Consider the following 144,179-nt stretch of genomic DNA (forward strand, 5'->3'; position numbering starts at 1 on the left):
AATCCGTGTGTCTGCAAGTGCACTCGGAGCCTTCTCCTCTGCTGCTCTTTTTCTACTTGATTTTGCTGTCTGGGCGTGACCAAGTCATTGTCATACGTCAGAATACTAGCGGAAATCATTCGGGAAAAATCGAATAAAACGGTTTGCCCTATACGCCTTTATTAGAAAGAAAAAGAACCCGATTAAAAACAAAAAAGTGAACATAAATATCTAAAGAAAGTAGCAATCTAAATGAAATAGTAGTAATACTGTAAATGTTTATGAGCTTCTTAAATCTTGCTCCTCAAATACTATCCGCATGTTTTTTGTTTTTTTTTACTCGACTTTTGTCGTTGCCTGTTCTCAAAACCATTCCTTACCTTGTTTGTTCTCCTTGTATTTCCTCTTTGGCAGTGTGACTTTCCCCATTTCCTAATTCTTGGACCTGCGCCCAGAGTCAGCCCTGTGCTTCTATACAACCGTCACTCCCCCTTCCGCATTTTTTTTTTTTTTTTTTTTTTTTTGTGGGCTGTAGGTCCTTTCTGTTCCTTTCCTCATATCAGGATTTTGCGCTACCTACAGCTCATTTTCTTATCAGTTCAGTAAAATTATGTTATTTTAATATCTGCTTGTGTGACTGTATCTGTATTTGTTGAACAAGTTCACCTTAAATTCCTAATGGAAACAATTCAGGTGAAGGAAAGAGTTAAAAAATTAAAGCTTTTACTGTAGCAACATTATTTGTAAATCTGTATTTTTGAAAGTTTCCCATTTCAACGTGAACACACAACACATCACACCTTGAAACAGATGAGCTAACAGCAACAGAAAACCACACCAGGTTCCACACAACTGCAGCAGCAACTCTGTCATGCTTTAAATCTGCTTTCTATTAATTTCTCTTGGGTTTTTTTAATTATTTTTTAAATTAACTGTTGGCTGTTGTGAAGCACTGATTTTATATCTTAAATTGTACTATACAAATAAAGTTTTACTTAATTACTATCATGTCCAGTCATAATATCACATGCACCGGATTCACTGAGAAATGTTTCCCTGTTGAGTCTACCATGAGAATGAAAGCAACTCTGAGGGTGACCGAGAGTTCAACCCAGCACTAGCAACTTAAACGCCAACATGGGGAATAAAACTTCTACTTGTGTTATCAAGCTTCATGCAACACATTGTAACATAACACCAAAATCTTGGTGATGGTTTAAAAGCATTCAAAATTGCAGAGCTATGTTGAGGATAATATATGTGAACTGACAGCTATAGTTGTAGTGATAATGAAAGTTACCTAACAGCTGTCATTAGAATTAATTCTACTGGTTGATTACCCAGTTTTCCACCAGTAGAGGTCCCTACAGAGATAAAATTACCGACTTGCTAGAATTGGTTGTTCTTTTATCATAAGGGATGATAACACTTTATCACAGCCACATTTAAAGATGGTCCATCTGTAAATCATTCAGCTAACCTTTCCACTGTTTCAACCTGCTTTCTAGTATTACTTCATCCCATCCAAATTTTGTTTTGCAAAGCTCTTTCTTTAATTTTGTCAGGCAGCAGAACTGATCACTTTGTCAACATAAATCCTCCTTTATCCCAAGAAAGTAGTCATTTAAGGTCCCTATTACAACAAAGATGATCACTAACTCTGTCAATGCACCACTTTTGGGAGGATTCCAGCCTGCTAAGCTCAGCAACAGAAATCCTGGTCAAGCCCACAGATTACAGACAAGTCAGACTCAAAATTTATGCAGCACTTGATAATGAGTTGTAGCGTAGCTTGGCCTGACTGACCATTGGGGTCTAGCTGCCATTAAGACCCGTCTGGGATGGGTGCAAAAATGGCCAACTCAGTTGATGTAAACTCATCTGCCATTGCAACAATGTTTCCTCTCCCTCAGCCCTGTGGAGTTGGATCTTAAGTGGGATGGTCATGGCAGCTTAATGTTTTACCTTACCGCTGTGAGAACCAGTAACTAGAATCTGAGCGGATCAAGAAGCCATCAGCCTTCAGATACTTTGCCATGATTAGCACAGGTATAAAGTTATATATAATCCTAATAGGGCAGCACGGTGGCACGGTGGTTAGCACTGTTGCCGCACAGCAAGAAGGTCCTGAGTTCAATTCCACCATCAGGCTGGGGTCTTTCTGTGTGGAGTTTGCATGTTCCCCCCATGTTTGCGTGGGTACTCTGGCTTCCTCCTACTGTCCAAAGACATGCAACTTGTGGTGATAGGTTAATTGGATAATCCAAATTGCCACTAGGTGTGAATGTGCGAGTGAATGTGAGTGCGAATGGTTGTCTGTCCCTGTGTGTTGGCCCTGCGACAGACTGGCGACCTATCCAGGGTGTACCCCACCTCTTGCCCTATGACAGCTGGGATAGGCTCCAGCGCCCCCCGCGACCCTGAAAAGGATAAGCGGAAGTGGATGGAGAGATATATAATCCTAATATATATATATATATATATATATATATATATATACCTTTATCATGGCAGAAAATTTGAACAGCCATAGCAGGACATCCACAGATCTAATACATAAACTCAACAAGGGCAGAGTTCCCATTAAAGATATCGCTCACCAAGCCCTGGACAATGATACACAGAAAGAGTTGCTATAACCTCCACATTGGTTGCTTTGCATGCTCTGGCAACATCATTACACAGTCATTTCTGATTATGCCCACTGTTAAGGTGCAGGAAGCCACTGCAGTAGTCTACTGAGCGTTAGGTGTTGCCACTCAGACAATACCACTACGGCAGCACTGATATAGGAAGAGAAGAAGTCAAAACCAGAAGATAAGACTTTGGCAAGTGGTTTTTTTTGTTGCAAAGTTATTCCAGAAAGTCACTTTAAAAAAAAAAAAAGATTGCTGCAATATCTCCCTCTGTATATCTATATAGCTCAGGGCTTCTGTACTAGAATATGATTAAAATGGTAATAAGTGATACAATCATACTCATGTCATCAACCCAACTGGGGCAACCATTGCACAATGCTCCAGGTTGCAAAAATCACTATCAAAATGACAGCACACACCACAAATTGCAGCATCATTTTTAGCACACACCACCATCTGACAGGGGCAGGCATTGAGAATAAAAATGGCTTAATTCTTACTGACATACTTTATTCCTTAAATTTGGAGCACTATATGGTTTAAGAGCCCAGTTACACATTACAGTGTAACCTCGGATTCAGAGTAACTTGACATATGAGTAATCTGCAAGACGAGCAAAAAACTTGAATAAAATTTTACTTGTGTTTATGAGCCATAATCTTAATACGAGCAAACTTATGGCTGTATACGTATGTTTTCCAGTAACAGCTGAGCCAACCTGAGTGTCATGCCGCATGAGCTCATGAAAAGCTAGCATTTGTTAAGCGTATTCTTTACATTGACCTCCTCATCTCATTTCCTTCAGGTCAGCAGTGACTTTTCTCAAAGGTAAAGTGCGTTTTTATTTTTATTATATGCATTTTGTGTTAATCATTATGCATTTATTGCAGAAATATGTATTTGGGTCAATGATTTATATAAAAAATATGTTTAAAAGTGATTTTTACATGAATATTTTTGGAGCTTGGAACCATCCATCCAAGTTTCCAATATTTCTTTTTTGAAAATTTGCTTTGACATATGAGTATTTATGGTTTGCAAGCAGCATTAAGGAACGAATCATACTCGTAAACCAAGGTATTACGTAACTGCAAGCATTCTCTTCTATAACTGCTGCCAATCAAGAAGGGAAGCATGTACGGAGCCTAAAAGGTGAAAAGCAAATAAATCTTTTTTTAATGTTCACACTTTCTTTTTCTTTTTTAAATTGCTTTATGAACAAAAAACTAAAGGGAAACCTTCCTTTGTTTTCAAAGAAGATAATATCATTAACAAATCTACTAAAATGTGTATTTTTAAAAAAAGCAAATATGTACTATTGAAGGCAATGAGAAAATTTAATTTCTTACTGTCATATAGGCCTCCAGATTGTGAAAGAAATATACACCCTAAATAACAGATGCCAAAAGTGCCATCTTTTCAGTACTGTACTGTGAGCCACTCCTCATTTCTTTATCTTTTCCTTCCAGTCCGCATTGCTGAGCAGGTTTCATAGTTTTGCAGAGCAAGCAACATTATGAAAGTGTGCATATAAGAAATCTTTGGATTACATACTGCTGGTAATGGCATGGAAAAAAGAAAAAACACCCCATGACACAGAGTCTCTTTATTTTCTTTTACAACCTGGTGAGTTTCCAGGAAGGCCAGTTATACTGAACCTTTGTTGTGTTATTGTGGAGTTTTAAACTTACAATATCATATACTAATATACTATTTTATATTTTCAGTATACAATAGTACATTATTATATATTGTACATATATTTATTAGTTTCAGATGTAGCCATTCTTGTATTTTGCTTGTTTACATTATTGTATCTTGCACAACTCTGTTGCTTGTGAAGCTCGCACACAAGAATTTCACTCACATGTGCTGTACCAATGTACCTGCACATGTGATGTGACAATAAAAGTGATTTGATTTGATTTGACATTAGAAAAATAAAGCATGTATACATTGTTTTCTTTCTGCTTGAGCCATGCCATCAAAAACGATCTGCTCAAACCTGCAGATTACGGAGGAATTACCTAATGGTTTTGTGTGTAAGGTAGGTAAGGACCCTAGACTAGTGCTTTGAAATTAAAAATCAATCATAAACATATATTAGATTTACACTTAGTGGTGCAAATGCAAAAAAACCCATAAAAAAACCCCACCAAATGTTTATAAGAATAACAAAAACAGTTTCTTCAACTAGATGATTTCCTATGCACAGTTCAAGTTTTGTTTAAAAAAAAAAAAAAATCACAGTTTCTGCGTGTTTGCATTCTGTTTTTTAAATTATTATTTTTTAAATGTCTAATATCGTTGCCTCTATCAGTACATAGGCTATAGTCAACAGGATTTATAAAGGGGTTATACGAAAGGGTGGCAAAAGTACCGACTTTCGTTACTTAAGTAGAAACTCTGAGTTCTTTTCGCCAAGCTGAGCCAGTACAACTGATCACAGAGTTCCCACACATGCTAAATCTCACTTCAAATACTCTGAGCGGTCGAATTAGAATATTTGTATTAACTTAAACATCAACTTAAAGCCACTATTCACCATTCAGCAGGTAACTCACTCGAGGCTGAACTGTAGTCAGTATGTCCCCCCGGTTGTGCCCACCAGTCGAGAAAGAGCTTTGAATCCGTAGGTCTGCAAGTGCACTCGGAGTCTTCTTCTCTCCTGCTCTATCCGGGCGTGACCAAGTCATACGTCAGAATTATTACCGGAAATCATCAAGGGGGAAAAAAACGAGTCAGTGGGAAAAACGAGTTCGCAAAATCGCACAAAACGTTGGGGAGAACTGGGCTTTTTTTTTTGTTTTGCGTTGTGCACTATAGACGCACTCGCCTCTGATCGTGGTCTAAGCTTTATCGCGCAATGCCAACCACACACAGCTAACTGCGACGTAGTATTAGGGGCACATTAAGAAAGCATATTGCTGATCATTTTGAGAATAAAGTCTAAAACGTATTTCGGAAAAAAAGTCTAAATCTGTCAGATACAGGCCATTTCCTTTTGTGCAAATCCACTTCCACATTTGTGTGTTTTTCTCTGGCCAGATAGAGCGTTCTGCACCATTACCACACTGTGTTTATGGGCTGAAAGAGAAAGACTTTCCTGTCCTTTTTGCTAAAACTGACTCTGAGGTACGATTCCACAAACTCAGCAACCCGTTCTCACTACCGACGCGTAAAATAATGACGATTTGTCATGTCCCTTAACTTCTCATGCTGACGCCTAAGGTACCCTTCCACGTTTTTATGTGAAGCTGTGGGTTGTCAATTCATTCCAATATGAACCCGCTCGCGGCGATCAGAGACGCTTCGAGCAGAGGCTCCAGCCATCCATTTACTCCAATAATAACCCCGTCACGGCGAAACATGACGCCGTGAAGCACAATCTAACTGGAGAACCGGGGACCCTCTCCGCGAACGGGTTTTTCTCCCTAATTTAATGCTTTCTTTTAATGACATCGTTAACATTTCTCAACAAAAACACGTGAAAGTATCACTGATAATTCAACAATAAAATCGCTTCATGTTGTGGCCATCACACAGTGTTTTCCAAACTGATTCACGATCTGAAAGTGCGCAGATTTAACGTACGTAATCCTTTGTTAGGTTTATTATTTTCATTTCACACGTAAAACACATTTATAGATTCATTCACCACTCCTGTTAGTTTTGGATGCGCTCGGCTCCAGCCAATCAGACGCAACCTGTGTAAGCAGAGGCTGATGGGAGAACGGAGAGACCCATTTATAAGAATAAGAAAATGAGGCGGAACTGATTGATTCTAATGCAGGTATGTAAGAAATACATATATTTAAAGTAATACCTTGATGTGTGTTTCAAAGTTTGTTTTTTCATAAAAGCTTCAAACAAACAGAGGTGACTGATCTCGGAAACGGTGTAATGTATTTAAAAATGGCTACAGCTACCGTCAGCATGCTTGCTAGGTAATGACTACACGTGTCTACTGCAGCATTAGCCATTTAATCCAACGATGATGGATTAAATCTATTACAAACGTCAAAGGACTTGTGTGCTGCAAAATACCCTCACATGGTGCGTAAAGCAGTTTTTGCGCTAAGAGTTCTGCTAGCTCTTTACAAACTGATGATGCTAACGTTAATTGCTAACATTAACCGGAGCGCCAAGACTGAAAATCATTTGAATTGCGTTAGTTATGTGTTTATGTCACTGAGTTCTGCAAAAATCTCTTTCCTCTTTAGCTTGAAAATGAGTGATTCAGAGGATCCCGAGCTGGAGGAAGAGCTTCAGGCTGCTGACGAACTCCTTCAAGATATGCAGGTAACATTTTTAGTGGAAACAGTTGTTAAAGAGGGAACACGCTTGTCTAATATTTTGTACGGAGTAAACGTTATGTTATTTGAATTTTTTTTAAAGTTTATGTCAAATTAAGTTTGTTAACTTAAGATGTTTGATAATCTTTGCTTTAATCATAGACTGTATTTTAGGTGTTCCCTTTTTTCCTTGTTAATTGCGTAGAATGATGCACAGAGTGAACCTCAGCCAAGACCAGTGCGCTGGAAAAAACGTGACAGACAGGGAGCTTTTATTCCTCAAAGACCATCAACCAGTCGAAGTACTAGTTGCATGCCACGTGGTCAGTGTTCACACAACCATTGATTTTATCTCACAACTTGTTTTCACCAAAGAATTTCAGTAAGTAAATATTCTTCATTCCCCCCCCCCTCCCCCCCTCCAGAGAGCAGCATCAATGTCCACGTGAAGAACCTAGTTATGTTGCCAGTGTCAACCCAACAAAAGGTACTTTACCTTCTTGTATATATTGTGATTTCTGTTTACTTTTATATTTGTTGTTATAGTTGAGTTAGGCAGGGCTTTTGTGGAGTCCTAAGAAACATACTGCCTAGAGTGTTTTTCACTTTGTGGAAGAGTTTCTTCCTTTCTTTATTTTTTTTTCTGTTAGTGTATGGAACTGAGGTGCTTCGTCAGGAGCTCCTTCAGTTGTTGGAGGATGGAGAAGAGGACGCAGCCATGACTTGTGAGACGTCGTCTGAGTCAGCTGCTACTCACTGGGCGATCAGAAATAGTGTCCTCGCAAAAGTGGAAAGAGGCCAGGCCTTGTCTTATAGACAATATGTTAGCTACTCTGGATCCACAGTCACACCGTGTGTGTCAGTGTGGCAAACAAGTAGTTGTGAGGTGTCTGAACTGCCTGCCTCTTCCATTCCTTTGTGCTGACTGTGATATTGCAGTTCACACACGCTTTGTCCTGCACAACAGAGAGGCAGTAACAGGAGGGTTTTTGCAGCCTTCATCAGAGTTTCACAAGCCAATAGGTACAGTTTTTAAGTCTTATGCATTTCTTGCTATGTATGAGTATGAGTGGGTGCTGTTATTGTATATTTATTGTGTATCAGTTAATTTCTAATTCATTTTATATATATTGTGTGTTTTAATGTTAGTTCGGCTGTTGCCTGTGCAAAGGCCAGACCATGTGTGTGACTGCCCAGCAGGTAACGTTGAGGTTTCACCCGGCGCAATTGTGGCGCTTGTAACCATAAATGTTAAGTTGCCCTTTTGTCACACACTACATACACAATAGATGTGTTTGGAGGTTTTATTGCAAATTGTGCATTGCTATCTTGGTTTTAATTACCCTCGGGTGCCCAGTATATGTGGGCACCTGTCAAAGGTCATTTGGATTTACCAGACCGATTTGAAAACAACATGAAAAAAATGAATGCTTTGAGCCATGACTGAATTTATCCTTATCCTTTCTAAAGGCCGTTATAACCTTGCACTGCCAGTGGTGAGCTGCACCAGCTGTGGCCTAATGTGGTCCCCCTCAGTTAAGGACATCCTGGGTAGTGGATATTGGCCTGGCACCTTAAATTTCTGCACCCTGTTTTCAATGGATGTCTTTCAGTCTTTCTATGACATTAAGAAGGCTGCACCAGGGATGTCACTTAAGGCATTTGTCAAAATGCTGGATGAACGAACAGCCCAATTTGGAAGGGTGAGTTGCTAAGTTTAAGGAAATTGTGCAAATCAATGTTTATGATGACTGTCCTTGAATATTCTGTTGTATGTCCTCTATGTAAAAGACTGGCCGAATATCAGCTGATGCCTTCAGTAAAAGTTTCTTGGAGTGGAGTGCTGTAAAGTTTGAGGTGGACAGGATGTGCAAGGAGCCATGCTTTAGCTGCCCTGCCTGCACTCCAGACATGCTTTCCGTCTCAGTTGATGGAAACCGCAAGCTTTATCGCTTTCAGTCAAATGCAAGGTACGTTATGCATTGTGTACATAAGTCAAATATGGATTTGTAGAAAAATGTATTTTAATGTTTCTTTTCAAACAACTGTCACGGTGTTCGTTCAGCACTTCAGAGCAGGGGAACTTTGAAGGTGTCTTCATTGAAAAAGATGAGGAAGTTGCTGAGTTTGTGAAATACATCCAGAGACACACAAATCATGTAAGATACACATATATATTAGTGCTGTTAGCGTTAATCTTGTTAAAATGACGTTAATGCCGTAACCATATACACATACGTGTGTGTGTGTGTGTGTGTGTGTGTGTGTGTGTGTGTGTGTGTGTGTGGACATATATGGATGGGTCGATATTTTTTTTTAATTTTTCTCTTGGTGTTGTCGTAATACTATTTACTTTACTTTATCTTAATGTGTACTTAATTTTGTCACCATGTGTATTAAAAAAAAACAACATGATTTTTATTTTGTGTTATCAGTGCTGTCCTGGGGAGATATGAGGTCTTGTGTGACTCGAGGCTAATTCAGCTAATTGTTATGCATTTGTTTTAAAAAGTTTGTCCCTGATAGGGCTTAATCATGTCATGTCTTTTATGTTAAAATCTTTGAGTGTATAGGTCCCGGGGAAAGGGTTGTGCGGATCTTCATCTTGGACTGCAGCAAAGGAGTCGTCCAAAAAGTCCACTGGGAAGTTGGATGAGGAGGGCATGGAAATAGATGTTTGTCGCCACGGAGTCCTCTTAGCTGCATTGAACATGTTTCGAGGGGAGATCTTTGCTTACCCCCTTTTTCTCCAGAGGAAGTTGGCAGCTAACGTCCCAGGACATATTACGTTCCTTTGCTCCGATGTGGCCTGTAAATATTTCCCCTATTTAACCAAGGTGGCTCAGCAGTGCCCTGAGCTGAGGAACCTCTTGTCAATGCGTCCTTTTCTCTCCGTCATGCATGCAAAGGCTCCCACTTGGAAATGCGAGGTATACTGCAGCTTGTAGTTTTGGATTAGTTTGAGACATTTTGTTATAAGGTTGAATGAATTCAGCAGTCATGTATTGTGACCTCCTTTCTATAGATCAAATGGGGAGGTGCGTTTCAGGATGGGGCCGGTTCAACAGTTGGAGAAGAGGTGGAACAAGTAAACAGTTTCCTGTCTAGGGCGGCCATCACAACGAAGTACATGTCTAAAGCAGGTGTGTGTCCGTGTCTGAGATTCCACTCAGTCTCCTGCTCATTAATTCTAATTTGTATACTAACTGAAATGCAGGGCGAACAGACATGCTGACCCTCCTGGCTTTGGGGTGGAACAAAAGGAAAGTGGAACAACTGGGCCGCACTTTGAGCCAGCGATATCTAAAGGTCATTTTTTCAACACCCATTTTAATGTGTGTGGTAATGGGGGGAAAACACCAGTACTCTTTTAATGTCAATATGAATGACATTTATGAATGCATTCTTAGATCATAAGGATCCTTAGAGAACAAGTGGAGAGCCTGAATGCGACCAGAAATGAGCTGGGTGTGGATGACGATACACTGCAGCAATGGGTGGCCGATGTGCAGAAATGGGCTGAAGGTGCGTCTCAATATAATGCACTCATGTCTAACAATAGGACCCACCATGGCCTCATTAAAGAACTTAGAGTTAAGATCTTTCTGACAGTGTCAACAAACAATGAAAAATAAGCCTTGTAAAAGCAAATTTATGGCAGAGCTGTTGCGTTTCATCAAATTGGATAGAACCTGGGTTGAAATGATGTCATACTAGTTGGTTTTATAAACCTGAACACCAACATACTTGTTATCTCATGATTATCATGAGATAGCAGCACATGAAGGCTCCAGATGTCTTATAATGAATGTCATCAAGTCAGTGATTACAGAGTCCACTGTAGTTTGGTGACTGTTACTCATCCTGTATTCTGATTAATATTCCTCTCACTTAGAAAGTGATCAAACTGATGGCAGCCTTGGAGCGTTGCAGGCACGAATAGAGGAGCTTGTCGTCATCATCAGAGTGCGAACACAGTCTTTACAGACAAAATGGTGTCACAGTTTCTTTGAAACGGACAGTTTGATACTTAGTTTGTGCAGCTACTTTGTAAACAGAATAAAATCAGATCCAGGTTTGTTTAAGCTGGATGTGATTTGTTCTAGCAAACAAATTGATGAGTGTAGATTAAAATGTAAATATATACATTATGTTAAGGTGTTCCTTTTTTATGATTATTTACAGATAGCAACAAGAGGCGACACAGAATTCGCAAGGTCATCTTAGTTGAGAAGAAACGCTTGGCGGCTGCTGTTGACGACTACAACAAGCTCGCTGAACCAACAAAGCAAATCGTATCCAGTGATGCCCTCATGCAGACCGATATTTGGCCCTGGCAGAGCACAAGTGAACGTAAGCTCTTGATTTATAAATATCCTTTTTAAACAAACTCCCAGTATCTGAGCAGTAGTTGAATGTTTTGTTCTTGAATCATAATATGCTACTATGTTTTCCCATCTGATGTTGTTAAACTGTAGCTGCTGCTGACCTCCGGACAAAGAGAAAGGTCTTTGAGAAGGTGTTGGCTGTGAGGCGCCTGAGAGAGGAGGAGATGATCCTTTGCAGGGAGATGCGGCATCACTGGACAGTGTTGCGAATGCGTTCTGTGGTGTTGGGGACAATCTCCTCAGACTGTAAGCACTTTATTTATTTATTAATTTTTTGATGAATCGATTGAAAATAAGAGCAGATGCTAAAGTCTTACTGGATCTTTTACCTATATCTAGATTGCTAGCTAACACTGCCTTCTCCCTTTTAAAAAAATGTTTAATTACAGCATCCTAATTCCTTGTGTTTATGAGGTGAGGGTTTTTTTTTGGTTTTTTTTTTTACTTTTCTCATATTTATTTGTTTTGTTCTTTTTACAGCCTCCTTTGTTGGCATGTCGGAGGATGCACAGAAGGGACTCTGTAGCCTGGTTTTAAAAAAGCAAAGTGAACTGAAAGCTGAAATGCTCAAAGTAAAGGACGTGTACAAGAGAATCCTCAGCCACCAACCACTCCTGGAAATGGACTCGGAGGAGGAGGAGGACATTCCAGACGATGCCACTGAGAGTGATTTGAGCACTTCTGATGAAGACTGATTGTATCATCATTGATGTTATGTTTGGTAAAATAAAAAGTTAATCACATCTCTGTTCAATGTGATTTTTCAACAGACATTTTACATTTTGAGAAGAAAAATGGAATTTCCTTGGTGCAGTTGTTTACCCTGAATCATTATTTCCCATCTAATTTAATGACTAGTGTACATGTTCAGATACGATAACATAATTTAATTTATGGGATGCTTTCTGGGCTGCTCAAATTATCACAAAATTTAAAAGCACCAGGCAGCACACTCACAAGTAAATTATTTGTTCAGTGTTTTGTTGAAGAAATCAACAAGTACAATTGAGATGTTTGCTGTAGTGGTGTGTTTGTTAAGAAGCATGCCAGCACACTGGTGAACTGACTGTCCCAGAATGCACCCGAGCCATTGACTCGCCCCAGAGCAAATGAAATTGCTTATCTAGAAAGACAACCGTCATCAAAGAAGTAAAAGAGTAGGAAACGAATGGTAAGGGAAGGTACTGTGGGGTAGGAAAGAAAGGCCAGAGCTGTGCAAAATGACCTCCAGCAGGCCACAAATGTGCACGTCTGCTCAAACGGTCAGAAATGGACTCCATGAGGGTGGTATGAGGGCCTGACGTCCACAGGTGGGGTTGTGCTTACAGCCCAACACCGTGACGGATGTTTGGCATTTGCCAGACAACACAAAGATTGGCAACTTTGCCACTGGCGCCCTGTGCTCCTCACAGATGAAAGCAGGTTCACACTGAGCACTTGTGACAGTCTGGAGACGCCGTGGAGAACCTTCTGCTTCCTGCAACATCCTCCAGTATGAGTTTGGCAGTGGGTCAGTTTTGGTGTGGGGTGGCATTTCTTTGGGGAGCTGCACAGCCCTCCATGTGTTCGGCAGAGGTAGCCTGACTGCCATTAGGTACTGAGATGAGATCCTCAGACCCCTTGTGAGACCATATGCTGGTGCGGTTGGCCCCGGGTTCCTCCTAATGCAAGACAATCCTAGACCTCATGTGGCTGGAGTGTGTCAGCAGTTCCTGCAAGACGAAGGCATTGATGCTGTGGACTGGCCCGCCCATTCCCCAGAACTGAATCCAATTGAGGACATCTGGGACATCATGTCTCGCTCCATCCACCAACTGCACCACAAAATGTCCAGGAGTGGGCAGATGCTTTAGTCCTGGAGTCTGGGAGGAGATCCATCAGGAGAGCATCTGCCACTTCATCAGGAGCATGCCCAGGTGTTGTAGGGAGGTCATACAGGCATGTGGAGGCCACACAGACTAGTGAGCCTCATTTTGACATGTTTTGAGGACATTACATAAAACCAGATTAATGATTCTGTATTGCATTGATCAAGGAACCAACCCAATAGGAGCTAAAGGAATCCTCTTGACATTACTTCACTCAGTAAGTTTATACTATGTTTAATGTGCATTTTCTTCATCAGTTTAGAACATAACATGTTAGCGCTCCCTGGTCCTTTTTGGAGACAGATCCTGAGACAGCAGGCAGCTATGGAGAACTCGTGTCAGCTGTGGTAATTAAGGAATACTTTGATTTAATATTGATTTCATGACAACTATCCTCAGGCACATATTCCTGGATATATATAATGACATAAGTAAACTCCCATTTTAGAATCATTGCCTTCTTTGATCTGACTTATTGCCTCAGACTTTGGCCCTGTGTCCCCAAAAGTATAGAGAATCCATGACACTGAGTAAGAGGCCTTTATCATGTTATAAGTGAGAGAGTTTGGTGTAACAGTGGTTGAACATGTGTGATATTATTCTGTTATCATATGTTACCTTATATATGTAATCAAAGTAGTTGAATTAGAATACTGCTGTAGATCATATTATACCCTTTAATATAGAGTGTGTGAGCTGTATGTAGTTTAGTTCTCATTATACTTTTGAGTTAAAAGAACATATTCACTTATTAGTTTATTAGACAAGTGTGCATCACTCTGTATCCTTGATCTGCTGTGAATGTATTACATGCTTAATTGTTGAATCATGAAGAGAAGATTGTAAGCAGGAGACTCTGTGTCTAAGACAGGGGAGATAGACAGACCACATTCCACACCCCCACCTTACAAAAAGCAGAGAAACAACTGCCGAGGTCATAACTTAGGCGCTGTAACAGAGAAAGAATGTGATGTTTTGGCTTTTACGACTAGCTTGGGGCCACTAGAGACTATAAAAAGCTGAGCAACCCGTCACCATTTTGAGACATGCTGTCGAACCTCTGCAAGCATCTCTCCCGTCCGGACGTTGTAATGCTCTGACTGTTGAATTATATGGAAATAAATGATTGTTGATTGAGCATTTATACACCGAGTATTGTCCTTCCTTCAGCCCAAAGATTCAAAGAATTGGGTGATTTCAACACATGCCAAATCAATCCACAACATACTGCCATTCCCCAGCTGTAACCTGCATATGCATCAAACCAAAATCCAGTATCATAGCCACATGATAGACATAAAGATGAGGTTAAAAGGGTTGTCTCATTTTGCCAGATAGCTTCATCCCAAAAAAGATAGACATTCTTCAAAAACAAAAGTTTGTGAATATTTGCTTTTTTGCCAGGCCTAAACCAACCTGTTAAACTTATCAAATTATTGTCATAGATACGAACCTATTGATTGAAACAGAATAATCCATTGAAGCCTCCATCATCATCATCCACAATCACTGTTACTGTTCAGATTATTTTATCTCTGTTTTCCTCTAGAATGTTTTGAAAATCAGCATTTGATCAACAGACTTTTTAAAAGTTTATTTTGATCCTATTATTTACGTGTGTAATTGCATTTTTATTGAAATTATGACAGGAAAACCCTCAATCAAATTGTATCTTTGATATCTAATAATAATATTAACAATAATGTTACATATGTAATATGTACACAATAATATTGTGCAAACAAACAAGAAAAATAGCAAAAAATGTCAATTTTTTAAATACCCTGTATATAAAAACCACATATGACCACAACTCCAAATGTGCAATTGTCACTGCATCTAAACATGACATATTACAAAAAGGTAGAAACATATAATATACAATATGTTCTGAAGCTGGTACTGGTGTAGTTAACTTTGCTTTAGGCTCCCATACACAGTAGGTGTTACTTACTTTACGTGCAGTGCAGTATTACTTTACCTTGTAATATGTTATAATAAGCAAGTCACTTCTATATTTATGAGGATGTAGACAATAATGTTGGCTGATATGTAAAACTATGAGATGTCGAGTGCAGGGAAGATATTATTGATCGATCAGATTCATGAATGTGTTAGGTACTTAAGCCACAATTAGAGAGTGAAACAGAGACTGACACTGGTTGAAATGTATAGTAAATATTTTATTTTGAACTTTTATGCTGAACTACAAGCTGTGAACTGTGCGATCTCTGCGACCTGTGGTGCCTGGTTTACTGTGTGTAAAACTGCGCAGGTTCCCATGTGTCATCCCACACTTTGCCACTGTCAGGAGAAAAACATAACAAACAACAACGACAACCACACACAAAATAGGACAATTTAGGTTGTGACATATGACAATTTTTTAGGATGAAATATCTTCTATATTCATGTCATGCTTTATACACCTTCATTGTAATATAAATTAATCAAATCAAGTCAGAGAGTATTAATATATGTAGTAGATGTCAAGCAGGACCACAGCAGCAGCCACGATCCTTCAGAACCTGCTGGATGAGAGAGCACAGAAACTCCAGGGAAGAAGTTTAGTTAGTAACATGCATGAACTGCATTACTGAGACATGTATGTTTACAGATGGTGGTGAGGGAGAGGGGGAGAGTTTTCAGTAAAAGGAGACGTGACTGCATCTTCAACCAATACTGAGCCTGCATAACCCTGAAAGAGACAGAGAGAGAGAGAGGGGGGGGGGGGGGGGGGGGACACTAACCCCCAGCAGTCTGGTCCTATTACAGCATAACTAACGGCTGAGCTGAACCAGCCCTAACAATAAGCTCTATAAAGAAGTAAAGTCTTATGCCTACTCTTAAAAGTGTTGACCATGTCCACCTCCAAAACTCATAATGGACTTTGGAGGTGGACAGCTATCAAGCTCCTCACAGAAGAGGAGCTCGATAGCTAAAAGCTCCCAATTTACTTTAGTCCAAATACATGAATTCAAATTGAGTTGATAACTATTTATCAACAATATGAATGTCTGTTCCCGTCCAACAAAGTTGTTACTACATACCATGTTGAGCAAGGCTTCCACTTGACTTTAACTTCTTCTTTTTCCTGAAAAACATGATATAAACAAACAATTAAGAAAGACATGCAAGTTGCATACAAAAAGGAGCTTATAAACATTTGTGTACTATTGAATGGCTCAATATATTATACAATTAGTTTACAAAAACATAAGAACCACTACAATGCTTGTACTGCCAGCATCGAGTGCATGTCAGCAAAGCAACACTGCTTACATTGTGGCTCACAAGCAAAACTAACTGAAGCAGATGTTACTGAATGGGAAGGAGCACCTCCACATCAATCACTCCTGCTGAGCATGATGTCAGGAGGACTTTAAAGAACGTAAACATCAGGAAGGCAGCACGACCAGGTCGTATCAGGTGGTCTGTTCTTATTTAATGTCCTATTTGGAGTGAAATCCTGACTCAGTGGCTGAATTAGTGTAGATTCATCAAATACAAAAGCTTATGGATATTCAGTCAGGCACAGTTCAAATCCGGGAAGTCCAAAGACGCAAACAAATCTGCACAACAGCAGGCTAAATTACTTACATTTACAACTCTCCTGTCTACTATCTCTTCATATTTGAAAATCTTCTGTGTACGGTGTTTTCGGCATTCTGAAAAATAACAAATGAAATATTTACATGAGGTCTGTAAAACTGGAAAAAATGCAAAAATTAAGAAAAAGAAATCTTAACAAACTTAACGAACCTGTCATGTGTTTCGTACATTTACAATACCATAACGTCTAACCTTTCCTTGTCCTTTTTTTGTTTGGGACATCCGAGGTGTACACCGTAGAAATTGAGGGAGATGCAGGATGTGGAGATGGAGAGGAGGATGCAGGAGAAAGCAGAGATGAAGAAGAGGATGCAGGAGGAAGCAGAGATGGAGAGGAGGATGCAGGAGGAAGCAGAGATGAAGAGGAGGATGCAGGAGGAAGCAGAGACAGAGAGGAATATGCAGGAGGAAGCAGAGATGAAGAGGAGGATGCAGGAGGAAGCAGAGATGGAGAGGAGGATGCAGGAGGAGGCAGAGATGAAGAGGAGGATGCAGGAGGCTGACAGAGGGAAGATGTTGGTACAGGCTCTAAATGAAGAATAAATTCCTCGTTTAGAGCCTCTGGGTCTGGGACTGGTCCAGCATCGACACTGTCAGCAGAGGATGGTCCAGCTGCTGGTGGAGAACTTTTAGCAGGAGGTGAAGCTTGTAATTCTGAAAATTTTTAAATATTAAACATTCATTAAAATGGGTTGAAAAAATGTACAGTACACATAAACACATAATAAGTAGTGATTTGCATGTTTTCAGTTAAGTTTTTACTAAAGATACAACTGGTAAATATTGGCATCAAATAAGTCATCTCACACCCTCACTGACCCAAATCATTCAGTACAAGTGCCCTCTAGGGTAGTGTGACATCTGTAGTGCTTTTCTACATTGTACATTAATAAATTAATGAGTGTGACTATAAATCCAGATAGATAATGACTTTTTCCTCTGATGACACTACTTTCCTGACTTTGTAGTGAATAACATTTGACACTTCAAGCTAGTACTGTGACTTAGGAGTTTTGTACAATGGTGATGCTAACTACCTCAGGGAGGTAATCAGGTAACCTCTTAAGAAGTATATAAGTTATTTAAGAATCTTGGTGTTCATATTGGTAACATTATATAATATTTGTTATACTAGAAAGTCTCGAAGAGAATTATCAGGTCTGGTTTTCGTGAAGATTTTTAAAATTACATTTGTATATACATGAGTGTGAAAGACCATACTATACACACACACATACAAAATTGTTCAGGTGGGTAACACCAGAGGTTCAGTATGGCTAGCTTTGGTGATGTGACCGACACATGGGGAGGTAATAAGGCAGATATAACACTATTTTCATGTTATCAACAGGACATGTAGGGCAGCTGTCACCTCACAGCAAGAAGGTTACTGGTCTGAACCTTGGCTGAATAATAGAATAGAACAGAATAGAGTAGAGTAGAATAGAATAGCTGGTGACTGTTAACTATCCTCATCCTCACCATCTTGTTTGTCTCTATGTACCCCGTGATGATCTGCCTTCTTATCTAGGGTGTACCATGATTATCACCCAAAGACAGCTAGGATAGGCTACCTGATAAGGACACCTGGTTACAGATAATGGACAAAGCATATCTTACTTCTCAGAAGGTGTTCATAAAGCTTCCTCATCTTCATGAGGATGTCACGTGCAGCACCTTCCGCTGGTTCGATCTGAGTGATCACGTCCCCTACTATACGGCCCTTACGGTCAAACTGTCCAAGAAACAGAATTGGTTGGTAGCCCAGGGCATGTAGCTTTGAAACCTGCAAGAACAACAAAGAAAACATGCAGCCAGTCTTTCATGTAAGCAAATTGATGTATAACAAACCTTTAAGTTTCACATCTTTGTTGTTTTATTGTTGTCGATAGTTAAAAAGTATTTATGGTGACCAAACCTGTAAATGTATGATAAAATTCATCTTGAAATGTTTTGTCTCTCAGTTAATAGCCGATTAAATTAAAAATCAGAAGTAGCTTAAATAAAAATAGTTTTTAACAAGTTTTTTCTAGTTGGATGTCTTTAGTGTGATGATGTTATTCTTTTTTTTTTTACTTTTTATTTTATTTATTTGAACAACTCACCTGTCCATTACGCATACAGTTTCTTCAGAATAACAGAATACAAAGAGAGTCACAAACTCAAGACAGTGAAATTAGAAAGAAAAAGAAACAAACAAATATATATGTATAAAAATATAGATACATATAGAATAATAATTAGAAAAATAAGATAAAGTAAAACAAAAGAAAAAAAAGGAAACATGCCTGTGGTATCAAACATTTCCATCGTTCATTTCACTTTTTTTTTCTTCTTGTATGCTCATCTTCATTCAGTTCAGTCTTTTTCCCCCTTCCGTTGTACGTCAACCATTTTCCCCAGTCCTTCAAGAAGCGTTCTTCCTTTAATTTCAGTTTATATGTAAGGTTCTCCATCTCCATAATGTCCTCCACAATTGCTACCCACTGCTGCTTTCCTGGTGTTTCTGTCTTAAGCCAGTTTTTGGTGATGGCCTTCTTTGCTGCCAAAAGGAAAATCTTAGCCAGGTAACGATCCTTTACATCTACAGTACCTTCCAAGTACCCTAGATACAAAACAAGGCAGGTTCTAGGAATAATATAACCTAATATATCACAGAGAGCTGAGTGAATTTTAACCCAGAAAGTGTGAATTTTTCTGCATTTCCAGAAAATGTGTGTATGGTCTGGTTCATCCCATCCACACAGCCTCCAACATTGTTGTTGTGTATTGGTTTGTTTATTTTTAATCTTAGGTGTAATAAAATAGCGAATTTGATTTTTCCAGATGAATTCTCTCCACCTCAATGAGTGAGTTGTATTCTTATGTTCTTTCCATGTTTCATACCACACCCCCTCAGTGATTTCTTCACTCAGCTCTCTTTCCCATTTTACTTTAACATATACAGTTGATTCCTGTCTTGATTCCATCAAACATTTGTATAGGGTAGACACTGTTTTTGGAATAACACTTTTATATGCCAGTATAATTATTTTTATAATAGGATGGATTTTGTCTTCCTCTATTTTTATGTTTTTATTAAAGTAATCTCTCACCTGTAAGTATCTGAAAAAATCCTTGTTTTTCAAGTTGTATTCCTGTTTTAATTCTTCAAAACTTTTAATTTCTCCTTTTTTGGTTAATAAACAAATTGCTGTGATTCCCTTTTCATTCCAATTTTTAAAACCAAGATCCAATTTTCCTGGTCTAAATTCTTCATCGAAGGCTATCCATTTTAGCAAACCAAGCTCTTTGCCAATCCTGAACTCCCTTACTGTATCATACCATACATTTAATGTAAAGGATATTATCGGGTTCCTATCTTGGTCTTTAGTTACGTATTCAGGGGTCTTTTTCATACCCATGTTTGTTTGGATTGGGACATTGAGTGTGGAGAGCTCCACATCCTTCCAGCGAGCCCCGTAATCATCACTACACCAATATGTTATCTGGCGTATCTGTGCAGCACGAAAATATTCTTTTAAATTAGGAAGCGACATTCCTCCTTTCTCCTTAGTAAGCTGTAAAGTAGTGTATCATACCCTTGGCCGCTTGCCTTCCCAGACAAATCTAGATATATACAGTGGGGCAAAAAAGTATTTAGTCAGCCACCGATTGCGCAAGTTCCCCCACTTAAAATGATGACAGAGGTCAGTAATTTGCACCAGAGGTACACTTCAACTGTGAGAGACAGAATGTGAAAGAAAAATCCATGAATTCACATGGTAGGATTTGTAAAGAATTTATTCGTAAATTAGGGTGGAAAATAAGTATTTGGTCACCTCAAACAAGGAAAATCTCTGGCTCTCACAGACCTGTAACGTCTTCTGTAAGACGCTTTTCTGTCCCCCACTCGTTACCTGTATGAATGGCACCTGTTTGAACTCATCATCTGTATAAAAGACACCTGTCCACAGCCTCAAACAGTCAGACTCCAAACTCCGCCATGGCCAAGACCAAAGAGCTCTCGAAGGACACCAGGAAAAGTATTGTAGACCTGCACCAGACTGGGAAGAGTGAATCTACAATAGGCAAGCAGCTTGGTGTGAAAAAATCAACTGTGGGAGCAATCATCAGAAAATGGAAGACATACAAGACCACTGATAATCTCCCACGATCTGGGGCTCCACGCAAGATCTCATCCCGTGGGGTCAAAATGATCATGAGAACGGTGAGCAAAGATCCCAGAACCACACCGGGGGACCTGGTGAATGACCTGCAGAGAGCTGGGACCAAAGTAACAAAGGTCACCATCAGTAACACACTACAACGGCAGGGAATCAAATCCTGCAGTGCCAGACGCTGCTGAAGCCAGTGCATGTCCAGGCCCGTCTGAAGTTTGCCAGAGAGCACATGGATGATACAGCAGAGGATTGGGAGAATGTCATGTGGTCAGATGAAACCAAAGTAGAACTTTTTGGTATAAACTCAACTCGTCGTGTTTGGAGGACGAAGAATACTGAGTTGCATCCCAAGAACACCATACCTACTGTGAAGCATGGGGGTGGAAACATAATGCTATGGGGCTGTTTTTCTGCCAAGGGGACAGGACGACTGACCCGTGTTAAGGACAGAATGAATGAGGCCATGTATCGTGAGATTTTGAGCCAAAACCTCCTTCCATCAGTGAGAACTTTGAAGATGAAACGAGGCTGGGTCTTCCAACATGACAATGATCCAAAACACACCGCCCGGGCAACAAAGGAGTGGCTCCGTAAGAAGCATTTGAAAGTCCTGGAGTGGCCTAGCCAGTCTCCAGACCTCAACCCCATAGAAAATCTGTGGCGGGAGTTGAAAGTCCGTGTTGCTCGGCGACAGCCCCAAAACATCACTGCTCTCGAGAAGATCTGCATGGAGGAATGGGCCAAAATACCAGCTACTGTGTGTGCAAACCTGGTAAAGACCTATAGTAAACGTTTGACCCCTGTTATTGCCAACAAAGGTTATGTTACAAAGTATTGAGTTGTATTTTTGTTATTGACCAAATACTTATTTTCCACCCTGATTTACGAATAAATTCTTTACAAATCCTACCATGTGGATTCATGGATTTTTTTTTCACATTCTGTCTCTCACAGTTGAAGTGTACCTCTGGTGCAAATTACTGACCTCTGTCATCATTTTAAGTGGGGGAACTTGCACAATCGGTGGCTGACTAAATACTTTTTTGCCCCACTGTACTTATCCCATTCTGAGAATTGGGTTTGAGGTATGCTTATCGGAAGAGAGAGGAATAAATATAGCAATCGTGGTAAGATATTCATCTTTATCACATTTATCCTGTCACTAAATCCTAACGGATATGTATTCCATCTTTCCATATCCTGCCTTATCCTTATCCAGGCTCCTCCAGCAGCCACCAGGCCCAGGCTCTTCCAGCAGTCACTAGGCCCAGGATCCTCCTGCTCCACCAGGCCCAGGATCCTGCAGCAGCCACCAGGCCCAGGCTCTTCCAGCAGCCACCAGGCCCAGGCTCTTCCAGCAGCCACCAGGCCCAGGATCCTGCAGCAGCCACCAGGCCCAGGATCCTGCAGCAGCCACCAGGCCCAGGCTCTTCCAGCAGCCACCAGGCCCAGGATCCTCCAGCAGCCACCAGGCCCAGGCTCTTCCAGCAGCCACCAGGCCCAGGATCCTCCAGCAGCCACCAGGCCCAGGCTCTTCCAGCAGCCACCAGGCCCAGGATCCTCCAGCAGCCACCAGGCCCAGGCTCTTCCAGCAGCCACCAGGCCCAGGCTCCTCCAGCAGCCACCAGGCCCAGGCTCCTCCAGCAGCCACCAGGCCCAGGCTCTTCCAGCAGTCACTAGGCCCAGGATCCTCCTGCTCCACCAGGCCCAGGATCCTCCAGCAGCCACTGGGCCCAGGCTCCTCTAGCAAGGCACCAACAAGTAAATCAACAGTGACTTCAACGGGCCATCACAAGGAAATACTAATCTCACCATTTTCAAAATGCCACCTAAAAAAGCTAACCCAGGAGTTGAAGAGGAGTTGGAGGAGATTAGGAAATCGCTTAATTTCATGTCTGATGAACTGAGCAAAGTGGCTAAACAACAAGGTATGCTACATGACCTAATGGATGAAATAGAACAACTAAAAAACCTCATAAAGGACAAGGACAAGAAAATAGACGACTTGGAACGGCGAATCGAGGACCTTGAACAATACACAAGAATGGATGATTTAGTCATAAGTGGTCTGGAGACGCAACACCGAACCTACGCCAGAGTAACAGCTGGCGGAGGTAAAGACGGTGAAGATGCCCCGGTAGAGGAGCTGCAAACGCTTGAACAGCAAGTGATAAAATTCCTTCAAACGAAGAATGTAAGTATTCAGAGCCATCATATTGCAGCATGCCACACGCTCCCCAGAAAAGACAGTAAAACAAAGCCAGCAATCATTCTTCGGTTTGTGAGTCGCAAAACAAAGATTGAGTTACTGAAACAGGGTAAGAAGCTAAAAGGGACTGGTGTGTATTTAAATGAACATTTAACGAAAAAGACTGCTGAAATTGCAAGACAGGCACGCAGCCTGAGAAAACAAAATAAGATACAAGCGACATGGACGAGGAACTGCAAAGTAATGATAAGACTAAATGGCAATCCCGAAGAAGCGAAAGTTGTGATGATAAGAGAACTCAAAGACTTAGAGCAATATAAATAATCAGGAATCTGCTATGGAATCTATTGGAAAAGTGACGATTGGATAATGAACAATGGGTATGGAAAGTGTTTCTGGCCTTACGGCTCAAAAACAATGGAAACAACAACAACAAAAACACATAAATGACAAGTTTGGACACAGATTATAGGTTTCCATTCAGAGATATTGAAGAGGAAGACTTTGATTATGAAAAGGACTGTCAAGGTGGTTATTTTGCCACACACGCTGAGAAAACGAACTTCAAAACGTTTAACTATGCAGAGCACAACATGCATGACCCTGAAAGTAACATTGACCCAGATACCCACTTCTACAATAACACCAATAATACTTGTGAGTACTATACAGATGACCAATTCAATGTGAATATTAAAATGGCAAATGCATTGTCGGTCATACATTTCAATAGTAGAAGCCTGTATAAAAATTTTTCTAAAATTACAGAATGCTTAAGTAAGTTAAAAAAGTTTAACATAATTGCAATATCAGAAACATGGCTCGATAATGAGAAAGTTAGTGAAATGGGACTGGAAGGATACGAATTATTTACAATGAACAGGGTGAATAAAAAAGGAGGCGGTGTTGCTTTATATGTAGATAAAGTTTTGAAATGTAGTCTGATTGAATGCATGTCAAGCACCATAGATAACATATTGGAATGTGTCACTATTGAAATTCATGTTGAAAAAGCTAACAATATAATTATAAGTTGCATCTATAGGACACCAGGTTCATGCCTTGAGATATTCAATGAAAAACTTGCTGCTATGTTTAGCAACCTAAATGATAAAAAAGTGCAAATAATTTGTGGTGATTTTAATATAGATTTGCTAAACCCAAATGGACATCAGAAAACAACAGATTTCATAGATACAATGTATAGTAACTCCCTTTTCCCTGTAATTATAAAACCAAGTAGAATAACAATTGATACAGCTACATTGATAGATAATATATTCACAAATAAAATTGATCATGAAATAGTAGGTGGACTTCTTATAACTGATATAAGCGATCATCTTCCTGTTTTTGCAATTTTTCAAAATTATTTTGGGATTAAAACTAAACAAAAGAATCAAACATTTGATATGATACGACATAGAACAACAAGAGCCATTGCTGCCCTCCAGGTGGACTTAAAGGAACACAATTGGAATGAGGTTTTTGCAAATGAAGATTCAAATAGTGCGTATGATGCATTCTTATCAACTGTAATTTCACTATATGAAAAACATTGTCCTTTAATGAAAATCACTAGAAAGCATCACAGATCAAATAAGCCATGGATCACAAAGGGGATAGAAGATGCATGTAAAAAGAAAAATAACCTATATAAGAGATTCATAAAACAGAGGACAAAAGATGCTGAAATAAAGTACAAGTTATATAAAAATAGATTAGTAAATATTATAAGAACAAGTAAGAAAGAATATTACCACAAATTATTGGAGCAAAGTAGAAGTAACACACAAGAAACATGGAGGATATTAAACAGTATAATCAAAAAGGGCTCAAAAAATAAGAATTATCCAGATTATTTTAAAAAAGATAAAGATATTGTGCTTGATAAAACTAAAGACATTGCAAATGAATTTAATGATTTCTTTGTAAATGTTGGCTTTAATTTAGCAAAAGAAATTCCAGAGTCAAGAAATAATAACGACCTAAATAAACATATTACTCAGAATGTGTCCTCCATGTTTATTGGTGCTGTAACTCATAGAGAAATAATTAACATTGTGAAGACATTTAAAAATAAAAAGTCCACTGACTGTTTTGGTATTGACATGATATTAGTTAAAAGTATTATAGAATATATAGTGCAACCTTTCGCATACATTTGTAATCTGTCCTTTCAAACTGGTGTGTTTCCCTCACAAATGAAAATAGCAAAAGTTATTCCAATCCATAAAAACGGAGAGAGATGTCAGTTTACCAATTATAGGCCAATATCACTACTCCCACAGTTCTCAAAAATTTTAGAAAAGTTATTTGTTAATAGACTTGATAAATATATTGAGAAGCATAATCTCCTAAGTGATAACCAATATGGCTTTAGAGTGAAAAGGTCCACTTCAATGGCAGTGATGGAACTTGTTGAAGGGATATCTAATGCAATAGATAATAAGGAATATACTGTTGGTGTTTTTATAGACTTAAAAAAGGCGTTTGATACAATTGATCATTCTATATTAATGAATAAACTAGAGAGATATGGCATAAGAGGGATAGCATACAAGTGGATGAAAAGTTACCTGGATGAAAGATATCAATATGTCGAATTCAATAATGTAAAATCTAAGCAGTTGAAGGTAACTTGTGGTGTTCCTCAGGGCTCTGTGCTGGGCCCTAAATTATTTATATTATATATAAATGATATATGTAGTGTTTCCAAACTGTTAAAATGTGTATTGTTTGCTGATGATACCACTCTGTACTGCTCAGGTAAAAACTTAGAACAGCTTCTGACTACAGCGGAAAAGGAGTTAAATATATTAAAAAACTGGTTTGATGTAAATAAGTTATCATTAAATATAAAGAAAACAAAATTGATTATTTTTGGCACTAGACCAATGAAAAATGTATCTAAAATAAGGGTTAATGGAATTGAAATTGAAAGAGTGTACGAAAATAAATTTCTTGGAGTGATAATTGATGATAAGCTGAGTTGGAAGTCTCATATAAACCACGTGAAAACAAAAATGTCAAAAACCATTGCTATTCTCTATAAAACAAAGCATGTCCTGAACAAAAAAACATTATACACACTTTATTGTACTCTGTTGCTTCCATATATGACTTACTGTCTGGAGATATGGGGTAATGCATATAAAACGAACACTCTTCCTATTTTCAAGTTACAAAAAAGAGCTATAAGAATTATAAACCAATCAAACTATATAGAACCAACTAACATTTTGTTTATTAATCTGAATACCCTGAAATTTTATGATTTAGTTGAATATAAAATGGCACAGATAATGTATAAAGCACAAAATAACTTGCTTTGCCCCAGTACTCAGAAGCTGTTCAAAGTCAGAGAGAGTCAATATGACTTAAGGGGAACAGATTTCTTTAAAAAAAACAAGATAAGGACAAATATAAAGCAGAGATGTGTTTCTGTTAGAGGAGTTAACCTGTGGAATAGTTATGACAGTGATTTAAAAAGGTGTAGTTCATTTTCCTTGTTTAAAAATATGTTTAAAAATAGAGTATTAGAAAAATATATAAATCAAGAATGAAAAGAGCAAAAAGGAGAAAGAAAGAAAAAAAAAAAAACAAAAAAAAACAACCTCTTGATTCTTTTGCTTTGATGTAGTTACTTATCTAAGGTGGAAAGTTTTTTTTTTCTTTGTTTTTTTTTTTGTTTGTTTGTTTGTTTGTTTGGTTTTTGCTTTGTTTTATTATTTTCTTCAAGCCCTGTGTACAGGAGCTGCATACAAAAAGATATTTTGTGAAAAGGGTTGGCGTAATAAGCAAATGCTTCAGCCAATACCTTTTGATTAGCCTTGTCTCATGCTTTCTTTCTTTATGGTAGATTTTTGTTCTGTTTTCACTGTTTGTTTGTTTGTTTTTTCACTGTTTTCACTGAGATTTGAATTTGAATGCTAATCAATAAAATCAAAAAAATCAAAAAAAAAAAAAAAATCAAAAAATCAAATTTATATGTCCATAGTTACTTTGATATAGTTTGTCATAGTTTTTGGTTATATTTATACCTAAATATTTAAGGGTTTTTGCCTCCCACTTTATTTCCCAGTCCTTAAGATTTTGAGTTGGTATACAATTAAACATTAGAACTTGAGTTTTAAATATATTTACTTTGTAGCCAGAAAGCGTACCAAATTTACCTAACATTTCTGTAAGCTGCATAAAAGAGTTTGTGGGGTTTTTGAGGGCTATCAACACGTCATCAGCAAATAGACTAATTACATGCTCTTGTCTATTGATTTCTATTCCTGTTATTAGGGCGTCTTGTCTAATCATTTGTGCCAATGGCTCAATATACAAGGCAAATAAGGTTGGACTTAAACAGCAACCCTGTCTAGTTCCTCTCTCTAGTTGGAATGTCTTTGTCAATGAGCCGTTAACTTTTAGTCTTGCAGTCGGTTTGTCATAGAGAGATTTATTACATTGGATTGATTTCGTAGTGAACCCGAACTTTGCCATGGTTAGGTACAGGAAGTCCCAGCTGACTCGATCGAAGGCTTTTTCTGCGTCTAAACTTATCAATGCAGCCGGTATCTTGTCTTTGTGTATTTGGTGTATGATGTGTAGGGTCCTTCTAATATTGTCTTGTGCCTGTCTATTTTTGACAAAACCTGCTTGGTCCTCATCTATCAGGTCTGGTATAAATGACTGGAGCCTATGTGATAGGATTGTAGTATAGATTTTATAATCAACATTCAACACTGATATAGGCCTGTAATTTTGGCAGTATTCTCTTTGTTTTTGTGGTTTTGGCAGCACCGTGATAATTGCCTCCCTCCAAGAGGGGGGAATCACATGTTTAGTGTGAGTCCAATTAAGAGTCTGGTGGAGTAAGGGTATCAATTCTTTTCCACATTTCTTGTACCATTCGGCAGGAAACCCATCACTGCCTGGTGCCTTGTTTGTTCGTAATTTTCCAATCGCTTTCTGAATCTCGTCTATCGTTATTGGTGCCGTCATGCGATCATTTTGTATTGTTCCAATAGAGGGTAGATCTAAGGAGTCTAAAAACGTTTTAATATCATTTAGGCCATTGTTAGTAGGTGCCTTTTGTAGATACAGGTCCTTATAATAATCGGTAAAGATACTTTCTATCTCTTCTAGGTTATGTGTCATTTGTTCTGTCTTAGAATTATACAATTTGTTGACTGTTGTTTCTGCCTGTTGTTTTTTTAAACGTCTTGCCAATAGTCGTGCAGCTTTAGGGCCTTTTTCATAGTAGCTCTGTTTTACATATCTTGCTTTTACTTCCATGTCATATAAGAGTAAATTATTAATTTTCTTCTTAATATCTTTCATTTGTTGTTGTATCTTGACATCCACCTTGCGTTTGTGTTTATTCTCCAATTGTGACAATTCATCCACATATTCATTATATTGCTTCATTCTTTCTCTTTTAAGGTTACTTGATATTGCGATTAGTTTCCCACGTATAACTGCCTTCAAACAGTCCCATAAAATAATTGGATCGGTTTCACCATTGTCATTTTCTTCTAAATAAGTTTTGACATCTTTTTGTATTTGTTCTACCACGGATTTATTGTTTAATAGCCCCACATTTAATCTCCATATTGTGTTTCTTGGTCTACCTTTAAGATAGATTTTTAAGTAGATAGCACTATGGTCCGACACATCTGCCACTCCAATCCAACAATCTGTTATTATATCTCTATTCCCTTTTTGCATAAAGAAGTAGTCTATTCTTGAATATACATAATGTGTTGCTGAATAATGACTATAATTCCTCTGTAACGGATGCAAAGCTCTCCAGACATCAAAATAGTTAGTGTCTTCCAATGTATATCTTACTAATTTTGAAATTGAATTTTTATTTTTCTTCAGGCTGGTTGTGTCCAAGTCACTATCTAGTATCACATTAAAATCTCCTCCACATATGCATATACCTTCTGCTTCAAGCACAAGAATATCAAAAATCAATTTAAAGAATTCCTTATTACTTTCAGGGGGGGCATACACATTCATCAATGTGACCATTGTTTGATTAATCACACCCTTGACAATGACATATCTACCTTCCTTATCCTTTATTTCTTTGTGAGATTGAAACTTAAGGGAGTTAGTTATGAGAATTGCAACCCCTCTTTTCCTAGAGTTTGTATGAGAGCTGTAAAAGGTGTTTTTGAACCCAAATTTCCTCAGTTTTTCATGTTCTATTTTTGATAAATGAGTTTCTTGTAGGAAAGTTATCTGTGTCTTCTCCTTTTTCAGTTTAGTCATAATCTTGGCTCTTTTAACTGGGTTACAGATTCCATTAACATTTAAGGACATACACTTTATTTCTTCATGTGTAGTGAGCATTATCCTTTTGTGATCTACCGGCTATCTTTTGAGACCCCCACAGGCACTCCATTGAACCCTTGTTTAAACAAAACATTTTCATCAACAAGTTACAACTTAATTTAACTATGTACAGATAAGAGGACTTCAATAAAGAGGTACCAGCCACCTTCCCCACCTGTTGTTCCTCTCTTTGTTTTTGGGGGGGTATGTCTCTCATATTGAAAGGGCCCCCCTCCAGTAATGAGATATGACTCACGAAAGATTGTCACACCCATACTAGTCATTATTGTGTACTGTCCATCCCTAGCCAACTTTGTGTTTCCATATTATCCTACCAGACACACCGTGAATCCATCTTGTTGTTATACGTCTCCTTATACGCCTCTCATGCATGGTTATCGTTATGCTGAAATTCTTGAAGTCGTGATGATGTTATTCTGATGTGAATAACTTTTTTATTTATGCTCTTTTATAAATTAATATTTTATGTGTATATACATGTCTTGTTAGTTTCTTACTTCATGATATACAAGAAAACATTGACAACTGTGATTAATAAAGAATTGTCTACCAGACCAACCACTTATTAGATCAGAACTTTTAAACTTACTGACAACTGGGCTGAATTAACCACCCTGCTCGCATTTCTGTTTTTTTTAACAGAGGCAGCCCAGTTACTGTTTTTAAACTGTTCTTGTTTTTTTTTTCAATCCCTCCTTTAGGTTCAGGCTGCCCAGGCATCCACTGCATGTCTTCCTGTTGCAGGTGTTTGGGGCCTGACAGGAAGGGCATGGTTTGGTTTTTGGCTTTGTCATTTCTGCAAATGAAAATGGAACATGTAGGGATTATTTCAGGTCTGTTTTGGAGAAACGATTACAAAAATAATTTATGACCAAAGAAATAACTTATATTACGAGGCAGTATTACACCATATTTAGAAAAAAAAATCAATTACGAGATTAAAGTCGTTAATATTGAGTTAATTACGTGAATAGGGTTAAAAAAAACCTGAATTGATTACAGAAAAGATACATTGCTAAAATAGAGCAGTACTAACATTAGCTGGGTGGCCAAGCAAGTGTCTTGCACATGAGAATACATCACAAAAAAAAATTAAATAAACTTTTGCAGAAGTAGTTCTCTTGGTACACAGACTGCTCTGTGAAAACATTTCAAGTTTAATATCAGTTTAATATCACTGAAATTAATATTTCAGTGAACATGCAAATTACCCACAGTTTATCACAACTTACTTAGCTAGGATCTGCCTCGTGTCCAGTCGAAAACTTCGCTGCAGGACTAGGGGTGGGTTTTTATAATCGATTCATCGATTAAAATCGATTCTGGCTTGGATAACGTAAAATCGATTCATTAAAATCCTGAATCGATTTTTTAATATAAATTTATTTTGTCCGAAATGCCAGAATCTCTGGTGACATCTCACAAAATTTCAAGAACCACCAAACAGTAAATGAGAGCAGGTACAGGGATTCTTCACAGACTTAAACACAGGGCGTGACCCGCGGATCAGAATCAGTTAGATGTCGCCTTTCTCACAGTCGGGGCTGAAAGTGAAAGCCGACAGCTCGCTGATCCGGGTCCGCGCTTTGTGTTCACGCCCTTTATGCGCTGATTCTAAGGCTGTTAGTTTGATCTCTCTCCAAACAATATTGACCGAACCAGCAGCAAAAGAAGATCCAAACGCTTCACATAAACATCGTCATGAATTCACTCTTTTACTGTTTTGCTTCCATTGCGATGCGCAGCTCTCTCTCTCTCCCTCTCTCCCTCTCCCTCTCTCTCTCTCGAACAGTTTCGCTTTCTTCATTATTCGCTTGCTTGTTACGCACAAGTCTACTGTTGCTTACAGCGCTGTCGGCCGCTGTTTTTTTCCCTTTTACATTCTTCCGAAAAGAAAACCTCATTTCTGCTGTTCAATACTGAACAAATTTAAACTTTTTAAAATTATTCAAAATGCAAAATGCTTAGCCGTGTCTCTAATAAAACCGCTGTAACGTCAGAGGTAATGTTCATTAATTAATGGTTTTCTTTCGTTTTTGATGTACTGCAGAATATTTTTATAAAATCCCAGGCCAGGAAAATCACCTACATGTTTTTCTGTGTTTTATCTTCAGCTACTTTGACACAAAGGCATCTGCTGTGATGCTCACAGCTTGGATAAAGTCTTGCGAGTGTCAGCTTCCTTTTTATAGATACAAAAATATGTAAATGTACTGATCTGAATTATATTTCTGACTGTCAAAATTTCCCAGATTTAAATTGAATCGAATCGAATTAAATCGAATCGTGGATCGAATCGATTCGGGACCTTGTGAATCGGAATTGAATCGATTCTAGAAATCAGTGACGATACCCAGCCCTATGCAGGACCGTGAGTTGAAAGATACATTTACTACGACTCCCAAGATGCATTGCAGTAAAAACCATCCAATCGCCTTGCTTAAGATCTGTTGACGTGTCGCTAAAGGCGCGCTGTAGATAAATATTGCAATTTGTAAAAAATAAAATACTAAAATTTGCAATTTTTAATTACATAATTAAACACTGGGCCAGTTTAATTTCGTATTATCGCTGGTTATTATTTTAGAGTAAATAAAGGAATAACGGGTAGCACCAAGCTGTTGTTATCTTCATTTCCATAGCGACGGCGGTTGAGGATTATGGGTAGTGTGCAGTTACGGGATTAGTGCGTCTGCATAAATTGGTCTGATTGGTTGGAGCCGAGCGCATCCAACACTAACAGGAGTGGTGTATGAATCTATAAATGTGTTTTACGTGTGAAATGAAAATAATAAACCTAACAAAGGATTACGTACGTTAAATCTGCGCACTTTCAGATCGTGAATCAGTTTGGAAAACACTGTGTGATGGCCACAACATGAAGCGATTTTATTGTTGAATTATCAGTGATACTTTCACGTGTTTTTGTTGAGAAATGTTAACGATGTCATTAAAAGAAAGCATTAAATTAGGGAGAAAAACCCGTTCGCGGAGAGGGTCCCCGGTTCTCCAGTTAGATTGTGCTTCACGGCGTCATGTTTCGCCGTGACGGGGTTATTATTGGAGTAAATGGATGGCTGGAGCCTCTGCTCGAAGCGTCTCTGATTGCCGCGAGCGGGTTCATATTGGAATGAATTGACAACCCACAGCTTCACATAAAAACGTGGAAGGGTACCTTAGGCGTCAGCATGAGAAGTTAAGGGACATGACAAATCGTCATTATTTTACGCGTCGGGAGTGAGAACGGGTTGCAGAGTTTGTGGAATCGTACCTCAGAGTCAGTTTTAGCAAAAAGGACAGGAAAGTCTTTCTCTTTCAGCCCATAAACACAGTGTGGTAATGGTGCAGAACGCTCTATCTGGCCAGAGAAAAACACACAAATGTGGAAGTGGATTTGCACAAAAAATTATTTTACGCGTCGGGAGTGAGAACGGGTTGCCGTGTTCGTGTTTTCCTCCGAAAACAATAAGTTCCGTTGGAGCAGCCTTTCAACGCCTCTCTCTGTGTCTCACAAGAAAAGTTGACCCACACAACAAAGTAAAGCTATTTTTCGGCTACGAGCCGACAGGGACCCCGCCGTATTAGTCAGAGGTCCCTTTACTACAGTTCGGAGTCGCGGACCTTCAGTAATAGTAATAAATCACACAGCAATAGTACATTCACGTTGTTGTAAAAAAATATTAAGTAATCCAAAGTATTCAGAATACGTTTTTGTCATAACCGAATACGTTACAGATTACATTTTGGGGGGCATGTATTCTGTATTCTGTAATGGAATACATTTTAAAAGTAACCTTCCCAACACTGATTATATGTGGTTAAAATAGATATAAAACATATATCTATAAAATATCTGAAATCACACACACACACAAAACCCTGATAAAAACTGAGTACGGAAAAAGTTTACTGTAAAAACCACAAACACGTTTAGTGAATTATTTTCATAACCTGAAATGCAAATATAAAGTGTAAATTTTAAAAACCTGTGTACAAACTTTGGAAACAATTAAGTTAATACAACCATTTACCTAAAATTGCAACCACCACGAATACTAAAAACTAAAACTAAAAACTAAAATTAGTCGATATCGCTCTCTCTTTAGCCACACCACTCCCCCAAATTTTCCCTGTTCCTAAATCACCAAATCCCACGTGTTGTCATATCATTTTTATTGGTGGACATGGTACACTATTCCACCAATAGGAAAGGGTGGCATTTTTTCCCTTATTTGCGCTGTCCAAATGCCATTTTTACCGTTTCTTTTCACACAAAACGTGACGATAGTATTCTTTTTTCCATCCATCCATCCATCCATCGCATCTTTTTTTTTTTAAATTTAATTAATTTTTTTTCTTATCATAACTCCGGTCATTGTGGCTTATCAATAAAATATAAAAACTGACATATAGTTTGAAGTCTGGACTTTCAACACAAGCCGAAATAGAGACCCTGATGCTAGAAGATGCGTGACTGCAGCTTGTAGCTATATCAGCTTAAATTGGTCATGTGATTTGAAGGTGTGGCTGTCCGTCAACCCAGAGGGTTAATAACACTCGCCTTCATTCCAGTTCTAGAGTGGAGCAATCAACCACCTGTGTTGAAATCGGAAAATAGCCAATGTGTTGAAATGCTTATGATTGTGTGCTCTGGCACAATCATAAGCATTGGTCGCTACTGACAACAAGAAATAAAACCGTTTGCTTTATGGGCTGAAACATTTTTTTTAGTGATGCAGGGAGGTAATGCTATGCAATACATTCAGTTTTAGAACTTATATTTAATGTTACTTGTAGCCAGACTCAGAGTGTTAATGATGGCTAATTTTAATATGCAGCATTGTGATAAGCAAAAATAGAGTGGACTTGGGATGGAAAGACATTATTTCAGGCTGGCACATGCCACCCCTGTAGGTCAGCCTGTGTTTTGTTGACCAGCTTTTTTCTCCTAAAACTTCAGTATTTGCGTTTCTGTCCATCATCTATCAGTTTTGCGTCTCTGATCTCAGCAGTTCTGCTCTCCGCAGCACCTTGATCACATTGGGGAGCAGTTTGTCTTTAAAGTCCCACAGTCGGGTGTCCACATGAAGCCGATCAAGTGGTGGATCGGTCGGAGTCCTGATTGGCGAGTGAATGATCCGACAGACGTCTGGTGGAACCTTGAACTTTGTTGCAGACATCATAAGCACATCATGCACTGAGGTCTGCTGCACTGCTCTGTAGGTGCATAAATACATGGACAATCACACAATGCCTCAGGGTTAAATGAATGCTAGTGCCGAACACTCAACCATTTGTCCCATTATAACCCACCTTGGCTGAACTATTAACTTGTGTGGATGGTAAATATTTCTGTTAGGCTCCTCTCTGTAGATATGCACCATAATATCAAAGCCTGGCACCCCATTCCATTGAGGCAGGGGTCCCCATTTATTTTGATTAAAGGTCTTCTTGGGATAGGTATGGTTCTCAATGAGAAATACTCCTGTCTGTAGAAGAACAGTTTAGGTTTGACAGGTGCAGGAAGGAAATTTGAAAATAAATTTAGAAATGCTTAGAAAAAAATGTTACATTTGGATTCTGATTTTGGAGCGTGTTCATCAAAGACATCAGATCTTTGTGCTGGTATGGCATTATAATCTCATCAATGTCATTTAACAGGACGTAGCGGGAACGCTCCATTGATCTGTAAATGCACTCATTAAGTGTGGTCAGCTGGCCAAAGTAGTGCACGTCTCCTCCGTGCTCTGAGTGAAGCCAGCCACGAGATGGATTCAGATGCTTGTCAATGGGCCAAGGAACCATTTCCACAAAGCCCTCCTGGCTATAATTCTGCAACAGGCGGTCGAGCTCTGGACCACAGCTGGTGTTATAGATCACCACTCTGTTCACACCCAGCAACCTGGGACAAAGTAACAGGTTTAAAGGCTTACATTTATATATTTCATTAGTTTGCTCATGCCTTTGTTATTTATTGCATTTAGCTTACAAAAATGCATTCATATTACACAGAGGAGTTAAGAAGTATACATATAACAAATAACTGGAAATGCAGAGATTTTTTGTTTGAGACGACATTTGACTTTAAAGCCACAGAAAAGCCAGTTAGGTTTAGGGGCCAGCTTCGAAAGGAAAACATTTACACAACATTATAAGGAAGTCTATATCCTGATACATGATACAGTATCTAAACCCTCCTTTATGGATGGTTTAGATACTGGTAGATTTAGGGGTTAGGATGTTTTGTGTGGCCTCAGTCAAATGTGGCCCCATTTGGATAAAAAAGACAAACAAAAAAACCCGAAAACAAAAATAAAGAAAGTTGTGCTGTCAGCGTTAATCTCGTTAAAATGACGTTAACGCCATACCCACATTAATGGGGCAAATCTCCATTAGTCAGGAGAGCCTGGACAGCGCTAACGTGTTAACAAGCTAACCACGCTAACACGTTGACACCATGCAGCCCCACGCACGGGGTGAGCCACGTTAACTGGCTAATGGAGATTTGCCCCATTAATGTGGGTATGGCGTTAACGTCATTTTAACGAGATTAATGCTGGCAGCACAAAAAGAAAAAGAAAAAAAAAACATGGGTGGGGAAAACTCCATCGTTTTTATACAGTCTATGCTCCACACTTACATGTGCAGATGCACATTTAAATATCTATCAGCACCTGCTACATTTCAAAACTTCTAATACTGGAAATATTCACTTTGGTGAGAATGTCAAAGACTCTGAAGTCAAGCCAACGTTATCCTCCGCTCTTGAATACAGAAGTAGAAACACCACTGAAGAAATCCAGGAGCAACCGTTACACAGAGGTTTTGCTGCATAGGTTTCACTCTGTAGCTTGTAGTGCTGTTACTGTACTCACCTGTACATTTCCAGAGTCTCTGCAAACTGAAGCACATTGTTGTAGTCGCCAAACAGATTAGAGATGCAGACTGTGAAATCAAACTTCATGTTTTCTTCCTTTTGCCTGTCGCTCTTTTGGTTTCTTATAGGAAGCCAGGTAGAGTCAGATGCACTTTCTTTGTCTGGTGTAGTCAAGAGAGTGACACGTGTAGCTTTGCAGTTCTGAGGAATCTGACACATGACGTCCGTAGTGGCGAAGGGAAAACCAAAGTGATCAGAATGTTGTAAAATTGTTGCTGGAGTGGTTTTACTTAAAACATTTGTGCAGCAAAAAACGCAGTGAAGGGGCTGTATGGAGTCTCTCTTAAATATGCCAATGATGCGTATATCCAAATCCTTCACTCTCTGGTCCACGTATGCTGACACCAGTAAGTGCTTGGTATTTTTGAGCGGGGTGATGGTCTGCTCAGATACTCCCAAGGAGCAAACACCCGCAGGCCCAGATGGTTTTGGGATGGATTTGTTGTTGTTGTTTGGCATATTCACATTGAATAGAAGAATGAAGATTAATGCAACAATCAAGGGGAGAGCCAGCTTCTTTTTGAGAGATTTTGCTGCATCCATCCAGCCAGCGCAGATGAAGCTAATTTCCAACCTGAGGAGAAGGTGTAGAATCACAATTACAAAGAGAAATGTAAAAATTCCTTAGAAATTTTCTTGCTGCGATGTTTGTGGAACATCAACAAACCTGTTTTCAAACTTTATATTTCATTTAAGTAGCCACTTTGATGTTGTAGGAGCCATTTTTGGGTTAATACCTTATGTTGCCGCTAAAGGTCACATTTTTTTGTTTTCGTATGGTTGGTTCATGTAAAGGTATTTAAGGTAGATGCACGTAATCAGCATCAGGTGTGTTGTTAATCGTAAGAAGGCACACAGTTTGTGACCACTGCGCTGTTATGTTAAAATGATGTTGGAATAAAGACCAAAAGGACTAGATAAGTACTGCTGGAGTTATTGGACTGTTTAATTAATTCATGCATACCAGTGAAATCGCGTCACCCCCGTTAATTCAATTCAATTCAATTTTATTTATATAGCGCCAAATCACAACAAAAGTCGCCTCAAGGCGCTTTATATTGTACAGTAGATGCAGAGAAAAGCCCAACAATCATATGACCCCCTATGATCAAGCACTTTGGCGACAGTGGGAAGGAAAAACTCCCTTTTAACAGGAAGAAACCTCTGGCAGAACCAGGCTCAGGGAGGGGCGGGGCCATCTGCTGCGACGGGTTGGGGTGAGAGAAGGAAAACAGGATAAAGACATGCTGTGGAAGAGAGACAGAGATTAATAACAGATATGATTCAATGCAGAGAGGTCTGTTAACACATAGTGAGTGAGAAAGGTGACTGGAAAGGAAAAACTCAATGCATTATGGGAATCCCCGGAAGCCTATTGCAGCATAACAGAAAGTGTGCTTCGGATGAAGCACGAGAAGATTGTACTATGAAAAAAGAATGTATTTAAAAGTTTTTAATTTGCTAAGCAAATAAGCTACTCAGAAACACCACTGTGTTTGAGCAGGAACAGGAAGTGATAACAAACACCTCAGTGGCTTCAAGCGTAGGCTTAACCTCTACAGGTGTCTTTACTGAAATATTCTTGATAGATGTAAGACCCAAACTCCAGGCTCATTTTATGTAATAACTGAATTCTGCCTGATTGTTCTCCCATTAAAAAAGGCCTTTAGAAAGCTCACCTGTGTCCCAGGATACTAGTCAATGTCAACCACTGTACTATTGAGAGCATTCTCACCAACGGCATACCAGTGTAGTACAACAATTTTACCACAGATGGTTAAATAACACTAAACCAGATGGTAAAAATTATTGCCCAATGTATCACTGGCACTCATTTGACCAGCACAGCCCACTGAATGGTCATTAATCAATGGGCTTTGATTAGTGCTAGTTGATCAATGGTCATGACAATTTGCATATTAATGATCAAGGAACTGACCTCACAGCTTATTGTTCATTCAGTGGACTAGTTTCAGTCATTGTGCAAATGTACTGTTTATAAGGTTGGGGAAACCTGCAGTCAGCTGAGACTAAAGAAGTCACTTGGATGAGTGACGATTCTCCCACTGAAAGCACTACGTCCAGATCAACAGAATCAACCTTTTGGGATATACTTACCTGGATGATTGAGCATGCATCAAGATACCCATTTCTTTATTTGCAAGTTCACCATATAATTGATTTGGCAGATTTTTACACAAAAGTTAACTTTTTTACAAAACATGTAAACCACAACATTATAGAGCTAAAGAGTGTCCTTGAAGAAAGAAAGAAAAAACGTAAATCCTATTAAACAAGTTAGTTTAAGAAAATGGAATATGACCTGATATTGTTTGACTTATTGAGTTCTTTTGCAGCACAAAATATCAATAAGATTCACTTTAACTTCCATTTTGAATCCCCCTTCAGTTTTCTGTAGACAACCCATACTAGACGCTCCTTTACAAAATCAAGGGACCCTGTGGTAGAACTTGACCTAAGTGGCTAAAGAAGGGCAGGAGACAGATCCTGTCCAGTGTAGTGAGCGATTTATTTACCATTTTTGTGACCAAACAATATTGACAAAAAGAAATAAGAAACTCAACTCCATAGTTAACTCTGTTCAAATAAACATAACTGAACTTAAATCAACAGCAAATAAGCTCACATGCATTCAGCTACACTGACCTGCTCCTTTCTCCTCAAACACCTGCATTCGTCTGCTTAAATAGTCCACTTAACCAAACAATCTCACCCCTGGACTATTCCATTAGGTAGGTAAGGCAAACATTTCCCTACTCAATTCTATACTGCTACTCCTTCTAAGCAATAAAAGCTATGCTGTGTAATCAATACATATTACAACGATACATTCATTTCTTCATAAACACTCTAAAATCAACTTTGTTAAATTAGGATTCTCCCCCTTGTTCACCTGGTCTCTTCCTGTGACCTCAGATTAACCAGTAACTTAAACTTGTCAGAATTGATTTAAACCAAGATGTTATGTTATCTGTAAAAGTGCAAAACATAAACAAATCCAGGATAGTACATGCTTGCCTATTACATAATACATATTTGATATGGCTAAATCAAAACAAGTATGTTAACTAAAAATGGTAAATGGCCTGTATTTGTATAGCGCTTTACCAGTCCCTAAGAACCCCAAAGCTCTTTACATATTCAGTAATCCACCCATTCACACACACACTGGAGAGTCGGACAGCTAAGCCTGAGGAAGAAGCACCAGGGGCCCGTTCTTCGTACCTCGCTAAGTAGGTTAGCCGGATTAGATTGTTGACGATTTCGCGTGATCCTGGATCAGTCGGTTCCCCGAAGCTCATCCGGGACTTGCTGTCATAGCAACAGAGCCGTAAGCGTAAACCTGCTCGGGAGCAGGTTTACTTTATGTAAACAGGATTAGATCGCGGCCACGCAGGTATGTCCGCTTCATTTATACGAAAGCAACAGCGATATTTTTCCACTGTTTCACCATAAATAAATATTATCAATGTAACTAAAGATAATGCAGCACTTGATCCTTTTATTGATGTCACACAGATACATACAGGTCATTTCCTAAAAAAGGGAAATGTACTATTAACATTCTATTACATGTATGTGATTATTACAGATGTAATTCATATTTCAGAGTAGTAATTGTAAATTACTTCGTGTAATCAAGATGAGAGACCACGGCTATAAAAGCGAAGGTGGATTTGGGAAGCCTGTCGCAGCCATGTCCTGTCCGTATACGCGACCAACCCATTGCGGAAGGTGCAAGATTGATAAGGAGAGTCCTCAGAATTCAGCGTATATTGCGGGACAGACAGGATCCTTTAGCTCAGCGCGACAGTGTGCTCATAGAGAGATATCGATTTTCCCGTGAGGGTATTATTTACTTAACCAACTTGTTGACGAGGGGGTGCAGGACCACCACCTGTCTTTTTTTCCTCTGCCCTTTTCTTGGTTGCTGTTATGAACAAACTAACAGAGTATTACAGGCCAGTATTACCTTGCCAAGAGACGCAAAGCAATCTAAGAGATAAATATTACCATTCTGTAGAATACTCCTGTATTCCACTTTTACTTGTTCCCATGTTCTTGTGGGTCCTGTTGTGGCTCTAATGTGAAAGGGGATATAATATAACATATTATAATATAATATAATGCCATATGATATTGGACAATATAGTGTCATATGATAGATCTACCCTACCGCCTACTGGTGTTGGCCAGAGGGGCCGATGGCGCGATATGGCAGCCTGGCTACAACCGTAGCTGCCTCCACCAGTGTGTGAATGTGGGAGTGAATGAATAGTGGTATCGTAAAGCGCTTTGGGTGCCTTGGAAAGCGCTATATAAACCCAATCCATTATTATTATTATTATTAAATTACCTACGAGTTTGATTTGTCAGCAACTTTCTGCCAGCCCTCTCTCCTTGCTTCTGCAGCCTTTGCAGTGTTCTCTTGCGTTTTAATTAAACTCTGAAACTCCTGAAATCCCTCACTCATGAGTTCTTGCTCTGCTGCCGGAAAATACCGAGCACGCCCCTTGGACATTTTCGCCGACCAATCAGCGGGTTGCCGATCAATGTTTCTACTATCGATGCGTAGCCCCTTTTACGACACCCAGTGATGTCACATTCCTGCGTCCAGCTGTAGTAATCGTCAACAGCAGGTGTGTTCGGGGAACCGGATTAGCGAGCTCACGGTTAGCGCGATGATTTGATCTTGGATGTGTCATTTGATCTTGGATGTAGTAAGCGACGTACGAAGAACGGGCCCCAGGTCGGCAGATCGGTTATTTAGTGTTCATATGTACAGGGTGTACATGGACAAATTACAAATTGGCTTAAAAAAATACAAACACATAATCTTCTGTTAGAAATGAAGTAAGCTAACTAATACTAGGAAAATCGAGCAGTTTCTTTCACTATGAGTTGAATTAATTTCCACCTACCTCTCGCAGAGGGCTCAGTGTCAGCTCGTGGACCAAACCAAATCATGAAATGTGAGGGGGAAGGAAATAAGTTGTTGTACCTCGTGAAGCAAACAGTTTTTATGCCGATGGATTAATTATTTAAAAAAAAAAAAGTTCTACAGCTTAGTGTCCCCGTCTTTTCTCCAAGGTTTTGATGCCAGGTAGTGTCATACATTGCTGCTAACCAAAAATACCTTCCTGATGAGTGAGTTTATCATGCCCATCTTGAAACAACTGTTGGGATTTAAATATATATTTTTAACCTCTTAAGCCCCAAGGGGGTTTCTGAGCTTCCTGCTCGAAAATGTAATGCCCAAATTTAATTGATTATTTCTCTGCAATTACAAACTCTGTCCATACAATCTTGGTATCAAAATAAAGCTAACACTTGTGAGATTTCATCAGAGGTGTAAATATTGAAGCAGATATTACTGTGTCAAAGTTACTGAGACTGGAACATAGAAAATGTATATTTTATCCTCGCCTAATATTTTTTTTAATTTTTAGCATATAAACCTTTTAAAAATATGCCTCAGATCACATTTGGTTCCAGGATTTCAGTAACCAACATATAAACATCATCTGTGCAAAGATTTGTTTCTACTGTTTCTAAAGTGAAACAGTGAAAAATTACAGCCCTGTCAATACATGAATATCCAGATGTTGTACAAAAATGTCCAATTTTGGCACATAATTGGACACCATGAATTTTTTAGGTATTAAAGAGCAAAAATTAATACATTTTATTAACAGGCCTAAAAATGCTCTTTTTAAAAAAATACATTTTTGAAGAATTAACCACACATTTACATGGTAATGGCCCTTTTCTGCAGTGCGCATGAAGCGTTTAATTGGTCTCTGGCCCTTTAAACTCCGAGGGCTGTAACTTTGGTTTCTTTTGGTCAATTTGCATCAGGGCTGAACGATTATGGAAAATAATCTAATTGCGATTTTTTGCCCCAATATTGCGATTGCGATGCGATATGCGATTATTTTTTAAGGTCTTTGTCTTCTGTATTATTAAACAAAGACAAGCAATACATCATATAGTATGGCCAATACTATATTACATTAATTTTAAACTGTTCTTTCCTGGAAGACAGACCTCTGTTATGATGACATGAGGTGATGCATGAATTGATGACTGACATTTTTATTTAACTTCTTCAATCACAACAGTATATTTGAACATACACAATAGTTTATTTTTAGCTTACAAACATCTGAGCATAAAGTGCTGACAAGGAACCCTGGTGTAAACATTAAAATGAAAGTCAGTACAATGTGCAGATTGCAGAAATATACATAAACAAAATCAGTGGCTTTACCACACTCAGTTTTTCGACATCTGTGAACTACTAGACAGTCATTCAATTAAAAAATAATATTAAATAAATAAAACTAATAAATAAAAAATACACACATCTTACTGATCTCTGCAGTCAGTAACATTACACATAAAGTGCAAACATAATAGCAATTGTATAAACACACACACAAACACGCCTTTAAAATTTAAAGGCGTGAAATTGGACGGTCTAGCCTTCTGAATCAGAAGGCTAGTTCTGATTAGCGTCACCGCTGTCTCGGTGGAGTTTATTAAACTCGGCCGTCTGCTTCTTGCTATCTAAAATATAACCAGACACTGGCGTAAATTCTCGACTGTCTCATACTTCTGTTTAATAAGTTTTCTGTTTGACGTTTAGTCAGCTGTGTGAAAACCAAGGAGGAACCCACCGGGGGATTAATAAAGTTTTATTTTATCTAATCTAATAACTTTAATCTCAGCCAAACCGATTTACTCACGAACAAACAAAACACTGAAAAAAGCCCAACAATAACATTTTTAGGTTGTCTAAGTGACTTATATATTACGTTTAACCCGAGCAGCGAAACTCCGCGGTGATCTGAAAATGATGTGCCGGGAGTTGTGCCGTTCTCGGCCGCATCAGTAACCCTCGAGCTCCCGGCTAGCTGTCGAGCTGGTGGGTAGCAGACGCCTCTGAAAACGTCGAAGCACTTTTGCAAATATGGGATATCTTGATAAACCGAGCAGATATTTGATGTTTACACAACTACTTTCTCGCCTGAAAATATTTTAAAAGTTTATTTTGTGACCCAGAAAGATTAGTATGAGTAATTTTAAAACTTAGTAGCGGCCGCCATTGTTGGAAACTGGAGTTTGGCTGGGCCGCGCTATGAATTCTGGGATATGGTAGTAATTTGGACAGCCTTCGGCGCGTCGCTGTGACGTAATCGGTCTACAAATGCGGCCTCAGGAGGATGCAGCCCATGAATTTGGACATGTCCAGAGTATAATCGCAGCCTTTGCGGTTAGAAAATTGCACTTGATCATGTCGCGATATTATCGCAAATGCGATATATCGTTCAGCCCTAATTTGCATGATTGACACCTCTTTTTAATCGTTTTAGCCAATAGAATCAAAGTAATGATGCCACGTTCACGTCACTTCAACCAATCAGACATTGCAATGCCAAAATCCACGTGGGCCCAAATTTGAATTTTGGTCTGATCGTGGTAAAACTTGGTGTGTGGAGTCAGTGATAGCTCTGGAAATTAATACATTTAAATTAATAAATTTTTATGGGTTTGAGTCCCTATTGATCATAAGGTTGGACCTGCATCGGTCAAATAGTTCTGGTGGACTTTTGGTTGTTGTTTCAAAGTATAATAAAATTACTGTAGAACGGAAGTCTGGGACTTCTAAGACGTGCACAAGCTCAGAGGTGGAGACCTCCCGCTTTTTACAGACGTGTAAAAAGACCCTCTAGGAGGATTACTCCAGGTGGCACCTGCCAAGACTTGGGGCCTTGGTTTAAAATAGCCAGTGATTGGATCACTTTGCTGTTTAGAACGGTATCTGCACTTTTTTGGGCAGCAGAGGTTGGACCTCGAGCATTGGACGCTTTTAAAAATTCAAATAGGGTGTTTAGAAATTGGGCCAGGCACAGTTTGGAACTGATACTGGTTAATTGATCACAAAAAGGTTGGACCTAGCGTTGGACGCTTGTTAAATTTGTCAAAATTGGTTTGGTTCTTGTGTTGAGTATGTCAGGGATCCGTATGTTTGTTGTAAAATTATAAGATGTCTTTGTAATATAAAATAAGTATTTTTGGCATTTCAAAGAACTTTGCAATTTAACAGTGATTTAAAGGCTGAAAGCATGCTGAGAGTGTGTTGAAATGAAAGTGTGCATGTTGTGAAATCCTTTAATCTTTGGTGATTCTATAAATATATTGTTGTGAACATCGCTGAACCTGCTGGTGTGTAATGTGAAAATTTATTAGAGGTTTTAATTGTTTTTCTTTCAGTTTGAGGTCGTATATGCACTTAACAGGGTGCGGTCTACTTCCTCTTTCTGATTCTAAACAGCAGGTTTGACGAAAATAGTCTATCACAAGCATGTTTTGGGTGATTCTAAGTGTGTGAACGTTGTGGGTAGTGGATTTGAGTGATTCTGTGTGATTTGTAGAAAATAAATAAGTAATAATAACACTACGTGGGTTCATAGCAGAGTGAGTGAACAGAGGAAGTCTGAGAGAAAAGTGTGTGTGTGGGACGACGAAGTTCAGGGAACAAGGAAAGAATGGATGAAAATGTATTCCTCTGGTTGTCCAGTTCTACCCTATAACCTATAACTACAGCAAAAGATTATTTTAGGTTTAGAGCTATTTAAACCAAATGATTACTTTTACTTTTACTGTTTTCCACCAGTAACATTTAATGTTTAAGTGTGTATAACAAAGACAAAAGATAATTACGATTCATGTAGGAGCTGTGTATATTTCCAAACACTATAGGACAATATTCTGGTAGCGCTTTCTATTACAGATCAGTAAAAAAGAAGTTATAGTAGGGAAACAAGGGGGAAATAAGAACGTAATAATGTGGTAATTTCTAAGTTATAACTATGCATTTACCCAAGGGCGTAGATTTGGCATGGACGGCAGGGACATGTCCCCACCAATATCCAGCGATTATTGAATTGTCCCCACCAATAATTTGATCTCTTCGAGTAAAGAAAAACAAAACCAATAGAAAGAAAAAAACGATCTGTCTACGTCTCATTCACCCAGCGGTGCAGAAAGAGTTAAATTACTTCTCTACTGGAGTTCTCATGTGACAAATATGGCCAATGGGATTGGCTGTGCCTTTCAGGGAGCTCTGTTTAATTTTAGCAGCGGCGAGGACCTGCAGGGAGGAGAGGAGGACGGAAGCAAAAAAGGAAGAACCTGGATATAAGAAAGTATTTTTCAAAGAAACCTGTAAGTCACTTAAAGTCAAGTTCACTCATGAAATGTGTCCGTCACAATAACGTTACAGGCTATGTTAGGGCATACATGCCAACCCTCCCGATTTTTCCGGGAGAATCCTGAATTTCAGTGCCCCTCCCGATAATCTCCCGGAGCCACCATTCTCCCGAATTTCTCCCGTTTTTCCACCCGGACAACAAAATTGAAAAACCATATCCCAGATTGGCCCAGCCAATTCCAGTTTCCAACAATGGCTACTACTACTGCAGCTACTTAGTTTTAGTATTACTCTTATTACGCTTTCTGGGTCGCAAAATAAACGTTTAACATATTTTCAGGCGAGAATGTAGCTGAGTAAACTTCAAATATCTAAGCCGATGAGAACAGCAAACTCCGGACACATCGTTTTAGGCGTTGGCCCACATCAGTCTAAAATTGTATGTAACTATGAATAACGTGTTGCCATATGTCACCCAGGAGAGACTGGACAGTATAGATGTAAAACAAATATGTCAGCAGTTTATCTCAGTTAACGAGAGGAGCAGGCATGTGTTTGGCTCCTTCACATAGTGGACATTGGTTGTAGTGTGGGGCACCAGTAGTCCGTGTCTGTTGCTGTAACAGTAGTTCATGTTTAGAATAAGAAATCCCAGCTCACTGACTTGATCGGGGCAGTAGTGCCTAAAATGTTGCATAATTTTGCCGAGAGATCTTTTACTTTGTGGTAATCTTAGATGAGTAGTTTTATGGACAAAATCCACCAGGTCATTCAGTGTTCCCTTAGTGCTAATGTGTCAGAGATGTTGGTGTAACTGAAGTATTGTTGTTAAGTCCTTAAAGTCATATTCTTTTATTGTCATGACTGTATTTGAAGCTGTTTTTATTCTTTTTTTTTTTCTCAAATCTTTTTATTTGGTTTTCCAGTGTTCTTTATCATAAAGGCAACTAAGATTCAAATAGAAATGATTACATATATACAATAGAAATTAAACAAAGTAAAAAGGAAAAAAAAAAGGCAACAACAAATAACGTTGGACAGAGGATGCTATTTATCGAACTAACAATGAGGCTGAGTGACCATTTATATCTGTACAGTATTGAAGAAATCTATAAAAGGTTGCCAGGTTGAATGGAATTCCTCCAACCTCCCCTTTAGTAGGAGTTTAATTCTTTCGAGCTGCAAGTGTCTCAATACATCTTGTATTAACGCTGATGTGGTAGGAGGCACCTTTTGTTTCCAATTTAGTAGAATCAAACGGCGTGCCAGCAGCGTCACAAAACGTATCACATTATTTTGGGTGGCTGATAGGTCTACAACAACCGGCTTCACTCCAAATAAAGCACAGATTGGGTCTGGCTTAAGTTGTTTTTTTAGAATTTTAGACAAGATATGAAAGACATTATTCCAATATGTTGTTATACAGGGACAATTCCAAAACATATGCGCCAGTGAAGCAGGTTGCTGTTTACATCTTTCGCACGACGAGTTTACGTTGGGGAACATTTTTGACAGTATCAACTTTGATAAATGGAGTCTATGTAGCACTTTAAACTGTAAGAGTCCATGACTAATGCAAACAGAGGAAGAGTGTACATTTTCCTGGGCTTTTGTCCATTGATTGTCTGTAATTCTCATACCAAGGTCACACTGCCAGGCCTCTTTCAGATAGTCAAGTGTGACAGGTCCCTCCAGTTGTGACAAAGCGTTGTGAATTTTTGTTATTAGTCCTTTCTTGAGTGGATCAAACTGAAATAAGTTATCTAAGGCAGAGTCTGGGGGCCGACCTGGAAAAGATGGAAAAAGCTTCCTTACAAAGCTTCTGATCTGTAAGTATTTGAAAAAGTCATTACTGTGCAAGTCAAATTTTTCTTGCAGTTGCCGGAATGTGGGAAAAAACCTTGTTGATGAATAAATCCTTTATTGAGTGCAGCCCCTTGTGGTTCCATTGGAGAAATGAAATGTTTGAAAGTGATGGTGTGAATGATGCGTTATTCATGAGTGGAGTTAGTATGGAAGCTTCCTTCCACCCGAAATGTTTCCTTATCTGTGTCCAGATTTTAATTGTATGAGAGACTACAGGATTTTTAAAGTCATGTTTAGGGATAGGGAGAGCTGAATAGATCATAGCTTCTAATGAGGAGGGGTAGCAGCCTTCATTCTCCCTCGTTGTCCAGTCGGCCCCCTTAGTCCGCAACCAAAACAACATGGAACGAACATTACATGACCAATAATACAGACAGAAGCATGGTAACCCCATCCCTCCCTGACATGTCGGTCTCTGTAGGTAGCTTTTCTTGATCCTTGGATTCTTTCTGTTCCATATGAAATAGGATATTAAGGAGTCTAATTTATTAAAAAAGGCTTTATTAATCACAATAGGGATACACTGAAATAAAAATAAGAATTTGGGAAGAATATTCATTCTAACAATGTTTATCCTCCCTGCTAGTGAAATTGGTAGATTAATCCATTTGTCTATGTTATTTTTGGTTTCATCATATAGTTTAGAGAGATTGTGTTTAAATAAACCATAATAATCCTGAGTGATATTTATTCCAAGATATTGGAACTGATTAGAAACCCGAAATGGCAAGGTATTGAAACAACTTGGGTTACCTATTGCTTTAGAGTTGACTGGGAATAGCACACTTTTAGATAAATTCAATTTGTATCCTGACACTTCTCCAAAATTCTGCAAAATCTCCATGATGACTGGGACTGATTTTGCAGGGTTAGAAATATACAGTAGTAAATCATCTGCATAAAGCGAGACTTTATGTTCTGCTTTTCCCCTTCTGATCCCTGTATATTCGTCTGTTGAGCGCAGTAGAAGAGCTAAAGGTTCAATAGCCAACGCGAAAAGCAGAGGTGAAAGAGGACAGCCTTGTCTTGTTGAACGATTCAGATCGAAATAGTCGGAGTGGACATTATTTGTTTGTACTGACACTTTTGGTTGGATGTATAGTAGTTTAACCAGAGAAATAAATTTAGGGCCAAATCCGAACCTCGACAGGGTCGAGAAGAGATAATCCCACTCGACCCTGTTGAAGGCCTTCTCCGCGTCCAAAGAAAGCAAAATTTCAGGATTAGGATTATGCTTGTCTTGCGTATAGATAATGTTTAAAAGTCTTCTAATATTAAAAAACAGCTGCCTGTCTTTAATGAATCCTGTTTGGTCCTGAGATATAATTGTTGGCAGAACAGTTTCCAGGCGTGTTGCCAAAATCTTTGCAAGTATCTTATTATCTACATTAATTAAGCTGATCGGTCTATATGAAGCCGGGTCTAAAGGATCTTTTTCTTTTTTATAGATCAAAGAGATGCTTGCCTGATATAAAGTCGGCAGTAGAGCTTTTTTGTCCAGTGCCTCATTATATACTTCTAGTAACAGGGGTGAGATATGGTCTTTAAAGGCCTTGTAAAATTCCGAAGTATAACCGTCTGGAACCGGAGCTTTGGAGTTCTGTAAATTATCTATTGCTTGCTGTATCTCTTGTATAGTTATGGATTTTTCGAGTTGTTCTACTTTATCTGGGTTGATCACAGGTACACTAAACTTGTTAAAGAACATCTCAAATAGTGCGGGGTTCTTTTTTTGATTCCGAGGCGTATAAGTCTACATAGAAACTTCTGAATATACTATTTATCTCCTTTGGGTCCCTCGTTATTTGTCCCGTAATGGTGCGAATTTCTGTGATCAATCTTGTTGCTGCTTGTCTCTTGATTTGTTGTGCTAGAACTTTACCCATCCTTTCCCCCTGTTCATAATATTTATATTTTGCCCTGGTTAGAAGCTTGACTGTTCTTGCGGTATACATCAATTCTAAATCAGCTTGCAGGGACAGTTTCTTCTTGTCCACGCTGTGTGTTGTCTATCTACTTCCTGTATCTTGTCTTTTATACGTCTCTCTTCTTCTCTTCGTTGTTTATTCATTAGACTCTTCCGCGACATTAACTGCCCCCGAATGTACGCTTTTATTGCTTCCCACAAGGTAGACTTGGTAATATCTGGAGTGTTGTTAATTGACAGGTAGAAATCAATTTGGTTCTTAATGTCTTCTACCCCCTGTTTATTTGATAATAAACTATTATCAAATCTCCATATCTTTGTTGTGTGATTGAACCCGAGGGCTAGTTGCAAAAGGAGGGGGCTGTGATCCGACAACATTATTGTGCCATATTCACAGTGCTTTACTGATGGTAGAAATTTAGAATCGAATAAAAAAAAAAGTCTATCCTGGTATATGTCTGGTGGACCGGAGAATAGAATGAATATTGTCGCACATTAGGATTCTGAACTCTCCACGGATCAATTATTCCATAGTTTCCCATAAATTCCTGGACGGCTTTTGCCGATTTAGATATTTTGGAAGGTTTACTCGATGATCTATCAAGGTTAGTATTTAACACAAAGTTAAAATCACCTCCTATGATTAATTGACGAGTATCGATATCCGGAAGCTTTGATATTATCGACCGTATAAATTGCTCATCATCCACATTCGGAGCGTAAATATTCACTAACATAACTAAATGACCATAAAGTTTGCCAGTTACAATAACATACCTACCCTGAGTGTCTGGTAGTATTTTTGCTGCTGTAAATGGTACTGATTTTTTGATCAGCATTAAACGTAGAGTGAAATATTTGTTCTATCCATTTGCATCGTAATCTGTTGTGATCGTGTACTTTTAGATGCGTTTCTTGCAAAAAGATTATATCCGCGTTTACTTTTTTTAAGTGAGCTAAAATGTTTCCTCGTTTCACTGGTCCCCTGAGTCCCTTACAGTTCCATGTTACAAAGTTGACAAGATTTTGTGGTGCTCTCTCAGTAGAGGTACCAATAGTTATTAACTGTTACTGAGTGGTTGATGGATCTTACTCTGAGCTTTCTAAAAGTGATCCTCTGAAATTCACAACTTTCTTGAACCAAACTAAAGAACAACCTCATGAACTCAAACCGGAACCCTTTCTTCATTTGCAAAGAAAAGAAAAGAAAAGAAAAACAATTTTTGTCCAGCTTTTTACAGGCTGTAGACATCAGATTCACCACTAAACTCCTTAAGATTGTCTATTATTATATGCTATTCCCTCCTGGGTCATGTTTGTAAAGATGTGGCTAAGCGGTAGATGTGGCTGGGCTCTGGACGTGGGTACTGACGAACTTCTCTGCTTCGCGCGGATCTGTGAATGAGTGCTTAGCGTTGTTCACCGTTATAGTCAGCTTGGCGGGGTAGTACAGACTGTACGGGACGCCAGCATTCCGTAGTTTCCCTTTCACGGGGTTGAATGACGCTCGAAGTTTGCTGACCTCAGGATTCATGTCCGGGAAGATGTGTACAGGTGATCCTTTGTAGAAGAGGCGGCCTTTTTCCCTGGACAATCGTAAAATCTTCTCTCTGTCGGTGTAGTAGTGCAGGCAGACTATCATGGCTCTTGGGCGCTCCCCTGTCCGTGGTTTCGGGGCGAGGGTTCTGTGGGCTCGGTCTATCATGATAAGCGAATCATCATTTTCTTTCCCGAGCACTTCTGAGAAAAATTCTGCCATGAAACGGCTGGGGTTTCCCCCCTCTGCGTCCTCATTAATGCCCACCACACGCAGATTGTTTCTGCGGCTTCTATTTTCTAAATCCAGGCATTTGTCGTGTAGCTTGTTGTAATCTTTCTTTAGGGTTTCGTGATCTTTCTCCAAGGCTGTTAACCCGTCTGTAGTGTCGCAGAGGGCCCGCTCCATGTCCTTCTGTATACTTGTTGTTTCTGCATGAGTTTCGTGCAGTGCCTCTATTTTCTGTGATAGCTCATGTCGAAGCTTATTGGTGTCTGCTTTAGCTTCTTCTCTTAGCGAGGAAATGTCCTCACGTAAGTTTTCATGCATATTATCTATCTGCGTCTTAATATCGTTCATCATCCCGTCTCGGTAGGCTTGCAATTCGCTCCGAAGGATCCTCACGGAGATTGGCGAGTTCTCGTCCGCCATGTCGTGTTGTGGCTCTTCGCCGCCAGATGTAGCAGAAGCTGACGACAAAGTTTTTTGCGTGTATTTCTGACTACTCTTCATGACTCGCTTTGGTCAGGAGGAGTTTGTACAGTTGAATCTTGGTCCAAATCAAAGTCAATATGTGTCCCAGGAGGTTTGGATAATCAAAAATCTTAGCGGAGCTGCCTTTCGCTGCTACTTACTTCATCGGCCGGAAGCGGAAGCCTCAGCTGTTTTTATTCTTGTATGAAACCTGATTTATATGGATTATGGCTGAAGTAAACTAAAGTCTAAAATACTTAGTCATTTGTTTAATAGTAATATAACATTATATAATTCACATATAAAACTATGAATTGTAATTTTAAATGGTTTAAAAGCATGTAGAATAGCATATGTAAGCAAGTATGTTTCTCTCTCTCTTTTTTTTTTTTTTTATCAAGAAGCAAAGACAAAAAAAAAAAAAAAAAGAAACAGGGCAGGGTTCGGTGGCTGAATCATCCGTCCCCACCAATGCCAAAACCAAATCTACGCCCTTGAGAAACAGGAAAAGAGAGAAACAGATAAAAATATGAGGGTGTGTGGTGCAGTGTGTGTGTCTGGCAGGAAGTGAACAACTTTGCATGCCCATAAAAGGAACTGTGTAGTGTGGAACCAGAGAGAGAGAGAGACTTTTCAAAATCTAGGTGGAGGAAGAGAATGAATGTCTTAAGAAATAGTAATGAAAATGATATTAAATAAGTGTTTTAGTGTGTTAATACAGGTGCCCATGGACTTACTCAACCTCAAAACATGAGTACAGCGGCAAAATGATAGATTAACAGAATTGGGATGACAAACAGGCCAGCCTTTGGCTTAAAATTTTTACAGCTTGACCTTTCATTCTGTCCTTATCCTGAGAAGAAGCTTAAAGGACAGTCAATCTCCTGATGAAGACAGAAGACAGACAGAACACCGTGTACTTGAAGAAATAACAGCAGGCAAAAGACAGTGCAACTGACCTATAACACTGAAGGGTCCAGCAGCATGTATGAATACCACTGATGGAACATGAGCTTTGAATTACGAGCTGGAGACTTAATCAGTGACATGACTGTTTGAAGGCACTGGACGTGATATTTGCCATGCTGGGAGTTAACCTACAAAAAAAGACTGAAAAGATCAAGAGAGAAGAAACAGAGAGATGGAGATTTGAAGGTCACACAGGAACAAGGACAAGGACCAGTGAGAGGTCAAGCCCAGACGAGTTAGAGTGACAGCGTGTGGGGAATTGGCTTGAAAATGGGGGCTGAACTGGTGGAGGTTTAGAAATGCCCCGAGCATCATAACAGAAAGGTAAATTTAAAAAAAAAAAAAAAAGAGAGAGAGAAGGAAAAACACAAACTAATAATTAAATGAATGAATAAAAAACACATACACAAATTGTTACATGTTAAATTATTTTTGGAAATAATCAGAAGTGAGATAGTTTGAATCCACAGCTCAGTGCAAAGAGACATGAATTAAACCTGATTATAAAATACATATGCAATGAAGAAGCAGCTTACCCTTGTGGGACTAATAAAGGTATATCAATTCAATATATGAATACACTCAACATTAATATGAACACATAACATAAATGCAATGAAAGACACGCTTACACCTATGAGTGTGAATACATGACATAAATTGGTATTTCTGGTCGGAGAGAGAGAAGTGTTGTTTAAGCAGTGATGATAATAATGAAAATGTCTTAGTTTTGTCACTTTTAGGTGCAAAGCAGAGCTGGATCAATTTTCCACATGCAGCAGGTGGAAGAAAGTTATAGGTTAACATTACTGGAAACGTTCAGGCCAAGTTTCTGGTTGAATTGTTTACAGTGCCAGATCTCCCTCAACCTCACACGCGAGCTCTAACTCCTGGCTGAAGACAAGGAATGCAATTCCAAAGAGCAATTCAATCAGGGAAGACAAACAATGGTTTTGTAGGGTTGGGCACTGTTAAAACCAAAGGTTGCATAGAGTCTTTTTGTCTTTTTCTAACCTAGCAAGAGTTTCAAGAAAAGCTAGTTATACTGAGACCAGTTAAACAGAAAAACTATGTCTACACCTTTTTCTGTTTGACTCATGCAACTGAAAAATATCTGCTCAAGTCTGCAGGTTATGGCGCCATTACCACTTTAATGTTGGAAACCATGCCAAACCTAAAAATATAACACTGTGGAGACATGGATCAGTACACTGCTTAGATAAGTCTTTTTTTTTATTTATTTTTTTACATTAGAATATTGTAGTGGTATTATTATGATTATTATTATTATTATTACATTGATTGGTACGCCAAATACAAATACTATATTTGTGAGCTTTTTTGGATTTAAGGAAAGATAAATGTAATTTATAAAATGGTGTAAAAACATTTTGTGCTTAATTACCTTTATTTATGATACAAAATATTAGCAAATATAACATAAATAATTCCTTGGATATCAATTTCAAAGAAAACCTAGTGGAACTCAAAGGGTTTTTCATCTGTTTTAGCTCACTAGTTTTCCCCACCCACAACAGTTATAGCCAGTGTACAATATATACACAGAGCAATGCACATTTCTCCAGAAGTACTCTGTTTATGTTGGTTATAATCATGATGTGTTATTACAAAACACCAGGTAGAAAAAAAATCCCAAAGGGCTGCCTGCAATTATACACATTGTTGACATGAAAGAATTAACTTCCTTCACATATCAGTGTCACTGGTTCAGGGTCGGGAATGTCTGTATGGGGAGAGTCGGACAGCTAAGCCTGAGGAAGAAGCACCAGGTCGACAGATCGGTTATTTAGTGTTCATATGTACAGGGTGTACATGGACGAATTACAAATTGGCTTAAAAAAATACAAACACATAATCTTCTGTTAGAAATGAAGTAAGCTAACTAATACTAGGAAAATCGAGCAGTTTCTTTCACTATGAATTTAATTAATTTCCACCTACTTTTCGTCTTTATCTCGCAGAGGGCTCAGTGTCAGCTCGTGGAACAAACCAAATCCTGAAATGTGAGGGGGAAGGAAATACGTTGTTGTACCTTGTGAAGCGAACAGTTTTTATGGCGATGGATTCAGCATTCTGCTCTTGCTCTTGATGAAGGTGGTCGCACTTTTCTCCTCTCCTCCTCTCCCTTAGCTTCCCTGCTTAGCCTCTTATGTCCTTGCCTAGTCTCGTGTTTTTTTTGTATTACTTTTCCCTGGAACATTCTCTCACAGTCTGTTCTCTAAAACCCAACACCCTGATAACGACTGTGTTTAGTCCGTTCCTTCCAGAGGCGGAGCCAGACATTTGAAACACCTGGGGCTTAGCCCTAAAGGGTAGTATGCATGTGAGATTTTATTTATTTATTTTTTTTGGGGGGGGGGGGGGTTAGAAACGACTGAAAGATTAATAGGCTCTGCTTGAGTTTTGTTCAAAAAAAGAATGACTTCATATAGGGAAAAATATATATCACATATGCAGGACACCTTAAACTAGTTTTTTAATTAAGCAGCAAGGCAGAACAAAATCGGGGCTGTATCAAGACACAGGGACTAAACCCCAATTCAACCAGACCCAGAACTGATCCTGAATTAAAACAGGACTACATCAGTTCAAAATCAGGACTACTTAGGACTTAACCAAGACAGAACCAGAATCAGAACTAGATGATAGTAGCACTAAAAATCATCATAGACCTGCACTACACTTATTTTTTAATTCTACCAAAGTCCACTATTTAGATTGAGAAAAGTTTATATAATTATTTAGCCTTGTTGTGCAAACAATCCTGCATAACTTAATAAATGTAGAATTTGAAAAATAGTAAACCTAAAAAGAAACACTAGGTACGAGATACATGAGGACCTATGATACGGTGATACTTTTGGTAAACAACCATTTGACTAACATGTGTGTCTCACCTGCTCTTGTTCCATCTCTGTTCTGTCCTCATTCTCCATCTCCCTCTCTGTTCCTCTCTCTCCCTCTTTGTGCTGACAATCATCAAATATACAGTTGAAACCAGATATTTACACACTCTTCAGATCAAAACACAAACACTTTTTTAATTGTAACATCAAATCAGACTAAATGTTTATTTTTTTTAGATTGATAAATATAAAAAACATATTTGTTAACTTTAAGAGTAAAGAGAGAAACTATCTGTATTTCTTAATTGTAAATGGCACCAAATTGTATTCAAACTTGAGCCACACTTATGGAGCTCCACAGTTCTTTTCCTGGTGTTTTGGTTGACATCTCTTGATTTTCCCATGTCAAAGAAACAGGCTCTGTGTTTTGCCTTATATGCGTCCACAGGTGTGCCACCAATTTGCTCACATGGACTCTACTAACCTATCAGAAGCTTCTTCAGCTCAGAATGGAATCGTCTGGAGTTTTCTTATTAATTAACAATAAACTTAGTGTACATGTACTCCTAAATTTAATGAAAGTGATAAAAAATAGAAAGCTCTGTTTCTCTTTATTCTGACATTTAACTAATTCAAAATATATTTCAATATTTATTTATCCAAAACAAAACAAGTTCACTCTAAATTGATGTTGTACAGTAAAAAAAATGTTCTTGTGTTTTCCATAAGTGTATGTAAATATGTGGTTTAAATTGTGAATATACTGCTGTGTATTGAAGTTCCTCTTGTTTTGCATAGAAATATACTGAACAACATACAAAGCATAATATATAGACTACCTGAGTTTTTTCTTTGAAAGAAGCCCCTTATGTCCATTCTTGTATATCATAAATTACTGAAACCGATTTATTTAGCCGTGGAGGGAAACAACTGAAAATATGAAATAAACACACATGTAAGCTAAGACTCTCTAAAGAAAGAGCATTGTTGTTGTTCGGCTTTTCATTTCGCCATTTGTTGATTCACTTGAAGAGCAAGTAACGTAATATGGGTGAAGTGATCAGTTTGTAGGGGTGGGGGGGGGGGAATCGATCCCGTGTAGTATCGTGATATTTTGTTTTCTAATAATGTATCGATACAGGGACAGCAGAAATCGATATTTTGTTACAAAAACGTTTTTGTGGACTGGAACATGCTCTGACTTCAGAGTTTACTTATTTTCATTTAAGACGTTTTATTTTAATTAAGTTTAAAACTTTTTTTATTTAATGTAAAATTATATTTTGTTTTAATTTACTTTCAAATTCTTCAGTTGCTGAACGGGCTGCATAGTTTTCATAAATTGCATAGTTCAGAATAGTTATAATTGTACCAGATGGTTGCATTCAGTTAAGTTGGACTAGATTGTAATACAAACCGTTCAGTTTGTCAACAATAAAACTGACTAAAGATGGCTAAAGAACCAAATGGGACAGGCGGAAAAAAAACAAAAAAAAAAAAAACAAAAACAAAAAAAAAAAAAACAATAAAACTGACTGAAATGAGAGAAAGACTGAGTGTGAGACTTTGTTATTAGATAAAATGAATATTGATAAACTTTACCTTTATGTACAGAATCTGAATATTGCAAAATATTTTAAAAAATTGCAATAATATCGTATCGTGCATTAAGTATTGCGATAATATCGTATCGTGGGATGTATGGTGATTCCCACCTATCAGTTTGATATCAATCTTTCATGATACACAGTCATATTTACATTATTTGTACAGTATGAATGATTTGCTTTGGTACCTGGTCAAACTTCAGTTCTCCTCTGTCTGCCTAGCTCCGTTTCTCCAACAGCGCACTCGTAGGCAGCAGCTGCCCCGCCCCGCTTACTGCCTGAGCTCGGATCATACCAATATTAGGGGGGATTTACGCACAGTCGTAAATTCCCACAGTGTGCACTATGTGATTCGAATAGTGTGTGTAGTTTTTTGCTTTATACAGTTGTCAGCCAGGCATGTAACTATGAAAAAATTACACTCCAAAAGACCCCGGGCTTCTGAAAAAACAACCCGGGCTTAAGCCCAGTAAGCCACCCCCCCCGCTCCGCCACTGGTTCCTTCCCATTCCATGGAAGGCCACCTGGGTTGGCTGGAAGACTGTTTATTTCGCCTAGCAGGGAAGTACTCTGGACACGCACACACATACATATACACTGATATGCACACACTCATCTCCCCTCCCTTTCCAAACGCCTTCGATGCTTATTCCCTTCTGATGCTGACGGTAGATCAAGGAGACCAGCGCACGCAGGCCCGGATGTACTGTCTAATTCGGCTGTCTCTCACCCTTTACCCACCCCTGTTGCTTGTCATGTGTTTCTTTGGTGTATTAAGAGTTTATTCATGCGCTATGTGCAGAGGTGTTTTTTTTCCTGTTCTCAAACTGATCTCCCTGCTGGAGCTCAGTCTGGGGGGAGTTTTTTTTTTTTTCTCCCTATCTTTCCTCATGTGGTGCATTTTCCATTGTTATACCTCACTGACCTGTCTTCCCCATGTGATGTTTTGTGTAATGTATGTATTGGTCGGAGGGTAAGATGGTGCCGCCATTGCGTGCAATAGGTCGGCAGCCTTATGAAATTTCCCCTTGTGGGACTAATAAAGGTATATCAATTCAATTCAATCAATTCAATTCAATTAATTATTTAAAAAAAAATGTTCTACAGCTTAGTGTCCCCGTCTTTTCTCCAAGGTTTTGATGCCAGGTAGTGTCATACATTGCTGCTAACCAAAAATACCTGATGAGCGAGTTTATCATGCCCATCTTGAAACAACCCAGTTTTGTAACAGCTATGAACACAAAACTCAGTGTCTCTGTTTTACACTGTTCTGAATCAAAAAGACTTTATTCCATTCGTGAGATATTCTTGAGCTATGGTGCACAGATTATGAGACAACTAATTTATAACAGTTTAAATAACAGCAATTGATATTAGTATTATTATTATAGTTTCTTAACAAATGTAGGACATCGCTTTTTGTTTGTAAGCCAGTTAAGAAGTAAAGTGAAATACATATGCAAATAGAACACACACGTTTAAAAAGTAAAGCTCTGTTCTGTAATATGGAGCGTCAGGAAAATGGAATGGAAATACTCACGGACATCTGAACATCTGAAAATTCCGAGTAAGATGGCTTGCAAACAGGCAAATAATAGTAATAATACTAATTAAAAATAATCTATATTGTTTGCAAATAAGCCAAAAGCATTAGAAATAAATCCAAAAATGGTGGTTTCTTTTGGGTTGCACAATACAAGGATCGTATTGCAAGCTTTACCACTCAGGTGGCACATATGAATGAAAATGAAAGCAAACAGGCAGTTGGCACCAGGCCAAATTTGAGTTGTATATCTGGTTTTTCAATTTTCGGAAAGACCGGTTAGATGGCACTTTACATCACAGAGTTTAAAAGTAGCCATTGTTGTGCAATAAAAGCAGACCCTAAAGTAAGTACTGTCAGCATACTGTCTCTAAAATGACTTATTTAATTCTTGCTATTTAAAGTAACGAACATAAAGAACTAAAATTGTACTACTGGTTTATTTCACTATTTCAGTTCTCATTATTGAACTTTCACATTTAAGAGGTAATATTCAGACCACAAACTCCACTGTAGGTCCATAAGATCACTGTGGCAACACTGAGAGTTGAAAAACTGTCTAAGTTCTTTCATCTGTAATAAAATGATCCATGTGGCTGCTCTACCAGATTATTCAGCCGTACTCTAGAAATAACACAAGTGTTTGGGCACACAGCACAAGCGAGACACAAGAGACTGCTCACAGATTTGCAGGCTCTGAACATATTTCTCAGAAAATACAAATTCAGGATGCTGATGCGTGACTGATCATGGTGCACGGATGATATTGGTAATGGGGAAATGTGTGCTGGGATTATGCCGATGGTGAGATCCTGTTTTTCTGACTCAGAACAATACACAGAAATACATTACATTTGCATAGGCGTGTAGAGGACCCTTTTTCACAGCATATTTTATACATGGATGACAATACATAATAATTGGAGCACATTTTTAAAATGTCCACTACACAAAAAATAAGATGCCATTCATGTTCCCCTGCTTGTTAATTCAGGGTTGGTCACCAGTGTCCTGCACTGCCTTCATCATTCATTGACCCCTAATCATCCAAATATCCTGTCCTGCAGCGAGTAGCACCACTTGCATACCGAAAAATTTGACGTTTTGGAAGAAAAACAATGTTAAAGCAAGCATGATGAAATTTGTTGTTCTTTCAGCATCTATTTACCAGATACAGACTTTTCTATTGGAAAAAAAAATGCACCATTATAATTTGTGTACAAAGTTATATAATAAATTAATCTTTTTCCTTTTATGCACAAAATAACATATTGGAATATTTAGTCTATCATTAAAAAAATAAACCACTACATAATATACTGGGGGTGGATAGCTATATTACAAGAATACCAAACCTCGAACCCACTCACCTAAACTGTTTAAAACTGGAGTGCTCAATTTTTGGGCAAATGTATGTATTTTTTTAGAAGTACAACTGACCACATCTATTCATATTTACAATAATGGTCAGCTTATTTCACGACAACCTTACTTTTATCCAACTTTGGTTTTTATGACTACTCTAAGTATTACCAACTAACCTACGGTTAGCTACTCTGTTAGTGGTGTAAGTTGACAGTATGTGGCATAAGTTAACTACAAGAGACATGCTCCTAAATATAACTAAAGGAATAAAAAATGTTTTACTTCCCTTGCAGTTCTACAGCAGTAGCTAGAATATGGGTTGATTCCAAATCTATTGTTATAACTCATTGGTTTATGCAACCATGGCTCTATGAGGCAAGCCAAAAAGGAAGCAAACTTTCTAAGTGTTTTGGAATTTGTACGTGCCAAAGCTAGCAGTTGGTCCCCCACTTCCTCTGATTTTATTCAGGGATAAAACAGAAAGTGCACATTCGGTAGGGAGCAGCCTGCCATCTACTGGCAGCCTTTTCTTTGAGGTGATTTCTGTTGATATGGATATTAAGTGGTTGTTACTGTGGTAAATGCAAGGGCGTAGATTTGGTTTTGGCATTGGTGGGGACGGATGATTCAACCACTGAACCCTGCCCTGTTTCTTATTTTTGTCCTTTTTGTCTTTGCTTCTTGATAAAAAAGGAGAAATATACTTGCCTACATATGCTATTCTGCATGTTTTTAAACCATTTAAAATTACAATTCATAGTTTTATATGTGAATTATATAATGTTAAATTACTATTAAACAAATGACTAAGTATTTTAGACTTTAGTTTACTTCAGTCATATTCCGTATAAATCAGGTATCATGCTAAAATAAAAATAGCTTAAAATACAGTCATGACAATTAAAGAATATGACTTTAAGGACTCAACAACATTACTTCAGTTATACTACACCAACATTTCTTATACATTAGCACTAAGGGAACACTCAGTGACCTGCTGTTTTTTGTCCATAAAACTACTCATCTAAGATTACCACAAAGTAAAAGATCTCTCGGCAAAATTATGCAACACTTTAGGCACTACTGCCCCGATCAAGTCAGTGAGCTGGGATGTTTTATTCTAAACATGAACTACTGTTACAGCAACAGACATGTCCCACACAACAACTCAACGTCCTCTATGTGAAGGAGCCAAACACATGCCTTCTCCTCTCGTTAACTGAGAAACTGCTGGCATATTGGTTTTACATCTATACTGTCCAGTCTCTCCTGGTCGACATACAGCAGCATTGTTTAATCTCATTTGAGTCACTGTTAACCCTTAGCCATGTTAGTCTTCTGAGAGCACTGAAGCTTCTTTTGGCCTCAGTACCTGCGTTTTATCCTCAGATTACAATTATTATTCTGTGCTTGATGTGCCTCACCGTTGGCCCTGGCTCTTCCCCTCTGACTGCACTAGGACATATTGCCACCTGATAAAATAACACATTGATTCGTGCCATATAAAAAGTGAGACATGTCAATTCAGATTCTTTGTCAAACATACCATATTGAATCAGTTTACATCAGCAGCCTAACAATTGTCATGATAATAAATACTAGTTAATCATAGCACCAAATCATCAGCCTATTCTGTCAATTTGTGCAGATCTTGACTCATCTGTAATGTTTGTAGGCTGAGTGCATTTTTAAAACAATTTGTGCAAACTGCACTACAAGGTGGAATATTTGTAAAATCATGACTAGCTCATAATATATTGTCTCAAAAATTAACCCTATGAATACGTCGGTGCCATTAGGATGAAATTATTGTGTCACCAACATTTTAACGTTAGACATATAATTTTAACAGCCTCTGTAAACTAATATCCTGGCTTGCTCAAGGCTGCTGATTTCTCTGACAGTTCCAATCAAAATTAGAAATGCTGCTCTGAGACTGAGAGAACTAATAGTGCTGCCTTTTGTGCAGTTAGTTTCCAAAACACGTCATTCATGGTTACATACAGTTTTAGACTGATGTGGGCCAAAGCCTAGCATAGCCTGTAACGTTATTGTGACGGACACATTTTATGAGTGAACTTGAGTTTAAGTGACTTACAGGTTTCTTTGAAAAATACTTTCTTATATCCAGGTTCTTCCTCTTTGCTGCCGTCCTCCTCTCCTCCCTGCAGGTCATCGCCGCTGCTAGAATTAAACAGAGCTCCCTGAAAGGCACAGCCAATCACACTGGCCATATTTGTCACATGACGTAGGACTCCAGTAGAGGGCGTAATTTAACTCTTTCTGCACCGCTGGGTGAATGATGTTGACAGATCTGTTTTTTTTCTTACTATCGGGATTGTTGTTCTTTACTCGAAGAGATCAAATTATTGGTGGGGACAATTCAATAATCGCAGGATATTGGTGGGGACATGTCCCTGCCGTCCATGCCAAATCTACGCCCTTGGGTAAATGCATAGTTATAACTTAGAAATTACCACATTATTACGTTCTTATTTCCCCCTTGTTTCCCTACTATAACTTCTTTTTTACTGATCTGTAATAGAAAGCGCTACCAGAATATTTTCCTATAGTGTTTGGAAATATACACAGCTCCTACATGAATCGTAATTATCTTTTGTCTTTGTTATACACACTTAAACATTAAATGTTACTGGTGGAAAACAGTAAAAGTAAAAGTAATCATTTGGTTTAAATAGCTCTAAACCTAAAATAATCTTTTGCTGTAGTTATAGGTTATAGGGTAGAACTGGACAACCAGAGGAATACATTTTCATCCATTCTTTCCTTGTCCTAGAAAATTAACCTTTTGCAATGCACCTGATTTGCTCACAAAAACAAAGAGGAAAAATAAAAATAAAGATTTATGGTTACAGCAAAAGTAATGATCACAGTTTGTTAGATTAAAAAAAACCATAAAAATCTATTTCAAAATATGCAATTAAATGGTAAAATGGTAAATGGCCTGTATTTATATAGCGCTTTACTAGTCCCTAAAGACCCCAAAGCGCTTTACATATCCAGTCATCCACCCCATTCACACACACATTCACACACTGGTGATGGCAAGCTACATTGTAGCCACAGCCACCCTGGGGCGCACTGACAGAAAGGATAAAGAAGGATAATAAACTAAAACTTTGCTGATAGGGTATAATTACATGGCAGCAGCTCATTGACATGGTCAAGACAACTCCCTGAAGACAAAACTGAGTGGTTGAATGGTGATCAAAGGTGATTTTAATGAACCTGTCATGGTTGTTGGTGCCAATCTGTATTTCAGAAAATGCTTATATACTTGGATTTTCCCCACACAACCATCTCTAGTGCTTACAGAAAAAGGTCTGGAAGAGAGATAATACCAGTGAGCTGCACAAAAAAGTCTAAATGATGGCAGGGATTAGAGGAGAATGGCCAGACTGCTTTGAGCTGATAGGAAGGAAACAGCAACTCAACCAGCGTTACAACCAAAGGATGCAGAAAAGTATGGGCTCAAATTGTGGTCATAAATATTTTGTACTTGTAAATCAGGATTTGTATGTGTAAAAAGAATTTGTGTGTGCATAAAAAAAGATTTGTGTGTGGACTTAGCCAAAAAAATACGTGTGAAACTCTGCACTCAAGTTTCAAGTTACAGTAAGTCCACACACAAATCTTTTTCTCACACACACACACACACACACACACACACACACACACACACACACACACACACACACACACACACACACACACACACTATTTTTACACATACAAATCCTGATTTGCAAGTACAAAATATTTATGACAACAATTTGAGCACATAGAAAAGGAGCTCTGGACTCACGACACATCAAACCTTGAAACACATGAACTACAGCAGGAGAAAATCATAGGTGCCACTCCTGTCAGCTAAGAATAGGAAACTGAGGCTAAGATTAGCACAAACTCATCAAAATTAGACAAGAAAATTTGAAAAAAAAAAACATTGCTGGTTTGGAGAGTCTCGATTTTTGCTGTGACATTTGGATAGTAGGGTTAGAATTGAGCACTAAAGCTCTTCAGGCTGTTGTTCAGTGTTGGGAAGGTTAATTAAATGTACTCCACTACAGATTACAGAATACCATCCATCCATTCACTTCCACTTATCTCTTCAGGATCGCAGTGGGCGCTGGAGCCTATCCCAGCTGTTTTAGCACAAGAGGCAGGGTACACCCTAGACAGGCTGCCAGTCTGTCACAGGGCTAACACAGAGACAGAGAACCAATTTCACTCATGCGTTCATACCTATGGGCAATTTAGTGTTTCCAGTTACTCTAACCCCACTAAGTACATGTCTTTGGACTGTATACATGTCTTTGGACTTCCTATAGGAGGAAGCCGGAGTACCCGGGGAGAACGCACGCAAACACGAGGAGAACATGATGCAAACTCCACACAGTAAGACCCTGGCCTGAAATATTGGTCAATATTGGTCGTTGTGTCCTTGGGCAAGACACTTCACCCGTTGCCTACTGGTGGTGGTCAGAGGGCCTGGTGGCGCCAGTGTCCGGCAGCCTCGCCTCTGTCAGTGCGCCCCAGGGTGGCTGTGGCTACAATGTAGCTTGCCATCACCAGTGTGTGAACGTGTGTGTGAATGGGTGGATGACTGGCTGTGTAAAGCGCTTTAGGGTCCTTAGGGACTAGTAAAGCGCTTTACAAATACAGGCCATTTACCAATAAAGTGGACCAATATGGCATTGCCATATTTTCCCTTTGCATCTTTCCTGGCCTTCAGACAACAATTCTGATTGCTAAAGTACCGAACGGGACAGGCAAAAAAGCAAAAAAAAAAAAAGTAATTGAACTCAGGACCTTCTTACTATGAGGCAACAGTGCTAACCACCGCGCCCCCATACGGCCCATGTATTACCAAATACATACCCCAAAATGTATTTTGTAAAGTATTCTGTCAAGTTACTCAATGAGGGTAACGTATTCTAAATACTTTGGATTACTTAATATATTGTCATGCGTTTTACAACTACGCGAATATTCTATTGGTGTTAGAGAGTTCTGGGATACCGTTGTGATAGCTCCCTCAGGACCACGACTCCAGTCAGAGAGTGGGGCACAGAGAGCGCTTTCCAGATATACTTTAATGAACATTAACTGATTGAACACCAGGCCAGTGGTACAGCAACTGGCATACTCAGTGAGAGTATGGGAGTGCATGTGTGTGGCTTTAAATTGTTCTACCAAGCAAGTTCATCTGGCATCATCCACGACTTGCTGCTGTATCAAGGGGGGTCCACATTCTTCAATGCTCCCCTGAGTGAAAAGGAACAGAAGCTCCATCTAAGGGGGCAAAGTTGTCAAAAACACTATGCAAACCCATAAAAGAATCCCAGCTCTTCACAGGTTTCTGCTTGGTCCAGAACTTGCACACCTCCTTGGGTGTCAGGTGCATTGGTACTGTATGATCAAACTGCACCGGTGGAGCTCCCCTGATGGCAGACAAAGACCTGATGAAGAAGGGCCATGGAGCCTGTTATTACAGGTCTGATGAAGGTCTGATTGCAATGAAATGGTTAGACAAGAAATGTGTCAACCTCCTAAACAATGCCTGTCTGTTCATGCTTCTTTCATCGGTCAAACGGTGGAGCAAAGAGTCCAATGCAAAGATCACCATTCCATGCCCATCACTCATCCCTGTATATAATTAGCATATGGGAGGAATTAAACTTTCTGATGTGCTATTACACCCGTATAAGACAAGTTATAAGTTACAAGTTAAGGAGATGGCATATTCCACTTTTCAGGTACATCCTTGACTTGAATACCTGGTCTACAAGATGGACTGTGCCTTACTGGACCAGAAACCAATGGCTCTCAAAAGGTTTCCACCTGGCTGTGTCTGAACCAAGTTAACAAACCAGCATCTAGAGTTGGACAACCATGATCCAGCTCTCCAAGACCACAGAATAAATGTTACACTCTAAGACCCCAACGACCAAAACCACAAGCAGATGTGCTTGATTTGCACTTTTTCTATTTTATTTTTTTTTTAAAACAAAACTGATTTTGCAGAGTAGCATTCGAACAAAGTGGTCTGAATGTGAGTATTTTGTGCTGTAGCACATTTGTCACATTTGCAGATGAAAAAACTATGTATTTTGTTGTTGTTTTCATTCCATCAACTGAATGTTCACTGGCATGCTACTATAAATAAACTGTATCCAATGCCCGGGATAGTTTTTGTTATTAATTTAATTATAATTTGGCCCTTTATTTGATTTTCTTCAACTGCATTATCTAATGTACTTGTATTTGCATGACATTTTACCATAAACGGACATCTCAACAGTGTGGTACAGATCAATATTTTAAAAACTACAGCAATAGCACATCGAAGGTACTGAAGTTTTGCCCATCTTATTCTTCTTCTGAAGTGGTGTTGGAATTTCCAAGTAAAAAAACGCATTCCTGCTCATGCACTGCTGGTTCCCTTCTGCTGGTGCCAGGTCCAGTGTGTAACTGACAGCATCAACATTAGAGCCTCTCATTGCGCGTTTTGTTTGGGTTTCAGAATCAGAGAAAATGTATTCATCCCAGGGTAAAAAAAAAAAAAAAAAAAAAAAAAAAAAAGGATCCCACAGGTTATACTGAAAACCCTGGTCGGCCACTCTCGGCCATGGGCCATATAAGTGCACGCTCATCCATTCGAGCTAAACCTGTGCCCAATGTTACGGAACAAATATATATTCTTAGTGATTTTTTTCTGGTTGTATTGTTTTATGTATTTTAATAATAAAGGCCTGTATAAAGCAAGGCCAGCTGTGAGAGAGAACTAGGTCAGAGGGTGACAGGTCGACTTAGCAACAGAGGCATATTAATAAAATGCAGGAAACCAGACAGAAAGAGCGGAACTAAATAACAAGGAAGGAGTTGTTTTTATCGCAACTATGTGTGACGTGTAAAGGACCAAAATAACACCTGTATGATACACATTTTTTGGCTTCTAATGCTAGAGATCTGCAAAATGGCTTTGGGCTGTGCACGTCTCTCTCTCTTCCGGAATTTGATTGAATAAATAATTATAAACACTTTGAAGACTGAGTCGTGTTCTCTGTATTCAGTAAAAGAATCATAAAGAACTAGATTTAATACCAACTGCAATTAATCACCAAAACTGGCGAAGGGATAAAGAGGGGATAGCCTATGAAACACAAAATGACTGCCCTATATTCCACTTATTTAAACAAAGTAACTTTATTCTGAATATCATCCATTTAAACTGTGACTGTAACGGAATACAGTTACTCATATTTTGTATTTTAACGTCCTAAGACTTGAGCTCTTTCATGGCATGCATTTTTAATATTTTTTGCTATTTTTACTGATTTTGATAGAACAGTGGCAGCATAATATCCATGTAAGTGTTTATCTGGCCCTTGTAGAGAAAAATTTTGTATTTTGGTCTAGACAACCCAAAATGTGATGTCCAAATATGTGGGCGCCGGGTCCTAGGAGGTTAAATACATAACGCTGGTACATTTAGTTACTCTCCAACACTGCTGCTAGTGGTGGTGTAATGGTGTGAGTAACACTTTCTTGGCACTCTTGGAACCACTTTCTACAAACTGCAAACTGTTTTAAACACCACCCTGATCATTGTTGCTCACCATGTCTATCCCTTTATGATCAAAATCACCGTCTGATGGTTGCTTTCAACAGGATAACACACTTCACAAACTGCAAATCCTCTCAACCCAACACCAAATAACCACATGGATCCAGTTTAACCGTAATTAATGCCTCAAAACAATTAAGGTAAATCTGAAGGCAATGGGTCCAATCTCATGCTAGGAAGGTATACCTGAGGAAGTGAAACAAAAACATCTATAATATCATAATATAATCGAACTTTTACATTTAACAGGCAACATTCGGATCATGACCTTTAAACTGTAGGCATCATCCAAGCTGCAGACAGTAACAATTATTGCCATTATAACTTAAACCTGCTCCCCCCAAAGACACAAAAAACATACCTGTTGAAAAGTCAAACTTAATAATAAAAATATCAAGAATTTCCTCAGAGAAAAGTACAGTATTAGCACAGCAGTTTGACTTAAAACATACCCAGCTGTAAGAGTCAAGAAATTCCCTGGACCTTCGTGATTCATGGTGGCTGGGAAAAAAATGACAAAAATATTTAAATAATACACACAACGACAAGAAGGTTGGATTCCCAGAGAATACCAGGTGGCCAAAACAGTCATTATATGCTATGTGATCCATACTGATGTATGTGAAATCACAGAAGATCACGAGTTACCAAAAACCTCAAAGCTGGACATATGCTTTGGTGATCCTCTAACTAGTGCCATCATCATGTCAGCAGTTCAGTTTGGTGGGATGCCAATTTACTTAAAGGATCATCTGCTGTTGGCTACTCCAAGTTCTCAGATAGTTATTAAATGTAAAATATGTAGTCAATGTAAAGCTTGGAATGCTAATACAAGTCTAAGATATCATTTTCAAGTTGTATGTGATGGTAAATACCAATAACAGCGCGAGACATTCATTTTGGTGAAAATTGGCTCAAGGTCACACCAAATGTTAATAATGATAAGAACTTTATATTACCCACATTTTTTGTGGATCATCTTCAAACTTCACAATATACAAGGCCTTGAGAGGCAGGGCCTCGTCTCTTTATATTGAGATGTTGCCTTTATTCCCAGAAAAGTCTTTAAGCTTTATTTTGAAAAGTCCAAATCTGATCGAAAAACAAGGTAGATTCAGTGGTTCTTATGCAGCTGCTACTACTCTGAGCACTCAAAGCTCTTTACACAGCTTCCCTCATAAACAAAAGTACCTTTTTCCCCAAAGCTCTTTCTATCTAACATTCATAATCCAGTGTATGCGTCACAGACACACTTGGGGTTAGTGCCATGCCATATAATATATCACATATTACGGTGATTCGATCGGGATCAAACCACTAACCTTACCATTAGTAGGTGACCTGCTCTACCTCCTGAGCTACAGCCACCCCAGGTGAAAAAACCCCCCCCACTTTCGCCATCTCTTGTTCTTCGAAGCTGACCACTGGAGAAATTCTATGGTATGTTATATTGTGGATTTAGTAAATGTTTTTTCTCTCTTCAGGCAGGGCAGTTAAAATATTTGCAGTTCTTCAAGTCAACAGTTTTATATTAAGGACTATTTAAATGGTCACACTCATATCACACAGTATTAGAACCAATGTGTCCTTCAAAAAGCTTGTAATTATTCAATGATGGCAATTAAGAAGTATTCACTGAAATGTAGGGATTTTACTGGCACCAGGTGCAAAATATGTTTTCAGAAAACGATGACACAATGAATTCACAAATGCCCCTGATTCAAAGATGCACATTCACGATCTGATTCACTGTGTTTAAAAAGTGTCCATCGTAGTGCCTGTACATCTTATCCATTAGTTCTATGTCAAGTTCAGCATCCCCACCCTCTTCAACACCTTGTCCACGTTGGGAATGAGTTTTTCCTGAAAGTCCCACAGTCGTTTATCCACATTAAGCTGCTCCAGGGTTAATGATCCCTGTAGAGCCACACGGACATGAATGATCCGACAAACATCGAGTGGAACCTTGTAGCGTTCTCCAAAATTCTTGATCACTTCATGGACTGAAGTCCACTCCACCATTCTGTGACACAAAACACAAGACAGTTAACTGCTTGGAGTTAAGGTTTTAAAATGCATTGATTACTGAAGATCCTGTTCTTTAGAAGAGCCCTGAAGGTTCTCTGAAGGTTTCACAAATCAGCCTTGGGGGATAGTGAATGCTCCCTCAAAGTTGTTCTGGGTTTTTTGGCAATAACTTTCAGAGAACATTCCATATGGAAAGTTTCACAGAATAACTTCAACTTAAGAGATTGTTAAGGAAAGATTGGAGAAAAATAACCCTCAAGTTATTCAGACGTTCTTAAATATGTTTTGTACTTGAGACTTATTGTAGCAAACGGTCATTTGATGTTTCTTGTATGTTTATCATGGTTTTGGAGAAGTTCAATAACTAAGGTACTGTTTTATTTAGTTGTAGTTATTTTTTTTAATAGCAGTCATACAGTATGTATTATTGAGTAAACCGAAGAACTGTATCCTAAATAGAGTAAATCTTCCATCTGACAAATTCAGCTTACCTTGGCCGAACTATCATCTTGTGTGGATGGTATATGTTTCTGGCGGGGTCCTCCCTGTAGATGTGCTCCAGAATATTAATTCCTGGCACCCCGTTCCACTGAGGCAGGTGAAACCGTCCGCTTGGCTCAAAGTGTTTCTTTGGGAAAATATGATTCTCAATAAGGAACACTCCTGCCTTCAAATCAGATAAAAACAAGTCAAATACAACTTATTGTATGGGATACTGAATTTTTGATGAAATGTAATTGTGTTATTTTTTTCAAACTTATTACAAGAACAGCCTACATTTGGATGCTGATTTCGGAGCGTGTTCATCAAAGACATCAGGTCATCGTGCTGGTATGGCATTATAATCTCATCAATGTCATTCAACAGGACGTAGCGAGAACGCTCCATTGATCTGTAAATGCACTCATTAAGTGTGGTCAGCTGGCCAAAGTAATGCAAATCCCCTCCATGCTCTGAGTGAAGCCAGCCACGAGATGGATTCAGATGCTTGTCAATGGGCCAAGGAACCATTTCCACAAAGCCCTCGTCGCTGTAACTCTGCAACAGGCGATTGAGCTCTGGACCACAGCTGGTGTTATAGATCACCACTCTGTTCACACCCAGCAACCTGGGACAAAATAAGGCAAATTGGTTCATCGTTGTCAGCAAACAAAACAGATTACTAAAAACAATTGTGGTTTATATAGCAAACAGTTGGTCATTTTTCTATCCTTAGTATAATATTTATACTGTGTTATACTATTTATACTGTATTAGCCTGTACCTGTCACAATAGCTTGCAGCTATGTGACTGATAAAATACACAGACAAAAAATAATATTATAATCATTAAGAGTAGACTGTGGTGTTTCTCAAGTAGGAGGGACACTGTCTATTCCTAACTGGTTCTGAACAGCTGGAAATCCACAGTTTACAGGGCTAAAAATCCATTTTCCTACAGTGTCTGAAAAGACGTACAGCTCCTGCAGAAATTTAAACAGTGCTACTGTAAATGTTTAACACCAAGTGATAGACGTCTGAGTGGTAAGACACTGTCCAACTACACTTTAAAAAAAAAACAAAAACAAAAAAAACTCTGGCAGCAACAGGAGTAACAGACACAACTGTGCAATGTGATACAATCCAGACACTGCATTGAAGAGGAGCCTTTGCAGAGCTTGTTAGGTTTCATTCTGTGTCAGGACCAGCTGCTGTTGCACATTTTTGACTTTGTAGCTTGTGGTGGAGTTGCAGTACTCACTTGTACATCTCCAGAGTCTGTGCAAACTGAAGCACATTGTTGTAGTCACCAAAGAGGTTAGAGATGCAGACTGTGAAGTCAAACTGCATGTTTTCTTCCTTCTGTCCAACTGTGTCTTTGTTTCTTATTGGGAGCCATTGATCAGTAGATGGACTCTCTTTGTCTGGTGTAGTCAAGAGAGTGACATGTGTCGCATTGCAATTCTGAGGAATCTGACACATGACATCCGTAGTGACAAAGGGAAAACCAAAGTTATCTGGATGCTGTAAAATTGTTGCTGGAGTGGTTTTACTCAAATAACCAGTACAGCAGAAAAAGCAGTGAAGGGGTTGGATGGAGTCTCTCCTAAATATGCCAATGATGCGTATATCAAAATCCTTCACTCTTTGGTCCATGTAGGCTGACACCAGTAAGTGCTTGGTATTGTTAAGCGGCATGATGGTCTGCTCGGATATCCTCATGGAGCAAGCACTTGGCGGCCCAGATGGTTTTGGGATTGAGTTGTATGTGCTGGGCGTTTTCACAGTGAAGACCAAAAAGAGGAAGAGTGCAGTGATGAAGACGAGAACCAACTTCTTTTTAAAATGCTTTAACAGCTCCATCCAGCCAGTGGAGATGAAACCAGTTCCCAACCTGTACCAGAACACAGAATTGTGGTTAGTTTCAAAACTAGTTTTGTTCATGAGCAATACTTCACCAGGCTTTCAAAAAGGAAACCCTAAACATTTTCAGTGGGATATTTTCTTGGGTTGTTTATTAAATCCCTTAACACTGACCTGTCAATCATTCAAACATGAAAAGGCACTTAAATCAAGAATGAGCCAGTGTTGTGTCTACACAGACAACTTAGCAAACAACCAATCATAAATTTTATGTTAAAGCACCTTGTTACATGCAGCCTGATTCAGCTGAATCTACACCAACAAGGTCATTCCTGAAGAAATATTAACCAAAACCTTGTCATATCTCAGCATGCTGTGCAGTGTATCCTTAACAATATGAGGAAACTGGACAAATGGAGGGCAAAAGAAGAAGTGGCAGGCCTAAAAAAAAAAAACTATCTACAGCAGATGAACAGTATCTATTAAAAGGCAAACAAATAAACAAACAAAAAAATCCAGCAAAGACCTGGCACAGCACAGGAGCTGAGATGCATCTAATCCTCCAGTTGATCGATCTACTGTTCAGTGAAGCCTCAACAAAAATCGTCTCAATGCAAAGGTGGCTGTTTAGAAATGTTTGGCAGAAAAGTCAAATTTTGTCCAAAACTCGAGTGCCTTGAGGTGACTTTAGTTGTGATTTGGCATTAGAAAAAAATTTTTTAAACTGAAATGAATGAGCTCTTGTGATGGTATTTGCTTAAAAATGTGCAAATAGAAACAAAAAGAAAGAACCACAACATTACAACTAATACATGCTGTGAGCAGTACATTAAAAAGAAAAAGTATGTCCATGCTTTTTTCCTTTGTTTGATCCATGCAATTAAGAAATGTTTAATAACAGTTAATACACCTACGACTAGTGGTGTGTATGGTTGTCCAGCTGCACCATGGCACGACAGAGGGTGATTAATATGGGCCAAAAAAAAAAAAAAAAAAAAGTCATTGGACATCCTCTTCCCTCCTTGAAGGACCTGTCCAGCACTCACTGTCTGACGAGGGCAGGCAGCATCCTACAGGATTGCACACACCCAGGGCACCGGGTGTTTAAGCTGCTGCTGTCTGGCAGGAGATTCAGGGTACTGGTATGTGGATAAACAGACTCAAGGACAGCTTTTACAACAGGGCAATAGCCCTAAGCAATGCTAACAGCTGACCTGATTGGCCATCACGTGCAATGAACATTCACCCATTCATTTATATATTTATTAAGTCATTCATTTTTCTTTTGCTCATACCTTTTTTGCACTTTTAAAAAAACCCCACTTTAAGTTACTGTGTTGTGTTCAGGTGTGCATAGTGCTGATGTGGGACAATTTCCAATTTCGTTTGTACTATTGTACTAGGTATGACTCTGACAATAAAGCATTATCTTATCTTAAAAATATATATTTAAAAAAAGTTAAAAAGACTGTTGCAGAAGCCAGAAAAGAGTGGTTTAAGACTGGCGGAAGACCTGCAAATAAGGACACGGAGCAGTTGGATGAATTGCTGATGGGAATAATGGAAAACCAACAACCTTTGGAGAACATATGAGATGAGCTCAGACGGGGGATCAAGCACACCTAAACTGAGTATATTAGTGCACTGATTTAGCCTCTCCTAATCATTTTATACTATTGTTTGTCATCAACAACTGTCTCATCTGTTCATTTAATCACATTAACTGTTCTTGTGTGTAGTTGGAAATCAAATGGACAGAAATGCAGAGTTGCAAGGCAACTTCCTAATGGAGCTTCGGGAGTTGCAGAGACGTCAAACGGCCGCTGGCTATGTCCAGATGTTGACGAGAGGATCCGTTATTACTGAGGGCCCTCGTCTTTGTGGTAACAACTGGGTTTTTCAACAGGACAACGCTACAGTACACAATGCCCGCAGAACAAGGGACTACTTCCAGGAGAATAACATCACTCTTCTGAACTATCCCGCGTGTTCCCCTGATCTAAATCCAATTGAGAACCTTGGGGATGGATGACAAGGGAAGTTTACAAAAATGGACAAAAGTTCAAGGCATCTTCACCACTTGGAGAAATGTTTTCAGTTGCCTCAAGGAAAGGCTTGCAATCAAGCATGCAGCAACAAATTTTTGAAGTGATCAAAAATAATCGTGGAACTACTCATTACTGACTTCATGTTTGGAACTTTGACTTCAGTTTAGGAGGGGGGGCTTTTTTGGAGGTGTGATCCTAAACTTTTGATCAGCTGTAAAACCGCCTGTTTCAGTTTAATTGTTTTAATTGCATCAAAAAATGTTTTGTCTCACTCCCATTTCTTCTCATTGCATGTTGAAGCTCTACTTGGAACCTTGTTAAGATCCAATCATGCAAAATACGATTGTTTTTTGCCATTTTTCAAGATGTTTTAATCTTTTGAACGGGACTGTATAAGAGATATTTAAAGTTATCAATTTTTCCTATGCTGCATAATTCCATAAATCTTGCTTTATACTTTTCATGTCGAAAATAGTAAAAATAAAGTAAAAACATTAATGAGAAGGTTTGTCCAAACTTTTGACTGGTAGTGTACATTTTCTAGTAGAGAGGTAACGAGCTGTTAAATTTATTTAGAAAAAAAATGCCCACGGGAATATGGAGGAAAAACACAGACATGAATGTAGCTTACATCTGTGGATCTGTGCAAAGCTGGCAGTGTTAAATTTCTTTCAAAACCCCCACGTGGGCTTGTGATGTATTATATTTTAACCTTTTTTTTTTTTTTTAATTTGCCTCTTACAGGCACCAGCATACCCTCCGCATTGATCACTCTGCTTACTGCCACAACATCATCATGCAGTCACTTATATTAATGCCACTATTAAGGTGTGGTAACCTGCTGCAGTATTCTCCTGAATGATAGGTGCTGGGCACAAATGTACCGATGTAGGAAGAGAAGAAATCAAAACCAGAAGCAAATAGTTTTTCCAAAGTGTTTTTAACAAAGTCTCCAATTTTTAAACAGCTGCAACATTGTCCTCTGTATAACTGTATCCGAGTTTCTGTACTGGAATATCATTAAAAACGAACACACTCAAACATTTGTGTCTTCAACCCAGCTGTGACACAACCCGCCACGTTACGAGAAATCGAGAGCCACACAATCGGCCGCAAATATTGTGACGAATGCCTCATGATGTGATATCAAAATCAGCGAGCGACACCCATGACACAGGTTGCACAGCAAGCATAAAAACAACATCATTATCCATTCCTGGGTCCACTCTTCTTTGATTTCCATAGCCAAAACAAACACTGTGGTATCACTGAGTTAAAAGTGGCCCAAATGATTTCATCTTCAATAAAATGATCAGTGTGGCTGCCTCCCAGCTGTTACAGTAACATTAACATCCAGGCATGCATGAAAGAGAGTTTGAAGTTAGCAGGAAGTTAGTTTGCCAGTTTCCATCTAAAGATGAAATGCCATGATCCGACTGGCACGATCTGATATCGTCGTGTTGGTGTTGTTCCCAGATCATCATACTAAATGTTGTTCCAGGATCAACATTGCAAGTGACCAATCAATGTTGTGACGTCATACTTTTGCGACTTCGAGAAAAACCGCCGTAAAACAAAAAACTGTACTTAAGCTGCGAGAAACCGCCTCTGTCCACCGATCAACGGACCCTGACCCTGACCCTTTAATAAATGGTAAGCAGAACTGATATTGTCCTTGCAACATTGGAATTTCATAAATACATGAATGGCTTGGCGCGCAAAAGAATAACCTGGAACAACATTTTCATGATGATCTGGGAACAACACCAACACTACGATATCAGATCATCCTTCTGACTGACGGATTTCTAAAAACACTAAATTAAACAGCACCAGTGTTTGTATGGTTTATGAAGTTGGGCTAGCTGGCATAGAATGGCTAGCTACAGAGCTATGGTTAAGATAATACAAACAAATTTGCAGAACGAAGATTGAGGATGAACATTAACTTTTTCACCCCAAAACCCCTTAATGTGATAGTCAAATATATATACAGTCAACCATATAACAGGTGTACAAGCTAAGCCTACGCTTGAAGCCACTGAGGTGTATGACTGGTGAACTTGACAAGAAAGTCCAGTCAATAACTCCAGCTGTATTTACCTTGTCAGTTTAAGCAGTCTAAGCAATCACCGTTGATTGCATTTGATATTTCACAATTGATCGTAAGATCCAACATAAATCACCGCAGTCACAAACTGTTTGGTCCTTCCAACCAGCAACACCTGACCCTAATTAAATGTTCTACCTTCCATACAATCATTTACAAATACAAAAAGTGACACCTAGAGGCACACATAAGGTAATAAGCAAAACACAAAAATGGCTCCTACACACCAGGCCCTAAGTGCAATGGCTGTCAGACATGACAATTCTAATTATAAAGCAAATAAGGAGCCAAATTAAAAATAAAGTACTTCCATTTTAGACACACACACAAAAAATAAAATAAAAGCACTTAAATACACTTTTAAACTACAGTCTAATGTAAAAGACAAAGTTTAGTTACAGGGATTTCAAGAATGTTGGTCTTTGTCTTTAAAGTCCATTTTTATCATGAATGGTTTCACGAACACGTCTAAGGGGCCAAGAATCTCGGGGGACAGAAGAACCCATTAAAATAACTATATACCCTGGTTTTAGATTTTTCCTCTTTTGGTTGTCTTTTTGTCTCTTGTGTAACAAAGGCAGGTATTCACGTATCAGGAGGATGTGATTTGGAGTAAATGACTCTAGGTCTTTTGGATCATCAGGCAGCTTTGTTATGGGTTGATCAATTACAATTGCTTCAACTTCACACAGAACTGTATTTAATCCATTGTTGTTGAACTGTTGTTGCTGAAGAACTGATCTCAAAATCTTTCTGACCATATGAAATGCCACCAGTCTGAGTACTCACAGCCCTGCCATCATCTATCACGTCGGCAAGCCATAAAATCATAAAAAAACCAAACAAACAAACAAAAAAACAATCCAAAAGACATGAGAAGCCAAGCAGGAAAGACAAGGGAGGGAGAGGGGAAAGGAAAATAAGCAACCGCCTCTGTCAAGAGCCAAGAAAGGTCACACATACAAGTTTTCTTTACCTCCTTTTCTTTTGTAGGATTTATACAGAGTTGATTATTTAAGTAGGGTTCCAGCCTTCTTCTCTTACATCCTACTTCACGAAGGATTGTTTTCAGTTTAAGGAACTAAGCAACAGCCTCCTCTCAGACTCAACGGGAGCCTGAAAAGTATGTCATCAATCAACATGTAGCATCTGGCAAGTCTTTTACTTTAGTAAAATTTACTGTGGACTCACTTTTGACTTCAGGGTCAAGTGGTTCTATGGAGCTTTCCATTAGACTGGAGGGGAATCACTTTCCGGCTTCTGCAAAACCTTTGTTCCTTCAATATAGGGACTGTTATGATGTGGGATATTTTGCGGCAGGGTGGGATTTACCACTTTGTCAGCGCAAATCCTTCCTTATCCCAATACAGAATCATTTAAGGTCCTTCGTCCCTATTAAAACAAAGATGATCACTACTTCAGTCAATGCACCACTTTTGGGATTATTCCAGCCTGCTGAGCTCAGCAACAGAAATCCTATACAGATTACAGACAAGTCAGACTCAAAATTTATGCAGCACTTGATGATGAGTTGTAGCATACCATTCTCCTATCTAACCCTGCCATGCCACTTAGTATCTAAGGCACAGATAAGAACTTGACGAAAACCGCCAAGGTCTACAAACCATCAGTGGCTCTCCTATATCATTATTGGTCACCTGCAGCCTCCTCAAATGACCTTTGATATTAGTGCAGCACTCACTGCTAAATGCCTTGACCCGACTGACCTTTCCTGCATTCATTCTGACAAAACATAAGTACCTCAAAGATCTTCCATTGTAATCATTTGAACAAGCACATCCATTAGTGCTCATTGTTGCTGATCACACTGACCTTATCTACAGCACCAGTTTGTCCTGGAACCCCGGGGGTCTAGCTGCCACTAAGACTCGCCTAGGATGGGTGTTGTTGGGTTCAAGTCAATCCTGCTGGTAAGCAGAAACTGTTACTGTAAGCAACCACACAGACACCAGTGCACGTTTCACTCGCAAGGGTTTCAAGGAGGGCAGTGCTTGCACTCGCCTGTCCAAGCAACTGTTTTATTGACAACAGAAGTTACACATAATTTAGTTAACCACGTGACAATTTTAAGCATGATATCGATCTCTCCAGTCGCCCTCATACAGAGTGTGACTTTTCATAAACTAATGTGTATCATGCTGAAACAGCAGAAGTGAGCGTTTTGCTAAACTATAAAAACAGGAACTTGCAATAGGTCATATCTCAAATGATCATTTAAAAGGTGTGAAATCTTGCACTTTAATGGAACATTTAATGGTTTCTAAAGCTATAATGGAAAATTTTAACGTCGTGGCTGAATTCTGTCTGCACAAGGTACATTAGTATTTTAATCAGCACACATACAAGCAATGGAACTAAAGCTGATCTAGCTCTTTCTGCACAATGACAACCATATTAGGACACTCAGGTGTCACAAGGGCCAACTCAGCTTATGCAAACTCATCATGCATTTCAACAATGTTTCCTCTTCATTAGCCCTGTGGCGTTAGATCTTAAGAGAAATGTGGAAAAGTTATGGCAACTTACCGCCGTGAGAACCAGGTAACTAGATCCCTAGAGGATCAAGAAGTTATCAGCCTTCTGGAGACCAAGATGACCAGAGTAGAGGTGAATGGGATACCTTTCCATGCTCAGCACAGGTATAAAGTTATATATAATGGTATAAACCTTTATCATGGCAGAAATTTTGAACTGTCATAGCAGGACATCCACAGATGTAATACATAAACCTAACAAGAGCAGAGTTCCCATTAAAGATATACTGTACTGTGAGCCACTCCTCATTTCTTTATCTTTTCCTTCCAGCCTGCATTGCTCTATGACCATTTTATACCTTTTAAAGTGTTGCTGTGTTTTTATAAACAATAGTTTTGGAAAGTTGGAAAGTTATTAAAAAAAAGAGAAAGAAAACATGGCATAGAGTCTCTTCATTTTCTTTTCCAACCTGGTGAGTTTCCAAAAAAGGCCAGTTATACTGAACCTTTGGTGTATTACTGTAGAGTTTTAAACTTACAATATCATAAACTAATTTACTATTTTATTTTTTCAGTATACAATAGTACATGGCTTAGCATAGGGGGATAAAAAGAAATAAATCACACCTCATAGTAATTTCTGATGTGAGCTTCAGTAGGTTTTCTTAGTGAACATGATCTTTGCCACATTTTTGTGGATTTGCACCATGTGTAAATAGTGTGCATTACTATAGCAACCTTTAAAACACTGACGTATTTTTTACAAGGCCATGATTCAATAGAAAATGATGTGTGCACTGTGCCACTGATGTCATTTTGTTTTTCAAAACATTCCATAAAGAAGTTAAATAATAGATGCTAATTTTATACATTAATTAAGTTGGTGCATGTCTTAAATACCTAATAATCACATCAAATTACACATTATACATTTCGATGAAGCTTGATCGAGACATGACGGCATTCTTCTTATAACCAGGAGAGATGAAACAAGAGGAGAGGAAAAGTACAGCAGTCGGGTGCGACACCAAAGGAGCAGGAAAGTTGAAGGGTGGAGCAATAAAAAACATAAGTAAGAATTGACAGAGGGGCCATTATGGTGTAATAAAAGCAAAAACTATGAGGCCAGGGCTGGTAAAGTTTTTAAACTGAACTAAGTACCGTCAGCATATTGTCTCACAAACTGCTGAACTTCAGCAGTGAATGCAGACTTCATGTTACTGCCATAATATGTTTCTTGCAATTCATAGGTGAACTACATAATGTCCCGAGAAAAAATAAATACAATAAAATAAGAACGGTATTCTGTGGTGCAAAATAGCTCGGCGAAATTATAATGCAAATACAATGAAGTTACAAATGTGTGTATGGTATAAACGCTAGGACACAAGAAAACGCTATATAAATCTCCCCGAATAGAAGATAAACATTGAGCTGATGTTCGAATTAGAATATTTGTATTAATTCAAACATCAGCTTAAAGCCACTACCATTCCGCAGGTAACTCACTCGAGGCTGAAGTGTGGCCATAGTATGTTCCCCGTTTGTGCCCACCAGTCGAGAAATAGAGTTTGAATCCGTGCGTCTGCAAGTGCACTCGGAGCCTTCTCCTCTGCTGCTCTTTTTCTACTTGATTTTGCTGTCTGGAAGTGACCAAGTCATTGTCATACGTCAGAATACTAGCGGAAATCATTCGGGGAAAAAAAATCGAATAAAACGGTTTGCAAACAGAAAAACGCGCAAAAATAAATCAGATCGGAGAGGTGGTTCGTTTGTGTGCTGAAAGAGAAATTATTTCCTTACTTGGTACTAAAACCGTTTTTCTGGAAATAGAATTACGACTTCAAATTTCAACGTTACAATGTTTTTCCTCACGTGGCCCTATACGCCTTTATTAGAAAGAAAAAGAACCCAATTAAAAAGAAAAAAGTGAACATAAATATCTAAAGAAAGTAGCAATCTAAATGAAATAGTAGTAATACTGTAAATGTTTATGAGCTTCCTAAATCTTGCTCCTCAAATACTATCCGCATGTTTTTTTTGTTTTTTTTTTTACTCGACTTTCGTCGTTGCCTGTTCTCAAAACCATTCCTTACCTTGTTTGTTCTCCTTGTATTTCCTCTTTGGCAGTGTGATTTTCCCCATTTCCAAATTCTTGGACCTGCGCCCAGAGTCAGCCCTGTGCTTCTATACAACCGTCACTCCCCCTTCCGCATTTTTTTTTTTTTTTTTTTTTTGGTGGGCTGTAGGTCCTTTCTGTTCCTTTCCTCATATCAGGATTTTGCGCTACCTACAGCTCATTTTCTTATCAGTTCAAAGTATTTACATGTCTCTGCTATTAAATAGTGCAGCTATTGTCTCTGCAGCACAATTACCCATTGGATGGTATGGTCTCAAACACAAAGAGTGAAATGTTACAATTAACCCCATAGTCTGGGGTGAAATGGAACACAATGAAATAAGGGTACTGACAAAACATTAACATGTAATCTTTTTTATTCAACACATGAATGTACTTAGAGCCATTTATTTAGCTACGTGTGTGTGTAACAGAATGCAGAAATTTAGCTTTTGAACATATTCCAACCCCCCAAAAAAGACAAATTATGGAATTTTCTGCAAATGAATATTTCATTAATTTTGGTTGGTCTTCCTTGAGTTTGGCCTCATTGGCTCAGTGGGCATTATAACCTACCTACAACTCTTGCACCAACTTTTGAACATAACAATGAAGCTGAAAAAATTTAGTTGTGCACCAGCATCGCAATTCCATTACTTTTTTTCATGGCTTACCTTGGTGTGGTTTGCAAAGTGCTTCAGAAAGATGAGGAAATCTGTTTCTTGCACCCATCCTGATTTCCACTACCAATACTTCCTACTGGTCCATCTCTGACACAGTGGTCTGCATAATGTATGTGTGGGAACACAAACAGTGGAGGAATTGTGTTGCCAATGTCATTAACCTCATATACAAAAGCGACCAGTGAACCTCTCTCTGCTGATGTTGTTGCCCCAAGTTGTTTAATATAAGTTAAAGTAATAGTGTGGTAAGTTGTAACATCTGCATTATTGTTACAACTAACCCAGACTGTTGCTGTTACAACTGACCCAGACTCCTATAGCCATGAACTAGCTAACATTACAGCCAACGGCTAAAACATTAGCACTAAAGACCTACACAGAATATATCCCCATAGGCATACAAATAACATAATTTAAGTTTGATGAGTTTAACTGCAAAGCAGATAATGCTATTAGAAATTGAAATAAAGTAGAAAAGCTTACTTTTTGGCATACAAATTACTTTTTTTTTTCGTGTAAATTGTCTGTGTTTGACAAAATGTGCTGATTTTTTACATGTGATAGCAGAACTGAATTGGGCATGCACAGGATGAATCACATCATTTGAAACTTAGCCCTGATTGGAGAAATTGGAAGTGTTACAACTGACCCACGTTACAACTGTCCCTGGTCTCCCCTACTCCTTTGTCAGTAGGCCGCGGACCTCTGGTCGTGGCGGAGGACTGGCTGTGGTGTATCGAAACTAGTTTCACTGTCGCTCATTGATGGTTGAAAAAAATGTCAACGTTTGAACTACAGCTGGTTAAAATTGGAAATAAAGATCCGTGTTACTGTGGTGTAGTCTATCATCCACATGGACCTAACGGTCAATTTTTAAAGGAATTCAGTAACTTTTTATCTTCCATCTTGAAGTTGTCCAGATTGCTAATAATTGGCGATTTTAATATGCACATTGATGATGACTCTGACCTCTTTGCCAGAGGTTTTCTTAGCATCATGGACTCTTTTCACTTCACACAGCATGTATCTGGCCCCATCCACACCAAAGCGCACACCCTGGACCTTGTTTTTACTATTGGCTTAACCATTGACTGTATTAGTTCTGAGGATATTTTTATTTCGGACCATCATTGTATTATATTTAATTTGTCTTTTTATTTGCCTCCTCCTCCTGAGAGTCGTGCTTTTAGCTTAGATTCTTCTACTGCTGCTACTTTTTCTGACGTTTTTAATTGGGTTCTACCTGCTTCAAATGATGTTGATTTATTAACAAATCTTTTTAATAATTATTGTCTTTCTATTATCGATAATATTTGCCCTTTTAAAACTAGACTAGCCCCTGTTACAAAACCCTCGCCCTGGATAAATCGATCTTTCTCTGTGGCTACCTCTAAGTTCAGATCCTCCATCAGCTCTCTTGCCTATGGGGTGCCTCAGGGCTCTGTCTTGGGACCGTTATTGTTTTTGTTGTATTTACTCCCTCTTCTGCAACTTCTTAGCTCTTTCTCTGATATTTCATATCATTGTTATGCAGATGATATTCAGCTATATATCTCTTTTAAGCCACCTGATGTTTCTAAGCTCCAAATCTTGCAGTCCTGCTTTCCGTTAGAGATTGGATGGCTGGTAATTACCTTCAACTAAATGCTGATAAAACGGAAGTCATTGTCTTTGCTACTGAGAAATTTGTTCCCCTCATGGTTAAAAATCTAGGCCCTCTTGCTTCTTATATTAAATCCTCCATTAGGAACCTTGGTGTTACATTTGATCCAGCTCTGACGCTGGACACACACGTTAAATCCTTGGTTCGCTCTTGTTTTTGCCATTTAAGAAATATCGCTGAGTCCCTTTGTGTCACGTTCCGAATTGGAAATGATTATTCATGTTTTTGTTTCCTCTCGCTTAGACTATTGTAATTCCTTGTTAATTGCTTAAGTAATGCCTCCCTGGAACGACTGCAGGGTGTTCAAAATGCTGCTGCTAGGCTTCTGATAAAGCACCACAAATACTCCCATGCCACTGCCCTGCTGATTCATCTGCATTGGCTCCCTGTCAAGTTCAGTGTCCATTTTAAGATCATAACCATGACTTATAGGGCCCTGCACGGTGTAGCTCCAACTTACATATGTGATCTTCTTCTTCCTTATCACCCCAGCAGGTCCCTGAGGTCCTGTGACCAGGGGTTGCTGGCTGTCCAGCATACAAGGTTAAAAACAAAAGGTGACAGAGCGTTTGTATCAGTGGCTCCCAGACTATGGAACTCGCTCCCTTTGAGTTTGAGATCTGTGGACTCAGTCATGTCTTTTAAAAAGCAGTTAAAAATGTATCTGTTTAAACTTGATTTTGGTTGATTTTGTTTTAGATTTTAATGTCCGTTTTCTGCCTTTGTGATTTTATCTTGAAAGGTGATATATAAATAAAATTTTACTTTAAACATGCTTTCTAGTATTACTTCATCCCATCCAAATTTTGTTTTGCAAAGCTCTTTCTTTAATTTTGTCAGGCAGCAGAACTGGTGCAACCCCCCCCCAAAAAAAGAATAAATATTGATCACATTCCATGTCTAGTACAGGTTTTTTTTGGCACATCTATTTTTTAGGTTAAATGAAACAGTTTCAAAACACCACTTTAAATCCAAAGCTCTATTCACAGTTTCTCTCTGTCAAGATTTAGATCCTTCAAGTCTTTAGCCCTTTGCTCATCTGGGATATTTTGCAACAGGGTGCAATTTACCACTTTGTCAACGTAAATCCGCCTTTATCCCAAGAAAGTATCATGGCAGCACTGATATAGGAAGAGAAGAAGTCAAAACCAGAAGATAAGACTTTGGCAAGGTTTTTTTTTGCAAAGTTATTCCAGAAAGTCACTTTTTAAAAAAGATTGCTGCAAAATCTCCCTCTGTATAGCTATATAGCTCAGGGCTTCTGTACTAGAATATGATTAAAATGGTGATAAGTGATGCAATCATACTCATGTCATCAACCCAACTGGGGCAGCCATTGCGCAATGCTCCAGGTTGCAAAAATCGCTTTCAAAATGACAGCACACACCACAAATTGCACCCTCATTTTTAGCATGCACCACCACCTGACAGGGGCAGGCATTGAGCATAAAAATGGCTTAATTCTTACTGACATACTTTATTCCTTAAGCACAAGAAAACGCTATTTAAGTTACATCGAAATCGGAGTAGAAGATAAATACTCGGAGTGGTCGAATTAGAATATTTGTATTAACTTAAACATCAACTTAAAGCCACTATTCACCATTCAGCAGGTAACTCACTCGAGGCTGAACTGTGGTCAGTATGTTCCCCCGGTTGTGCCCACCAGTCGAGAAAGAGTTAAACTTTGAATTCGTAGGTCTGCAAGTGCACTCGGAGTCTTCTTCTCTCCTGCTCTATCCGGGCGTGACCAAGTCATTGTCATACGTCAGAATTATCCGGGGGGAAGAAACGAGTCAATAGGAAAAAACGAATTCGTAAAATCGCACAAAACGTTTTGGAGAACTGGGCTTTTTTTGTTTTGTTTTATTTGTTTGTTTGTTTTGCGTTGTGCACTATAGACGCACTCGCTTCTGATCGTGGTCTAAGCTTTATCGCGCAATGCCAACTACACACAGCTAACTGCGACGTAGTATTAGGGGCACATTAAGAAAACATATTGCTGATCATTTTGAGAATAAAGTCGAAATCTGTCAGTTACAGGCTATTTCCTTTTGTGCAAATCCACTCTTCCACATTTGTGTGTTTTTCTCTGGCCAGAGAGCGTTCTGCACCATTACCACACTGTGTTTATGGGCTGAAAGAGAAAGACTTTCCTGTACTTTTTGCTAAAACTGACTGAGGTACGATTCCACAAACTCAGAATGCTCATTTCGACCGTTTTTCTCAGAATAGAATTACGACTTTAATCTCTAGATCGTCGATCATTTTTTTTCTTAATGTTGCTTTGATACTCCTTCATAAGGCTAAACCCCCCCCCCCCCCCTTGGGTTAATTTGTTATCAAAGTGACTAACACATAGCAGAGGAAATGTAAACAGTACCATCCATCCATTTTCTTCCGCTTATCCTTATCAGGGTTGCAGGTGTGCTGGAGCCTATACCCGCTGTCGTAGGGCGAGGCCTGCATCGCTGTGGTAGGCTAATGTCTTTGGACTGTGGCAGGAAGCTCTAGAAACCGGAGAGAGCCCACGGTGTCTCAGGTGTTTTCTGCCGCAAACACGGACACGCAGCCCACCAGCTGCAAACACGGACACGCAGCCCACCAGCTGCAGAAGGCTGGAGCGGTTCCCCGGACCCTCCAGCGAAGGCGGATGGAGGCTGGAGCAGTCCCTCGGACCCTCCAGCAGACGACGAAGGCTGGGGCGGTCCCTCGGATCCTCCAGCGACGGCGGACGGCTGAAGCGGTCCTCGGACCCCTCAGCGATTGGACGAGCCCCCATATGTTACACCCCGGCCTAGGCAACCGGGGTGCAACGCAGGAAAATTAAAAATAAGGCAAAAACACACGAGAAAAAACTAATACGGACTTCCACAAAAATAATCCCAAGACGAGATTTAAAGCAAGATACGACATTTATTTACATCACCAAACACAAGGCGCCAAACTATTTACAACGGGGGGGGGGGAAGATCGCAACCATGACATACAGAAACACAGGGCTTAAATACATAGAAGGAGCAATTAGGGAATGGACCACAGGAGGGAAACACAGCTGGGGCAAATTAGACCTGACGAGACAAGGAAATGTAAACTGAACACTAAGATAACACAGACTTTCAAAGTAAAACAGGAAACACATAACAGTCACGCCAAAACAAAACGCCTAAAACAATACACTGCCAACGCCGAACCGTAACAACTTACTCAGAATATTTAGCAAGATTTCCTGGACTTCGTTTTTTTGTACTTCTTCCAGCTACACTGAAAAGCACCAGTCATCTCTTTTTGTAAACTGCTACAGTTGTCACATGAGTGTAAGAGGTAACATGTCAGTGTTGGGTTCATAATTTGCTTTTGCATCAAGTGGTTTCTTTTATCTAAGTTTTGTATCCATATCTCAAAATCTGTGACAACCAATCAAAAAAACAGCAATTCCCCCGGGGGCTGAGTGGAGCAATCAACCACCTGTGTTGAAATCGGAAAATAGCCAATGTGTTGAAAATGCTTATGATTGTGTGCTCTGGCACAATCATAAGCATTGATTGCTACTGACAACAAGAAATAAAACCGTTTGCTTTATAATTATATTGATATTTAATGTTACTTGTAGCCAGACTCAGAGTGTTAATGATGGCTAATTTTAATATGCAGCATTGTGATAAGCAAAAATAGAGTGGACTTGGGAAGGAAAGACATTATTTCAGGCTGGCACATGCCACCCCTGTAGGTCAGCCTGTGTTTTGTTGACCAGCTTTTTTCTCCTAAAACTTCAGTATTTGCGTTTCTGTCCATCATCTATCAGTTTTGCGTCTCTGATCTCAGCAGCTCTGCTCTCTGCAGCACCTTGATCACATTGGGGAGCAGTTTGTCTTTAAAGTCCCACAGTCGAGTGTCCACATGAAGCCGATCAAGTGGTGGATCGGTCGGAGTCCTGATTGGCGAGTGAATGATCCGACAGACGTCTGGTGGAACCTTGAACTTTGTTGCAGACATCATAAGCACATCATGCACTGAGGTCTGCTGCACTGCTCTGTAGGTGCATAAATACATGGACAATCACACAATGCCTCAGGGTTAAATGAATGCTAGTGCCGAACACTCAACCATTTTTCCCATTATAACCCACCTTGGCTGAACTATTAACTTGTGTGGATGGTAAATATTTCTGTTAGGCTCCTCTCTGTAGATATGCACCATAATATCAAAGCCTGGCACCCCATTCCATTCAGGCAGGGGTCCCCATTTACTTTGATTAAAAGTCTTCTTGGGATAGGTATGGTTCTCAATGAGAAATACTCCTGTCTGTAGAAGAACAGTTTAGGTTTGACAGGTGCAGGAAGGACATTTGAAATTTTTTTTTAGAAATGCTTAGAAAAAAATGTTACATTTGGATTCTGATTTTGGAGCATGTTCATCAAAGACATCAGATCTTTGTGCTGGTATGGCATTATAATCTCATCAATGTCATTCAACAGGACGTAGCGGGAACGCTCCATTGATCTGTAAATGCACTCATTAAGTGTGGTCAGCTGGCCAAAGTAGTGCACGTCTCCTCCATGCTCTGAGTGAAGCCAGCCACGAGATGGATTCAGATGCTTGTCAATGGGCCAAGGAACCATTTCCACAAAGCCCTCGTCGCTGTAACTCTGCAACAGGCGGTCGAGCTCTGGACCACAGCTGGTGTTATAGATCACCACTCTGTTCACACCCAGCAACCTGGGGCAAAGTAACAGGTTTAAAGCCTTTCATTAGTTTACTCATGCCTTTGTTATTTATTGCATTTAGCTTACAAAAATGCATTCATATCACACAGGGGAGTTAAGAAGTATACATATAACAAATAACTGGAAATGCAGAGATTTTTTGTTTGAGACGACATTTGACTTTAAAGCCACAGAAAGGCTAGTTAGGTTTAGGGGCCAGCTTCTAAAGGAAAACATTTACACAACATTATAAGGAAGTCTATATCCTGATACATGATACAGTATCTAAGCCCTCCTTTATGGATGGTTTAGATACTGGTAGATTTAGGGGTTAGGATGTTTTGTGTGGCCTCAGTCAAATGTGGCCACATTTGGATAAAAAAGACAAACAAAAAACAAAACAAAAATAAAGAAAGTAGTGCTGTCACCGTTAATCTCGTTAAAATGACGTTAACGCCATACCCACATTAATGGGGCAAATCTCCATTAGTCAGGAGAGCCTGGACATCGCTAACGTGTTAACAAGCTAACCACGCTAACACGTTGACACCATGCAGCCCCACGCACGAGGTGAGCCGCGTTAACTGGCTAATGGAGATTTGCCCCATTAATGTGGGTATGGCGTTAACGTCATTTTAACGAGATTAATGCTGGCAGCAGAAAAAGAAAAAAGAAAAAACATGGGTGGGGAAAACTCCATCATTTTTATACAGTCTATGCTCCACACTTACATGTGCAGATGCACATTTAAATATCTATCAGCACCTGCTACATTTCAAAACTTCTAATACTGGAAATATTCACTTTGGTGAGAATGTCAAAGACTCTGAAGTCAAGCCAACGTTATCCTCCGCTCTTGAATACAGAAGTAGAAACACCACTGAAGAAATCCAGGAGCTTTACAATTAACAGCAACCGTTACACAGAGGTTTTGCTGCATAGGTTTCACTCTGTAGCTTGTAGTGCTGTTACTGTACTCACCTGTACATTTCCAGAGTCTCTGCAAACTGAAGCACATTGTTGTAGTCGCCAAACAGATTAGAGATGCAGACTGTGAAGTCAAACTTCATGTTTTCTTCCTTTTGCCTGTCGCTCTTTTGGTTTCTTATAGGAAGCCAGGTAGAGTCAGATGCACTTTCTTTGTCTGGTGTAGTCAAGAGAGTGACACGTGTAGCTTTGCAGTTCTGAGGAATCTGACACATGACGTCCGTAGTGGCGAAGGGAAAACCAAAGTGATCAGAATGTTGTAAAATTGTTGCTGGAGTGGTTTTACTTAAAACATTTGTGCAGCAAAAAACGCAGTGAAGGGGCTGTATGGAGTCTCTCTTAAATATGCCAATGATGCGTATATCCAAATCCTTCACTCTCTGGTCCACGTATGCTGACACCAGTAAGTGCTTGGTATTTTTGAGCGGGGTGATGGTCTGCTCAGATATTCCCAAGGAGCAAACACCCGCAGGCCCAGATGGTTTTGGGATGGATTTGTTGTTGTTGTTTGGCAAATTCACATTGAATAGAAGAATGAAGATTAATGCAACAATCAAGGGGAGAGCCAGCTTCTTTTTGAGAGATGTTGCTGCATCCATCCAGCCAGTGCAGATTAAGCTAATTTCCAACCTGAGGAGAAGGTGTAGAATCACAATTACAAAGAGAAATGTAAAAATTCCTTAGAAATTTGCTTTCTGCGATGTTTGTGGAACATCAACAAACCTGTTTTCAAACTTTATATTTCATTTAAGTAGCCACTTTGATGTTGTAGGAGCCATTTTTGGGTTAATACCTTATGTTGCCGCTAAAGGTCACATTTTTTTGTTTTCGTATGGTTGGTTCATGTAAAGGTATTTAAGGTAGATGCACGTAATCAGCATCAGGTGTGTTGTTAATCGTAAGAAGGCACACAGTTTGTGACCACTGCGCTGTTATGTTAAAATGATGTTGGAATAAAGACCAAAAGGACAAGATAAGTACTGCTGGAGTTATTGGACTGTTTAATTAATTCATGCATACCAGTGACATCGCGTCACCCCCCGTTAATTCAATTCAATTCAATTTTATTTATATAGCGCCAAATCACAACAAAAGTCGCCTCAAGACGCTTTATATTGTACAGTAGATGCAGAGAAAAGCCCAACAATCATATGACCCCCTATGAGCAAGCACTTTGGCGACAGTGGGAAGGAAAAACTCCCTTTTAACAGGAAGAAACCTCCGGCAGAACCAGGCTCAGGGAGGGGCGGCCATCTGCTGCGACGGGTTGGGGTGAGAGAAGGAAAACAGGATAAAGACATGCTGTGGAAGAGAGACAGAGATTAATAACAGATATGATTCAATGCAGAGAGGTCTGTTAACACATAGTGAGTGAGAAAGGTGACTGGAAAGGAAAAATTCAATGCATCATGGGAATCCCCGGAAGCCTATTGCAGCATAACAGAAAGTGTGCTTCGGATGAAGCACGAGAAGATTGTACTATGAAAAAAGAATGTATTTAAAAGTTTTTAATTTGCTAAGCAAATAAGCTCCTCAGAAACACCACTGTGTTTGAGCAGGAACAGGAAGTGATAACAAACACCTCAGTGGCCTTAAGAAAGCTCACCTGTGTCCCAGGATACTAGTCAATGTCAACCACTGTACTATTGAGAGCATTCTCACCAACGGCATATCAGTGTAGTACAACAATTTTACCACAGATGGTTAAATAACACTAAACCAGATGGTAAAAAAAATTGCCCAATGTATCACTGGCACTCATTTGGCCAGCACAGCCCACTGAATGGTCATTAATCAATGGGCTTTGATTAGTGCTAGTTGATCAATGGTCATGACAATTTGCAAATTAATGATCAAGGAACTGACCTCACAGCTTATTGTTCATTCAGTGGACTAGTTTCAGTCATTGTGCAAATGTACTGTTTATAAGGTTGGGGAAACCTGCAGTCAGCTGAGACTAAAGAAGTCACTTGGATGAGTGACGATTCTCCCACTGAAAGCACTACGTCCAGATCAACAGAATCAACCTTTTGGGATATACTTACCTGGATGATTGAGCATGCATCAAGATACCCATTTCTTTATTTGCAAGTTCACCATATAATTGATTTGGCAGATTTTTACACAAAAGTTAACTTTTTTACAAAACATGTAAACCACAACATTATAGAGCTAAAGAGTGTCCTTGAAGAAAGAAAGAAAAAACGTAAATCCTATTAAACAAGTTAGTTTAAGAAAATGGAATATGACCTGATATTGTTTGACTTATTGAGTTCTTTTGCAGCACCAAATATCAATAAGATTCACTTTAACTTCCATTTTGAATCCCCCTTCAGTTTTCTGTAGACAACCCATACTAGACGCTCCTTTACAAAATCAAGGGACCCTGTGGTAGAACTTGACCTAAGTGGCTAAAGAAGGGCAGGAGACAGATCCTGTCCAGTGTAGTGAGCGATTTATTTACCATTTTTGTGACCAAACAATATTGACAAAAAGAAATAAGAAACTCAACTCCATAGTTAACTCAGTTCAAATAAACATAACTGAACTTTTTGTGGACCACACTCCCTTCCCTTTTTTAATTCTTTCACTTCTTATTAGTACATGGCCCAAGAGTTGCCACCAGTCCACTCTGAGGCCTTCCCCAAACCGCAGCTCAATTCATGTTTAAGCCTTTTGCCTTTATCGATAAAAAAAACTGTCAAATATAAAATGAGGACGTGGGCCCAGCTAGCGAAACAGCAATGGTCACTGAGTTTTGTCCTTACAGTTTATCCTCAGACAAAAAATGATTAATCCTGAGGGCAAAACATTCAAACCAGTCTGACAAAGAACCAAAAACAGTTGCATCCTTATCCCCAGGCCCAGGTTATGATGCCACAAGAGCAATGCCTTTTCTTCTTTTCCCCACATTATGACTAAGATGATCAACAGCGACCCTCAGGACCAGTAGCGGTTTTAGATACGGGCGACACCTGCGGTTGCCCGGGGCGGCATCGTGGTGGGGGGCGGCATCACGGGCATCGACAAAAAAAAAATGCTCGTACTCATGCTGCCCCGACGTCAGCCAGCGCATATTGGGAATGGCATAGGCACCGATTGGTTTATCGCCCATTTGCTGGGAGTAAGGGCAAAGACTGTGCAGTGAAAAATAAAGTGTTAAACAGTAAAGAAGAGTCGAATAGAGATTTAAGTGGTATCGACTCGGAAATAGATCCAGTTTAAAGCATCGAATTAAGGCAATGAGTAGAAACTTAGCTCTAACAGAAATCGGACACGCATTATAAGAACGTTTGTATTAGTTTTAATACTCCATTGAAATATTATATTTACCGTTAATTAACTTGAGGAAGCGGTGTAGTCAGGGCGTTCCTCCTGCTGTTGTTCGAGAGACGACAGATGCATCTCCGTTTATTTCCTACTGCGCCTAGTAACTGATTTTACTACCTCGCCCGCAACGCGTAGACGGAAAAAAAAAAAAACAGAAATAATGGCTTGTGGTGTTCTGTGTATCACGTCGCACTCGTTTCCTTCGCGATATCTTTTCAGGCAGTAACTACTTTCATTTTACACGAATATTTTATATTTTACTCCACACTTCTGGGTAGATTTTGATGACGTTTATAATATATTTGAGTGGATTCTAGTGCATTTAAATTGTGTCAGTCCATTGTAACTGTGTTCTCATAGTGCAGTGCATTACAAAAATGACATTTTACATATCTGTGGTAAGATTTTGAACTGTTTTGAACAGATCAGCAGAAGTCAGGCAAAGATCGTCTTATATAACTGAATGTTTAAAAAAACAAAAATCCACTCAAATCACATAATCATGTGCATAATATTCCTATTTTTCAACTGTAACTGTGGTTTTGTAACAGGAGGTACAATAACTTAATTGGATGCTTATTCAGATTGACCGACGCTGTCATGGGCTAGGTCTGTGACCCAGTGTTTGAGTTCTTATATGTATCTTTTGTATTCATTTGTGCCCTAGTTTAGCTCACCTAGTTAATTTCTAGATTGCTCTTTAGTCTTGTTCCTTAGTTGTTTATGTCATCTCCCCCTGTACTAAGTCTCCCTGGTTCATGCGTCATGTCTGCGTGGTTATGTTTAGTTCATGTCATGTCTAATCTCCATGTTTCCTGTTTTACTTTGAAAGTCTGCATTCAATGTCAGTGTATTTAGTTTCACCTCTCCTGTCCTGTCGTTAGGTTCATGTGTGTCAGCTGTGCTCCCATGTGTGGCCACTTCCCCTGATCATCCCTTATGTGTATTTAGTCTCTGTGTTTCATGTAGTCTGTGTCGCATACATGCTGTCTTCTTATAGCTTAAAAAAAAGTATAAGGAACAAAAGGAAAATAAATCAAAACTCATAGAAGAGACTAAAGACATGTCATGATCCCCATCCTCACCTTGCTGACCTCCCTGTTTCTGCCTTTCTCTCCACTTCATCCTCTCTGCCTCAGTCCTGTTTTTCCTTGTTTGTGTGTTTTACATGTGTGCGTGTGTATCTGCAGTACAGTGGAATTTCCCACAAAACTTTTTCAGTTCCGTACACCTGCTGGCATTTGGTTGTTGAATGACTCAGACTTTAGTGATTGTCATATATCTTGTTTGCCTGCGATGAACTTACTTGCTCTTTCTCGTGTGTAGGAGTCTGTGAATAAGAGGTGTGGGGAGTGTGGTGAGCAACTGTGAATAGCAGGTGAGCTAAAGTGGACAGCAGTCTCTGGAAGAAGAATCACTGGCACCTGGGATCAGGATTGATCACTACTGTGGAATTGTGGTTTTTGGTGACTGTTGTTATTGCTTTTTATCATCATAAATAAATTTACATAATTTAATGACACGGCAGGGCTGAAATAAACTATTAACATGGGATAACACAGCTGTGTTACATTCAGGTGTTAATGTGTGCCAGGGAAATCTGGAATCACATATTCAATTTATATGTAATTCAAGTTCTTTTCTTCTTGGCACTGCAACTGCAAGAGATCATGAAGTAGTATCATGTTGGAGTTTGGACCATGTGAGGTGCTGTAGACCAAGTGGCAAAGAAGGTGATAAATAGACAGCATCAGCATAGTCAAGTTTTTTTTAACTGTCCTTTATTTCTGGCATCTCCATTATGGCATTTAAAAAACAAACCTATCTAACTAGTGAAATAAGTACATGTACTTATTTCACTAGGCAAATTATGTAAAGATTAGTAATACAATCCAAAAAGATTTGATTAAATGGGCTCCGCTTAGCTCAAGAATAGAGGTAATAAAAATGAATGTGCTTCCTCGACTACTGTATCTATTCACTTCATTGCCAATCCATATACCAGATGAACAATTTGGTAGATGGGATAAATTAGTTAGTAGATTTATTTGGAAAGGGACAAAGCCAAGAATAAGATTTAAAATACTCCAATTAAGAAAAGAAAAAGGAGGACTTGCCCTCCCGAATTTCAAGGAATATTTCTATGCAGCTCAGCTGAGATATATTGTTTACTGGTGTTCACCGGATTACACCTCAAAATGGAAGCATATGGAGATAAATTATTGCTTATCATGTCATCCACAAGCAAGATTGGGAGAAGAAACTATCCAGTCTACGAACACAAATCTCATTACTGAATTCACTATTAAACTCTGGTGGATTATAGTGAAGAAATATAGAATTATAGAAGCCTGTAAATTGCTGATTTGGCCTGCATATTCTCGAAAATTCCAAAGTGGACAATGGGATAGTACATTTTTAAGATGGGTCAATAAAGGAATTACAGCAATGTGTACATTAATAGATGGGACAACATTCAAATCCTTCGAGAATCTACAGAGACAATTTGGACTGGATAAATCAGATTTATTTAGGTATTTTCAATTAAGACATTTTTACAATACAGAAATTAGGAAGACGTTCTTGAGAGAAGGAAGCCATATAATAGAAATAATAACAGGTGCATATAAAAATCCTCCATCAAGAATTTTATCGAAATTATATAATGGCCTGCAAAATTTGAATAGGAATGAAACATTATATATCAAACAAAAGTGGGAATCGGAATTACATCTTGAGTTGTCAGAGGATGACTGGCGATCCGTATGTCTCACACAGCATAATTCCACTAGCTCTAGACAATGGAGAGAATATGGCTGGAAAAATGTGATTAGGTTCTTTATTACTCCTTATATCAAAAGCAAGCAGCTGAAAACACCCCAACAATGCTGGAGATTATGTGGAGACTGGGACGCCAGTCATTCTCATGTGTTTTGGAAGTGTAAAAATATTAAACCTTACTGGGAAAGCATTGCGGTAACAATGACGAAAGTGCTGGGGTATGTGTCGTGATCCTGGGTCGTTGACCCAGCGTTTTGTGTTTCTTTTTGGGTTCATCTTGTGTTTGGTGTTTATTCTGATTCTGTATTAATTCTTTGGGTTGGTTGTCGTGTTTATTATCCCTACCTGTGTCTCCCCTCCGTGCTCCGTTCAGGTCCCTGTGTTTTTGTTGCAAAACAGTCTGGGTGTTTCCGGTTTTACTTTGTAGGTCTGCCTCTCATCATGTCCATTAGTGTCAGCTGTGTCCACCCCTGCATGTCATCTCCTCATTACCTAGTGTGTATTTATAGTGTGTGTTGGCTTCTGTTCATCGTCGGATCGTCTGTGTTTCTCGGTGTAACTACGTCTCTCTGCATTCTCCGCTCCCCGTTTCATGCTTAGGTTTGTTATTTAGTTTTCCCAGTCTAGGTTTTTTCAGTCTTTCGTCTTGTCTCACTACCTGTTCAGTCGCTCCACTTCTGCAAATAAAACTTCATTCTCATCACCAGTCAACTGCCTGCATTTTGGGTCCTTTTCCTCCTACACCACACGGCTCACGTGACAGTATGACGTGCTGTGTGAGGCACAAGTAATGTATTTTGGAATATGGGAAAATGTAAGAAAGGAGGACCATTAATTGTTTAAAATTATGTTGTTGTCAAGCAAAAAGGTAATAACAAAAAACTGGCTGAAAAGTGACCCTTTAAAATTGGAAGAATGGACTGATGTAATCGAGGACATACAGTGGGGCAAAAAAGTATTTAGTTAGCCACCGATTGTGCAAGTTCCCCCACTTAAAATGATGACAGAGGTCAGTAATTTGCACCAGAGGTACACTTCAACTGTGAGAGACAGAATGTGAAAAAAAAATCCATGAATCCACATGGTAGGATTTGTAAAGAATTTATTCGTAAATCAGGGTGGAAAATAAGTATTTGGTCAATAACAAAAATACAACTCAATACTTTGTAACATAACCTTTGTTGGCAATAACAGAGGTCAAACGTTTACTATAGGTCTTTACCAGGTTTGCACACACAGTAGCTGGTATTTTGGCCCATTCCTCCATGCAGATCTTCTCGAGAGCAGTGATGTTTTGGGGCTGTCGCCGAGCAACACGGACTTTCAACTCCCGCCACAGATTTTCTATGGGGTTGAGGTCTGGAGACTGGCTAGGCCACTCCAGGACTTTCAAATGCTTCTTACGGAGCCACTCCTTTGTTGCCCGGGCGGTGTGTTTTGGATCATTGTCATGTTGGAAGACCCAGCCTCGTTTCATCTTCAAAGTTCTCATTGATGGAAGGAGGTTTTGGCTCAAAATCTCACGATACATGGCCCCATTCATTCTGTCCTTAACACGGGTCAGTCGTCCTGTCCCCTTGGCAGAAAAACAGCCCCATAGCATGATGTTTCCACCCCCATGCTTCACAGTAGGTATGGTGTTCTTGGGATGCAACTCAGTATTCTTCTTCCTCCAAACACGACGAGTTGAGTTTATACCAAAAAGTTCTACTTTGGTTTCATCTGACCACATGACATTCTCCCAATCCTCTGCTGTATCATCCATGTGCTCTCTGGCAAACTTCAGACGGGCCTGGACATGCACTGGCTTCAGCAGCGGAACACGTCTGGCACTGCGGGATTTGATTCCCTGCCGTTGTAGTGTGTTACTGATGGTGACCTTTGTTACTTTGGTCCCAGCTCTCTGCAGGTCATTCACCAGGTCCCCCCGTGTGGTTCTGGGATCTTTGCTCACCGTTCTCATGATCATTTTGACCCCACGGGATGAGATCTTGCGTGGAGCCCCAGATCGAGGGAGATTATCAGTGGTCTTGTATGTCTTCCATTTTCTGATGATTGCTCCCACAGTTGATTTTTTCACACCAAGCTGCTTGCCTATTGTAGATTCACTCTTCCCAGTCTGGTGCAGGTCTACATTACTTTTCCTGGTGTCCTTCGAAAGCTCTTTGGTCTTGGCCATGGCGGAGTTTGGAGTCTGACTGTTTGAGACTGTGGACAGGTGTCTTTTATACAGATGATGAGTTCAAACAGGTGCCATTCATACAGGTAACGAGTGGGGGACAGAAAAGCGTCTTACAGAAGACGTTACAGGTCTGTGAGAGCCAGAGATTTTCCTTGTTTGAGGTGACCAAATACTTATTTTCCACCCTGATTTACGAATAAATTCTTTACAAATCCTACCATGTGGATTCATGGATTTTTTTTTCACATTCTGTCTCTCACAGTTGAAGTGTACCTCTGGTGCAAATTACTGACCTCTGTCATCATTTTAAGTGGGGGAACTTGCACAATCGGTGGCTGACTAAATACTTTTTTGCCCCACTGTATATATAATGGAGAAAATGACCTACACTTTGAGACTGAAATCTGATAAACACCGAAAACAGTGGACAAAATGGATAGCCTATAAGACTCACTCAGCCCCATAGGGCAGGGACCTCTCCTTGTTGTTGTTTTTTTTTCTTTTTTTTTTCTTCCCTTTTCCCCTCTTCCACAGATTGGGTGTCCTTTCTTCTTTTTTTTGGTTTGTTTCTTTTGTGTTCTTTTTTTCGTGTTTGTGTTTGCATGTACTATAAAATTGGAAAAAGTACAAAATAAAAAGTTATAAAAAAAAAACCAAACAAACCTGGTAGGCAAAATCTCACTTGCTTTATACAGGACTTCACACACCTCTTTGGTGTCTACCATTGAAAAATAGGTTAGACCAAACAATACGATTTTAAACAAAAAACAGGATTAAGATTATGGATCCAAATGACAAACTCATACTCAGATAAATGGTTTGAAAAGTAAAACAAACACTGCATACAATACAACTCAAAAGGTTACTTTAAAGAAAATAAACAATACTGTACAAAATGAAAAACCCTTCATTTGGTTGTACCCAATGATGCAATCCATGACCTCATGACCCTGTATAAACAGGAAGTAAGTACAAAGAAACATAATTTATTAGAAATTTACCTGTGAACAGAAGAAAATTCAAATGACCTGACTATTAGTAGTATTTTTGCTTTAAAACATATGCATGGATGTAACTAATGGTACCACAAAGAAACCTGGGATAGTATGTTAAGCAAGGTTACACCAGCAATGTCTAAATTAAAGCATTATGGTCAACTGTAAAATAACAAGGAATAAATTATCAGGGGACAAGTATTAAATGAGTTCAAGCATAACCAATTTGTCACAGACCACAATATAAAGCTTTTGTAAGCCAATAGTGTTTCCTAGGGAAACACTATTGGCCGTGAAAATGCAGTATGAATGCTGTGTAGTGGAATCTGCTGAAAACAGCCGAAGAAGTAGAAATAGCTGCTGAAAAGAGGTGAAGAAACTGAAAATTCTGCTAAAAAGAGATGAAGAAGCTCAAATTTGTGCTGAAAAGAGGTGAAAAAGCTGAACTTTCCAAAAAACAGATGTGGAAAAAAAATGAAAATTTTATGCGCTGGTCATTCGACATGACGAATGACTTCTGAAGTCTTAATTCAACTCAAGATGCTGTAGATTCCCATCAGTAACACTTTCGGTCCGCTAGTAAAGCGTAGTTCTATTAATCTGCGCTCATTACTCTTGAACCGTAACCGGATGTAAGTCCCAAAAAACTGAATACAGTTTCAAAGCAAATGAATTCATTTTCAAAATATAAAATTCAATTTCAATTTACTCATGATCATTTTCAAACCAATAAATTGAATTTCAAATTAGGCTAATTCATATGCAGTTTTTAAAAGCATTTATTCAAGTTGCAATTCAGATTCAATCTGAGCAATTCAAATTCAAATTTAAGCATATCAAATTCAGTTTCTGATGGCACAGATTTCTGCCCATAACCTGGTTAGACTGCTGACTTCTATAGCAGAGCACATACATACAGACTGCTCAAAGCAAAAGCAGAGCCCTCACAGCTGGTAGTACAAAAACACAGTGACAACGTTGTATATTAGATACCCTCACACCAAAAGCATAAATATAAAAAATGAAATCTCTAAGAATATCACAAAAATTGAGGGGGGTGTTACAGTGGAAAAAAAAAAGCAACCAAATTTTAATCTGAAAATGTTGAATTTTAGTAAAAACAACGCTCTGTAGTTTGATGCTGTCGCTACAGACAAAGCGGATGTTTAAAGCCTTTGGATGTGCATTTGAAATGCAGTAATTGTCCTTATCGGCTGGAAACGTAAAGGTCATAAAATAAATTTTGAGAGAGGCTAAAAACTATTGAACAACAGCAATGTAAGTCTGATCCAAAATCTGAATGTACATGTGTTGAAGGTGCGGGTCTTGTTGAATTATTAAACACACTTTCTTTAATTTTTCGAGCCACAAAAACCAAAACTTTTAATTTTCTTCTTATCATTGCTGAGTCAGTTGTCTGTTTGTGCTACTTTTTTCAAGGAGCAGTTGAATATTGGTAAGGGTGACTTTATGTGTTTAGTTACTTACTTAAGGGGAAGTACTGTGGAAAGTTTTACCTTACATACATAGGTCTGACAGTACAGGTTCTGAGGTAACTGTTTACAAGATGTTATAATCTATTCAAAGGTTCTTTGCAATTTTACATTGATAAACATTATCCTTAACATATTTGGCCTACATAAAGTACCATGGCCATCACACTGTCATTTAGAATTGTTTAAATAACTCGTGTCTTAAGTCATTCCATCACACAGAAAATAAAAAAGCCACATGGTTCACTTTTATATCACAAAATGGTAGAAATATAAGTCGTTCATAACAACCTGAAAGGTTGGGAGTTTAAAATGCAAACCAATGGAAGCAGAAGTAGAAGACTATAATGTCACAGAGCACACGGTGTCTATTATTGTGTAAACATTTATAAGAGCTTAATAAAGATGCTTCATTTCTTAAGAAATATGCAGATGGAGTGATCTTTATCAAAAGTGGAAGTTACATCTGTGGCTAAACCATTGTACCCAAAAACTTTAAAAACCTACTGTGTGTGAGGCTGTGTAAGTAAAGCTTGCCCTTCAGGTATTGCTAATGTATTATATGACTTCTAAGGCATACACACACACACACAAGAGCAACAGCAACTCAGAGAAGAAGAAGAGGGGGTAGTTTTACTATGCATCATAAAATCGCAATCATTCATCTTCCAACTGTATTTTGTGTTACAGCTTTAGAATCATTGGTTTTTTACTGAGCCGTACTTTGGGAGTCATACTGTTGTGATACTGAGGAGAAAAGGGTAAGGTTTAAGAGACTAAACCATTACGCACAAAACTCAAAGAGTGTGTGAGACTGCTAGCTGTGTTGTTCAGCAATAAACGTATCTACAAATGTGTTAGTAAAGAGTGACTTGTACTTCTGTCCCATTAAGCAATGGTTTAACAAATTTCACTGCAAACTATAAAAGGAACCTGGATTTAAATAGAACATAGTGGTGTTGGATTAAGTGTAGGAAACACTAGTATAATGTGTCTATGGAACAAATCTCCTTCAACATTCGCAACGACCAAAGTGAGGACTGCAGACATTTCTCTCAGTTGGTTGTGTTCAGGGAAAAAGCAGCTAAATACATTGAGACTGCTCCACATTGTTAGTGAGTCAACTCTGGATATCTGTAGGTTTTGTCAATTTGGAGTGAACACAAACAGAAAAACAGTAAAAGATGCAGACAGTGAAAGTCTGGTTTATTTCATGAACACAATGAAACATTTTACAGTCCACAGAGCAAAGTAGCATACATGATAAATAGATACACATAACACGGCCCGTGAGAAGTAAAACTCATCGTCTTATCACATGTTATATTATGTAAACTTAAAATAAACCACTGAAATTAGAGTTTAGTGTTTTAAAGTCATCTATTAAAAAACATGAGTCAACATTACTGAAGTGACACTTTAACGATGCTTCACATCACTGTTAGCAAATGTCTGCGCTGTCACTTGTCATGAAAATGTCCAGAGCCAGGGTTCAACTCTTATGAACAGTGATGATGCGTTCCAAACAAACGATGCTTTCTACATGGCCAAATTTTGTGCTAACTACCTCACACCACTGTGTCTGGGGTCCGACAAAAAAAGTTAAAACGATATACCTTGCGGCAGTTGTGAAATGACGAGGAAAATACCGTGTGTCTGATGGGGTGATTTTATATAAGTGGACTTTGTTTCAGTTGACCTCTGACATGCAGAGATAAAGAAAAAGGTGGAAACTATAGGGGTACAGTTAGGGGCGTGCACCTTTCTATGTGAACGTTAGGGTGTGTGTCCTCGGATGCTCTTGTTAAGAAAACAACCTTTATTGTTTTTTATGACTTGTTTTGCTGACTGTTGGGGACCCACCTGTAACCCCTGTGTCTAATCACTGAGTCTTACTGTTGCAGTATGTTTGTGTGACTAGTGTTACGACCCCCTCTGCTAGGCGACAGGAGGGGAGAAACATACACAAGCCCTCTCACGAAATCTGAGTAACTAAGGGGTTTTATTACAAACATTAAACTGAAAACCGACAGGGCTGTTCAACAGACCACCGGGGAAACAATTAATACACAATGAAAAGAACAGGCAAGAGTAACAGCCAGCCAGCATCACAAAACTCTAATGAAACTAAGTTCAGCTGTATACCAGGTTTAAACAAAGAGCAACACAGCAAACAGCTTTAACAAACAAGCTTCACATGCAAAGCAGACGAGGCGGACACTGCATGTTCACTTCAGAGCAGCAATTCCCCATAGTGTGAAGGATCTTCAGCCTTTTTATACTCCCAGGTGCAGACAATCAGCCAGTCAATTGGTCATGGAGTGGTCATGGGATCTCCAGGCAGCCAATCGTCCGCGAGGTCTGGCACACTGTGATCTGCATAAAAGAAGACTGGCACAGGACTCCCAGCAGCCAGTCATCCACGAGTCCTGGCACTCTTAGATTTGCATGAGCACAAAAGGGTAGTCTCACTCTCTCCAAGGCCCTACACTAGTAGATAGTTATAAGGGTAGTTGCATTAAAGGAACATTGACTAGTGACTAGGTATATTACTATTTACAAGCATATTTACTAACACTATAAGGAGAACAACTGACTATTTGTCCATTGTTCCTTTTTGTTTTTCATTGGAAGTTATGCATGGTCAAATGCACTCTTTGTTTGTCTGACATCCATCGTAACAAAGGGAAAGCCAGAGTTATCTGTAGTGTAAAATTGTACCTGGAATTGTTTTATTTAAATAACCTGCACAGCAGTAAAGGTGGCGGAGGGACTCGATGGAGCCTTCTAAATATGCCAGAAACATGCATATCCAAATGCCTCATTCGTTGCTCTGTGTAAGCTGTCATAAGACACTTGGTACTGCCGAGTGGGGGTTTTGTCTTCTCAAAAATTCTCTTTGTCTAATCACCTTTCCTTGTCAATGATGAGGTATATTCATTCATTTCAAATAAACTACAAAATGTGCATGATACGTTACCAAAACGTGTTTTTGCTGTGTAGTTTCAGGTTTCCACTTTTGTAAACAAGAAACACCAGTAAAAATGTTCCTCTTCTTTTTTTTTTTTTAAACAAAGATCAGACCAAATTAAAAGCCCACCCATTCATAAATTATCCAGCTCAAAATATATCCTTTTTCAAACTATTAAGAGTTAAGTTGGGGGACTTTATTTCTCCAGTGAGACCCCACATGAAGGTTCAAAGGATCTCCACATTCTTGACATAATTTCAGCCAGTCACATGGATAATAGCTTAACTATGGTGAGGTCTGGCACTAATTTGCCTTGGTAGATTATTAGTGAAGGTCAATATGTATTAACTATTGTAATTGTGTTCCTTGTTCCCTGTGCCTCCCCAGTCAGTCATGTTTCAGTGTCAGGTCTGTGTCTTTGTGGATGTCTCTTGTGTTTCCTGTCTTACTTTGATAGTCTCGTGTCCTGTGTTCAGTGGTTTGAGTTTTGCTTTGTCTCATTATGTCTGATTAGTCCCAGCTGTGTTTCCACCTGTTCCCCATCCTCTTGTTAACCTTCCTGTGTACTTTAGTCCTCAGTCTTCCCCTGTTTGTTGTCGTGTCGTACAACTCCCCTGTTGCTGTGTATCCCCCGTGTGCACTGCTGTGCCTTTTCCTAGTTTCTCAGTTTCTGTTCCTTGTTCCTTGTTTCTAGTGTCTAGTTTTTGATTTTGTTTTTTGTATTCAGGATTTGGGTTTTTGCTGAATCATAGCAAGTACGAATCACTCACTCCCTCCTGGCTCACAGCTTCTTCTTCTTCTTGGTTGGCAACCAATGTTAAGGTGCATTACCGCCCCCTGGCTCACAGCTCAGTGGACATTTAGATGAGAAAATATATTTGACACATTTAAGGAAAATACTAATAAAATAAAAATAAATAAATGTTCCCTTTAGAACTTTTGGGATCTTTTTTGCTCTATAAAATAGTTGTTTTCTTTTACAATCATTCATCTCAGCAGTAGGATTTACATTAAAAGAGAAACAAATTAAGTTTGAGTGAAAATGTACATTTTTGCACTCTCTGGTCACCTGACTCAGTGACTCAAATGACTGAAGAAACCCGATTCACTTTGGTGAGTGACTCATTAAAGCTCGATTCAGTAAAAAGAATCGCATTTACCATCGCTAATGGAGACAGGCGAGCTGAGAGAGACAGAGGCTGTCTCCCAATTCAGGGTCTGCAGCCTTAAAGTACGCAGCCCCAACGATCCTCAAGGGCCGCGTACTCAAAGACCGCTAAGGCCGGAAGTGCGAGGCTTGTGTAATGGGACGGTCTAGCCTCCGTTGCGCTGATACTGTTGTTTGTCAATAAAGTTTTTTAAAAAAAAGCCTCCGTTGCGCTGCCCAGGTTGCCTAGCAACCATGATACTAACCACTGGAAACGTGTCATAGCTTTGTTTGACAGAAATGAAGGAGCAGCCTTTGAATTGGGACAGCCTTCGGCGCGCCGCTGAGACGTAATCGGCCTTGAAATGTGTACTTTAAGGCTGTAGACCCTGAATTGGGATACAGCCAGAGAGTGAAATGCTGCTTGTTTTAGTAATCAACGTGGTGCTGGGCTACATTTACCTGCTGACAGAGGCAGAGATAATTTTCTACCTTGGTATTCTTGAGTGGTATAGTTCATACATTGCAAGACTGGCTGTCTTTATTTTTCATAGTTCAGAGCTCATGTCTTGAAGTTAATGGACTTGTGTTCTCATCTGTTATCATAAATGTAGGGCTGTAGAAGATGTACATAGCATAAAAACAGTGATACTCTTTTCAATTTTGTTTATGTATGTCAACAATTTAAACGATTAGTTACATTTACTCATTTAAGTTGCAATGAGTTCATGGACAGCTGTCATGAGTGTCTGCCAGGTGCCCCTGAAAAAGATTTGACCCTGAAAACTGCTTGGGTAGCAAACTAAAGGGGTGTCTCCTCCAACCCTTAAATGAAGCAGATAATACAAGAAGTTAGACTTTAACCTTTGAATCCGTGAATAATAAAGAAAGGCCTTTAACACCAGAAGCTCCACTTTAGTAACAGTCAGGCTGAGGTTGTCAAAGGAGCTTGCAAAGAAAAGCGTCTGGACTTCTTTAAGTTGCTTGAAGACGTTTCACCTCTCATCCGAGAAGCTTCTTCAGTTCTAAGGTCAAATGGTGGAGAGTCCCAGATTTAAACCTAGTGGGAGTAACCCCCCACAGAGGGACAAAAGGACCCCCTGATGATCCTCTAATCGCCTGAGCCAAGGTGTGAAACTGGGTGTGGGTCCCAATCAGCCAGAGTTTCGGGTGAGTTCATTATGAATCCTGGCCCCACCTTATCATGCGAATTCCTGAGATCAGATGGCCCAGGATGTGAGTGGGCGTTAAGGCGTCTGGGAAGGGATCTCAAAACTGGATTATAGATGGCAGAGAGTTGGTGTCGTAAACCCCCGCCTCTGTTCAAAGATGGTCGCTCACAGTGGACATAGATGGCTTCTTTCACTCCTCTTTCAAACCATCTGTCCTCTCTGTCCCAAATGTGAACTTTGGCATCCTCGAAAGAGTGTCCTTTATCCTTAAGATGCAGATGGACTGCTGAGTCTTGTCCTGTGGAGGTGGCTCTTCTGTGTTGTGCCATGCGCTTGTGAAGTGGCTGTTTGGTCTCTCCAATGTAGAGGTCTGAGCATTCCTCGCTGCACTGTACAGCATACACCACATTGTTAAGTTTGTGTTTTGGCGTTTTGTCTTTCGGGTGAACCAGTTTTTGTCTGAGCGTGTTGCTGGGTCTGAAATGGAGTGCAGCGAGGAATGCTCAGACCTGTACATTGGAGAGACCAAACAGCCACTTCACAAGCGCATGGCACAACACAGAAGAGCCACCTCCACAGGACAAGACTCAGCAGTCCATCTGCATCTTAAGGATAAAGGACACTTTTTCGAGGATGCCAATGTTCACATTTTGGACAGAGAGGACAGATGGTTTGAAAGAGGAGTGAAAGAAGCCATCTATGTCCACTGTGAGCGACCATCTTTGAACAGAGCTGGTGGTTTACGACACCAACTCTCTGCCATCTATAATCAAGTTTTGAGATCCCTTCCCAGACGCCTTAACGCCCACTCACATCCTGGGCCATCTGACCTCAGGAATTCGCATGATAAGGTGGGGCCAGGTTTCACAATGAACTCACCCGAAACTCTGGCTGATTGGGACCCACACCCAGTTTCACACCTTGGCTCAGGCGATTAGAGGATCATCAGGGGGTCCTTTTGTCCCTCTGTGGGGGGTTACTCCCACTAGGTTTAAATCTGGGACTCTCCACCATTTGACCTTAGAACTGAAGAAGCTTCTCGGATGAGAGGTGAAACGTCTTCAAGCAACTTAAAGAAGTCCAGACGCTTTTCTTTGCAAGCTCCTTTGACTACGATGACCTGGATGACTGAGAACCTTCACAGACGTCAGGCTGAGGTTAATTATTACACAGGTACATCTGTCCTACAAAATCAGATGCATGCTGTATGTTTTACAACATACTCAGCAGTATTGTATGAAAAATGAAAAACACATCGCTTCATTGTACAGTGGATGACAGATCTGTGTACCATGCAGGCAATTCAAATCATCCTCTTAAGAACTGAGGAAACAAGCATCTTTCAGGTTAAATGTTTTTGTGATGTCCTGCCTCTTTGGAGCTAAAAGAGGGTATTAGGGTAGCTAATATTTAAAGATGTTAAAGATGATATAAATTAACAGGCTGGGTTTCAGAAGGATATATCACCAATTCACAATAATAGCTGCCTTGTGGCATTTTAAAGAAATCCCAACATTCACACGCCCCCCTATGAGCAAGAACTTGGCAACAATGATAAGGAAATGCTCAGGCCGACACAGGCTCAGTGGAGGGCAGCCATCCGCTGTGACCAGCTGGGGGTGAGGGGCAAGAGAAGAAAGAGCAGACAGACAAAAGGCAAACTATGGAAAGTGAGCCAGAGTTTACTCATTACTAATGAGTAGCAGGGCAGGACAGAGTTTACTCATTAGTAATGAGTAAACGCATTCGTTTAACATGCTACAATGAGTTAGTGTTTCACAACAGAGTGGTGACAAGAGACCATAAAAGGAAGATTCAAGTGACTACAGATGAAAAAAATCCTGGCGACACGAAGTGGGTGGACTCTGCAATAAATAGAATAGAATAGAATAGAATAGAATGCCTTTATTGTCACTATACAGTTGTACAATGAGATACAGAGCATCTCCTACTCAGTGCAAACATGCTGGGGGGGGCACAGTTCTGCAGCGCTATATACATATGGATAGTATTAACGGAGGGAAAAGATATATATATATATATATAAAATGTACAAATATACAAGCCGGTTTAAAAAAAAGTAATATGTAATAAATAGTGTTGTATATATACAGTTGGGTTATTGCACATAGAATTGGTATTGCACAGTGGTGGTCCATAGAGGAAGTGGGAAGAAAAGGAAAAGAAAAAAAAGAAGGGGGGGGGGGGGGGGGGTGGCTGTGTTATCGGTGCATGTGTGAGTTCAGGGTGGTTATGGCTTTGGGGAAGAAACTGTTTTTGAGTCTGTGGGTTTTTGTGTTGATGAACCTGTAGCTGAACATGTTGAAACCAGGGTGGGAGCTGTCCTCGATAATGTTTGCTGCTCTGCTGAGGCAGCGGGAGGAATAAATGTCCATCAGGGAGGGGAGAGGGCAGCCGATGATCTTTTGTGCTGTCTTGACCACACTCTGAAGCCTCACTCTATCCGCCTTGGTGCATCTGCTGTACCATACCGTGATGCAGTAGGTTAGCAGGCTCTCAATGGACGAGCGGTAGAAGGTCAGCAGCAGGTTGGAGTTCATCTAAACTCCTCTGTAGTGAGTATGAGAGTGAAAAAGAAGCCTGTTGCAACATAACTAAGGTATGGTTCAGAGATGCCTGATAGCACAATGCCCTGCTATCAGGCCTTCTGCCATTCTACTTTTATAACTCTAGGAATCACATGTAAGCCTCACTGGCCAGTTTGTTAGGTACAACTGTTCGACTGCTTGATATTGCAGATATTTAATCCAGCTTGATTTAGCTGACCCTGTGGACTCCTTTGAAAAAATAGTTACAAACTTTTCTGTTTAATCAGTTATTTTTGTTCTGTTTTAATATGTTTCTCTTTTGATATAGTATTTCCCAGAGCTTTGTGACTTTTATGTCTGTCAAAAGTACTATAAAAAATGATCTTTACTTACTTGGCAGCAATTTGATGCATTTAGAAATTCAAGAAGACATGCTGACACTTAAATCAAGATTCAGAATGAGGAAAAAAGGTGAATTAAGTGCCTTTGAATGTGACATGGTTGTGACCGGGAGCTCTCAGCACTTCATAAAATTCTGATCTACTGGGATTTCCCCACACAGCTAGGGTTTATAGAGAACTTTCTGAAGAAACTAATTTATCCAGTGAGTGGAAGGTGGATAGGTGAAAATGTCCTGTTGATGGTAGAGGGAGGAGAAGAATAGCCAGACTGTTTTGTGCTGATAGGAAGGCAACAGTTACTCAAATAATTACCTTCTACAACTAAGATAGGCAAAAGAAAATCTCTGAATTCACAACACAACACTTCAAACCTTGAAACAGATGGGCTTCAGTACAGCAGTATAATCACACTGAGTGCAGCTCCTGTCATACAGGCTCAGCAAAACTGGACAAGAGAAGATTGGAATAATCATTCCTGGTCTGGTCTGATGAGTGTCTGTTTATATTGTGACGCTCAGATGATGCGATCAGAAGGGAATGTAATCAACGTAACGGCATGGATCCATCCTATGTTCTATCAGTCTGCCTGAGTATTATTCCTGTCCATGTCCATTCCTTTATTACCAGTTCATCCATGTTATGATGGTTACTTCCAGCTCAATAATGCCCCATGTCACAAATCTCCAATCATCTCAAAGTGTTTTCTTTAACATGACAGTGGGTTTATTGTACTTAAATGGCCTCCACAGTCACTAGATTTCAATCCAATAGAGCAAAATCTCCCATTCCCTTCCCTGCTGCGTGTAAATGAATGGGAGATTTGCTTCATGGATATGTGATCCTGTGTGATGCTGTCATGTCTGTATGGACCAAAATCTCTGAGGAATGGTTCCAGCACTTTGTTGAATCTACGACATGACGAATTAAGACGGTTCTGAAGGCAAAGAGGAAATCCAGCTCAGTACAAGTATGTATGCCTTATAAAGTGCAGTATATCTTTATAAGGTACACATCGCTAGTACTGCAGTACTAGCAGTACTGGGTAGTACTGTAGTGTAGTGTAATTCATAAGTAATTCATAAGCTCGCCCATAAGTGTCATGATTAACAAAGTCACGTGATAATTGAGACTGAATATTAGGCAGAGCTATTGGTTTTGTCCATTTACAAGAAAACTCTCATAGAAATTGTTGCTTGTACTGAACTGAGCTCCATTTAAGGCAACTTTTTCAAGCTTTCTTAAAATCAGTAACATTTTACATAACAGCTGTGGTATTAACAAGTTATTGAACAACTGTGCTTGCTTCCCACTTCGGCTTTTACGAGGTGAAAACTAAAAAAAACATTAAAGTGGGCTGTGGGCTGCAGAGCTAAACAGTGAGCTCTGACACATTTTTATTATTACAGCTGCTTTCAAGAATTTAAAATATGCTGCTCTCTTGAATGAATTACAAGATGCATCGGCATTTGCATCTGGAAGGAGAACAATTATCAAAGCAAAAACCAATGATTGATATCAGGGTTGAAGCTAAAAGGTCGCATTTAAAAGGAGATATATGCAAACAACAAACACGACAATGCACATCCCCGGGGAAAATTCTACTGCTCATAATAAATCATTTTCTTGTTTGTAGATTACTGAATTCTGACCTGCTTCTCATCAACATCCCCTTATGTGTGTGTGGGGTTGCAGATTATCAGTTGTAAGCTGGATGCAAATGCAGATGTTTAGAGGCGAAATACATTTAACAAAAAGTGGTCTGTTTATTAAATAAATAAACAGGTAACGTTTAAAAAGGAGAACTGAATACTAGACTAGAACTTAAAAACGAGGAAACACAATAGGACTAAGGATCACTAAGAATGGAGAACAAGAAAAGGAACATGGCATATACTCTGACAAAGGACGTGGGTAAACTAAGACAATATATACATGCAGGGCGATTAGGGGAAGTGAAGACAGCAGGGCAGAATAAAACAGGACAGAATCACAACATAGGAAGCAAAAGTCACAATAGCGGACCAGAAACACAAGCTTACCAAAATAAAACAGGAAGCATTAACATAGATGGACATGGAAAAAAGGTAAACAAACAGAGACATGACAGACTACATAGGAGATGCTAAGAAGCACATACAGAGACAAGACTAAAATGAAAAAGACATGAGAGGGAACTAAGACAAGAGACTAAGAACTAGAAACACAAATAACTAAATTAGGAAACACTGCAAATACTAAACAATGAGGAACTAGAAGGTAATCATAATCATAACTCAGTATTCCAATTTCATTGTACTATTGTACTATGTATGGTTGTGCAATGACAATAAAGAGTTATCTTATCTTATTGGATTAAGAACACAAACAATCAGAACATCTCAAGTCAAGTTTCTCTTTGTTAATACAAAGAAACATCAAAGCAGAGGGACACTGTAGGCTCTGAGATCTGGCTGAGATGACTGGAAGGCTGGACTTTCTCAACTTCTTGTAAGCAAAAGCAGAGGCAGTTTGTTTTTGTCTCACAAGTGTTATCTGTTACTTATATTGCCGTTTCATCTCAGTTATCAATAGATCAACAACGTGGTTCTTCTGAGAGTGCCGACTTTTTTATTCTAGAGCCAATCTTAATGTAGGACCTTCATACCCTGGATAATCTCAAGAAACAGCTAAACAGAACTGAGGTTATAAAAACCTCTAGGTTAGAGGGACCCATCAGTTCCTATAGTGAACAAGAGAACAGAGACAAGCCAAGAAAAGAAAAGGGAAAGAAAGACAAGATAAAAACATATTGACTTTGTTAAAGTTTGCAGACAACTGCTTAAAATCTCACTGACATTTGTAGCTATGTTAACTTAAAAATAACTAATGCAAATGAGTAATGGTTCGGTGTTAAATAAAGGATGACATTTTAGTGAAAAGTAGTCTCCTCTCATTGTTTATTCAATATTCATGTTTAGCAGTTTTTAGCTAACAGTATACATTTACAAATTAATTGTATTTTCTGGGCAGAAGAAGCAAAAATCATGCTTGAGTTGTGGCCTGGCAGCGAAATCTAGTATGCTGGCAGTAAGAGCAGGACAGGCTGCTCTGAACAATAAAGGAAATTTAACATGGCACTGTTTAAACATATCAGTAATGACACTCGGCAGTTGGAGGCAGATTAAAGGAAGCAGTAGGACAAATGGAAAAGGAGGCAAAGAGCTTAGTAACAAAGCAGCAATCATTCAATCCAATGTGGACATTGAAGTGTATTTGCTCTGCTCCATGCGGTGTCTATTATGAACCTTTTATCTGAGATGTGGGAGGGGACACACCCAAGTTGGGTGATTCTGTAGGCATGCAGACTGATGACCTAACATGCATATCTTTGGACTGCAGCAGAAAAACATATAACAACAAGGGAAAGCATGCAAACGTCCACATCAAACATGGCCAAGCCTCCCAGCAGCTTGCAAGTGAAGCAATTGCTAACCATTGCACTACTGTGCAAAAATGTACAAAAGGTCTATAAAGGTAAATGATAGATTTCTTATCTCGAGGTCAACTGCTCAGTGAGCAATATGTGCATTTACCTGTAATTGTACATTAAATAAAATAAAATAAATTATGACATTGCAGTAATGACCATCCATGGTCAAACATACAGCTACTAACGAATGAAAAAAATGCCATGCACACAAATAGAATATGAAAAAAAAGAGAGAGAGAGAGCCTCCTACCGCTCTGAAAAACATAAATACAGCAACAGTTAATGTCTATGATTTGTTGCTGTGCCTGCACCCTCCAAAATAACTGTGACAACTGAATCAAGATTGTCCATACATCATCATATAGCTTTGCAAATACGAGCCTTCTTACTGCAGCACTTCCTGGAACTAGCCCAGGAGTAAACTCACAACCAAAATTGCCTCAATCAATCACATCTGCAGCAAAGGTCCAAAGAAGAAAAAAAAAGTTTGTTTTTAAATACTGTGAATTTTATGGGTGTGCCTTTTCCTCTTTTTGCTAAATAGTTATTATAGTTCTAATTGCACACTCTATTTAATCTTTTGTTGACTTCCCCATCTTCTCCAAAGCATTCGCACTCAAACTTGTTCATTTGTTAAAAATGCCCCAAACATTACATGTATACATTTAAATGAATATTTTAAAGAACTTACATTCTGTAATGCAGGAGTCATTCAGGTAAAGCAAAAAGAGCTTTAATAAACATGTTGAGGCTAAATAAAAAGTGAGTAGAGGAAGACTAAACAATAATTGTTTTAACAGTTGGTCAATATGGCCATCCAGAAAGCAGAACAAAAAAAGAAACATGATTAAACATGCAGGGAAGATGTTTAATTACCAGGTACAGGTTATCAGCAAACAGAGCCTGCGATTATAAGAATGCCCACCTGGTTACAGAACAGATCAGAAATAGTTCAACAACTCATATTATGTTAAATACATGGATCACGAACTCACCATGGCAAACAGCGAATAAAACGCCAAGCCTTGTTTTAATTTTGTAGTATTTGATATTTGAAAGCATTTCAATGAAATGCTTTCAAATAAAAAAGGAGTCATCTTATTAAGAGTCACACACTCAGTCATCATTTATCCAGACTGAATTTCCCATAACAGTTAATAGAGCTGGAAATCCAGCAAATTTCATATTTCATCTTAAACTACATTTTTTATTTCTAAGTCTTCAACTGGAAAAAAAACTGGAACAAAATCTGATGGCAAATTAAGATAAGAAATATGGAAAGACAGCTTAGTTATAGACGTATAAGACTGATCACATCCGGTATGGCTGACTGGTGATTTGTGGTGGAAATGAGTTGAGTTCAAACTTCAAGCTAAATATTTAGACAACTTGACTTCATTTAATGACTGTATTTTATTGTGTGAACATAAATTAAACTGATTTGGACTGTGTGCAGCCTGGTTTTAAGTATTCAGTGTAAACTACATTTTATAATCTTAAAGTAAGTTTACTACAATCCTCTTTGATCACAAATCTTCACATCATTTCCAACATGATGCCAAATATGACTCCATCAGTGCAAAAGCTTACAGCATCACAAATGAGTGTTCACTGATCGGTGTTGCATGTATTTGAAAAGTGACTGCTACACTAATATAGAATTAATTTTCGATTACTCAGACTTTGTCCGGACCTTATAATTAATCCATGATTTGCACTAATCACTGCCTCTGCTCAAACACGAATGTCGCTGCAGGGCTTAATAATTAGCTCAGAAAAAGATATATGCATTTACAAAAATAAATGTTATTAGGTTGCCTTCACAACTTTATTGAAAAGTAGTGCTCACTTAGATATGAAGCCATTAGGTTTGGATTCTATCAGACTATTGTGGGAAAAACTGTGGATCCATAAGACCAAATGAGAGGACTGGAGTATAAATGCACAAGGTAACAACCAGAAAACACATCTGAGTATGGCAAGCAAAGTTGACAAAAAGACAGGAATTAAAATAGCCAGTGATGCAAAAGTGATGCAAATACAAGACGTGGGTAAAAAGAAAACAGAGAGAGCAAAACTGCAGAGAACACAGGAGCCTCTGCACCTCTTGGCTCCGCAGACAGAGCTCTCCAACATCACAGATGGACATTTAGTTTATATTTTGCTTAGTTTTTAAAATTCAAATGAACATTATATCTGTTAAGTAACATATTAAATTTTTGTGAAAGCACAGTGGCCAGCTGCTAATCCGATTCTTTCCTCTGACTTTGGTAAACAGCTGCACGCAGCATGACATGACTTGTTAGCATGAGAGCAGCTGGATAAATATGGAGCTCCACCTGAGATGTAAAATTCGTTTGGCTGCCTAAACCTCCGAGACCCCAAACAAAATCCCGATCAATTTCTAAGAGTGTTCAGCTTCAGAACAGATCGCTCTGCTATTTCTGAGGAGAAACACATGCCTAAAACCTACGCTTGCTCTGTGCTATATTTGAACCAAAGACTTCACCAGCATGAAAACCACAAAAGAAACAACAATTCTGAGTCTTTTGAGTAAACCTCTACAAGACTTACACACTTGGATCTGGATAGTTTATGCAATTTTTCCAAGTATATATTCTTAAGCTTCAAATATTTTTTGCTAGTGTGCTGAAGAATAAAACAATAATAAATAAATAACTTAAATTAAATTAAATAAACAAAATCCACCTGACTGCAAATTGAAGTCCAAAACAGAAGAGCTGGATAATTTTCTACCATTTTTTTGTTATTAGCAGTAATTACTAATATTAAAAATATTAAAACCTGTTTATATTAGTTAGAGTGTAGATTGATGCTCATTACTGAATTGATTTTTAATGTTGGCAGATTTTATCTCCCACTCTTTGTTTGAACAATGCATAATTTTATTGCTGTTTGCAGGCATTTGTTTATGCACATCTCTCTAAAGGACTCATTAAAGTATTTCAATTAGGTTGATGTCTGGACAATTGCAACACCTTGACTTTGACCAAGTTTTAACTGTTAACAGATGGTCCCCCACAGATAGACTTTATAAAATATTAACTACTGGGAAGATTATGGCTTTCTGTTAACACACACCTGAATGTTCCAGACCAGCAAACTGGAAAAGACTGCTGCCTTTATAGTTGTATCCGCACTTGCTGAGAATCAATGTGATGATCATTTGATTATCAGCACCTGGCTGTTAGTTATCTTCCTAATTCCTATAAAAGCTGTAAAGATTATTTACACAGAGTCCTTTCTTTTTGCTTTGATTGTATAGTTCCTGCTCAGTTTAGCCTGGTGCTGTTGTTAAATAGAGTAGGTACACTTGGAGCTGTTAGCTCTTGTTATAGTATAGTCCTTTTTTGTTTCTTATTTGCCTGTGTTTTGCATTTAGTTTTACTTTACTTTAGTTTACCTCACCTGCCATCTCACCGTGTCCACTGCTCCTGCTGTCATGTAAATAAATAGCAGTATCTTCTCCATGTGTGCCCCCTGGCTGTCAAAGAAGCTAATTGAACTTTTTACTCAACTTGTGTTTTACTAAACTCTTTCATGTTTCTGCATCCTGCAATTCCACAATACATGACACTTCCAGTCACTCTTGCATCACTAAACAATGTCAGTTTTATTAATGTAGCACATTTGATTACCCTTAAAGAACAAAAACATAAAAGCCGATGTAAGTGTTTTATGTCTTAATGCTATAAAAACAAAACAAACTTTACAAAGAAATAAGCCACTCATGCAGACAAATACACACAATAATTAAATGTAAACTTATAAAAACAAGAAGGTTTGTTTTTTAATCCAGGCTCAGTTCTAATAGACCTCAGGTCATTTGGGAGCTTGTTCCAATGACAGAAACTATATAAGAGTAACTGAAAGCACATTCCGATCTAATTCTAGGAATGGTTATTTGCCTGTTTTCATTAAGCTTTGGACAACAAAACAGTGCATTTGTAACAAGTGAAAACATGCCACTGCTGCTTGTCTGCCTGGAAATGAAAGTCATAACTTATGTAAAGGTCATAATGTGTGTAAAATTTAACTTAACACAAGTCATTAACTTTTCTTACTAGTGTATGTACATCAGGTTTAACAATCCATGTCTGTCATTTCATTAGAAAAAGGTTGTGCTCCTTTGTGAATCAGAGGAGCTGGTGTAGTTAGAACTGCTGTTACAAAAGAAAGCCGAGTTGATATTTGACAGCAAATGTTTATTTCAAGAGGCATTCACAAGCTTTTTGTTTTAGTATTATTGTTTTAAATCAAAGCACCCTTCATAGCAAGACATTTGAGCTATCATGGGACTGAGTAGAAAACTGATTTTACCTTCCAGTGTCCCTCACAGTTTACAGCCAACATAATATTTCACATCCCATCTCCTCTAGATCAGTAAGATGTAAATCAAATTTTTCCATTGTACATCTGTGACATAAACCACTGGGGTCAAAATATTAATTGCAATCTGTGTACCTATTTATGTTTCTTTAGCAGTATCATCACAATTTCCCATTTGGAACTGAAGCTGCAGAAGCAGTAGGCTTAAAATAGGCCCTACCTAACATGTTTGCATTATCATGTGGCCAATATTATGATTTGACCGAGTCTCATTGCTGCTTGGTCATTTGCCATCTTGTGCAGAGTTCCAGTTAATCATCCACCGTCCACTTTTTCAGCTATTCCCTGTTTTGGCAGTGCAATCGAACCGTAACTTTCTCCAGAGAGTTCATAATTAAAGTCTTGAGAAAAATAATCTCATTGTGCTATGAGCATTTACTTTATAACGATGACTTAGAGAAAAAAATGTGTCTGCGTTTAATACATACAGAAATATTTGACACAGCGACTGTGATGAAAATGTGGGAGAGCCGTCAAGCCACTGTAAGTAACTAGTTTTCATAAGTAAACTCCATGCGCTTTGACTACACAGGCGCTTAACTCGGTTTGCATTAAACCTGTGAACAGATGGCAGGCAAGTGTCGAAAACCAAGGGAAGGTGAACAGATCAACAGACTTTAGCAGGAGGCTTTGTTAAAGTACAAGACAGTCAAAGAGAACCAATTTGATTAACATCAGATTGTGTAAAAAAGATTCCCTGATTAATGTTTATTACACACGTCCACGTAGACAGGTAACTGAAATTCAAAACATTCCACTTTTGTGATCTACATGGAAAGATCATTAACCTCCCGAGACCTGAATTCTTTCATGGCATTCATTTTATTTTCCCTTTGCTATTTGGGCTCATGAATGGGAAAACAAAGAATTATCTTTTTACCTGGTTTTGCTCTACAAGGGCCTGATATCCACATATGAGGATATTGGTTTTAAATTTCGATAGAACAGTGGCAGTATAATGTCCTCATAAGTATATATCAGGCCCTTGTAGAGCAAAATTTAGTATTGTGGTCTAGACAACCCAGAATATGATGTCCAGATATGTGGATGCCAGGTCCTAGGAGGTTAACATGCTTGTTCTTGACATGTCAAAACATCTGCCAATTAGACACTGTTGACACAGATGTGTCAGAGTAACCTTTTGCTGCTGGAACTGTTTCAGGTGCAGTTAGATAAATACAGCTCTGAGATCTGGTCTTCCCCAAGGGTCGTATGACAAATTTGTGGGGTAATGAGATGATTAATGGGGTATGGAAGAAGAAAGAAAAAAACAAAAACAAAACTCTGCTGCATAACGTGCCCGCTTAAACACGATTTTAAGTTTTAGATTTTTCTATAACCTCTTATTCTTATTCTCCGACCAGGAATTTAGCCTTGTAGCCCAAAGAAATGATTCAAATAAAAGCATCAGAAGTTTGGAGGGGATCCGTGTCTTTGGCAGAACTATAAAACCACCAAGAAACAACTTTTGCCTTAAAAGGTCACAAGCCAACAAGGCAGAAATGCCCTATTTAGCAGTTCTTTACTGGATATATCATTTATATTAGAAGAAGGAAACTGCAAGGATAGCTTGTATCTGCAGGTGTTAAACATAGGTAGTGCAATCAGAAGTATGTATACAGTTTCTAATACTACTACTACTACTACTACTAATAATAATAATAAAACCAGCATGAATTTCCCTTTGGGATCAATAAAGTTGTTCTTATTTCTTTATAATAAAAAAGCATTTTATGGTTGATTAATTTCAGACTTCTCACACATTTAACACGATCAATACACACTTTAACAGCTTTGGTTTTAATGTTGAAGCTGATTGGTTGAATTCTAAACTAAGGCAGTAATTCTACAGGGTGGGCCATTTATATGGATACACTTTAATAAAATGGGAATGGTTGGTGATATTAAAGTCCTGTTTGTGGCACATTAGTATATGTGAGGGGGCAAACTCCTCAAGATGGGTGGTGACCATGGTGGCCATTTGGAAGTCGGCCATCTTGGATACAACTTTTGTTTTTTCAATAGGAAGAGGGCCATGTGACCCATCAAACGTATTGGTAATGTCACAAGAAAAACAATGGTGTGCTTGGTTTCAACGTAACTTTATTCTTTCATGAGTTATTTACAAGTTTCTGACCATTTATAAAATGTGTTCAATGTGCTGCCCATTGTGTTGGATTGTCAATGCAACCCTCTTCTCCCACTCTTCACACACTGATAGCAACATCTCAGGAGAAATGCCAGCACAGGCATCCAGTATCCGTAGTTTCAAGTGCTGCACATCTCGTATCTTCACACCATAGACCACATGTGTCGAACTCCAGGCCTCAGGTGTCCTGCAGGTTTTAGATGTGTACTTGATCCAACACAGCTGATTTAAATGGCTAAATGACCTCCTTAACATGTCTTGAAGTCATCCAGAGGTCTGGTAATTAGCTAATCATTTTATTCAGGTGTGTTGACCCAGGGTGAGATCTAAAACCTGCAGGACACCGGCCCTCGAGGCCTGGAGTCCGACACCCCTGCCATAAACAATTGCCTTCAGATGACCCCAAAAATAAAAGTCTAAGGGGGTCAGATCGGGAGACCTTGGGGGCCATTCAACTGGCCCACAACGACCAATCCACTTTCCAGGAAACTGTTCATCTAGCTTCAGTGCATAAAGAGGGAAACACATCATCATGTAGCAATTTCAAATATCCAGTGGCCTTGAGGTTTCCATTGATGAAGAATGGACCCACTATCATTGCACCCCATATACCACACCAAACCATCACTTTTGTTGTTCTAACAGTCTTGGAGGGATCCATCCAATGTGGGTTAGTGTCAGAACAATAGCGGTGGTTTTGTTTGTTAACTTCACCATTCACATAAAAGTTTGCCTCATCACTGAACAAAATCTTCTGCGTGAACTGAGGGTCCTGTTCCAATTTTTGTTTTGCCCATTCTGCTAATTCTGTGCGCCGATCTGGGTCATCCTCGTTGAGATGCTGCAGCAGCTGTAGTTTGTAAGGGTGCCATTTGTGAGTAGCTAATATCCGCCGAAGGGATGTTCGACTAATGCCACTCTCCAGTGACATGCGGCGAGTGCTACACTGTGGGCTCTTGCTGAATGAAGCTAGGACAGCCACTGATGTTTCTTCATTAGTGACAGTTTTCTTGCATCCACATTTTGGCAAATCCAACACTGAACCAGTTTCACGAAACTTAGCAAGCAGTTTGCTGACTGTAGCATGGGAGATGGGTGGTCTCGTAGGGTGTCTTGCATTGAAATCTGCTGCAATGACCCGGTTACTGCCTTCACCAGATATCAACACAATTTTGATCCGCTCCTCACGTGTTAACCTCTTCGACATCTCAATGGCTGTGAACAAAGAGAAACTTGTAAATAACTCATGAAAGAATAAAGTTACGTTGAAACCAAGCACACCATTGTTTTTCTTGTGACTTTACCAATATGTTTGATGTGTCACATGGCCCTCTTCCTATTGAAAAAACAAAAGTTGTATCCAAGATGGCCGACTTCTAAATGGCCACCATGGTCACCACCCATCTTGAGGAGTTTGCCCCTCACATATACTAATGTGCCACAAACAGGACTTTAATATCACCAACCATTCCCATTTTATTACAGTGTATCCATATAAATGGCCCACCCTGTAGTTTTCTTCATTCTTTATTTATTGTTTCTACCAGCAGATGTCACCAAAGAGCAACAATTAACCAGTAGCAATAATAACGTGTCTGTTCCTGTGTCTGTCTGGGCCTGGCTGCATTGTAGTTAGTTGCTCTCTCAGGATGGCAGATGGCACTTTAAAAAGCCATCTTTATTGTGAAATATAAAAATATTTCTTATTCCATAAAAGTGGATTTCCACTGTAAGATGTGAGCTGTGTGATGGATTGTGAGTGAATACATTGTATACTGTAAATGCACATGAAACTGGGAATCCACACCAGTCTTAGATTCCTCCATTCCCTCTATTCTTTGAAGTCACTCATTATTTCCCTGCTGAATTTTATTGCAAGACTATAAAGGAAACATTCATGACTGGATTATCCATATTAGGGAGGACCAGAATGAAAATCTTCTGTTGTTCCCCATTCTTGTATTTGCCCATCTAGTACAGAGCACACAGCAACCTATAAATGGCAGCTTCATTATTTGCCTAGAGACTATAACCAGCACTCTTATGCTAGAAAACCTAGCAATTTTTTGTGTGTGTTAGCTTGTGGGAATTTAATTACACAGAACATTATTTGTGAATGTGTTTACCGTCAGCATAATATGATTTAAAAATATTAAGGTCTTAAAACCAGATTTTGAAATGGTGACGCTCAACACTAAGGGGCCACGTCATCACATCATGAATGCACCTAATTTGAGGCTGTGTATACAGCGGTGTGAAAAAGTTTTTGCCTCCTTCCTGATTTCCTTTTTTGTATATTTGTCACACTTATAATACAGGTTTCAGATTTAGAGGACAATTATTTTCTCACATGGAGCCAAGTAGTCATATATGTAATGTCTACAAATGTGTAGGATGTGTGCACACAGATTCATTTCCAGCTCAGGTATGTCTCTCGTGCACTATATGTTTGCTTTGTGCCGTGCTCCTGTCTTCCTGTCTGACATATTTAAATATATGTAATGCTGTCAGTAGCCACTCTTTGTGCTCCATTTCTTGAATCCCAAAACACATTATAAATAACATCAAAACTTCATTTTTATAAAGTATCACCATGCATTTTTTGCTTTATGTTTGTGATTTCACATGAACACTATATACTAACTCTACTAACTCCTTAGCCTAGAGCTATTATTTAGCCCGTAGCACTGTAAAATAACAAGCAAAAAAATTCAAAAGCAATTATATAATAACATGTAAAACATGGTCACTCTCACAGTGTTAAGGAGCTGGTTTTCAAGAGCTATTTCCTCTATTTATTTTATGTTAACACGTTAACGTACCAGCAAAACAGCAGATACAACATTAGGAAACATTTGATTTCCTATTCATATCTGTCTAAGGCCTCATTTACAGTAGCCTAGATACCAGTTAGCAACCATCTGGCAAGTATGGGTTTTTGCAAGCGGTTGCTGGTTGATGCTGGGCGAAATTGATTGGAAAGAGGGTGCTGTGCCTTGTGATTGCTTTGGTTGCAAACAGATTCCCACAACTAACTGTAGTTCGCATAAATGACTTGTCTGTTATTTTACTCTCCAAGATGTAGTGAAACTTGAAAAAGTGTGATGCAAACCAAACTGGAGAACTACTGCTCTTCAAGTAAAAGCTGGTCCTTGTGCTGGAGGACATTTCAAAAGGTGCAGCTTTTACATATTACATTGCACTTTTTCAAGGGAATCAACATTTTTCACCAGCCAATGATTGTTGCCACATGGTTGCTAACTCATCTCTAGGCCCCCATGACCGAGTTAACCAGCACAACTTTAACTTTGATAGCCAAGTTGATGCCTGCCATGCAAACTAGGGCTAACTACTAGTGACTGGAGCAATCGCAAGGAGGTGTTCAATCTATTGTACCTATTGTGACAACAACTATCTGCCAACTGGTCATGGAATACACACTCATTTCTAGGCTTGTGTGAGGATTTAACATACATTTCACTGGTGACAATAAGTGGTAATAGTTCTCTTTTAAGCTCTGAGTCCTAATCATGTCCAGTATATAAAAGAACGATATATCCACTATGGGCAGCGCAGTGTTGCAGCTCCTGGGTTCAAATCTTACCTGGGACCTTTTTGTGTGGTGTTTGCATGTTGCTTCCCGTGTCCGCACATGTTCCAAAGCCTGTTAAATAATGATGCCACTAACTGTAGTGGCATCATTATTTAACAAAATGAATATCTTGTTGTATTTAACTGAACTTAAAATTAGCAACATCAGTAAATGTTTCATGAGGTCATAGATCAAGTGAGCCAAAAGGCTTTTATTTAATTAGACTTCTTTTTGCTTTTTTATCTTCTATAGTCCTGCTGAAAATATTTGACTTGTGGGCTGCTACATGAACCAGTATAGTAACTTTTGGGTTTTCAAAAGCTTTTTTTAAATCCTGAAAACATCTGTCTGTAGCTGGAAACAATGCTAATAAAAGAAGCAAACTTCAGACACTCTAAAAAACTGAGGTGGTGGGGAGGGAGACAGAAGGCCCTTTGTGGGCTTGTCACTATTAACTACTTTAACGTGACACATTGTTTTGATTTAAAAAAAAATTATAGAGAAACTTTAGGGAGCAGAATCCTTGAAGTAAAGACATTTGAGGAAGTTCTGTACTTCTTTTGTAATCTCCTCTCTCTGCTCTTACTGGCTGAAACAGTCCAGTCTAATACAGTGCATGGTGTGAGCAGCATTTCTGCATGGTCTGAACCTATTATATAGTGTGCTTCACCTCAGTCAGAATACTCTGAGCATGGGCGGAAAGCTTTATCAATATTAAATGTAGGTACACAAAGTTCACTTCCTGAAGAGTCTGAAAAGAAGTCGTTGAGTTTTGCTTGAGTGATTTTCAGTTTCAATCTAAAACTGATTTCAAACCAGCACAGAAACCACAGCCAACCAGCCATTTAAATATACACTGCTCAGAATAATTAAACAAACACTTTTTAATCAGAGTATAGCATCAAGTCAGTTGAACTTCTGGCATTTGGATCCTGTGAGTTAAGTAACAGAGGGGTTGTTAATCAGTTTCAGCTGCTTTGGTGTTCATAAAAATAAACAACAGGTGCACATATACTATTATATATTGTACATATATTTATTAGTTTCAGATTTAGCCATTCGTATATTTTGCGTGTTTATGTTATTGTATTTTGCACAACTCTGTTGCTTGTGAAGCTCACACACAAGAATTTCACTCACATGTACTGTACCAATGTACCTGCACATGTGATGTGACAATAAAAGTGATTTGATTTGATTTGATTTGATTTGACAACCCCCAAAAGATAAATGGTTTTACAGATGGAGGCCACTGAAATGTTTTCCTCCTCATGCTTATGACTGTTTTTTTTCACTTGTTTTGCAAGTGTCTCTACTTGTAGCATGAGATGACCTGGACCCTACCTAGGTTGCACAGGTAGTCCTACTCCTCCAGGATAGCACGTCAATATGTGGAAGACAGGCAGTTACTCTAGGAGAGCTGGACATGGATGTAGAAGGTCCTTAACTCATCAGCAGGATGGGACAAGGATGCAAGGAGGAACAGGCTGAGCCCTACCAGAGCTCTATAAAATGACCTCCTGCAGGCCACAGGTATGAATGCCTCTGATCAAACAATCAGAAACAGAATTAGAAACAGCACCCAACACCTTCTACTGGGCCCTGGGCTCACAGCCAGGCACCTTTGAGTCCAATTGCTATAGAATACCAGAATTGGTATGTAGATCACTGTCGTCTTGTGCTTTCCACAGATAAGAGCAGGTTCACTCTGAGCACATGTGACAGACACGGTCACGTGAAACTGTGGAGAATGTTATGTTGCCTGTAACATTGCTCAGCATGACTGGTTGGGTGGTGGGTTAATGATGCTGTGTGGATTGAGACACAAACCTCTGCAGGCTAGTGAACGGCGCCCTGACTGCCTTTAGGTAACAAGATGAAATCTTTGGGCCCATTTCTAGAATCCTTGGTTCCTCCTTGTGAAGTCCCGTCCTCATGTAGCGAGAGTATGCAGGCAGTTCCTGGAGTATGAAGGAATTGATAGCACTGACTGCCTCCCAGGCTTGTCTCGCCTAAATCCAATAGAACACCTCTGGGATGTCATGTTTTGGTCAATCCAACGCCATCAGGTTACACATTGGACTGTCCAGAAACTCAGTGATGCCCTTCTCTGGATACCATCTGTCGTCTCATTAGGAGCATACACTGATGTTATCAGGCACTTTGAGTTGCTGCAAAATGGACTAGTCTGCCACATAATTTTTTCACTTTGGTTGTCAGCATTCAGCTCTCTGTAGGTTGATCATTTTCATTTCTATCCAGTGATGTGACATTCTTTTGTTCTTAACACATTACCTGGTTCATATCAGTATAGATATCTGCATGATATTTTTTCTCACATCTGATGTGTTTTCAGAGTGTTCTTTTAAATTTCCTGAGCAGTTCATTAATCTTATTACAGGTTATCTAAAGTAAGCCGCTGTTGCAAAATGAATAATAAAAATGTAATAATAATAGTTTCATAATTTGGTTTTCTTAGGTGCCTTTTTAAGGAGTTTTACAACATTTTGACATACTTTTTTTCTACAAATATTTGATGTCTTTGTCCCCCGTTTGCAGTGATACTGAGTCATTTTGAAATACACATTCACACATGTCCATGTCACACATTTTGATACCTGCGTGTTACTTTTTGTATCCCAAAACTTTATTAAAAGCTGCAGCACACAGAAAAAGCAAAAGCCACATGTTTTGTTGTGGTTTGTGTGTGATATATTGATGCAAAAACAATGCTTTTTTTGCTTTGTTTTTTTCCCCAAGAGCTCGAGCACTTTTTCCAGCAATTGCTTGATTTTCCAAGAGCTGGATAATATTTCACTGTTGATGTGCAAAGTTTAGTGCTTAGTGTATAAAGGTTTGCAAAAATTGCTTATATTTTCAGAGAGATTGCCTGAGCAATCAGAAAAACTATAATGAGAACCTGCACTAAACTTTTCTGCCATTTCTACTAAAGCAAGCTTTTCCCAGCTATTACATGTACCTTCTATTTCTGCATGGTGCTTCCTACTAAAAAATGAGAGAACATGCACATCCTCATTACCTCCATAAACCTAAGGCTATTTTTTTTTTACCAGAAAAAAAAATTAGTGAGTGTCAGCTGCAAAACCACGAGGCAAAATGAGGGACCTTCGGCTTTATGGATAACAGACACATGGGAGAGTTCTGAAATACAATAAGTCTTCTTATCCTTATCACAAGGCCAGAGGGAGATTAGAAAACTCAACCGCAACTTACAATTTTAATTCCACCTAGTGAAATTAGAGAGTAAAATAACAACCTTATATCAATGAGTAAGTAAACACTGTTTTTAATGAACCTGTTCTGAACATTCTCAGCAGCAACTCTACCATATCTGATGCAAGAGAAATGAAGCACAGCAAATGCTACAGCTACTCCAGTTACAGCAGTAAGCAGTCTTTTCAGTGCTAAGCCTAACAGCCTTCAAACCAACCTTTTATAACCTTTTATATTCCTGATCGCAGTTACAGGAAAGAGCTGATTGTTTCACTGATCACAATACCTCTTTTTCCAGAAGGTCACTTCTTAATAAGCTGAGGATCTACTTAACGTCTCTTTATGCACCCAACAATGTTTGCATACTGGATCCAAACCAAATTTGAAGTTGATATTAAATGTCACTTCAATCAGATTTTAATTTGTAGATGCCACTAGCAAATCAGATTGTGTGACACACAATAAAATGAAGAGCAAAGGGATGGAAGTGAAGAATCTGGCTAGCTAGCTAGTGCTGCTATTAGCTAAGTGCTAATGAAGGAGAACATGGAGAAAATTTCCAAAACCATATGTGAGGTCTTTCTTTATCCTGTTACTTTCCTTGTCAAACCCATTGTCTTTATAATAAACAACGTAACTTGAAGAGAAGTTCTTTTGGAGATTTTGTTTATGTTAATAGTGTCTTATTAGAGCTCACGCTTCTAGCCTCATGAGGGCTGTTTATCAGCTTCCATTGAGCTTTTTCTTACTCCCTGAGCACCATTGACGATGTAGGATCACTTGAGGAAATTTATCAGTTTGAACAGCTCCCTTTCCAGCCACAAAAGACTTCACTGGTATTCTCCAATTCCTGTATACAGATACAGCTACTGTTTCCCTCCCAGCCATGCAAACTTTAGTGATGCTATGCAAAGAGCCTATCATGGCACATTATGTATTAATCAAACAAATTCCAAGAGCTCCCTAAAGTAGCATGTCATGCAAAGCATCCAACCATTTAAGTCATTAGGAGCTCGTTGAAGTAAGTAATACAGTTCCTCTTTGAATATTAAAGGTTAAGTAATGGTTTTAATATACAGTAGCCTGCATCTGTGAGGGACTAAGGGCCTAGACAGAATGTAAACACAATGCTGATTTTGTTGCTATCAATGAGAAAAATAAGGATGGACACTTGCTGGAAACGAGCTTCATTCTCTTTAGGATAACTTTAGGTGCCAAAAGATTTTTTGTTTTTGCACATTGCATAAATTTGTACAACTATATTGTAGATATATATTGCAACCATAAATTTTGTTTGTAATTTTGTTTCTGTTTCAGTTTGTCACCATTAGATGATCTGTGTAAACATACGAAGTTGTAAAGTTAATATGAAGATATCAACAGCAATATATGGCATTAAAAAAGAAAAATGCTTAAGTACAATATTAAAATAAATAAGAAAATTACAGGCTAAAAACTAAAACAATGATGGAACGCAGTCTAAAAGCTATTCCCTAAAATGAATGTTCATTTTCTGAGTTTATCATTATATGCAACTCAATTTACATTACAAGAGCTTGACAGCTTGCTTTCATAAGCTTTCATAGGGCTGAATGAAGATGCATGAATTTCTCTCTGTATGCATACTGAAACCATTTCATTTCAGTTAGAATCACCATAATCAAAGGATGCTTATTTGTGTTTGACGATATGGCTCTGTTTTGTTCTGGGTTGTTTCCCCCGTGTTATGTATACGCGTGGAAAGTCTAAAGCAGATGAGCAGAAAGGCCTCACAATAAACAGAAGTCGGTTACAAAGTGGCTTGCAGGAGCAACAGCATCTGTAGGCAGGTTAAAGAAGTTTACATAGGACACTGGAACTGATGTACTAGCTTGACTTAAACTATCACTTTACTCAAATAGAGCTAGATTCTAACTTGGTAACATTAGACTTATAAAAAGGTTGTATTATACTTTCAACAAGATTATGAAACTGAAGCTGCTGTGTGTAGTTTTCTTGTCAATAAACTAAAGTTAAAGTAACATTATTTGGAGAAATTCAGCCTTGTTTATGTTCTAGCTACATTTTAGCTTGCAATTTTTGTTTTTTGTTTTTTTACTGCATTTGTGGGTAGAGGACTGCTTTTTTTAAGTTATTGCCACTGACTTTCACAGAAGAGCAGCGGCTATTGTGCTGCTCACTCATTCATATGATGTGGGTACCATGTGAACAAAACAAGAGCTCTTCATGCTGCTTGCTCTGTTTTAGTACTGCTGTTCCAAAACTCGGCATGGTACTTTTAAATGCAGAATATCAATGAGTGCGGCATGTTTTCTTGGAAGCCGGTTTAAAGTTTGTGCTTACCAAGCTAAAGTGAAACCTGTGGTTTTGGTGGATCTGATAGCTGCTACTTCTCTATAATCTCTTACTCCAGTTAAGACTCACTGTGTTTGGATTTTATTGCAGCATGCATCAAACTTGACAGTGATTTATGCTGACAAACATATTTTATACCACATCTTTAATGTATCTGGGACGTTAAAGGATAAACATCTTTCTATACTATCAGCCAGTGAATTTGTTTTTCCTTACACGCCCCTCAATCCCAGACGCACCAACCCACAGATTTGTCTTGCTATCATTATTACAGCTGAACACAATCACTCATACGCACTAATTACCTAAACTTTTTTTATTTTGGAGGAATGCCAGAATCTGATCATTGATTTTCATGAGAGTACTGCATTCAGACCATCCTTGTGTTGTTTTAAGCTGGAGGCCACAAAGAGAGAGCAATGTGTGATGCAAAGGAAGCTTAAGAGAGCCTGTTTTGCATTTGATCGACCTCTTACTCTTTCATCAGGAGCAATGAGAACTTCTCCTCAGTCACGATTAGAGGGGCATGTAGAGAGATGTAAATTTAGACAAGATCATAGAGAAAGCTGCAAGGCTTAGCCAGCCAGAAGTTAGATAAATCAGGTCAAACAGAACAGGGGACAGAAGCTGCGTTTATATAGATTTCTTATTCAATGCTAAAGGGCTATTCTTCCAAAAGAAATGCATACGCCACTGGCTAATTCAAATGCATTCATTCTAACCTTTATTTTAAATATGCAGGTTTTAAAAATGTGATGGTTCACACTGAGCCAACAAGCAAAATGCAGAAAAACACAATCATTAAAATTCACTGACTGTGTTGCACTGTTAGCTTTGTTGTCTCATCTTTGTCTTTTGTGTCGATCTAATCTTTTGTGCTTATGACCTTTGTTTCCTTTGTTATTTCTAGATCGGTTCAGATTTCTAGCATGATTCACAATGATTGGCTGGTTACCAGCTGTGTAGGTATTAACAACCTATCGTAGTTATTCCAGTGCAGCGCAGACTGCCAGTTGCTACTCATATACAGCTCTCTCAAACAGATTTATTCATTTCACACACATAGTTGGAGGATATCTTGTCTCTACAGAATCCAGTGCAACTCAACATATAACATATCTACAGGCAAACTACAACAAATATAGTATTGTGCAAAAATTGAGTGCTACCCCTCATTTCTTTATAGTTTGCAAGGAAAATGCAAAATAAATGCAGTGATCTATTGAAACGTGTGCTAACCTACATGGAAATACACAGAAGGTTAGGCAAAAACAGAGTTTGTACAATTCTAACGCACTTGAAAGCGAATAGCTGATATAACCAACTTTATTCTTCAGCACAGCCTGAACTCTCTTAGGCAAGCTTCCTTGTAATTTCTTTGAATAGACTTCAGGAATAGTTCTCCAAGTTTCTTGAAGGACATTCAAATCTCTTCTTTGGATGCTGGTAATAAATGGATCATTTGAGGGACCAGATGCATCTCTCTAGTCCGATGTCAGTTTGTTGCTGGGCTTTTTCTTATTTCTGAAGAACATGACTTTTAGATACTGTTCATCTGCTGTAGATGCTGCCACTTCTTCTTTTGTCCTTCACTTGTCCGGTTTCCTTAAATTTTTAAGGACACGCTGTACACCATGCTGAAATATATCACATTTTCATCTAATATCTCTTTGGGAATCACCTTGCTGGTGCAAAAATACTATTTTTTACCTGTCAAATACTTTTGCAGATGTAACTAAAGTCTGTCTGTCTGTCTGTCTGTCTGTCTGTCTGTCTATCTATCTATCTATCTATCTATCTAATGCCTTTTTGCATCTTGAAGAATAGATGGTGCTGGCTGTACTGTGATGAATGGCAGTTGGATTTACACAAGTTCAATTTGGTGTCTCGTAACTGCTTTTACAAACATTCACACCTGGGAGTAGAACCCTTGTCTGCTACCATCAACTGCTGAGCAGCTCCACTGGAGCATGTGAGTGCTAACTGCCTCTCTCATTCTTTTTTTTCCAGAGTGCACTTTTTCGTAAGCTGACCTTGGGAGCTGAACCAGAATTTTTTGTCTCAAATTTTTACCTTAAAGATAGCTGAACAGTAAAAAAAATATTTGTGGAATAATAATAAGTTTTTCTAAGATCGCAATTTCCTTTTCGAATGATGGAAGTATATAATAATGAATAGCGCCTCACTTGGATATTACCAGTAAAGTGCCCTCCTGCTTTCCCTGAGAAAGTGGAAATTGACAGATTTGGGTTTAGACTCCGCAGCTAGTTGTGAATATAGTGCAGCGGGGGAAAAAATGAGACTAACAAACAGGATTAGCTGCAGCCAAAGTTAATCCCATTTTATTGCGGATACCTCTGTGTGAGAGATCTCTGTGGGTGTATGTGTAAAACGCATGTATGTGGATGCGTGAGCTGGCTGGGTGCGTTCATGTGTTGTTAAGATTTGAGGGCGTAGTGTTGATGAAGGGATTCAGAAGCTCTCGCCATTTTTAGGCTGAATAAATGAATGTGTTGGCAAACATCTGTAGCCATATGTAACTAAAGCTTCACATGTGTAAATGTATTCCCTTCAGAATTGCCACCTATCAGATCTCTTCACATGAGGTTTAACCTCATTTTTAGTTGCCGTCTGTAAGCGATGAGACACGGTAAATGCATGTTAAGATCACACTGTATGTAGGTGTATACACTAGAACAGAAAAAAGGAGGAATAACACAACAACAAACAAAGGGAGCTGAATAATGTGTTTGATGAGTGGAAATGTGTAAGTGAGTGACTGTATCTTTGCCTGTTGTTATATGCACTAATTGACTTGATGTTTCTGAGCCATTAGACTCTGTGTTTCCATTGGCCAAGGGGCAATTTCCTTATCAGGCGAGTGCATGCACACTTGAAACAACGCAGACACGCATACGCACACACATAGATACTTGACAGTTTGATCAATGGATGTCTTACTGACCATAATGACTCAGTACACCCCCCTTTCAATTCACCACAGCTTGAGTCCGAGTACAATATCCCTTTATCTCAATCTAACACACAAACACAAAATAAAAGCCACATCAATCATATAAGCAAAGACACCTTTAGAGACAATACTGCTTAGAGACAGTAAATGGCATATCCCTAATTAGCGCCTCACTATTGTTTGGAAACAATATAAATGCACACATAGGCTGAACTGTACGAGTGCATGACACAGACGTGCATGCAAACACTGGCAGATGAAGATGAAGTTTACGCTTGTTGTAGAAGCAGAAAAAACTCTTATTGTCAAAAATCTCTTCTCTTTCCGTCTCTTCAAACAGTGTTTTCTTTCTTTCTTTCACAAACACGTCTCAGCTACTACACTACATGGGAATCTGTAATATTTGCCTGCATCTGAGATTTTACTTTACAATGCTTTTAAGCAACAAAACCTGACAAATTGAATATGCTGTTTACAAAGGCGTCTTTCCTGTCCTACTCCAAATCCAACTCTCTAGCCTGATGTGGGGAAACTACACTGAAGTTCACGGCGTTATAAGAATATCAAATATTCCATCATTGTAAGATAATTGATTTTAGATGACAATTTGGAAAACAAGGAAACCTTTATTAACCTTTATTAACTATTGTAATAATTGAATGAATATTTATTATTTGTTAGGCAAGGAGATACGATATGTGTTTGTGTGCGTTTAATCTCCTCACAAGTGGTTTTGCGTGAGGAGGAATTTGGTCGGTACATTTTGAGAAACAGATAACCTTTTTTGTTTGTTTGTAGATGGATCCAGAGACTCACCAGACCAGGAAACGTTTTTCCAATCTTCTATTGTCCAGTTTTGGTGAATTGTAGCCCAGGTTTTCTGTTAGCTGACAGGAGTGCCTCCGCCCAGTGTGGTCTTCTGCTGCCTTAGCAAACACGCATCAAGGTCCAATGCGTTGCATATTCAGAGGTGCTCTTCTGCTAACATTATTTGTTTCGACTGGATGATTGAGTTGCTCTGACCTCTTGCAACAACAAGACATTTTCACCTGGAGAATTGTCGCTGACTGATATTTTCTGTATTTTGAACAAATCTCTGTGAACTGTAGAGATTCCTGTGTGTAGAAATTCCAACAAATCAGCATTTTCCAAAATACTCAGTCCAGTCCATCTAGCGCAGCGGTCCCCAACCTTTCTTGCACCACGGACCAGTTTATGTCCGACAATATTTTCACGGACCGGCCTTTAAGGTATCGTGGATAAATACAACAGTAACGGTACCGAAAAAAGGAAGATTTATTCACAACACATGGGAAAAGACCCAGGGAAACCGAGTTAACAATAAAAATTATTTAAAAAATAACGATAAAAACCTTAAAAACCATAAATTTCACACCCGAGACTCAACTCTCACAGCCCAGTACCAAACGACTCGGCCCGGGGGTTGGGGACCGCTGATCTAACAAGCACTAACAAGAGCAGCATGTTCAAAGTCACTTAAATGCCTTTTCTTGCCCATTCTGATGCTCAGTTTGAACTTAAACATGCCGTCCTGTCCATGTCTGCATGACTAAATACACTGGGTATGTGACTGGCTAATTAGATGCGAACGACCAGTTACCCAATGAACTGGCTGATGAGTGTATATCTAACATTACATGGCCTTATGAAATTGGCAAGGAAGTGTGTAGTGTTTACTCTGGCTTGCTTCAGCTGGGGAGGCTCCTACACAATGCTGCAACCACTCTCAAAGGTCAAATACAGAAGAGTTATTTTCCAAAATATGCGCCTTAACATTGATTTATCTACCTGAGGCCAATTTTCAGTCCTAAATTGGAAATTAGCCCTATTTTAAAGTACGTTCACAAACAACCTTCCAGATGTCTCCATCTTATGTTTTGTTTTACTGCCTCATAGCGCTTTCCTTGTGAAAAATGACACATCAGATTTATCCAAATTATATCTGGGCTTGCTTGAGTTGTAATGCTTAATCTAAATTGTGCCCAAGATTGCAACCCAAAAGCCAGCCAAATCTGGCAGGCATTTGTGAGCCAGGTGCTCTCCGTCTATTGAATTTCCCTCTGAAGCTCAACTGCAATCACCCTGTTTTAAAGAGCTGCACTGAGCCCCCCCCCCCGATTGTCCTGAATCTTAATGCGTGAGCTGGTGTTAGTGAGTATGTTGAGTTCAAAGGGACATATTATCAGTACAATCATTTTGTTTTCCCTGGGTGAGTCATTTTTTAATACGTCAGAATCATTAGTTCCTGTTGGTGTAGGTGCTAAAAGTATGATGATGCATCTTTTTTCCCCCAGGAGTTAATGGTGACAGATTTTTTTTTAAATCACATTTTTCACAAACCCATTCAAAGCAGACCACAGAGACCATGTCCAAGTGTGCGAAAGTGGCAGCATGATTAGGATTTAAAGGTGGATTTAGGTTGGGTTAGGTTTAAATCACGAGTCTTTGAGGTTCAGGGGTATTAGTAAACCTCCAGCAAATGAACTGTGAGTCATTTCAGTGTCCTCACAGGTAGATTAAATAACATGTGTGGCAAGTGTGAAAATGCTCATGCAGAGTGGGTCTTTTTTCCTCGGCCTGGGGGACTGTGGCTACAGCCAGCATTGATTTTCTTGGAGGAAGTCAGCTGCTCTAAGTGGAAGGTTCCTACTGGATTTTTGAAGACCTGCTTTTAGTCTTCTTCTTCAATATCCACATCTCTTATTTGTTTTTAAAAACAATCCATCTCCATTTCTTCGGTTGTCTATATCTTTCTGTCTTTTCCTTGACTGCTCTGCACTCCCTTCTTTCTGCTCTCTTTTTTCCATCTTTCTGTGTCTCATTTCCATTTCGCCTCTGCCTCTCTATCTGTTTCTCCTCTCCTGAGTCTTGTGTATTCGTCCTCTGCAGCCAGTGCCACTAGACAAACAGGACGGTAAATTTGCATTGCAACACAGAGTTCGCCATTACAGTCTGCACTGCGAGTAGATACAGCTGAAATAAGAAGCACCTTCCCGACCGTTCCCCCCTCTCGCTGACGTTTCCTCCGCCGCCTCTTCCTCCGCCGCCTCTTCCTCCCCTCTTCATCTCCTCAAGAGCTGCTGTCGACAGGCTGCAGTAGGATAATTGAGAGTTCTATAGATCGCATGGGGAACATCGATTTCCCTCCACCGCTCTATTCTCTTCTTACTTTCAACTACACCTCCTCCTCCTCGGCTCTTCCTCACCTGTTTTTTTGCTTTTGCTCTTTCTCGCGCTCTACGTCTGTCACTCTTTCTGTCTCCCTTCCTCTCGTTCGTTCTGTGATCACAAGTTGTAACTGCTGTGATTCTCTGCATAGGTAATTCAACCACCTCCTGATCTATCTGTCTGGTAATCTGTCTGAGTAACTCTCTTTCAGTCAGCCTGCCTGCTGTATAGCACATCATTCTCTATTGTGGCCAAGGGGAGAGAGATGGATGTTAAAATAGCCTCGGAGACTCGCAGAGGAAATGTAGAGTAGAAGGAAGAGAAATAGAAAGCAAAGGTGAAATTACACAAAGACTAAATTGCACTCCTTTTGCACTTAAGCAGTCGGCTTTAAGAATTTACATTAGTTTTACAATTTCAAAGAAGAAATCCTTCTATCCAGTCAGTCAGGATGAGCCTTAAACTTTAAGCGCAAATAAATGCCCGCTTTTATGTTATAATTAATGAAAATCAGTAACAGTAACAGTGGCAGCGAGAACTTGGTAGTTTCCCTGAAATACAAGGACAAAGACTAATCTCTTTGAGCATTCCCAGGAAAGAAAAGTGCATACCAACCAACATAGAGATGCTTAGAGGAATTCTCACTTTATTATTTATTAGAGACACATTTTCAGCCCTGACTTAAAATGAGAGTTTTCTTGGTTGTTGCGAGGCTGGCTTGTTTGCACATCGAGCTGCCTTTCACTACACTGCGTCTCTCCTTCTCTGCTTCTTTGTCTTGGCCTTGACTAGCTCACTTACATTCAGTCATCTTGATCTGCGATGATGCTAAGCAGCAAACACAAGCAGCCGACCCTCGGCTCAGTTCTCATTTTTCTTTTCAAACTGGCTTCATTTCACCTTCAAGCAATTACCAGCCTCAACTGTTATCCAGTTTTATCTGAAGGTGTGTCATTTAGACATCCACTTCAGTTACAGTATGTAGTATAAAATGTCTTTAAAAATTCAGGTCCAAGTTTGGCAGCTCACGCTGTAGTTATGTATTTTATTTTTTCATGTCTCCTCGGCTCACGAATCCTTCTCAGAAACCCACTGGAAAATGTCAAAAATGAATTGTCACACAGCCAAAAGTAAACTAGTTTTTCTTAGCCTGTGAAAAGTTGACATTGTGGAGATAAAGAGTTTTCACCGAGAGCTGGACAGGGGCCCTAGAACATGTCAAGGATTATAGATAATGTGTCAGAGATGCTGCTGAGTTGTTGTCATAGGACCCATAGTTTAAGGCAGTGTCCCTGCCTGTAACAGTGACAAGATGTCTGTCATTTGTACAGGATTCAAGGTGTAATGCATAAAGCATTAGACACGTGAACAGTACAAAAAAAAACCCCTAAATTAAAAAAAGTGAGCACTTTATTCTTTAATGTTGTTGCATCATTTTTATTTCAACATTTATTTATTCAGGTGTCTGTTCTTACTTCATCATTGCATTTTTCCCTATGCAGTTTTTATTTTATGTCAAACTTTATTTCATAATGTCACTTTTCATGAAAGTGTAGCCTTCCTGTGAATTCCTCTTTTCACTCAATTAACTAAATATATTTTATATACATAGGAGCTACCTGGGAATATTTGGCAATCGGTCTTGTGAGATTGGTGATGTATGACTGGCTAAAACCTTAGTGAATTAATGTTGACCACTGTGAATGCAGCCTAAATTAGCATTGTTTTGACTTGCCAGCTGGTGGAGACTGCCTTTATTAATGTTTTGCCGACATGTGACTGCTAGCTTTTTCAGGAACAACCCAGGAACCACCAAGGCTCAGGCCTGCTATCAACTGGGAACTGATGGAAAACCAGTATGACAGACAAGAGGTAGGTTTGAAAGAGTGAAGACAAGGCTTTCAAACCCGAGAACAGTGTACTAACTATAAGGCATGGTGGTGGTGACAGCATCATACTCTGGGTGTGTTGCTGCAAGTGGTGCTGGTACATTGCACAAAGTGTGAGGAACAGTGAAGAAGTCGAAAAGCCTCCAAATTCTTCAGGCACCTCGAATCAACAGTTAGATGATTAGAACTTGGATACAGTTTTGTCTTCGAGCAGGACAATGATCCTGAACGCATCATAATAGGTTTTGGCATGCTAAAATTAAACTTCAACTTAAACTTGTGGCCTCCATAAAGCTCCAAGCTCAACCCTATTGAAAATTTGTGGATTATTCTTAAAAGCCAGCTCAGTTTAAATAAACTCTGCAAATTACGAGTGGGCAAATATCCAGCCAGGATTGTGCCAGGAGCTTGTTGACGGCTAACAAAACTCTAGAGGTGCAACTTGACATTTTGCCAAATTTTAATCTATATGTTTACTTTCTGTGAATTAGAGAGAAACCTAAATAAATTTAGACTTGTGCACTCAATTCCTGTTTTTTAAAGTCCACAAAGATGTACACTGCACAATCACTCTACCCTGGAAAAAGAACAGTCCAAAGAAATCATTGAAAGTCCAAGATGACCAACAGTATGTAAACTTGTGATCACAACTAGACAGTAGCATATGGTAATTATGTGACCATCAGAAGGGTAATTATCAAAAATGATGGAATAAGAATAAATGAACATTTTTGTATCAATTTTACATCCCCAAAATAAACACATAGTGCCAAAAATTATACTTTGTGTTTCACCAAAAAGTTTAATTATCTTTTAAGAGTTTGCTAAACAGCATCTACGACTTCTTCCTCATGAAAATATTTTTAACCCAGAAAGTAGACATCACCTCATCTGACTTTCAAACTGAATGTAATGTCGCAAAAATCACACAAATACGGTTTCAAGCCCAGAATTGAACTGAGCACTGGAATACAACCCCCCACCCCCCACCCCCCAGCTGACGAATGCTGAAACAGCCTCTTTTGTTAAATTCTGCACAGTGAAGATGGAACACCTGATTGAAATGACAATAAGTAAAATACATTTTTTGAGTGTAGAGGGATTTTGGTATCGAACACTCAGGAGTTCCACGGTAACGCAGTCACTTTTTACACAAAGCCTCTTTTGTGTTTGCTTTGAATTTTTTATTTTTTTATTTTTTTGCCAAAGTTCTACCTTTGCTATTTTCAAGCATCCCATTTTCAAGGGCATTCTTAACACAAATTCTTGACTTTGTTTTCTTTTCATGACGGATGCAGGCAAACTCCTGGGTGGTTTTAAGAATAATTTTTGCTTATTTCCAGTCAAGGTGTTGTTTATCTTTTGCACCTTGCTTTTACAAGTCATTATCACTTAGCGTAGCTAGTCGTGCAGTCTGACCTGTTGCAGAAGCACAACAGCAGTCTGACGATCTGTTTCAACTTGAAACAGAGTTGCAGTTGAAGGCGCACAAGTTTCGAAGCCTCTATCTACAGTTAGAATACAGAACAAAATTTCTCTTTGAAATTGTTCAGAATTTTAACCTTCTCTGTCTTCACAGGGTGTGTGCTGACAAAGGGAATTTACAGTATTGAACAATGGCAATTAACAAAAGGCAGTAAGGAAGGCTGAGGCTGAGAAGGGAACATCTTAAAGAGAGATGAGAGACCCATCAGTAAATCCTTGCTGATGGGCACAGAGGATTGTCTCTCCCAAGCTTTCCCCCCCCACCTCACCCCCTTCTCTCTCCCCCTCCCTCCCTCTTTTTCTGTTTTAATGAGCACACACACACACACACACACACACGTTCACACACCCACACATGCATACACACATACTCTCTAACTCCATTTCTTTCCCCCGTGTTTGTGCCTTTCTTTCTCCTCTGACACACACACACACACTAAAGAGCAGAGATTGCCTCATTCTATCATCATTGGCCCTATTTTGAGCGAACCGCACGGAGGCATATACTGCAAAAAAGCCCAAGTCAGGAAGAGAGCAGCGTCTGGTTTCTATCAACAAAGCATCACATAACATTTGAAAGCACCCCCTCAGTTTGCTGCTAATCTAATGGCCCATTACCCCACCTGTCATCATGAGAAAATGCAGAGGTAAAAAAAAAGAAAAAAAAGCCCCTACCTGACGCTTGTCTCCCACGCCTGGGTGGTAACGAGCATTTTCTCATCAGTGTGTGTGACTTTATACACGAACATGTGAAGCGTGTGTACAGTATGTGGGGAGTGCATGCATGCGTATCTGTATTAGTGTAGTGCTGTGTGTACAGAAGAGGATTGTTCATTCTCTGGCAGGCAAAACTATCTGAATGGTTTAAACAATGCCACTTTAAAAATCCCCCTGATGCACGCGCACGCGCACGCGCACGCGTGCACACACACATGCACACACACACACACAGGCTCACACATTGTTTGTGATCTGGCATGCGATCTGTGAGAACAAGCCCCAGAGTGGACACTGTGAAGGGGGTGATAGCTCTTGTTTATCCTTTGATAGAGCTTGATGTTTACCACAGTAGCACGCAGGTGTGTGTGTGTGCTAATATGCATGTGTGTGTGTGTGTGTGTATGTGCAAGCGTACATCTGGATGTGCATACACACACAAGCCTTTTTTGGACCAACTCAAGGCTTTTGGTTGCCTGGCAACCAGATGGAGAAACTTGTACCTACAGTAAAATGATTTCTCTGGTTGACAACACCCAAAATAACCAAACCTGAGCAAACACACACACACCTCCACATTAGCACATATACGTGTGTGTGCACACACACCCGCGGGCGCACGCACACACACAAAAACTGCAAAGCAATGCTATGAAAACTCAGATTAACTACATTGTGACCTTTGTTTTGGTCATCTGTACAGTTTTGTTCACGTTAGCATCCTCGGCAACATCCAAAATAACCAAAGCTGTGCAAACAGAAAGACACATTATACAGAAATGTTAATCAAGACGCCTCCATTAAGTAAGCAAAGTGTGAATAATGCTTTGTTAGGAGCTTTAAATGGACTTAAATATGTGTGGCTGCACACAGAAGCAAGTGCTTCCTCTTTGTGCGTCTGAATCGTTGTGAATTACAGTTTTCAGCTTGATACACTTTCTTTAAGACCAAAACATGACAAATTTAACCAAGTATTAGGACTCCGTTTTGCAGCCCTCCTCATGCTGTGTCAGTCGCATCGCCCGCCACCTCTTGATCCCCCGACTTCCATCAGGAAAATACATGCAATCCATTATCATTATAGACAAGAAGAGATACAAGGACAAAGAGAATGAAATGCCTCGCATCACTTCTTTTGACACATTCATCACAGTTGTGATGAGCAGGCTAGGGGAGGCAGTGTGCCTCACGTCAGCAGCTAACGCAGGACTGAGTAAGACTCTGGGAACCTAGAGGCTTGAAGTGACGCCCACACTAATGTTCTAATCTTATTCTCGGGCCTATATTTGGAGCCCACCCATGTAAATTTAGCTTCATGGATGCCTCGACACACCCAAGGCGCTCCAGTTTCTATCTCACATTTGAATAAGTCTGTTTTTCCTGAGCAAATCTATTCCACGATTACACAGCGAATAATTACCCACAGCTGAATATGGAGGATGAAATCATTATTCACCGTCAGATTATTAATCACTACTCCAGACCTGATCTGGCTCCTCAGCTGTGAAATTATAGTTCTACTTTAGCAAACAACAATAATGGACTGTACTGAGCTGAACAGGGGGGGAAAATGGAGGGAGAAAAAGAGGGGGAGAAAAAGATGGAGGGACTTAAAGCGAAACAAAGACGGACCGAGATGGAGTACGAGGAAGACACGGAGGGAGGCGATGAGAAATATCTACCTGAGAGGCGGAGAAAATCAGTTGGAAAAGGACAGATAGGCAGGGACAGAGAGAAAAGGGGGAAGAACAGAGGGAAATGAGTTTGCCGTGCAGTGTGCTGGAATCCAGAGTAATAATTACTGCACTGCTCCTTCCATTGTACGCCTTGGAAAGCCAAATCCAGCCACAGCCAATTTCAATTCATCTTTATTGAAGCTATTGTCAGCATCCTGGTTGGCAGAAAGTAAGGAGAGAGAGGCGGAGTGAGATGGGAAATGGGACAGAGAGAACCGTGCTCTGGGAGAGGACAGAGAAAGAGACAGAAGGTGCAGTTTTATCAGACTTCCCCTCCTATTGACTAGCAGAGCTCCGCCTCCCTTACTCTTGCAACACCTGCTTTTTGTTCTCACAGGACCCCGTTTATAATGATGAGACTTCAGGAGAGAAACCTAGAATTTAACACTCACTTTTTGAACAGCTGGACTTTCCGTTTCTATGGAAGCAACAAAAATCAGCTACTAAACCAACTTAAGCTATATGAGTTTGTTCAAGAAGCTAAAAAAACTGTTAAACTGACTAAATTTTTATATAGCTACAGCTGGAACAGGAGTTACCCGTGTGACTAACTGTAAGATGACAGTGTTACTGCACTGGAGTCCACCTGTAGTGAAGTTAAAATGTAGCCTAATACAAATTTTTAATAATTTAACGTAATGCATCTTTTCGTTATATTAAAGTATGTTCCAATTTCAATGCAAGTTTGGCCAAAGCTGGCAGGCTTTATATATATATATACGTATGTATGTGTTGTGCGTGCGTGCGTGTGTGTGTATATATATATATATATATATATATATATATATATATATATATATATATATATATATACACGTATGTATGTGTGCGTGCGTGCGTGCATGCGTGTATATATATATATATATATATATATATATATACGTATGTATGTGTGCGTGCGTGTATATATATATATATAAGGCTTAGGACAGAAAACAAGAAGCAGAGCAAGAGGCCATCTCAGAAAGACAGCTGGAGCTTTTTCTGGAGGTGGTCACAGCGTGAAGGGCAGATCACCAGTCCATCACGGGGCACACACATGTAGCCATTCATGCTCACACCTACAGTGCTGTACAAAGATCTTGAATCACCCCTCATTTCTTCATATTTTGCTTCCAAGAAGCCAGACTTTCTTGTCATTTTTCAAAATAGTTTTGTGCAAAGGTTCTCCGGGCTTTCTGGAGGTCTTTCAAAGACATTAATGGACATTAATCATTTTTTCTCCAGTCCTTCTGCGTGGCCATTTTCACCAAAGTATTCTTTTTCTTTTTTCTTACATGTGTATGTGTTGAAGGACTTAACACTGACCTATGAATCATTCAAATATGAAAAGGCAGCTAACTCATGGGATGCAGCCCCGTTGCATCTACTCATACCAGGCAACTTAACAAAGAACCAATTTAAATTGTATCTTTGGGCTCTTTGTTACTAGCAGCCTTTCGCAGAAAAACAAAATTTATTCCCCCTTTATTAGCTGAATCTAGTATCTTGGCACCCACAAGGTGATTCCCAAAGAGCTTTTAACTGAAAACCTGGCATACCTTAGTAATGGTGTCCTTAAAAAAACTTGAGATGAGTGAAGGACCAAAGAAGAAGTGGTAGGCCTAAAAAACAATCTATAGCAGGGGGACTGCATCTAAATTCCAGGCCTAAGAAATACATCTGTCCCTTCAGCTATCCATCTGCTGTTCATTATAGCCTCATCACAAATGGTTTGGAAGGGTGACTGTCAAGAAGTCATTCTTAAAGAAGGTAAACAGGAAGAAAAGGGTGAGTTATTCCAAATTACACAACAATAAGCAGAGATGGGCAGTAACGTGTTACTGTAATCTGATTACTTTTTTCAAGTAACTAGTAAAGTAAGGGATTACTATTGCAAAAACGGTAATTAGATTACCGTTACTTTCCCGTAGGAACGCTGCGTTACTGCGTTACTAAAACCGTGATTTTTTGCGAGAATGTCTCATGACAGTGACGTAAGCGAGTGCGCCGTTAGTGACAACAGCTGTGTGCAGATCAACAGTGGATCATATATCGAGTACGGAGAGAGTATGAGCGTGCAGCGTTTAAAGCGTGGAAGTACTGACCTTACTTTGAGTTTGATTCCATAAAAAGTGACAAAAACATAAGCGTCTGTTGTGTGTGGGAAGAAAACGTCTTTTTACAGCGAAAAAAACCCCCTAAACTTCCAAGCAAGCACCGAGTGCGCAACAACGTAATGGGAAACTCACAGAGAAACTCGCGGATTCTTCCACTGACCGTGGCACACCTGCACCAGGGTAAACCTCCGCCTACCCCACTCCTGCTTTACAGGTGAAAATAGAGCAAAAGGACCGCTGAGTCTTTGACTTTATTTATTTTCTGCTGTGTTTTACTTGCATCTATTTGAAAGAGTGAGTGTAAACACAAAAAAATATTTTATTTTATGAGCTGGAATGTGCAGAAAATAGGTTTAAATGTTAAACTAATTTATTCAAGTCAGAGAATGTTGCATATAATTAAATTTTTGCTTGATGCATAAAGTTAAAAGATTAAAACTAATAAAACAAGTTAAAAAAAAAGAGACTTTTCCATTTGATTACATTTCGTATGATGGATTATGTAGAAAAAGTAGAATTGGGCTGAAAGATCTATCGCTTTATCACCTATTCAGGTTGTAAATCGTGTTTTTAAAAAGTAACTAAGTAATTAATTACTTTTGAAAATATGTAATCAGTAAAGTAACGGGATTACTTTTTTGGGGAAGTAATCAGTAATTAGTTACTGATTACTTTTTTCAAGTAACTTGACCAACACTGACAGGGGATCTTGTCAAACTTGACGTAATCACAAAAGCAGAAAAGTGCGGTTAGATTCTGATCCACCGTGCTGTAATAAATTTCAGTTTCTTGTTAGACTTTTATAAATATATATATTGTATTTCTATGTAAGTTTACAGATGTCTCCATTAATTATTGATTCTTTTCATATTGGTAAAATATGAAGAAATTAAGGGTGACTCAAGGCTTTTGCATGGTATTGTATGGTCCCCTTCACAAAAGATGTGACTGGAGGAAGAGAAATGACACCAAGCAACAAGTATTTAACAAATCAAGACATTTAAAATGACTGCCTTGGCACAGTCCTTTTAAAAGGAATGACTGTTAAAAAATATGATGTAGAACAACTAACTCATAAATGATCTTGTTAAGGCCTAGAAGCAGCTATTCACTCATTTCAAGTGTAAACAATAGTGTAAAGTGTTAATGGCATTTCTTTATTTAGGGCTACTTTTAATTAAATTGTTCCAATGTGACAGATTTGGTACCATTTTATAATCATGCAAACAGAACACACAGTGCACACAAAATCAGTTTTATCATGCAACTGTTTATCTTTAAAAAAAAAATCTATTTATGAATACAAATGGCTAGTTGACGCAACACCTCATTTATAAATCGTCAAGGCAAAAAACACTTGCCCGTAGTTTGCACAGAACACATCGACTTCTCTGCAAACACTCGCCCACTACGCTTGAGCAGTAGTAAAACTGCAAATACTTTAAAAAGTAAACGCTTTACATCATTTTCAAGATTTATTACAGCTCAGCAAGTAGTTGGCAAGTGTTTGCAGACAAGTCGGCAGCTCCAGGAACTACTCGCCTGCCAGCTGGGGACTAAACAGCTGGTTGTGTCACATCCAGTATTGTGGACAACTCTCAAGCAATGTGTGCGTGACGTCACGCAAGAAATTTCTAAGGCAAATCTGTTCTGGGTAATGTGCAGCATAGGGGAAGCGGATAAGGGAAAGGAAGTAAAACTAAGAGATAAGCAAGAAAACCGAGCCAGAAGGAAACAAGAGAATTAGGAACACAAAGGAACCATCAAATAAAACAAATATAACAAGGATCATTTCTGAACAGGGATATTATACTGTAACCTGACAGCTCAGAAAGCAGTGTAGATGATATGACCCCATCCCCACTTATGATACTTTCATTTGTGGGCTAGTAAGCTGGCATGCTAATATTAGTTGTTAGAATAGATGAAACCTTTGTGACCTCCACACTTTCATCCATACTCTCATTTTGTATGAGTTCTTGTTGTTTGTTGTATATTTGCTGCTGTGACAACTCAATTTCCCTCTGGGTTTTTCTGATTCTGACTCTTTAATCCTTAGTTAAACTTTGATAAATTATAGTTGGAAAAATCACTGTTCAGGGTAGTATTGACTAATAAGAGCATTTAAGAAGATCCTGTGTGCCCCTGTTTATATATTTGGTTCTGCTTGCTTTTGTGTATACATGCATCTGTCTGTATCTGTGTGTCTGATCGTATTGTTGTTGTTCCTCCTGCTGCACAGAGACAGATCTTTAATACCAGGAGGCTTGCTGGGAACCATGACGAGAGACGTGTCTCCCAAAGCAATAATATCGAGGGGGGGTTGTATTTTGCAACATCCCTTCTCTGTAAGTATTGAAGCCCTTGGAACATTGCTTTGCTCATTTTCATACATATTGCCTCTTCTGTCTTCTTTGGATGCACCTCTACGAAGATCCATCACAGAAAGAAAGTGTTTTCTTTAGGACGTATTTTACAGTAGTCAACGCTGCTGAAATGCCCCTTTGAAGCGATTTTTCACAGCAGCAGGATGTTTTCAGTGCTTTTTTAAACACAAACACATCCAGAGGAACTCAAGAGCAGTCAACCTACAACACTGGCAGCCTTGGGAATCAGCTGTAACCACCTTTGTTCAGGTTTCCCCCCCCCCGTCTTTGCATTTAATATAGATTGTTGCATGAAACAGAAGTAAAAGCACTCTTTGTTAGAAATGGCCACACACTGAAGAATTATATGCTATTTTCTGAGTCTAAATTGCCACATTTTTCTGAAATATATGACAGTTTTAAGTACTCTTACTTCAAAGGAAAAGCACTTGAGTGCTGTTAATGCCGTTGGTTGGCTGTTCATGACCTCCTGTGGAGATGTGCGTGCTAAAATGTGCAAATGGAAACAATCGGCACTCACTCGCACAAAAATAATTGCTGGCATGAGAGCAAAATTTATTAGCATCAAAATTAAAAGTCAC

The 144,179-nt window shown here is 39.1% G+C and overlaps 6 protein-coding genes across 15 annotated transcripts in view; 1 reads left to right on the forward strand and 5 right to left on the reverse strand.

Moving 5' to 3' along the window:
* Positions 1-5,707, reverse strand: part of LOC146686287 (uncharacterized) — a 26,483-nt gene extending 20,776 nt beyond the window's left edge. The window contains exon 1 of one of the 3 annotated variants that reach the window (XM_085442174.1): positions 5,183-5,707. The gene's annotated coding sequence lies outside the window, so the exon portion shown is untranslated. Of the gene's footprint in view, positions 81-359; positions 1,978-5,182 lie in introns of those variants that run through there. The other 2 variants (XM_085442176.1, XM_085442177.1) reach the window with 2 other exon arrangements.
* A 3,016-nt stretch (positions 5,708-8,723) lies between these two features.
* LOC146686288 (uncharacterized) lies at positions 8,724-11,210 on the forward strand. Its single transcript, XM_085442072.1, has 8 exons — positions 8,724-8,883; positions 8,979-9,072; positions 9,487-9,843; positions 9,939-10,056; positions 10,131-10,222; positions 10,324-10,438; positions 10,809-10,908; positions 11,099-11,210. Coding segments are annotated over exons 1-8 (981 nt in total). The 5' UTR covers positions 8,724-8,779; the 3' UTR covers positions 11,100-11,210.
* Positions 11,211-15,331: 4,121 nt separating this feature from the next.
* LOC146686289 (uncharacterized) lies at positions 15,332-18,565 on the reverse strand. Its single transcript, XM_085442313.1, has 5 exons — positions 18,402-18,565; positions 16,974-17,435; positions 16,770-16,837; positions 16,220-16,263; positions 15,332-15,473 (listed from the first exon to the last, which is right to left on the reverse strand). Exons 1-5 carry the CDS (start codon positions 18,436-18,438, stop codon positions 15,422-15,424), a joined length of 663 nt encoding a protein of 220 aa, XP_085298439.1. The 5' UTR covers positions 18,439-18,565; the 3' UTR covers positions 15,332-15,421.
* Positions 18,566-33,390: 14,825 nt separating this feature from the next.
* Positions 33,391-92,330, reverse strand: LOC146686290 (beta-1,4-galactosyltransferase galt-1-like). Of its 5 annotated transcripts, none has more exons than XM_085442173.1 (5): positions 92,226-92,330; positions 36,386-37,021; positions 35,082-35,412; positions 34,824-34,999; positions 33,391-34,727 (listed from the first exon to the last, which is right to left on the reverse strand). In XM_085442173.1, exons 2-5 carry the CDS (start codon positions 36,988-36,990, stop codon positions 34,496-34,498), a joined length of 1,344 nt encoding a protein of 447 aa, XP_085298299.1. In that variant the 5' UTR covers positions 36,991-37,021; positions 92,226-92,330; the 3' UTR covers positions 33,391-34,495. The 5 variants fall into 5 exon arrangements, with proteins under 5 accessions (XP_085298299.1, XP_085298295.1, XP_085298297.1 ...); XM_085442169.1 differs by lacking the exon at positions 92,226-92,330 and adding an exon at positions 58,692-60,347; XM_085442171.1 differs by lacking the exon at positions 92,226-92,330 and adding an exon at positions 54,731-55,015.
* On the reverse strand, positions 66,702-85,999 carry LOC146686291 (uncharacterized). 4 transcript variants are annotated; one of them, XM_085441114.1, is made up of 7 exons: positions 78,073-79,112; positions 77,431-77,631; positions 77,216-77,355; positions 71,480-72,112; positions 70,516-70,846; positions 70,230-70,405; positions 66,702-69,733 (listed from the first exon to the last, which is right to left on the reverse strand). In XM_085441114.1, the coding sequence occupies exons 4-7, from the start codon at positions 72,079-72,081 to the stop codon at positions 69,511-69,513; spliced, it is 1,332 nt and encodes a 443-aa protein (XP_085297240.1). In that variant the 5' UTR covers positions 72,082-72,112; positions 77,216-77,355; positions 77,431-77,631; positions 78,073-79,112; the 3' UTR covers positions 66,702-69,510. The 4 variants fall into 4 exon arrangements, with proteins under 4 accessions (XP_085297240.1, XP_085297237.1, XP_085297239.1 ...); XM_085441111.1 differs by lacking the exons at positions 77,216-77,355; positions 77,431-77,631; positions 78,073-79,112 and adding an exon at positions 85,583-85,999; XM_085441113.1 differs by lacking the exons at positions 77,216-77,355; positions 77,431-77,631; positions 78,073-79,112 and adding an exon at positions 80,831-83,372.
* Positions 86,033-89,993, reverse strand: LOC146686292 (beta-1,4-galactosyltransferase galt-1-like). The gene is made up of 4 exons (XM_085441115.1): positions 88,887-89,993; positions 87,588-87,918; positions 87,329-87,504; positions 86,033-87,232 (listed from the first exon to the last, which is right to left on the reverse strand). The coding sequence occupies exons 1-4, from the start codon at positions 89,489-89,491 to the stop codon at positions 87,001-87,003; spliced, it is 1,344 nt and encodes a 447-aa protein (XP_085297241.1). The 5' UTR covers positions 89,492-89,993; the 3' UTR covers positions 86,033-87,000.
* Positions 92,331-144,179: the final 51,849 nt, after the last annotated feature.

Source organism: Copadichromis virginalis, linkage group LG19, assembly GCF_057382275.1.
Source record: "Copadichromis virginalis isolate Kocher_CV1m ecotype Utaka linkage group LG19, C_Virginalis_male_GT1.1, whole genome shotgun sequence".
Taxonomy (NCBI): Eukaryota; Metazoa; Chordata; class Actinopteri; order Cichliformes; family Cichlidae; genus Copadichromis; species Copadichromis virginalis.

Bases quoted from the DNA above. Each gene is read 5' to 3' on its own strand.
- LOC146686288 (XM_085442072.1), top strand. From the start codon at position 8,780: ATGTGCAAGGAGCCATGCTTTAGCTGCCCTGCCTGCACTCCAGACATG. The intron at 8,884-8,978 runs GTACGTTATGCA...GTGTTCGTTCAG, and splicing joins CGCTTTCAGTCAAATGCAAG to CACTTCAGAGCAGGGGAACT. The intron at 10,057-10,130 runs GTGTGTGTCCGT...ACTGAAATGCAG, and splicing joins GAAGTACATGTCTAAAGCAG to GGCGAACAGACATGCTGACC.
- LOC146686289 (XM_085442313.1), bottom strand. From the start codon at position 18,438: ATGAAGATGAGGAAGCTTTATGAACACCTTCTGAGAA. The intron at 17,436-18,401 runs GTAAGATATGCT...AAAAATTTTCAG, and splicing joins TTATGAACACCTTCTGAGAA to AATTACAAGCTTCACCTCCT. The intron at 16,264-16,769 runs GTAAGTAATTTA...CATGTTTTTCAG, and splicing joins TAGACAGGAGAGTTGTAAAT to GAAAAAGAAGAAGTTAAAGT.
- LOC146686290 (XM_085442169.1), bottom strand. The intron at 35,413-36,385 runs GTGAGTACAGTA...ACTTTGTCCCAG, and splicing joins GAGACTCTGGAAATGTACAG to GTTGCTGGGTGTGAACAGAG. The intron at 34,728-34,823 runs GTGGGTTATAAT...ATGCACCTACAG, and splicing joins AAGTTAATAGTTCAGCCAAG to AGCAGTGCAGCAGACCTCAG.
- LOC146686291 (XM_085441111.1), bottom strand. From the start codon at position 85,668: ATGCAGGCCTCGCCCTACGACAGCGGGTATAGGCTCCAGCACACCTGC. The intron at 70,847-71,479 runs GTGAGTACTGCA...ATTTTGTCCCAG, and splicing joins CAGACTCTGGAGATGTACAA to GTTGCTGGGTGTGAACAGAG. The intron at 70,406-70,515 runs GTAGGCTGTTCT...TCTGATTTGAAG, and splicing joins TCCGAAATCAGCATCCAAAT to GCAGGAGTGTTCCTTATTGA.
- LOC146686292 (XM_085441115.1), bottom strand. From the start codon at position 89,491: ATGGATGCAGCAACATCTCTCAAAAAGAAGCTGGCTCTCCCCTTGATT. The intron at 87,919-88,886 runs GTGAGTACAGTA...ACTTTGCCCCAG, and splicing joins GAGACTCTGGAAATGTACAG to GTTGCTGGGTGTGAACAGAG. The intron at 87,505-87,587 runs GTAACATTTTTT...GTTCTTCTACAG, and splicing joins TCCAAAATCAGAATCCAAAT to ACAGGAGTATTTCTCATTGA.